This window comes from Lagopus leucura, unplaced genomic scaffold (genome assembly GCF_019238085.1).
Source record: "Lagopus leucura isolate 7727_CA_CO unplaced genomic scaffold, USGS_WTPT01 Super-Scaffold_100159, whole genome shotgun sequence".
Taxonomy (NCBI): Eukaryota; Metazoa; Chordata; class Aves; order Galliformes; family Phasianidae; genus Lagopus; species Lagopus leucura.
In genome coordinates, this window is record NW_024962335.1 from 22196876 (window position 1) to 22316616 (window position 119741).

Below are 119741 nucleotides of genomic sequence, written 5' to 3' on the forward strand. Positions count from 1 at the left end.
TTTCACTGCAAAAAAACAAACTATATTACTGTGTTAGTACTATTAAATATTTGTTTCAGCAAAATTTATCAGATTTCCCTGAAGATTTTTTTTACATAGATTAGAGACAAGTTAAATCCACGTATCAGGAGACACTACCTTTCATTGCTCCTTACCACAGCTGCAGTATCCCTGGCCTCCTCCAGCCCATCCTCCAGCTCACTCAGGGATTCCAAATCAAGATCTTTCTCCTTTTCCTTCTCCATCAACTCCTTTGCCCTCTTCCGTCTATTCTTACTGCTTCCATAGACACCAATATCAGTGCGAGGGCTCAGAACCTGTAACCAAAAGAACTTACACTGTTATTCCCAAGAATTGGAGGTTTAATCTGTTTCTTAAAAAAGCAACAGTTGAGGTTGTTTATACATGAAACAAGACTAGCCAAACACAGACTTGTCTTTTTTGTTCTTTTCACTTGAGTTCAGCTGAAACTTATTGTTTTCTATTATCAAATGAAATTTGATAATTTATTCTGCCTTCCAATACTGCAGAAGAGCATCAAGATCCACTTCTGAAGTCTGACACTGTACTCCTGTTGCTTACCTGTAACAGACTGTAGCTCGAGTTCTTCTTCAGGAAGGTCCTTCCCGTGCGCTCTCTCCAAGCCCGCGCAGCAGCTACCTGTGACTCCAGTTGTGGCAAGGCATCAAGGCGCACTGGTATCGGGCGGCCTCTGGCAGACAAGTTCTCCAGTTGCTCCAAGTAGGCATAGTTGTTCCCATTCTGGGGTAAAAGAAAATTCCCTGAGTCAAAGATTGCACCATTGTGTCAGTGGCCAGTTTGATTTCAAGCCATATACCACTCTAGTCAGTGACAAAAACAGGAACGGAATGGAAAGGACAGCAGGGTTGCCATCCCACTGCTACTTTTAAAACTCTCTCTCATACAGTTTCTACTTCAACACCTATTCTGATGTGGACAACTGGCTTAGGGAGTAAGACGCTTCATTTCAAGCTGGCAGTCTTAAATCCTACCTGCTCACTAGCAAGCTACATATCTGAGAGTTCTACAAGGGCTGATGCAAAGTCAAATGAGATCTCACTTCATTTCTCAATAAATACTTGATACAAGAAAAGCAGCTGCAGTCCAGAGATTAATACTGTGAATATCACAGAGACTGCATCAATTTCAGTCCATGTTATCTGAATAGGGCAATAGAAAAGGGGGGCTCTACTGAACTAATAACTAACTTCAACCCATTTCAGACAAAAGCATTATAGCTATCAGTGCCATTACATCTGAGACAAAAAAAAATAAATAAATATTCAACACATAGTGGGGAGAAAAAACCAAAACATTCCTATAACCAACTCTAAAAGTAAAGACCTTTGAGGAGAATATTCTCCACTGCGGCAAGTATTGCCAGTGATAGTACATAGAACAGTAATAATAAATACAGCCCTCTAGAGTTACATTTCTATCATAACAAAATTGACAGTTTTTACATCTCCTATGAAATGGGCAAGAGGAAGGGAAAAATGGAATAGTGAATGGAGAAACAGTTACACAAAAAGAACAAAAGGAATTCAAGCACATAATCTATGACTACTACACTGAACAACTACAGTAAGGATTCCCTTTGGGTGATATCTGTGGGTAGAGGGGCTAGGAATAAAGAGTATGTCTAAACAAAAGGATGCAAACAGAAGGGTCCAATTCTTGCTGTAACCTCTACCTGAATGGCCTCCACTTTGGCTGTCCAGTCTCTAGCCCGCTGCAGGGCTTCTTTCAGTGCCAGCACATTGGGCAGGTAAGCAGGGATGTTCTTTGCTTCATTCACAATGCCCTCCAGGGCCATCATGCTTTGGCGTGGCCTAGAGTAAAAAACAAACAAACAAAAAAAATTATTTCCAGCCTTCTCTCAAAATGCCAGCCATCTAAAGCCACAAATTTGACAGGCAAATTCGGGACTTCATCACTATGTGTAGCAGCCTAGAATATATCATGGCTCTATTCTTGGAGTGTGCTACTGGATACCAAGTAACAGCAAAGGTCAGAAAGCTGAACTTGATTGTCTGAAGTCCATCAAAAGGCCACAGCATCAGAAATCCTTAAAATTGAGGAAGTTGTTGTGTACCATACTGAGCATTTTTTTGTTTGCTTGCTTAGGCGCAGACAAGTAAATAGCAAAGGCAGCAACAATAGTCACACCTTCCAGCCACTGTACAATACAAAAGGGAATCAGCCCTTCCGTAACTCATCAATAACCTCAAACCCAACTCTTGGGCAATGACAGAAGTAGACTACATCTTCAAAGCCACCACTCTTCACAACTCACTAACAAAGGCTGAGAATCCCGTAAGAGTGTGACCTGTAAGAACAGTTTACAGAGGAACACTCACCTGGCCTGCAGGCAGACCTTGGCTTTCTCTTCCCACCTCTCCGAAACTGTGAGCAACTCCTGAAGTTCAGCCATGGCTTTCTCTACAGCATGATGTGGTGCCAAGCCCACACCTGAGTCGATCAGCTTCTTCATCACATCTAGGGTGACCCTCTGGGGATCCAAGAGAGTGGACCTCACCTCATCCAGCCACCGTGCCTGCTGCAGTTCCTGCTTCAGCCTTGGCAGTTCAGGAAGTTCTACATAAAGGCCAGAGCCCATGTCTATCAACTCTTGCAGCTTGGACGAGTCTGGGACCTCATCCATCATAGCTTCTTGAGCACGCTCGTGAAATTCCTCCACATCATCAAGTAGATTCTGGAGTAACATACAGTAAAAAGCATTCAGAAAAAATGACCACAGAATCAAAATAAAGTTGGCTGTAGGATCAGTCAGATATGAGTTTGTATGTGATCATCACATCGTTGGTCAAAGTTTCTACACACAGTGTCAACTGTTCTATCAGAAGCCAATGAGTCTCACATAGGGACTACTTCATTCATTATACATATTAGTTATAACAAAATCTGCAACTGAAGTAACATAGCTGCAACCATCTAGAGATCCCTACAAAACAAGATATTATCGACTGCCCAGATAATGCTTATTTGAAAACAGTGGGCTGAGGAGGGACTTCTGCAAAGATGTCATCCTTTTAATCAGTTGTTGGAGGCACTCACTAATGCTGATAATACGTAACAGAACACAATATGCTAAGGGAATAAAAACAAACCAGAGTTATAGGAGCATTAAAAGAACAATAGTCAAGTTTGCAATTATTTAAAGCATGCTCACCACTGAAGCATGACAGAGTTTTAACTTAAAAAGTAAAGATACGAAAAGGCAAACACCCTCCAATGAAAGGAGAATTCCACAGCAATGTAACCACATTTCTGTACTTGTCCATATTTCCATGTTTTGGAACAGCAGTGAAAAAAAATCAAAGATCAGACAGGAAAATATCTCCATGGGAGATTTATTCAAGGACATTCAACCTGTATACTTGATTGATTCACTCCTGAATCTCTTAAAAAAAGATCAGAATCAGATGCTACTGATGGCAAGTCAGTGCCACAATAAGAAACAAAACATTTCCTACACCTATGCTTACTGCCCTTCTTGTCTGATGTTGCTTTTCATGCCCACGTAGAAACCAAAGACATTTACAAAAAAAAAAACAAATCAACCAACCATGATCCACATTACAGGGTTTTTCATATAGGAAACAGATGCTGAATGCTTCATAGCAACAACAATAAATTATTACAGTCTAGTAATTACCAAGCCTTTTGTGTTAGAAAATACTCATCATCCAATCTAATTCATTATGATGGATAATTGCAGTCAAAAACCACGCTCAAAGTTAGTGAGTACATAGGTTTAAGTGATCATTATCTGACTTCATTCAAGAACTACGACTATGATTTTTAACCAGCATGACTATGAGATTTATCAATTTTACTAGTTAGAAACTGCTGAAGCCTCAGGAACTTACACATGCACACAGAGTACTTCAACACAATTAGTTTTCTAAGGCTATTTAAAAACAGAAAACAAAGACACCACCCCAGCTGGGAGAAAATATTTTGATAAAATATAAATCAGAACTGTTAAGAGTTTATTATATGAACAAAAAGTCGTAAGCCACCCAGAAAATAGATGCCACAGAAGAAAACTGCTGTATAATAAGCAATCAGAAAACTGGCAAAGAACCTAGAAGATGTCTTCAGCTCTGTCATCTACGGACCATGCCTTAATTTGAAGCAGGTTTTAAATACATTAGAATCAAATGCACTAGAATCAATGAACTCTTAACAGTCTCACAGGTCCATTAATATATGATGATAAAATTTCATGAGGCAGAAAATACTTAGTAAATATTTGGAAATATCTTCCTATCATATACTTTCCACTCAATTAACTGCTGGGAAACATGTTAAAGAACATCTTAGAAGGATAAAGATTAGAGTCAGCAGGCCTGGATAATCTGTATCCTGCGGTCCTATAGTTTACTGAAGATACTTGTTTTCAACAACAACGTGCCAATATCAAATAGATGGGAAGAAAGCCCAATATTAAATCCCTCTACTATATGTTTGCTTATAGAATTAGCTGCACACATGGTGACATTTAGAACTTTAGGACCTCAATTTAGCAGTACACAACATTCTTCTTAAAACTGTATCAACGGAAAACACAAGTTAATAAATGGTTGACATACATCAAGAACTATTTCTCAAGATGAAAAAAAAATATTTACCAAGGATTCCTAAAGTGTTTTCCTGGAGATTGGTTAGCAGGCCAAACAGTATTTAACATTTCATCAGAGATACAGAAACAAATCAAGTTTACTGCTGAAAACTCCTGCTGTAATACAAACTGCCACAGTGATAAATGATAATCGCAGCCAGGAGAATCAGTATGATCTGGATCACTTATTAGTCTAGATTCACTCAAAGACAGGTGCAAAGAAATGTATGAAGGACAAGTACAGGCCATGCATACAGATTAAGGAGACTGAAACCTGGAAAGCAAAGGCTGAAAAAGATTTACAGATTCAAGTGCAAAATTGCCAGTGTACTACTGCCTCCCTGCTCTCCTAAAGGAGCACAGCAATACAGCCTTCTGAAGTTCCTGCAAAAACATATGAAGGGTAGGATTTAACAGGAAATGTCATTGCTATAGATAGCTTTAATGATGCTGGAAGAAAAGCAACTGGTTCACTGAGATAAAATTGGGCTGCTTGGTCAGTGACAGACGGAAGCGATCTTTTCTCTTAGTTTAACCATGAAACCAGTACATCTGACTGCATCCATCGTAACAAGCATCTTGAAAAGTGTATGTATGTTCACATAAAACACTTTGGTTCCATAGCCTAAAAGCTGTCATGTGCCACGTGAAGGCCACACAAGACCAGCAGTATTCTTCCAAAATGGGAACGAAGGCCAGATGGCATAGGTTTGAGTCATTCACAGGGCATTAGACATCCATGCTTAGGCAACAACATTGAGCCCTACATATTAAGCTGTTATGACTACATGAGCATACTATTGTAGTACAAACACCATCTTTGCCCACTTAGGTGCTTTAAGCAGGAAAATGAGAAGAAATTACACGTTATCATTAATTCTATCGTGGATAAATAGCATCATGTAATCAGCAAAACTTCAATCACAATAGTAAGATTACTTGAAGTAGGAAGACACTGAGCTAAATGAATCCAGAGTATTTTCCTTCTTGAGGCCACAAATATCACCGTGAAGCAGTTATCTGCTTTACAGTAAAAGTCCTGTACATCAGGCAAACTAAAAAACCTAACAAAAAAACAAATAAAAAGCAACCAAAACACACACAAAATAAACAAAACATGAAAATCAAAACTAACAGACAAAAAAAAAGTCCAGAAAAAAAGCACAATGCTTACAGTATATCCAAGGATATATAGACATAAAGATACACAGATGTAAACCTACCTTTACTTGTCGGGCCTGGCTGATAACACAGGGCAAGCTAAATAACTGATGTACAAATGCTTTCAGCTCCTCCATAGTCAGCTTGGTCCGTGTCCTTCCACTATCTTGGCTCTGTCTGCTGTATGAATGAACACAAGAAAACATTATATGAAAGACACAATGACACCTGGGTTTACTCCCAGTAACAGATACATATCAAAATCACTCAAGAACCCCAAGAAAAAAGGCCAATCAAAACAAAACAAAACATCTCTGTAAGAATTTAAACCCTTGAAAACTAGATTTAATGTAAAACTCTCAGCTATAAAGAGAATTTACTCTACTCTTCGACTTCCTAATTGGGTTTTTTGCTCCAACTAAAACAAAAGCACGAAGAGGTCAGGGTTTTTTGTGTTGCTTCTTTTTTCCAGGAGAAATGCTTGATTCTTCAGAAACTCAAGATTATTTTAGGTAAAATATTGGCCACAGCTCCTTATCATGACCAGGGCAAGCAAGGATGACAGAATTCCAGTTGTTCCTCACATAAGCAAATGGATTGGGTGCAAAACAGTAGAGGTTGAAACAGGTAAAGAAAAGAAACTACTGAACAAACTACACAAAGCTACAAACTACACACAGTTTCAAGTGCTCAAATACAAAGTCAAACAAGTTGCCTTAGATGTGACTGAAAAGAAAAGGAAATAAAAGGTGAAATTCTTTCAAAACTTACTAAGGCTGATCAGATACAGGTACAGGGAGAAAGACAAGTTTCTGAAAACAGAAACAAAAAACAAGACTGCTCTGAAGCGCAAGATCTACAAGATGTTCCATATACTGGAAGACACATCCAAAGCAGAAACTGTTTTTCTAAGAGTCTACTATACTACATATAGTAAAAATCATAAACCAAAGCAGCTCGCTATTCAAACATAGAAGCCTCTTCCAAAAATATTGAAACTGAAGAAGTCTCTACAGACTTGGTATTTGAAATAAGCATCTTCAGAATTCAAGTCCTCAGCACTGCTAATAAGGAATGTATGTACCTACAAGGATACTATTTCAAACCGTGGTAACCAATCTGTGGGAACCAAGAACTGCTTTGGGAAGTGAAGGGTATGGAGTTAAACATCATCAGTGGCACTGATGCCACAGCTTCTGGGGGAACCTCTGTCATTAATTCACATTTTGATCAAGAGACAGAGTAACACTGACAACAATATGGAGGAAACCACATGGGCCAAAACATTTAAAGGAAAAAAGGTAACACTGACTCTCTGTCTTTAAGTTGATACGGGGAACCCATTGCTAAGGAACTGATTTAAGCAGTGGACCTCCCTTTCTGGTCAACTTGACAGATGGGACTGTTCACAAGAGCCATGTGAAGATCTTTACTTGCTCAAGCAGTTAATGGCCATGACAGGCACTGGCAAAAGGTCTTCAATATACAACAGTAACATGCTGTGAAAATAAATCTTGTTTGCTAGAGTCGCCTCTCTTGCAGGCAGAGAACCACTGAAACTTGCAGAAGAAAAGGACTGGTACTGCATACGACACATCCTTCCATTAAGTACCACTAGAAGCAAGTGTTACAAGCCCACTGAATGCAGGAAAAGTTAAGTGGCTCTACACTAATGCAATATTTGGTATAATAATCACTGCAGGCACAGCAGTCTCATGAGCAGGACAGATTTTAAACACTGAAGAGCTGTTCCCTGCTAATCAATATACATTTTATCACATTAAATAAGTAGTAAATTTAATCTTTCATTCTGCGGACTTAAAAAGAAAATGTAGATGAGTCATCAAATATAATTACACTGTGTAAAAGTCACAGAGAAAAAAAAGAATACTGCAGACTTTGATTTACTGTAACAGACAGTGAGAAGGAATGGTAGCTGCACTTGGACCCACCTCCTAAGCACTCCAACCCTAGTGCAGCCATACATTGCCAAAGCACTATGTGTCACACAAGCATTCACATATCCCTGCCTATAAAAACCCACAACTTTCAGCATTAATAAGGGGGAGAGAAAATGCGGATATATTGAAGCCAAGTCCATTGTTCTGTGCCATCTGACTACACATAAAACCAAAAAGAAGTGCAACATCATTAGCTATGTTTGGATCACAACTTTATTGGCGCTTTATTCTCTGCCAAGTTGTTCTGTTTCAGCACTCATTTTTAATGCATTTCTAACCTTATCCTTAGTGTAAATGTGATCCCTCTCATTGTATTAAATACGAATACAAGTGCTAAAGAACTAGCTGGAGGCGATTTCTGATTTAAATTTCCTAGTGTTGTTTAAGGAGGATTTAAAATCATCCGAAAAATTCTCAAACCTCTATTTTATATCATGTTATGGTTTAGCATACAACAGTAGTCTTAGACTACACAAGTTTCTTTCTTTGCCCCATGGGATTTGATTAATTTCTAGTTCAGATACATCGTTGAAAGTTGCCAGTTCCCTCTATTCTACTTCTTGAGAAAACCCTGGAAACTCTAATTAACTTAAGGCATGTCTGTTGAGAAGTGTAATTGGATCTATGATACAACATTTCATCATCATGGCTTGCATTTGAACCCTCCATTATGTCCTGTGTAGGAAAGCAGGGTATTACAACTAGCTAAGAATTTACTTTGCACCCCATTCCTTAAAGAAGCCTTAAGCTTAACACCAAAAACTGTATATGCAACAAGGAAAATGCTGAGGTAGTGACAGCAAAACATTCCAGAAGGGTCATAAGCAAGGCAGGCAATACAAAGACCTAAGGGAGCCAGAAGATATAAAGAGAAGGCACTACTGTTCAGCCAGACATCACTGCCTGCAACTAGGGAATCAGTTTTTGCTCTCTGCACTGCTTTGCTCCTCAGGATCCCATCCTCCTAGTCATTGCTGGCAAGACATTTCCTCTTCATCTTCCAGTAATTCCACCAGCATACCAACGCATTCTGCAATTCACTTGTAAGCAGCTAGCAAAAATCAAACATTTTTGAGAAATGCTGTACCAGAAGGTATAACTAAGCTTGCCTCACCAATCATAATTGCCATTTCCTAGTTTCCTTACACTCAGCTTTGCAGTACAACGTTTTAACAATTTTCTTTCCTAAAGCAGTTTTATCAACTCATTTTTTATTTAAGCTATACACTTAGCCATGCTGACTAAAATATAAACATTCATGTCAAAAACTTACTTCCACTGCATTTTTTCTTCCAGCTGTCTTTTCCTACAACTCTCTCATACATTTAAACAAATGCCTGATCAGAGATCAAACAATTTTTCCAAAGGATTTCACATTTCAGTACGTAAGTCAGCTCAAAACAGTATATTTAATGCATTTCAAGTTTGCTTTTTGGATCTTTGTTATAAGTGTATGTCTCCCCAGTCTCTCAATGAGTCACAGCACTAAAGGCAAACACTAGAGGTAATTAGACAGTGAGAGCTCAGTTTTCTTACATTTCCAGGTCCAACCAAGTAACAAAACAGATAGATAAAAACTGTATTAAAAAAAAAAATAAAAAAAATCAGTCTTACCTATGTTTTTGCTTTTTACTCAGAAGCAGCTGTGCTACTGAAGCACAGGTCTCTGCTTCTTTCACAGCATCTCTAAGCTTACGGAAGAGATCATTTTCCGGGTATTTCCTGTCTTCAGCATCTTCCAACATCACTCTCAACTCAATTACATCTGTAGTAACAGCATACAGTTTGAATGTAGAAACAAAAGACATTTTAGACTGCTTCCCAACCCTTACATCAAGGTTCCAACAGGCTAGTTCAATTTCAAACACTAAAAGATGAGTTTCTCATTTCTTTTTTCACTAAACAACACAGCATTTTCTCTCATTAAATCAGAAAAAGAGTAAGTAGGATGCCTTTCAACTCCTGCAACAAAGAACGGAAGTCTAACCTTTTTTGTGGTTGAGGTTAGCAGACAGAGCTTCTGTAACTCTACTGACCCAAGTGTCATAAGACTGTGCTCTAACTTTCACTCCATAGAGCAAAGAAGGAAGGTCTTCCAGTGGATACCGATACCTGGAGATATGAAAGCAAAATAAAGCAAGAGTATTAATGCTTGCACAATACCTAGGATATTGCTTACTGTCAAGTTTTCTCAGCTAAAATAAGGTCAGGACAGAATACGTATAATATCCTCTGCCTTGAACTCAAGAATCAAACAAAGAGGATAAAAGCACTCCTTAAATAAAGGAAGAGAAAAGAGTGGCCAAATGTCATATCTGGCAATCAATCTCCAACACAGCACTGATCTGGAAAGGGAAAAAAACCAACTGCTGGCATACCTTAAACACTTGTTCTGCATGGGGCACGGACATAAATCAGATGGGTGGTATAGGCAGACCAAGCGCTCGGGATTACAGGAACACGTAAGAGCTGACAAGAAGCACGTCGTTCTGCAAGCTGTGCACTGACGTTCATCATCTGGAACCAATTCAAACACCTCTTCTTCAGACATCAACACTCCCTTAAAAAAAATTAGACACCTGTTAGAAACACTAGCACAGACAAAGCAGAGGAAATGGGGAAAGGGAGCAAAATTTCTTTTGCAGGTAAAGCAATAGAGTTGCCTTTCATTACTTACCATCTGTACAACAGTTTCCCTTAAACGTGTTTCTTCTTCTATCATCAGAGTCATCTCTTTGCAGACCATGGCAGCCAGTCCAACATCCAAGCACTCTGGATCTGCAGCCATCTTGAAGATCAGTTCTTCATGGGAGAAAACACAATGACGCCCAAGCCTTCGGTAGTGACTCACACACTGACGGCCAATCGGAAGCTACAAAAATCAACGCCATTCATCATTCTGGGACAAAACATTTTCTCACCACCCACTTTCCTTCACAAAATCTGGGGAAAGACAGACTGAAAACCAGAAAAATATATTATGGGAAAAAGGTGAAACGCACTGCCGTCTAGAAATAACTATGCCGGGACTGAAGTTAACCAAAGCTAGCATCAATCGTTTTGTGTCTTTTAAAGCACAAAAAGAAAGTATTACTAGATAAATTTGCTGTGCAATTCTGGGTTACATTTTGCATAGTGTCAGAAGAGGAGTTTTCCTAGACACACAGACTATATCATGAGCATAGAAGAAAAGAAATCTGACAATTCCACAAACAATTTATCTGATAAATGAATAAATGTCTTAACTTCTAGAATTTATATTTCAACGTATCAAAGCAGAAGTTGGATACAGATAAACTACAGATGAGATCCCATCTTTCATCTGTAAACTCTGAATAGTGATGAGGCACTTTTATCAACTTACTGAGGAATCCATATAAGTTATGTTCTGGTGTGTCATGGCTATTAGAATATGGATTAACACAATTAAAAGATGCAATGAGCTGACACACAAGGAGAACAAAAGAGTTATATGCCTACCTCCAAGATGCAAATGACAACAGCTATTCAAAACAGTATAATAATCTATATGAAATCCAGGAAGATGCATTAGAGAAAAACTAGCTGAAGTACTACAAGATCAATATTTGAAAAGGAAGACCACATGAAAAAGTTTCATTTTGAAGCTGTTTAAAACAGTTTGAACATCAAAATCATTTTCTGCTATGAAAATTAACAACAGTCTCACAGTTATTCCAGGAACTATAAGCATAAAACACACTGTGCAGCATAAAAGACTACTCTTCAGATAAGAAATGATTAACAGTCTCCTTGCAAAGGACAACTAGTAGAGACACAAAAAAACATATACAGAAGAGCAGACCCAGTCAGCAGTGCAGAAGTTCACAGCTTCAGCAAAGTTGTATCCCTGGTTAAATCCAGAGTGATAGGCACGAGGAAAGGTCACGACAAACTCGCCAGCACACTGGTTGGTTCTGTACACCTAATATAAGTGAAGAAAAAAAGGGGAGAAAAAAAAAGCACTAAAAAACTTGCAAGAGAGGTTAGAACATATTGAACATCATTTGCATTACCTGTAGAACACAACAGAGTCAATGTAGCTAAGTGGTAAAGTTTGATTCTGTCTTCTTAAAATGAATCCTCAGTTTATAGTGTCAATCAAAAAAAAAAAAAAAAAAGTAAAAGCTAGATATCTAATCCAGCAGCTTAAAATTCTCCTCATGAATTCCAAAAAAGGATTATTAACTATCACTATTTAATCCACCGCATCACAACCTGCAAAGGCTTCTAGAAACAGTTTATGATTTGCTTTGCCAGAGTATTTGTCAGAAAAGCAATTTATCCTAACACAAAAAGCAAGTCAAAGTGACTGCTGCTTAAAGGTCTGCTGTCAGTAAGGCTAGGTCAAAGCAGTTTGTAAAACTGAAATTTCTATAAAACAGTGTTTGACTGTCAAAAGATATTAAAACTAATTCACAGACAAATACAGTAGAAGGGTTTTTTCCATTAAAATGAACTGTAACACAATGTACATTTATTCTGTAAGATATTTTAAGTAAGAAGCCTGACACATCCTCTTCTGATGTGAGATAATTGGATTTCATGGTGAGGCTCGAAAAGGATTCAAAAAATAGACTTCAGTGCCACCTCATAACTAATGAACTGGAGATGTAGGTGGCCACCACAAAAGTTCTTCAGAGTTACATCAAACTACTGTTAACACAAGTCTGGCACAAAATGAAACTGAGTGGATAAAACGCCCATGTACTACTCACTGGTACACCATGTTCCATCAGCACGTTGGGGTTCATGATAGTGACCAACTGATGCAGGAGATCAGGCTGGGATTCAAATAGCTCAGGAGCCAACTCCTTCATCACATCTTCCAGTTGCTCGGCTGCGTGAGAGGGCACACCATACCACGTTTTTGGCTCTCCCCTACCAAAAAAATACCACAGAAAAACAGATGCATTACTTAAAGGAAACAAACGATGGCACCCAACTGCAAAGTACGTGAACAGTGATGTTAAAAGAGTAAGCCAAATATTTTTTCTGTGAAGACACAAAAAACACCTTTAATAGAAATACACTGTGGTACTTGTCCACTCTCTCAATCGACCTTGGAGAAATCTTATGTCTGAAACTAAAGGTATATTATACCACATAAGCAGATATGTCCTTCTAATACACATAACCAGTTACTGAAAACCAGTAGTTCACTAGATTCTGAAGACAGAAGATACCTAATCACATGAATTATTTAAGAATGGGGGAAAAACATGACAAACAGAACCAGTAACAGAGAACAACTTGAGAATGTATTATTCTAGACCTTCCAGTCCTGTCTCAACAAAAGGGAGCTGTAATGATCTAGAATCTATAGTTCATAGGTTTGTATTATGTTTTTATTTTAATTTTTTAAGTACAACTAGTAGTCTGTTAAAATATCTGAATCAATTTACATATCACTTATGTAGCAGTAGTACAATAGGTAACAATATTAATTACCCCAACACCAAACATCCCAGAAGTTTAGATAAGGAAAAATGCAGTTTTCTATGATTCCTGCAGGCTTTAGTGACACCTGCTGGTAAGACAGAACTAGCAAGTCTCAGGAAATAATGCTGTTTCTGGCTGAGCTGCTGGAATTCAAAAGCTGACAAGACTTTCACACACCGACCCAGTCAATAGAATGCTGAGGACCATAAGAGAACTCAAAACAAATGAAATACTCCCTCGCAGCCTGTGGACCAGATCTATTAGCAAACAGTTCTTCAGAAATGCGCACTCATAATCCAAAGGCTATCAAACTCATCCTTAGCAGACAGCTAACTTCCTATTCTGAAGGAGTGCTTCCCACTGTCTCCTCTCATGAAGACTGACTGCAGGGCAAGGAATTAATCTGTCATGATTCTTCTCAAATAAAAAACAAACACCAGAACACTATAAGAAATGTTCTGGAAGTCAGAATTACTTTCAAATTTCTGTTCTCTGAAGTAGGGATACTTTGTGTGTGCATAACTCTGCTCATGAACTTTCAGTTTTGATGCCTGCATAAGCCACTAGACAGCAGCCTTCATTTCCAGCAGGGGATTACCAACTTTAGAACACAAAGCACATTCCACACCAATGAACTGTAATTCAATTTAAAACAAAAGAAGTTGTTAGAAAGGATGTGAGCCTCTAAAAAATTATTTTACAGTGGTACTAGATTGCTTGCAACACAAGAATATTCAATCAGTTAATGAAAAATACCAACACCACTAAAGCAGTATTTGTGTTCTCTTTCAATCAAGTTCAGCTAAGAATATGGGCTACTTATCACATACAGCTTTTTGGTTAAAAGTCATCAGCATGAATAGATACTTTCAAATAAAATTACAAATTTACTAACAGTAAAGAAAGCAGTATAACACAGATGTGCAAAGGAGAGTCCATACCAATGCAGGTAGTTGATGGAATAGCTCCAGTGGTCTTCGATATGCCAGCAAAATGAGGAGAAGCACATCCCCACATACAGCCAAGGTACCTTCATGCCAGAGATATCTGCATTAATGTGAGCAAGGACTGACTGTTCTAGAATTGGCATGTTATTTAAATTCCAACCAGAAAGTGCATAATCCTGAAAAAAAAAAAAAAAAAAAAAAGAAAAAAAGAAAAAAAGAAAAAGGAGAGAATTCTGAGCAAATCAGAAGACCATAAGGACACCATCTCTAGACAACGAAAACACTAAGAGATCAACTTATCCATTCCTGTTGCAGATGATGCACAGTATTCCGCAACAGTGAAGCACGTAAAGAAGGAGATTTAAACTCTTTAGCCAGCATTTAATACAACTAACATTTAAGGCCAATCCTAGTATTTCAACATATTCTTTGGCTCAGTGCTGACAGACTTTGATTCCATCCTATGCCTAACTTTCATGCTTTTCTGACTGTAAAGAAAAACAGTACCAGTAACATTAGCAAACAAAGACAGAACTCTTCCCTAAAACTGGATACAATGACTGCAAACATCAAAAGCTGAAATAATAATGAGATTCTTGTGAGAAATTTGTTTTACTGCACTATAGCTTAACTTGATCTCTATAAATTATTTTAGAAATCCCTCAACAGAATAAACTTCTACATTTACTTCACAGAAATCAGCACCACCAGTTAAGAAATTCATCCTTTCCTTCAAAACGCACCCAGTTTGTGTAAAAGAAAAAAGATAAATTCAGATTGCCTCTACTTTGTTTCCTCTGCACTGACATAAAGACAACAGAGAGAGATGATGACCAGGCTAGAAAGTTATTGTGGCTGGTTGTTTGTTTTAAATTACTACTTTTATACAAAGAGATCAACAAGCAGTTCTCACTCAGCGAGTAGACAGCCAATCTCTGCACCACCAAGACAAAAAGTACAAGTAAGAAGGTGCAGACATGGATTGAATAGTGAGCAAAATAACATTTTTCAGAGATTGGTACAAACCAGTTTGAGCCTGCATAACCATGAAATCACATCTTACTCTCCCCTTTAATCTGAATTTAAACAAATAAGCAGACAAGAAATGGATATTCTACAATACGGTCTGAGGGAAAATAAGCAACACACTCACCAGACATTCTTTATTTAATTTCCTGTAACTGATGCTGTACCAAAGCTTTTTCACTCTTACAGTATGCACAGTCAGAGGGACAAGCTAAATCTGATTAGTCTGTTTTATCTATTACAAATCTCCTAAGGAGGTATGTATTATGTTTCACTAGTTAACTCCTCAAAACAAGAAAGGAAAATCTTATCAGATGTTTCCTCATATTTGGGTATACTGTAACAATTTGCATATCTTTGCCTATTTAGTGATACAAAACAGGTGTAACTTCGATCATTACAAACAGCTTAGCTATCAGAAACAAAGATCTGCAAAAAGAACATACACTATCAGATTAATGCACTGCTCAAGAAGAATGCTCAGTGTGAGTCTTAGTATCTTCATAAAAAAAAAAAATTCACAACGATCTCAGACTTAAATTCTTACTGTGAAATCTCATGGAGAGCAAAGAACAGGGTCAGCTTGCACATTCTATTACTTACTTCCTCCTCCGGCATCAGCTTTCGTCTGCCATCTTTCACTGGAAAGCCACTTCCAAAGTCCTTGGATGATATATCAGCTCCATATTCTACAATGACATCTTCTTCTATGCTGCTCACCAATCTCCAGAATTCTTTCTCTACCAGCTCAGTGGGAACCATCTGAAAGCAAGACGTTGTTAGGGTTTGCGCAGATTAGATCCATCCTGAAAACTATCATTCAGGATATATACTGTTAGTAATCCCTGGGGTATCCTCAAATTCCAATTCAAATTCCCTCACTCCATCTCTTCACTGTCGCACAGTTTGGTTTGTTTTCCTTAGTAGCGGCTGCAGCATAATAGAAATAAAATGCCACACCATGAAAGATGGAATGAAGGAAAAAAAAAAAAGGGATTTTCAGGAGTACAGCTTAGGAATATTCTTGAAAGCTAGAAAGGGAGTACAGCAGAAGCCAAGCAGCAAAAAGAATGAAGAACACGAATATTCCAAACTATTTCAGAGAATAATAACCAAAATCTGAAAAACAGAAAGGAAATTAAGATAAATGTGTTCAAGATTGTAGTCTGCATATATTTCGTATTTTTTACATGCATTTAGTTAAAGTCTGTTTATAAAATAAGCTTTATTTCTTGCTTTGATCTGTCCCCTAAGGTCATGAAATGAAGCAGAGATCTCAAAAGCTGGAAGTTTTGAGAAGACTGTCCACAAATTACTCAAAAACCGTGAGAGAAGAAGCTTGTCATTTCATGCAGTCTATAGGACAGTGGAATCACAAAAGTGTGCCAACAGAGACACATCAGTTTTAAAAATGCTGCTGAGATGCAGGGGGAAAAAAATTATCAGATAGACTTCATCTACTGATACATCTGCACGAAAAGAATCTAATAGGGAAGAAAATAATGGTATGTCCACTGAACAATCAAGACAAAAGCCACAGAAAGGACAGTGGAAAGATCCCACTGCCTCAGAAGAACAATTCTAGATTTGGTTCAAATAATCAAAAAGGGAAAAAACTGAAATGGAGTACAGCCTTTACAAACAATAAAGTTGTCTATTGATCAGTGGAAAAACATTAAATGAAGTTGAAGCAAGACCAGATGCCAGGAAGTTATATCATTAGTTCACATGTTTGGAGTTTATTGTGCCTCTTCACAGAAAGCTAAGATGCCTCAGCAGAAGTCCAGGATCAGCTGAAACCTCTTTTCCCCCTACAAAGAATGACAACGAAAGTTGAACTCACATGGACTGGCATGTTGAAATAATCAGACTTGAAGTTATCAGCCATTTCACCAAAGCTCTGGAGAGTATATTCCCTGACAGCCTGTTCAAATCCAAAGGCCTCACGGGGTTTGTTGCATTCCTAAAAGACAGAACATAAAAACATTGTTCCCTACAGCAGATTATGACACAGTCATACTTCTGTTAAAATTAAAAAAGAGGAAAGAAAACAAAACAGTTGACCATCTGAGTCCTTAACAAACACAATAAGCTATCAGTTTTGAGTGCTTTTCTCAGCTGAGGAAGTCTTACCATAATGGAAATAGAACCGAATTAATTGTATCAAAGTTAATCTAAGCAAACCCCAATACTGCACACTTCTGCTTCCTGTACGAACTAAGTTTTACCATCTATTCCTGTCAGCAGCAGAGCGAGACAAAGAAAATCTTAGCCTTAAAGGCATTTTTTTAAACACGCTGGATTCAAATACCTGCAGAATAGATGCACAGAAACAAATCCTGTTAATGTTTCAGTCCTATCAACAAAATATATCAAATGATTTAGCACAAGCACACAGGAGGAAAGAGGAAAGGAAATTAAAACAATGCAGCACTTATACCAAAGTAGCTGACTAATACAGCCCCTCTGACAAAACCTTCAAGTCTTCTATTGTTCTACCTATAATCAACCTAAAAATCCAAGAAGACCAGCTCACACTCCTGCTGCTGTCCCCACTCATTTCTACATCTTTTTCAGTTCCTGCTGACAAAGGGGCTGACACAATTTTGAACATCTACAAGATGTATTTGATCACAAACTTGCCACCAAACTTAACAGTCAGCTGTTTAGTATCACAATGAAAATGGTCCGAAGAGGAGTGCGAGAGATCAGCCATTCCTTTCTAGAGAAACTATCCTTAGACTATTACCAACATTTATCAAAGCTGCTCTTAAATGCAGCTGGCAAGAGAAGATTTATACACTGTTAAGACAATGCTGACCTCAATGCAAATAAAGAGTCCTTATCCTGTCCCTCTGTTTTGCTTCTGTTTTGGCACTCTGGTGTTAACATTACATCAACCAATAGCGCACAGTTAGTTTCTGAGGTAAAAACTGAGACAACAAGTACTACTAATCATTTCAAACATCTCTATGAGGTACAAATATATATATATATACACACTTACGCTCTTTTCTTTCCCCCCTCTCTCTTACTTCCCATGCATTCATGGTGTAACGTAATGGAAAGTGCAACAAGGACAGAAGAGCAACAAGATCTCAGGCCACAGCAATGAGGATCCAATCAGACACAACAACAACGGGCACAGAAATAAGGGAAAGAAGCTGCTTACCTTCAGAAGACCTGTAAGGTCCTCAGGTAGGCAGAGATCTCTAGAGAGATACCATCACCTCCACTACCAACCCTTAAATGAGGTCTGGGAAGGGATGCATCCTGGCTCCACTATTCCAGTCACTCAGGTGCACTGCATGCACCTGAGCTCCCCTGGGATGGCCCTGCCCTCCCACCAGGTGTTCAATCACTGGTTCAAGCCACGACTTTGCATTTTCACTATACAAGGTATTTTTTCAAATACTTTCTGTATCACAAACTAGCAACAATTGACTTGGCCCTCTAACTTCGCCATTTTTTTTTCCCAGTATGTGATTTTCCCTTTGGAACAATGCATTTTTGTTCCTATTACAAGTAGTACTACTATGAAGCAAAGTTAAGACACCTTAGTAACAGTACAATTACTACTGAAATTTTTTGTCATTCTGTACATTCTTAAATCATGCACAACAGACACAGTTATTTGCTATATTCTCTACATTACCTCCATGTCAGATTGCTCTACTTTGCTAATGCTCCCTTATTATTCTCTATTAAGAGAAGGTTTAACAAGAAGCTTCATCTATTACATGAGCAACAGCCCAAAGGATAAGTCAGTCACCCTTGCCTGTAACTAGAAATTTCCACCTGGCAACAGCATTAACCTGTGTTCATCAAACAACTTAATCTTTCTTAAGGAACATTTAGAGAGCAAAGAGCCACATCATTATGTGGCTGCACAACTATTCACACTGTTATAAAGAAAACAGCAGAAACCCACAGCTGGAAAGGGCATGGAGGATGCTGGGGGGGGAAATAGAAGCATGCATGTATGTTACTGCTCCTCCCTGGAAAAAAAAAAGTCTAAAAAGCTTCTTTTTTTAAAGAGTTAAAGCCAGTTACAAAGTTACAGATTTAGAAATGGCAAGCTTTTTCAATATGAATTCTATATCTACAAACTTCCTGAACTTGCAAATTTTTGAGACAAATATCAAGCCAGTCAAATTATGCCTTCTACCTTCATGCTGTTGATCAGTTATCTCTTTGAATACAGTCACTCGTATTTCTCAAGCAATTAAATTCAAACTGGCCTCCATTTCTAAGTCTTTCCAGTTCCTTTCTTAGACTAAAACAAAACTAACAGTTACTCCTCAAATTAGTTCTTTCACCACCTGCAAAAAGCTATTCTGAACAATGTCATGATGGCTTCTCAATAAAGAGAGCTCCCCGTTGTGCCCACATTACATGGTTCAATTACTTTCTTGGTTAGAAAGTGTTTCATCATTATGTTTAAACATCTACTGCCACCTTAATTCTCACCTAATTTCCTGTTACCCACTCATCAGACCGAGTTTCAACTCCAGTTAAAGGCCATATAAAGGCCTGAGCTTTAACTTTTACATAGCTATGTCTCAAAGGTTATGCCCAAGCTCCAGGAGAAATATTTCTCTTACAGCTCATCAGCTGGCAACGCTTGGAGATTCACAGCCCATATCTTGACCAAAATCCCAAACAAAACTACATCTCCTATTCAGATGGAACAGCAACAAGAGCTGAACTGCAACTCTTCTGCTCTTTTCTGGAGCACAACTAGAAATACAAAAATTGAGTATTTCCTCAACTGTACCTCTGCAACACACTTTGGACACCTCCAATCACCTTTAGGTACATCAGGTAAAGGAGGAATCAAGCAGAAAGTGTGGTAGCTGTCATCACATCCATCACAGAGCAGCAGTTTGTCTTCATTATTTCCTCTGCCACAGAATAAGCAAACATACAAATCAACCTGTGGAGAAAAAAAACCCATACATTGTTATAAGCAGTAACAAGTTTCCTCATCCAGAACCTGCCTTCCTTTAAATAACAAAGAAAGGATGTAATCCTAAAACTCAATGTAAACATGAATGCAACCTCCTCTGCTTGTTGAGAAGCAATGCTAACAATCAATTGTGCTTCAGTTGGGATAGAGGAAGCAACTGGAAATTACTGCTGGAAACAACTATTCCTTTCAGTTGGGTAATAATTATCCAGGTAACTCAACGGAGCATCTCATTTATGTTATTCCAAGGCAATAGAGCAGAATAAAGCTTTTTGGATTTCATGTGCTCAAAACAACTCAAAGTCTTTACAGGTCGTACACAACTGAAGAATATCTTCAAGAAATGTTTCAGAAACATACGTGTTATCACTTGCAACAGTACAGTGATTATGCTTATAGTGGACAAGAAAGAATAACAAAAAAGATCCAAGACTGCATATTTCAATCAAATTCCAAGCAGAAGAGGAGGAAAGTATACATAAAGGTACCAAATCCTTATTCATATTCTCCAAAATAAAGGACAGAAATACCAGATGCTAGAAGAAAATTAAACCCAGCACAACCACAGAAAAAAAATTGCAGAGGTCTATGATCACCTCTCAACAATAACACAGACTGGGAAATGTGTCTCTTAGACATCATCAGGTTTCAAATTTTGTTTGCTACTGAATCTTGTGCTGTCCAAAGGACTTTTAATATAAACATTTGAAACAGCACCAAAGATCTGTAACATAATCAAATGTAATCTAAATGAAACTTATTTTATCATAACTAAAAAAAAAGTCTTCTGTGTAACACATGTTCTAAATTCTGCCACTGCTACCTTCAGTCATCGAGCAACTTGGGTTGTGCATATTTCCCTCACAGAGCTAAAAGCCCACCAGAAATGGTGGGTTCGATTTGGAGTTTTCTTTGTTTAGGTGGGGTTTTTATTGTTAGATTGTCACCAAAAAAAAAAAAAAACAACAAAAAACAAACAACCCACATTCACACAGTGAGCTTAAATACTTGAAATAAACCCCATCTTAGTTTTGTCAGCCTAGTTAGCCTACGCAACTTCCTAAATATGCAACAGTACACTTCTCAAGGGAAAGACTGCTCAGTAACTATCTCAAGAAGCAATGTTTTTAAATGTTGTAGTTCTATTAGGAAACCCAGTTATTTCTTTTTAAGACAAAAAGTGAAAACACACAACAGATATGGCAGATCTAAAACTAGTTACCAAACTAGTTACTTTGGTTGCAAGTATATGTAAGGGAGAAAGGCTGCTTCAGAAAACATCTTCAGGCTCTTTCGAAAACTAAAAAGCATTAAAATGGCAGTTACAATACAAGGCTATTCTATGATATTCACTAGTTAGCTACTGCTCATAATACTTTTTTTTCTCCATATGAATATATGTTTGTTTTCTTTTTTGTCAGCCCAAGAGATGACGATTTGTTAAATAGAAAGACTACACCACAAAAACTACTCACAAAATGTAGACCTGTGATTACACCATAACCACAAACAAGCCTCCTCCCCACATAATTAAAACACAGTAGAACCACAATGATTGGTATCTGGGGGGAGGTGATTAAAAGTTATGCATTATTTCACAGCACCTCTCAAAAAAAAAAAAAAAGCATAAATGAATCAAGAAAAATTATAAACAATACTGCAGCAAAGTATTCTTCAGTTAGAAGTTACATAAGGCTAACATACATACAGACTTACTGGCTTACGTACAGAAACAGACTGGACAATATATTTTTTAATGAAAACATCCTTAAACAAAATGGTGATGATACTCAAACAGCCAAGGAATACTGTATACTTGGCAGTAACACAAAAAGAAATTCAAGTTACAGATTCAAACTTAGCTACAACATCACAGTGATACGCTTTGATTGTTTAAATTGTCCAACTTCTCCATCTTCTTTCTCCAGTACGCATTTTCATGTAATTACTGGAGATTTTTGGTTGCCTTGACCTTCCGTGGTTTAATTTAAAATTAATTTTTCTGTGTGTTCTCAGACTAACATAAAACAAACAGCTGAATTTATAGGTAGGAGCCTACTACTTGAAACATTAGCCATACATCTTCTCTCACTGTTGTATACACAGGCTAAATTATGACACTGCAAAAGTGAAAAGCTGTTGCTTTTTCACAGCCTGTGACAGTGACGGTCAAACATCAGAACACTAAACAATTCACTTCTCCCCATAGAGTTGCTCCTCATTGCCTTTTGCATGGACTTACACGGCCCCAGGTGAACATCATGAGGTTCAACAAATCCAACCGCAAGGTCTGCAGCTGGGTCATGGCAGCCCCCACTATCACTAAAAGCTGGGGGGGTGTAAGGATGGAGCACAGCCCTGTGAAAAAGAACCTGCAGGTACTGATGGATAGCAAACTGGGCATGAAACAGTTGTGTGCCCTCACAGCCCAGGAGGCCAACTGTATCCTGAGCTGCATGAAAAGAAACGTGGCCAGCAGGTGAGGGAGGTGACCTTGCCCCTCTATTCTGCAGTGGTGAGACCTCACCTGGAGTACTGCATCCAGGTGTGGAGTTGTCAGTACAGGAGATGTGGACCTGTTGGAGTGCATACAGAGGAAGGCCAGAAAAATTATCCCACAGGTGGAACGCCTCACCTACAAGGACAGACTGAGAGCTGGGTCTGTTTGGCCTGGAGAAGAGAAGGCTCTGGGGAGTAGCTTTTCAGTATCTAAAGGGGGACTGTAAGTAAGAAGGGGGCAAACTTTTCAGCAGGATCTGTGGTGACAGAACAAGGGAAATCAGTTTCAAACTAAAAGAGGGAAGTTTAGCTTGAATACAAGGAAGAGTATTTTCAAAATATAGGTGGTGAGACACTGGCACATGTTGTCCAGAAATGTGGTAGGTGTTCTGTTCCTAGAGACACTTAAGGTCAGGCTGGATGGGGCTTTCAGCAACCTGATCTACCTGCAGATGGTCCAGTTCATTGAGTGGGGCAGGACCAGATGACCTTTAAGGGTTCCTTCCAACTCAATTTCATGATACAATGACTAGTTTAAACTCAGAACAGCAAGGATGAAGATGAAAGCTGATATTGCTATAATCAAAAAGCTGAAGTACTGGAGCATCTCATATATATTTAAAGGAAGAGATGTAGCACTATTGCTCCACAAAGAGGAGCTCAAATGGAAAGCAAGCTATGGAAGACATGCAAGAAGTACATGGCAAAGCAAGTCTTTAAACCTATAATCATCAAGTACCTTTACACTGTAATACTCTTCCTGCCTGAATTAAAAGCTATACAATATTTCATAAAACACTGTTCACTCTTCTTTGTTTTGGGAAAAAAAAAACCACCTTAGTAAATCAATGAATTTCTTATCAGAAACCATAGCAAGATAATCACACTTACAAAGTTGACAGAAAGAGTTCCTTTGCGCTGCCTCATCTGCATTCCAAATGCTTCTGATCTGTTTCCTTTGCGTCTTCGTGTCACTTCATCTTTAAGGAAAATAAAGTGTTATTAATAACACACAAAGATAGATGCAACTTGCAAAAACAAGAGGTCCAGTTTAGTAACATGTTTTTAATATCTGAAAGTACATGGCCACCCAGCAAAAAGTAAAATGCCTTGCTGTACCCAATCATTCTAAAATAAACAGGAATTAGGAAAACGTATTTTATATATCCCCACAGGTCATCCCAATTCAATTGCCTCAAAGAACAGAGAGAATTAGCTTACTCAGCTAGTAGGATTAGCTTCAGAACTGTAAAAAAAAAAAAAAAAAAAAAAGTCCTGTTTTTCCTTCTAGCCACAGTTCAGGCAACAGCTGCATAACCGTTATGGTTACAATACAGTACATAAAAAGTTGCAACTATGCCAAGTTACATGAAGCACCCTGAAAATCTCTCATGAATTAAAACCTAAAATATTTACTCTCTATTTAAAGTTACAACACCTTACCTTCTTTTTTAATGTTGCCTCTAGAGTCATGCAAAAAGATTTAATAGCCTTGTTACTTTACAAAGCAATGAGCCCGAGATTTAATTACCCTCTTTATCCTTTGCTCCCAGTGACAGACCCATCATCTTGGGTCCAGCTCCAAAGATCTGCAGCTTCTTTAGTTCAGTATTTCTACTCATTTCTCCTGCCTCCACCTAAGAATAAAAAGAAGGCGAGATCAGCACAAACTAACAATACTTCTGCTCCAACTCTCAACATCATTTGCATTTCACTTTCCCATAATACCCAACATCAGCTCATGAAAAGAAAGGAAACAGGTGGGAAAAGACATGATTCTCATTTCCTAGAGCCAACAATCAAAAGCAAATGGAATGAAAGACAAATAAGTACTTAGTAACACAGACTAACTACAGCAAGTCACCTCTACAGCAAAACCTAGCATTAACATTTAGGATAACAAAACAATAAGAATGTCACAGTAGTATTTTCCTCTATCCTGATAGCATGAGGTGCTTGGAAGTTAACACACACACTTTCTTCAGTAGACACATAAATTGACACTAATGAATTTGAAACTATTTCCCAGATTTATTTATGATGACGTTATGAGTGTAACTCTGAGATTACAGCTACTCTTTGTGCCCCTGCAACCTCAAAAATCACAGAACAGAAGACCCATTCAATTAGGTGACATCTCCAGAGCTCTGCAGTGTTCAGCTGTTTGCCAAAGCATTTTATTTCAGTATTCTTCCCATTTCCCATTACTGACCTATCTCATTTCCCCACATTGTAGCTGCTAACCTAACAGCAAAAAGAACTTCCATGTTTGGTTTTTCAGAGCTTCAATGCAACCATCTTTTGGATTTTACATTGCCTCCTTACTGAAAACACTTTCTAACACTGGTATACTAAGGCACTGTACTCTCACCATTCAGACTTCCTCCTGAAACTCACTGAATTCAGTTCAGATCTCAGCAAGTACATCAATTTAGAAGGCAGCTAGCTAATTCTGAACTGGTTTCCTTTACATAATTACTGAGGATATTTCACCTGTTATCCGCAGAATTACACCCTGATAAATAAGGTATGATTCCTTCCAAAACACCACAAAAAAAAAACTTTTCCTAAAAAGTGTTTAAAAATAGGATATTCAAAAGCACTTTTAACAAAGTTAAAAGCTGATTACTTCCATTTATTCAGCTTAAATCAGTTGGTTTTCTTCTTGCCAGAAGAACACTCCAAAAGACCTAATCTCCTAGTTATTACTGCTCATGAATTTCTCAGTGATATTTAGTGTCTCTGCTCTCACTGAGTTGTGTACAGGATGCTAACCTGCATCTTTGCAAAGTTACTCACGTTGATACTTTAATTTCTGATATTTATGAATTCTATGATGTTACTATTTTCAGTTTAGACACGTTACTGATTGTTTAAGTTCAGTCTGAAATTACATCCCAACTGGTGATTTTTTTCCCCCTAAACTCTTCACTTCTTGGCTAACAAGCCACAGAGGATCACCATCACATTTTCACCGAACAGGAAAGCTCACAACCTGCAGACCTTGGAGTCATTCCATTTCCATCTGAAACTCATTAAAAGTTTTTCCATTTTCACAACTAACAGAAGTTGACAGAATCAACTCACATTACGTTTCCACTGGGCAATTTTCCATTACCTGAGTAACATTTATTAATGATCTTCACAATTTCCCTCCTGCTATTGTGATCTAAAACAATTTTCTCAGTAATACTTGGAAAAATAGTTTGACTATCATATTTACTGAATTAAATGACAAACATGCAACAACCCCTCTTTGATTTTACAGCTTTGTTTAAAAGCGCATTCCCTAAATATGTTTTCATAACTCCACTGCTCAGATTTATTTGGATTCAACTAAAGCAAAATGGATGTAATGTATTCACACTCAGGCGAAACAACAACAAAGCAGGTTGAAAGAGAAATGTATTAAAAAAAATCAGCTTTCTGTATAAAGCTCACAAATACTGCAAGGCTGTCTGATAACTTAAGTTGTGAAAGAAAATCATTCAGAAGCCTCAGTTGGATTCTCTGGGGTATGGTCCAAAACAGCACATAAACACCCAACTCAAAAACTGTGAAAGCATCCCATTTTTTCCACAGCTAATAGCACAAGACTCCACATTCTTAGTTTTGTTTTGTTGCTTACATAACAAAAAAAGCAAAACCAAACTTGATTATACTGAAATTCTATTCTTCTTCCTAAAGATTTAGGGAGATCTTTGTTTTTTTTACCTTCTCAACAGAAAGTACAACTCAAAGGCTTTCCTTTTGCAAGGGAAAATCATTTATAAGAAACTCACATTCCTGGAGGCACTTGGGGCCAGGCTGGATGGGGCCTTGGGCAGCTGAGCTGTTGGGTGACAGCCCTGCCCATGGCAGGGGGTTGGAACTGGATGGGCTTTAAGGTCCTTCCCAGCTTAAGCCAGTCTACGATTCTATGATACGATGAGAGTGGTTACAATCAAGAGTTCAAGGATTTGTGTGCAGTGGGCACATCAGCATCCCCCAGAGTTCTATCATTTCACAGAATTACTGCCTTTCTTTTCTTTTCCAAATTAAAAAATGGAATTTTATTTTCTTAATTGCTATTGTAAAACCATCCACGTTTGTAGCAGCATACTGAAAGCAGACATTACCCATGATCCTTTTCACTTTTTTAGAAACTTATCTAGACGTTAATATGCTTTTTATTTAACCAAATTGATCTCCTTTGAAAAGACAGCACTTCCTTATAGTTTTCTTCCAGCACCGTGCTACTTTATGAGAAACTGTTAGGATGTAACCTCATTAGATAAATTCCCTTGTCAGTTAAAATACATCCTAAAAGATCATTTGCAAAGACATTCCTTTTTTTCCTAACGAAGAATTTAACCCGACTTTAAAGATTATCTCTTTTTGTAACCTAAATTCATTCCATTTCTCTTTTTGTTATTGTTGCCCACAAGTACTTCAGTTACCCTCCTCCATTCTCTCTATTTCAGAGTTTTCTTTGTAAGAAAGGAATAGAAAATTAATCTTTTTTTTAAGGAGAATATCTCATAACCAAACTATTCTGTCTCTTGGAAAAAAAAAGTCCTTATTTCACAAAGGACAATTCTCATTCCCTATTTTCCTTCGCTTATTTTGTAACTTTAAAAATTAAAACATTCGCTTTTCTAAAATGTCAGCTTCTTCTGAGGATCTGGGTTTACTTCAGTAATCTCCAGTTACCACCTTCACCATTTCTTACGTATCTCCCATTCTCAGGTGCAGAAATAAGATGCGAATCATTTTGGAAAATGCATTTAACTCTGGAAAAAAATCTCCTGAGATGCAGTGTTCAGTGTAATTAGCTATGTTCACTAACCAGGCATTGGGCAACTCAGCAAACAACACAATCACTGAGATACAGCAGCTAGAGCAGAATGACATTTATTTAGCAGGTTGGGTTGTTTTTGTTTGTTTGTTTTTACATTATTTGCCTATTACCTGTGTTCTAAGGAAGACGTAATTTTCTGGTACAATTCCAGATGTGTACTTCAAACAATAAGCAGAGTCATGTCTATAATAACAAGGTACTGAAATCTGGGACAATTTTTCAGCATTCTCCAGATCTTTTACTTCTGCAGTTTGGGGATCCTGAGGACAAATCCCTATTTCTAAACACAAATCCCTATTTCTAAACACAGTTACAGACTAATACATAGCTTCCAACACAGCCTAGAAATACTTCTCTGGCTATGTGAGTAGGCTGAGTTCTTCCTTTATTGAAGTTCAGCTATTTTAATAACTAAATTGCTTAAAAGATAATGTGAGTATAGGTCTTCTAGAAAGTATGTAAATACATATGCATTAACTTTTTGCAGATCATTCACATGAAATCACCTCTCTCGTTTTGAAAATGCAGCATCTTTAGATGAAATTAAGCAGCTATGCTGTGTCAGAAGTACCACACAGTGACTCTTCCAATGAGAAGAGTTACTCTAAACAAAGAAGTGTCGGAAAAAAATCTTATGGATCTTAATTAGACAGTGACACTTCTACACCATGAAGGAGGAAAGCGGTCACACTGGCACTGACTCTCAATATTGGTTCCAAGCAGAAATCCACACAATGAATAACTGCTGCAGGAACTGCAGAATTTCTCAAGTTGGTTTTTTTTTTTGGATACCTCACTAACAACAGAATTGGAAAGCCAGGGACTGCTTATGTGACTGATGCATTGCTATGTGGCTGCAATAAATAATGCCAAGTCAGCTTCTGTTAGTAAAGAGAACAGATCAAAAGGGACAATTTAGTCTGAATCAGTCATGACATCAGAGGCAAAGAGGAGATTAAGTGTCCTTTATAAACTCAGTCAACAAGCAAAATGTATTGAAAAAAAACAACAGAATTTTAACCACACTTTGCTTCACAGTGTTTAAAAGCAAATACAGAATGACATGAAGCAATAAGAATTTGTTCTAAAGGTAAATCCACCTTTCACTTACGCTCTATCAAACGGTCAGCAGGGAGCCACTAGAGCTGAACCATTTAGCTTTCACTAAATATAGTGAACACATAGTTTTCAATTATGTTCTCTACCAAAGTACACAGGCTAAGTGTAAAAAACAAAAAGCAGCTTTTAGAAGTTTTTAAACAGCACATGTGCCACAAGTGAAGTCTCAGAGAGACATCTTCCTCCACATTTTATGCAAGTAAAGATTTATTTTTTGTGGTGCTTTTGAGCAGGCTTCCACAACCAAAGACTGTTGCACTCCCAGTATTGCTTTGCTGGTACAAGCAATAAGGGTTCCCTGCAATAACCAAGAAATAGGGGTACCTGGGACTTGACACGTCTGGTTCTCTTCAGCACGACATTCATTCTTGAACCTTGCTTTGGTGAAGTCTGGGCATCTGAGCTGAGGTCCTCGGCCTCCACTTTTTCCTTAAGGTCCAAGTTAGGCTTCTGGATGCCCTAGAACATCAAAGCACAGAACACCGAGTTGACTGGTCAGGTAGTGCTGATCATTCTACAGCCTGTAAACCACTCTCTTTACTGAGAAATAAGCCAGTGACTGAAGTCACACAGCACTGTTACATATGCAATTTGGACGAGGGGTTGATTAATCCAGGCACCCTGGGTGTGGGAGTTGTTTAGCCTTACTTAAAGGGAACCTACAAGAAAGATAAGCAGATTTTATCAGGCAATTTAGTGAGAAGACAAGGGATAACGGTTTCAAAATAAGAAAAAAAGGCTAGATTTAAATTAAATATAAGGAAGAATTTCTTTGCAACAAGGGTGGTGAAGTCTTAGAACAGGCTGCCTTGAGAAGCTGTGGGTGCCCCATTTCTGGAAGCACTGGATGGAGCTTCAGGCAACCTGATCAAGTGGAAGGTGTCCTTGTCTCATGGTGTTTTCCTTAATAGGGCTGGTCTTGGTCTTATAAAGAAATTGCTGAGAAAAAATTACGACACAAGGTCACATTACAGCTTCTGCTACTATCCTGTCAAATACTGACAGTACTGTAAGTATTAGGGTGGGTATACATTTCTCTACATAGCTGCAACCTCTAAAAGCACAGAACCTAAGTTCTACTTTTGCATGCAGCAACGAGCAGCCACGTGCAGTTTGGACCCCATCCTCATATCCTGAAAGAGAAACGTCTCACCATTAGGCTGACCCCAGATTGGAAAAGCTCATAGGGGTATAAGATCCGTTCATAATGAGACTTCAGTAATGATCCTGTGCCTTTTCCTGGCAGGTAGCCAAGCCGACTTGCCACTTTAGACCATTTCTTCTCTTTAGTGACTACCTCAAAACCTCCTTTGCCAGCAACAATCTGAAACACACACACAAAAAAAGTTAAGGGCTTTGAACTGCTCTTACCACCCCACATAAATCATAAATCAACTACAGCAATCAAATGCTAAAAGGTTCTACTAAAGAATGGCAGAAAACTGAGTTTGCTTTTTGTTTCCTGAAGGACTAGTACCATAATTAAACAATTAACCTCCCTAATTATTATATTTATTATTACAACTTCCCTAGTAAACACAGTCTGCATACTGTTCTAGACAGGAGGAACTCAACAGTTAAGATTTCTGACAAGCTGGAAAGAATACAAACCCACCATCAGAGCAAACGGAAAAGTTAACTCTCACCAGACTCACACACTGATGCAAAACACAAGTCTGGCAGTGTTGGACTTCAGAGTTACAAAAACTCTCAGAAAACCCCAAACAGCAGAGAGACTACTGTACAAAGAGAGGAAACTGAATTAACCTTCCATTTAACTTATTCACTTTTTACACCTGAAGTCAATTGTTTTGAATCTAGCAGTTTACATACAGAACCGTCACTGTTACATGCAAGAAAACAGAAAGAAAAATGACTACTTGCTTGATCTGAAACACTGGCCACATTTCCACTGCCTCCACTCCCTTCATATGGTTTCACCAAGCAGTTTAAAACCCAAATGGATTGTAATTTAATTCACATTATTATATTACTAATACCATTTCCACTACAGCATGGTTTTGCATTTCATGTCTTTACATACGATCAAATTTCATGTTTAACATTTCATAGACAGTTGAAAACCTCAAAGCAAAAAAAGAACAGTTACTGGAGCGAAACCTACGATTTATTTCTCAGGCTGCAGTAAGCTCAAATGTCTAACTGTGACAGTGACAAATACATTACTTAATTCTGTTTCTTTTCATTATTAGAGAGAGTTGCACTCATAATACGATACTCTTGATCATTACTTTTCTCATACTTACAGCAAAGATAAAATCAGTTTCAACAAAGCTATTCCTAAACTTCAACTTATTTTTTACATGCCCAGGAAGATGTGATTGCTGAAGTTATCTTTATATGAACTGCGGCCAGAGAAGTGAATAAGTTAACAAAATCAGCCTACATCTCCCTATCTGGAACATACTAAAACACTCTAGCTCATAACAGTGACCCAGACATTTCCAGAACCAGTATGATGGTTTTGTGTAGCCCAGCAAAGCACAGTACACATAAAAATAAACATTGGAAGACACGTGTTTTGAAGACATGTGTTTGCATGCTAGCAGCAACTTCAGACAGTTGAAAGAACTATGACTTCTGAGTAATTTCATCTTTAAGAGAAGGTAAGTAAAAATGTTAAGATTTAAGAGAAAGAAATCTTGATATGGGAGTGGAAACAAACGCTTGAACACAGAAATGTTAGTACTACCATATCTCAATTTGTCACCTTGCCAAACAAATCTACCTATTTATATTAATAGCCTTTCTTTAGCAGACAAGTTTATAACTATGTACATTTTGCCAGTGGCAAACCCCAGAAGTTTTTATTTGCATGAAAATATGAAAAAACAACGCATCAGAGATGACTACAGCAACATAAAATTTTAGCTAGCCCTAAGCACAGCCTGTACTGGAAACAGATTAAAATAATTATTCCAGAAGTTGACAATATAAAGTCCCAAAGATGCATGTTTACGTCACATGGAAAATCTGTGCCGGGAGACAGAAGGGAGCAATTACTGCAATTTATTACAGAATTGCTAGGTGAGGAGCTGAAATGCTCGCTTCTCAGGGAACATCTCAACTCCTACAGCTCTGCCATACATAAAAGAGGACAACTTGAATTCAAACAGCTAACATCAGGATGTTCAAGCAACTCAGGTGTGCTGGATATGACTCAACTAAAGCCAGCTGAAGTAACTGTGACAGACACATCTAACGCAACCTTGCAATTTGTAAGGTTTTTTTCCACTCTAATTTTTTCCCCATTTTCATTTCATCTCCATATTTATGAGACCGATGCTGTAAAACAAGCCCTCCATGTTGCTTGGCTTCTCAGGCTCAAATGAAAAATGAAGTCTCTGCCTGACCAAGCACTGCCATACTTGCTTACTCACCTTGCTCAGACCATAGAGATCCAGTATTTTTCTCTCCACCACAGGAATTTTTAAATTGGATCCCTGAAGTTCCCAAAATTTTGCTAACTGGTCCAAGAAGTCCAGCTTCACTCTTGTCATTGCCTGCAATCAATAAGAGAAGACGAATGCATACATCCCCAAAAAATTACGACAATACTTTTCAGACCTGACAAAAAAACATGACAAGCTTTCTACTGTTTATATTTTCAAAGCACAACTCAGCATGTAAAATAAAAGATTAAAAAAAAAAAAAAGGAATATTTAGTAAAAAGACAGATGTTTATAAACATAAAATTGTACATGCTTTTGTTCTCCATATTTGAAATCCCATAAGCCAAAACTTTTACCTAAAAATTTCACATTTTCAGACTAAAATGTTCACTTAAAGTCAGAATTCCAAGGAGGAGAAACACAAGAGCAATTAATAAAAACTGTGGGAGGAAACAGGAGGGTTATAAACAGCTTTTCTATATGCCTTAACCATACAAAACCAGCTCTTCCCTTGAGTATTTTTGGAGCACTCAAATCACTTTCCATAAGGGGACCCATTTATAAGTCAAACAACGTATGACATTTTGGTATAGGAACAGTGCAAGACTTTGAGAAATGCTGTAGGGAAAAGGAAAAGCCAGGACAGAATATTACTCACAGTGTTTTCAAGAAACCTCCCCGACATTTTTGAAACAAAATTAGCCAACCATAGCTAGTCTTATAAAATACAAAGCAACTTCATTTTAATGCTTAAGAGGCATTACTGCGATAGCTAGCTATAAGGTAACCAGAGGCTCCAGAACAGCAGTAAATATTTTAAGAAAAATAAATAAATCATGGCCTGCAGAGCTCTGAAGGCCAGACACTGGCTGCTCTTACTATGCAACATGGCATTTGGCATTCATTTTAGACATTTCCAGTTGAACGTGAAAGATTCTTGTGGTTATCTGGGGTAATAAAATAAAACCAGACTTTTCTCAAAGCCACTGAGAGTTATTTTCTATGGAGTCTGCCACTGCCAAGTATAAACACCGATGCGGTCTACAGGTTTCTGAAGTCTCCCCACACAGAAACCTGACAAGATGTAAATTTCAAGTAAGGAGAACTACAGCTTTCAGTGTAAACACAAAACTGTATCAACAGTGGAAAGGCTCACCTCCAGTTCATTCAGGCGCTGAATTCGTGGAGTGAAACGAAAACTTTGTACTTCACAGGCAAACGGAGGCTGCCAATCCTAAGGAGAGACAGAAAGACATTTCAGTGTTTCAAGAAACTTCACTGAAAAACACACAAAAGGTTTTAGCAACTTGCTCGTTCAAGCTCCCCCTACTAAATGAGTTTCAGCAGGATCGGTAATATTTTCCAGTTTTATGCTATTATCATGCTTCTAAAATGTTCTTACAACATTTCAGTCAGATGAAAGAAGCCTTCACAAAGTCAGAAATAAACCAGAAAATAAGGCTTGGTGCATTTCAGTATGCCCCATCTCTTACTGGGCTCTCACTTGAGAGAGAGATCGTGCCGCTTGCTGGCATTTATTCAAAGACGGAAAGTTCTGTATTTCCTGCACATTGCAAAACTGTCACTATCAACAGTGATAAACACCAAATAACATACAATATTACGCATGTAGCTTGTCCCTGTTTGCCTACATTCATATTTCAATAAAGATAACAACAGCAGTCAGGAGTCCAACACTTCAACAGAAATGCAGTCCCAAATAATGACTTTCTGAGCAGTCTGTACTTGGTTCAATCACACAGATCCAACCACACATGCCTCCCAGATCCACCTCCTCTCTCTAAACCATATTATGACATCAAAACAAGTACAGATCAGTTTTTTAGAACCTCTTAAGAAATCTTAAAATTGCAGTAGGTAGTCTGCCAGGCAGTAAATACAACAGAGTAAGGACGCAACATTACAGATGGACAAAAAAAAGCAACACATTTGTTGTATAAATGGCTGCAGCATCTGAAGGCCTGAAGCACAACTGTAAAATATTTACAGATTCTAATAATGGAAAAGGATTGCGAATCAGCAAGGTTAGCACCAGGTGTCTCATTTAGTCCTTTCTTGCAGATCGAAAACCAACCTGAGGCACACATCTGGCAAGGCCTTGCAACACCAATGGCCAAACAATCACAGAGAAACACTGCAGCCTTCAGTGGCTAGGAAAGTTCTAGGTGCTCTCAATGAATCAGATCTGGATCGGTTTCTTGCAATCTCTCCCCCAATCTAAGCCATCCTACTCATTTTAGAAAGGGCAGCCTCATGGAGGTCAAGATTTCACCATGACCAGCTAAATAATAAACCAGCTGAAAAGATTCCAGCAACCCTGCGAGTCAGGAAAGGAAGGATCAGTGAATCTAATTGTCAGTCGCCATATCCAGGCTACTCTTAGCTCCTTGTTTTCATGTTCTTTTTCTCTCTCTTTTGCTATTTTTCAGTCTCCTATTTTATAGGCTTGTTCATACTTAATTACCAAGGAGGCTCTGAGCTGCTACACTGCTTGATGTTCTTGTCTGAATGGTCACAGAGCAAGGCATCATAAAACACCTGGTGCCTGGTGCAGAAAGGGGTGTTCAGCTCCGACCTTCTAACCTGCTAACACAAACACTTAACTCCTGCGCACAACCGGACTGGCCATGCTTCCACCAACAGTCTGAAGGCTGTTTACAAACAATGGCCCCTTTACAAGGCATGTCCTTCCTCCTCCCCCTCCTTACAATGCAAATGCCTACTTTCAGCTACAACGCATTGCAGCTCGTTGGTTATTACACCAAGAGGAGCGTCAAGCTCGGGCCCTGACCGTGCCTACAGGCTTCTCACCCGCTCCAAAACCACTTCTAAGCTCAAGGACCGCCTCGCAGGGTCTCTGCGTCATTAGCATAGCCTGAGGAAGGGGGACAAACGGAACCCCAGCAACCGGGGCACGGGAAGTGAACAGTCCCAGGGGGGTCCCAACCGCAGCGAGTACCGCAAACTCGGCCGGAAACACTCGAGGAGAGAAGGAAGGGGCTCCCGACCCCCGGGGGCCGCCCAGGGACAGAGCCCTTCAGCTCCAACCACCCGCCGCGCCCCAGAGCCGCCGGCTTCCCCGGGCGCCGGCTGCGGCCGCATCCCGCCCTGCCCCCGCGCCAGGCGGGCGGTACCTTGGGGGGCCGGATCTTGCAGATGCCGGTTTTCTCGGCCAAGCCGCGGATGCGGCCGATGAAACCGAGCGGGTCGCTGAACTCCTCCCAGCTGGGCTCAAATACGGGGCACTCGGGCGGGGGCACGAACTCGGCCGCGTAGCGCGACCCGCCGCCCCCCGCCATGGCCGAAGGGGGGAAGGCGCTGCCAACAGCGGGGCGCGGGAGGGGGGCGGGGAGCGCACCGAGGCACGGGCACAGAGGGGCGGCCCTCAGGGGCGGCCGGTGGGGCAGGGCAGGCGGCCGAGGCGCATCCTCAGGCGGCCGGAGCAAGGCAGAGGCAGGGCCGGGCAGGGCAGGGCAGGCCGGGGCGGGGCAGGGGGGGCGGCGCGGCCTGCTGGCACGCGGGGCGGCTCCTGCCGGGTGTCGTCGCCCCGTCCCCCGGGGCTACCTCCCCCCGCGCCGAGCCCCTCTGGCTCGCGTTCCAGCTCGTCCGGAAGTTACGCGGTCTCTTTCAGCCCTCCCCCGGAAGCGGGAGCAGTTGTTGTCTTCCGACCCGAAAAATAGTCCCTCCGCCGCACTAGTCTCCTGGCGGCCACCAGCACTGTGGGAACGGTCACCTGCCGTCCCCGCCCGCTCGCGGGGACGCTGCTCCGGAGGAACTAAGAAGGAAAGCGCTCGGCCCGACGCTTCTAGAGAAATCGTGCGACGCGGCGCCGGGGGCGGCCGGGGGAGGGGAACTGGGGTCGAGGGGGGAAGGGGCCCGCCTCCCCTTCCGGCGCGGAGGAATGTGCGACGATACTGAGACCATTCACTTCCGGTGCTGAAGGGCCGTTTCGCCCATTGTCTGAGCCGGACGTCAGGAGGAAGGCTGGGAGCCCCGCCCCCTTGCAGGCCTGGCCCCATGCGGCCGTTGGGCCCTCTGGGGTGGGGGGAGGGGCGGACCACTTCCCTTCAGGTAGCGTCGTGCTATGCTCAGTTTGGGACCCGTGTGTTAGTTTTTGTCCATAGCCATTACAACATGCTCTTTTTTAGGTTTATTCTTTTTTTTTTTTTTTTTTTTCCTGTTTATTCTCGTTGTTTAACACTCAGTCACCGTACCATTTCAGCCCCAGAGAAAGTAATTTCCTCCTACTCCCTCCAGGCTCACCGTGCCTGCGTCAGACAAATGAACGCGCTTCCATTAGCATTTCCCTGCTAGATTGAGGAGGCGGTGCTCCCATTTTACAGACAGGAAAGAAATGGCTTGGAAGCAAACGGTCAATTTTGACAAAATTTATAAGAACAAACCGATCTTGTGAAACATCAGATGAGCCTGCCAGTGGATATTGTGCTGTGGCAATGTTTCACTACGTTTCTGCAGGGGGCTCTGGACATGGGTGACACATATTTTTATGACTTAAGAGCATGTGGAGTGCAGATGTTTGCCCACCAGCCACTAGAAATTGTGTTTCTGCATAACACTGGCATATTTTTTTTTTTCATAGTGTCTCTCTGAAGAGCAGTAGCAGGTTATTTTTGTATGGAGACTGTTCCCAACAACTGAATCGCCAACATACTCCCATTTCCAAGATAAGCAGTGACTCAGCCAGGAATACTGTGTGGAAAAAAAAACCTGCATGCTAAAAAGCTCCTAATCTGTATCAAAGTTTCATTGTAGGAACAGCCCATTGTTTTCCTTCCAGGCTGTTCAAAGTTCATTTCTGTGTTTTGGTGAGAGGATTTCAGCAGATACTGATAGGAAGAGTCCGGGAAGATTTGGGAAAAGTTTGTTTTTTATATCTTCATTTGTGATCTGGAAGAAGAGATAGAGTCCACTCCCCACAACTTTGCTAATGATATAAAGCTGAGAGAGGAGTGGCTGACAAAGCAGAATGCTTCAACAAGACCTGGACAGGCCGGAAAGTTGGGTATAGAGGAACCTGATGAGGTTCTACAAGTGCAGATGAAGAGTCTTGCACCTGGGGAGTTAATAACTGCATGCACCAGTACAGGTTAGGGGCTGAGCTCCTGACAGAGAAGCTCTGTGGAGGAGGACCTGGGTGTTCTGGTGGACAATGGGTTGACCATGAAGCAGCAGTGTACCCTTGTGGCCCACAAGGCCAGTGGAATCAAGGGATGCATTAAAAAGGGCATGGCCATCAGGTCGAGGGAGGTGATCCTCCCTTCTACTCTGCCCTGGTGGGGTCACATCTGAAGTATTGTGTTCAATTCTGGGCTCCCCAGTCTAAAAAAGATATGGAACATCTAGCAAGAGTCCCAAAGAGGGACACAGATTATGAGTGGTCTGGTATATCCCTTGTACAAGGAAAGGCTGAGAGACGTGGGAGTCTCCAGCCTGGAGAAAACTGAGAGATTATCTCATCACTGTTTATAAAAATATCTGAAGTGTGGGAATCAAATGGATGGAGCCAAACTCTTTTCAGTGGTGTGCAGCAACAGAACAAGGTGCACAAGCTGGAACACAGGAAGTGCCAAAATAATGCAAGGAAGAATTTCTTTTCTGCAAGAGTGACAGAGCACTGGAACAGGCTGCTCAGAGAGGTTCTGGAGTCTCCTACTCTGGAGCTATTCAAGACCCATCTGGATGCATTCCTGTAGGGAACTTCCCTGTATGAGAGGAGACTTACACCTCTCATACAGAGTGTTCAACTGCTTTACATGAGGTGGGGAGCACAGCCTGTGCTAGCCTTCCTTCAGAGAATTATCCACTGCCATCTTGCTGTCTTCTGAGTTTATGAAGAACTTCGTAGCTTTGGAAGTTAGTCTAGGTTTATTTTCTAGCACATGTGGTACCTATATTAGGAAGTGCTGCATTGCATCAACGATAAGAAGTGCTGCTGGGTATGGGAAGATACATGGGGGAAGGCAGAGGATGAAAAGCACCTAGATGATGCAAAATTGTACATTTGAATACTCAGGTGTTACTTGAAACAGTGAATCTTGTGACTGATTCCTGACTCCTGTGTGTCATTCTGTTTACTATTTCCATAGGAGAACAGCATGCTTTTGCCACTAGTGTTCATGAAGTAAGTTCTGGCAGCAGGCTGTCGTTGTTTCACCGGAACCCAAACCACAGCGCCCCAAACAAACAACTCAACTGGAGCTGCGCGCTCCACCCACCCCTGCAGGCCCCACCGCTCGCCGCGCATGCGCAGTGCTCCATTCCAAGACTACAACTCCCAGAGGCGCCAGCGCGGGACGCGTGCTGTCCGTGTCGCGAGTGCCGATTGGTAGAGAAGGCCCGATGCGCGTGGAAGGCTGCTCGTGATTGGCAGAGGCGGCGGGCGGCGGGTCTGTCCGCTGTTTGAGTGTGGGAGGGTAACAAGCGGCGGTCTCCATGAGCGCTACGGGAGGCTCGGTGGGACGCTCCGCGCGCTCCAGAAGGTAATGTGGGAGCTGTTGTTTCTGCAAGCGTGTTGTTAAACGTGGGAAAGTTCCTACAGGAAGTATATTTTTGCTAATGATTATTAGTGTGCTAGAGCGGCGGGAATTAATGACTTTGATTCGTATGAAGTTTTCGTGGATGTTGTGCATCTGAGTTCTGACCTAAGCAGCCCTGCAGGTCCCTGTGTCACCTGTGAGCAGAGCTCTGGCTCTGGTTTGGGCTTCTGCAGTGAGTTCTTACTAAGGTGAATAGATCTCTTCTAAAAAGATCTTAACTTTAATTCTGCTACAGATCACGTTATTAAAGAGTATTTGTCAGCTCAATGTAAGTAACTCTTACCAAGGATTGAGTGGTGTGTGCAGCTCTATGTATGCAAACGTGATACTTGTTGCAGCAGTTGAATGTCTGAATGCAGTAAATGCTGCTTAAAGCTAAATATGTGATTACACGTATGTATCCTTGATTAAATTTATGTAATAAATTTAAGAAATCATAGCTTTCCATTTCATTGTCAAGGGTGGACAAACTATGGGTATTACTCACAGTTAACACCAGAAAAAAAAACCCCATGTGGACTCCTCATCCTACATCCAAAGTTAGGATGGCTTGGGCATCAACTAACCTGAAATTGTCATCTTTACTGAAAAGTCAATGAAATCAAAAATGCTTCAGATAGTGTTTTTCTCTCCATATACCAGATAGAGACTATGAAAGGTTGTCTGTTTATCTTGTAGTGGTTGCTACCTGTAATTGCAAAACAAAAGACTTTGTTCTCCTTGATCTCTCCTCCTTTACTTACCACCTTCTCTTTCTTTTAAATTCACCTAAATGAGCCACAAGACTTCCCTTCCTTGACAATTTGTCCTTCTCCCTTTTCCATAAGCTTCCTCCATCTCCTGTGCCCGAAGTCTGCCCACTGTTCTTTAATAAATGATGCTTTTGGTTCTCTTAAGTACTGGTTTTTTTTTTTTCTGATGATTCTTGGAGTGCAGGCAAGCTAACATGTTTAAATTTTAGTAAGTTAAAAGCAAAAATCTCCTATTTTGCTTAAAAAATGAATTGTAGTCTGAAGTTTGCATGCTATTAGAAAAGGTATGGTTACTGTTGAGCACCTGGAGAAAGGACCCAGTGAGCCCTGGGAGCACAGGTGGAGGCAATTCACCTGTGTGACCAGAAGGGGTGGAGCCTGGCTGCGCCTCTCCTAGACCTCATTTAACAGCTGACTGTTACTGAGGAAGGATCTCTGATTAGAGTTCCTTCCCTTGTGGAGTTTTCCTTGTGAGCCTAGATCTTTGGAGACGAGCACGTTTTCCTTTATAACACCATTCCATTCACACTAGTCCTTTTGCTACTGCACTCCTGTATTGCCCTTCCACTGCATTGACCTTTCTGATTGTAACAGAAAATATTTATGCCTAGGCTGGCAACCCCCCACAGCTCATCCAGGTACTCTAGTTCTCAGCCTCAGAGTCAGGGGGACTCTACTCCTCTCCCTTCAATCAATGAACGCCTGGCCTTCCTCCGCCCTTCCCGGGAGCTGCTGGAATACTACCGCAAGAAGATTGCTGACTTTGATGAAGAGCATGAGGATTTGGTAAAAAGGCTGGAGAGATACAAAGAAACATACGATGAGCAGGTTAGGAGAAGAGCTTTATTTGATTAAAAAAAATAAATAAATCAGAAACTTGAAAATCTTTTCATCTGAGGAGAAGGGGCTTCCTCTTCTCTCATTCCTATTAAGGCATCTGTCTGTCGTTTTGTTTAACCCTCTGGGAATAGAATGGTCACTTCTGAGGGGACTATGGTGCCTCCCCAAGTACTGGTGATGTCTGAAATGGCCTGAAAGCCCTCAGACATCCCAACTAATTTAATATATAGGAAAAGAGAGGATGGGTTCTAAAATAGTGCCATCTGTCCAATGGGAATAGTCTTCTGAAGGGATTGCTAGTTTTCTGCTCTAGGCAGAAAATCATTAATGAAACTTTGTAACTGAACACTTTTTTCACTACTAAGTTATATAAAGCTTTTAATGCTTATCCTTCTGTAACTTCTTTAAAAGAAGTTTATTACACAGTCTTTGCTAAGATTTTTGCTAAGTTTTTCTGCTCATTGGTGCAAAAATGCAACCACTGGAAATGGGAGACCCTAACATAAGCCTTTTCACTGGCGTTGTAAGCTCCCTATTGAAACCTACTTACTAATTTCTCAGTACTACCTTCATCTGGTCAATTGTTGTAAGAGGAAAACACAATTCACTCAAACTGACAGTTTAACACACCACTTACAGACACAGGGTCTGGCCTATGTGGTGTGTTGTTTCTAATGTTGCCCAGTGCTCACTGAAAGTACCTCATTCTCTTAACCTAGCACAAACTGCAATGGGAAGTACGTCAGCGAGAAGAGGAGATTGCGGAGTTGCAAAAGGCTTTGAGTGACATGCAAATCTACCTGTTCCAGGAGAGGGAACATGTGCTCCGTCTTTACTCTGAGAACGACCGACTGAAAATCAGGTGCTATCTGGATATTGGGCTGGGGCACTGGCAGTAGAAACTGCAAGGATCCCATGAATCCTTCTAGTTCTCATCCAGATCTGGAGTATTCAGAGAAGCAGCAAAGCGACACTTCCCACAGTGGGAGTTTTCTGTTAAAGCTTTAAGAATTGAAGTAAAAAAAGAAAAAAAAAAAAAAAAAAAAAATCTGTGTTGGTATGCTTTGGCATCTCTTTGGAGCATGACAGAAATCTGACACAATCCTCAATCTAGTTTACTTTAAGAAAAAAAAAATGGGTAATACAATCCACTGAAGTATCTGCAAGGTTTTTATATACAGTTCATAACTGTAGAATGCAAATTCTTTACTACCATGAGTTATCAGGCTTGTATTTGAAAAGAAGAGCGCTCCTCAGTGCTGACAGAATTGGTGTTTTTTTTATTGTGCAACATCAGAGGTGTCTCAGGGAGCTTGTTAAAGTATTCTCAAGAACTTGACAGTTTGGAAATCTTGGAGATTTTGATGAGTAAGGTGGAAATATAGCGTGTCACAATGTATTGATCCATTTCTTTACATTGCAGGGAATTGGAGGATAGGAAAAAAATTCAACATCTCCTGGCTTTAGTGGGAACAGACGTAGGAGAAGTTACATATTTTCACAAGGAGCCACCACATAAGGCAAGTTCAATTTTTCTGTGGAGCTATTTTGCATTGTTACAAGAAGATGTGTACCTCAAAGGCTGACCACAGACCAAATCTATCCCCCGAGTCAAAAGATGCTAAATAAGCCCAAAAGAGGGAGGAATTTGTAGCTCTATAGCAGCATCAGGCTTTAGTATAGCTACTGACGGATAAGTAGGAACAAACACACCGGAGCTAGGTCCTGTTAGCATTCAGCCCCTTCTACCTTCAAATTATACCTCAAGATTAACCCCCTAAATGTCAGCTAGGAGTCTGAATCCATCTGGCAAGTGGTTATTGAGAAGCTGGAGAGAAGAGCACAAAGGCAGAAGGAAGTACAGAAAGTCAGTACATGTGATGCTCCAAGATATTTGATCTTCAGAACAGCACAGGTAGCATTTGGGACCTCCATGAAGGGTGCAGAAGTGTTAAGGTTGCTCTTGTGGTTTCCTGGGCAGGGGATTACGGAAGAACCTCCCTCTCTAGGCAATGTTGTATTGCATGTTACAGAAATAATGTCAAACTAATTATGTGGCAATGCATATGAAAAGCAGCGTAGCGGAACATACTTGCACTTTCTTGCCATACATGGCATGATTCAGATATACAGAGGATGATGGAATGTTAGGATTTCTCTTTGGGTAAGGTGAGGGGAATAAGGCTGGATCCCTGCATTCTTTGTGATTGCTCTGCATTGTTAAAGCAGTGGAAAAATCTTGCAGTGGCTTTAAAATTCCAAAATATGGATATCTCTAAAATTAGGCCTATTATATACATAGGTTGCTCTGAAAGTAATGCCTCCTATTTATTTCCATGGAAACTACAGCAGGTACAAAGAGTACAATAACACTCTTTGATGGAGCAGATTCTCAGCTACAAAACACTATTTTCAGCACAGTCACCACCGTTAGCTTTGCATTTTTACCAGTGATGAACAAAAGCCTGCATGTTGAACTTGGAAAAATCTGCACCAGTGAAGGTGACCCACTGTTTCACAGCTGCTACGACAGCATTGTTGCTAGGAAGGTGTTGCCCACACAGTCCATCCTTCATCTGCCTGAGAGATAAAAGTCAGAAGGTGCCATATTCCAACTATACAGTTGGTGCAGCAGGACAGTCCAGCCAAGATTGGCCATGTGATTCATGATCTTCAAACTGGTTTGGGGCCTGGCATTATTGTGTTTTAAGAGAAAGATTGTCTTCTCTGGCCTGACTCTGGAATTTCAAGCCTTCAACTTAGTGTTGTCTTGTAGGCATCAGAGTTGATGATTAAGGAAAGCCAGAAAGATCATCCTGTCCCAAAAGACACTGCAATCACTTTACCTGTTGAACTTTTTCTTTGATGGGGAATTCATGTTGCCGCTCTATGGATTGTCATTTTGACTCTAGCTCATAGTGGTGACTGTATGTCTTGTCACCAATAATGATGTCTTGTCACCTTCAGCCTCATTGGTTCAATAGGTCCAGACAAACTTGTGTGTCATGTTCTGTCTGTTCCCATGTGAGCATTCATGGGACCCTCCTGGCACAAACTTAGTGATTTTTCTGATCTTGCCAGCATCATCTCCAGTGCTTTGAAGCCAATATTCAGTTCCAACACAGTTATCTGGTTATCCAGTTAGCGTGGATGAGCTGATTGAAACACTTCATTCCATGGTGTGACAGCCACATGTAGCTGTCTGGAACATGACTTGTCTTTCATGGTGCTGTCACCAGTATTGTAACACCACCTACTGCCTCATTATGCTCACATCGACTGTTTGATCTCCCTTAACATTCAACAGACACTGATGAATGTCACCGTGTGCCATTTTCTCCACGTGGAGAAATTGAGTGACACACCTTTGCTTCACACGTACTTCTGTGTCAGACACCATTTTGCCAGGCTGTCCCTCTACTTCCATCTGTACAGCAACAAAATGTAACAGAATGTTGGGGGAAGGTTCAACCTCGACTGCCGCATTGCCAACATCTGCTTCTGATGTTGTGAACCAGCATATTAAAATAGAGGGCATTACTGTGGGAGCAGCCCTCATAATATCTGTGTTGAGGTAAACACTGGGGTTATAACCTGTCCCCTTTTGCCCTCCTATTTTTAAGTGGCCTTCTGTTCAACAGATGGTTTGCATTAATAGCTGTATGGGCTTTTATCCCAGGCTTGTTTAATAGCTTGAGTGAATGTGCTGATAAACGATTCTTCGTGTTTCTTTGGGCTGCTAAGAGGAGTATGAGCAAAGAAAATAACATAATTGTCATTATCACCTTCTTTATTCTCGTCTGCCTCCAAAATGTTCTTTTTCCTTCTGAAGATGCTGATTTTCATCCTAGTGAGCCAGCAAAAGCAGGATTACTTTCCAGTTGATTTGGAAAAAATAGAGGCTGAAATGGCAAAATTCTGCTGTTACAAAGGCAACTTCTTTTTACCACAGGCATTACACTTGTGAATGTCTTCCTTTTCTTGTGGTAGAGGTGAGGTATTGCTGTTGTCTTAGATATCTCAGTTCTCTCTTTAAGATTTATTCTTAGTCATGGCAAGTCAAGATGTTGAGCTATCTAATCTTGTTTCTATAGGTCACTGTTCTACAAAGGCCAGCTAGCTCCAGAGACTCACATGAAGGAAATGACAATTCTAGAACAGGTACCGTACCAAGATGACCTAACAGCAGCTCAGCAATTGATACTTGTTTCTCTGTGGTTTGTCCAATGTACAGAAATAATGACTTACTGTGAATACTTTGTTGTGCTTACATTAAATTTCCTAAATGTATCCATATGTGCATCCTTATGCATATTCTACTCTAAGCTTCACTTCAGAATCCTTTAAGATAAACTGAGCTGGCTCTCATGCTCATGATCTGGTCAGCTAAGGAAGAAGCTGGTATGACTGTGGAATGTCTGTTCAGGAACTGTGCAGGTAGCGACTGAGTAGCCCCCCATGTCCATTCCATGATGTGGTGCTCTGCTTGTACTTAATGTAGGTGGTAGTTTGGATCTGTGTCTACTTGCAGATTTTTCTATTTGGAAAGGACTGCCATTTTCAGATTGACTGAAATGAGCTAACAAGCTCAAAACTTGTTCAAGATTTGACAAACGTGCAGCTGTTTTTTATGCTTATTCATCATTTATTTAAGAGAATATGTTTGCTTTCTGTATATGTCAAGAAAATCAGTATGTTGCCTAAATATTTAAGTTTAATAGTATGGGGCAAAGAAATACAATCACTACAAGCTCTGGAATGGTTTTCTATCCAGTTATCTCTCCTGTAAGTCCTTAAAACTGTAGCAGTTGCATGCTTTTTCCTGTTCTTGGAAGCCATCTAGCACATACAGTATCTTGTGTTTGGAAAGGTGCTGCAGGTACGTTGGAGACAACTTTTCTACTTCTTGATTTCTGCAAACAGGCACCAAGAGGAGCACTTCAAAACAAGCAGGAAAAGGAGACATACATGAAAGTCCGGAGAGATATCAGAGGGACAACCAAACACTTCTACTTCAGGTAAAACTATTTGCTAAGTGAAGGACTTATTTTCTGCCTATTCAGGAAATTGATGGATAAATATGCTGTCTGCCTACATAAGATATACGTGCACCAATTTTATTAGTGCCTTCTTCTTACTACTGATTCCCCCTTTCTATCAGTTTGCCTGTTCCTTTGGGATGAATAGCTTAGATTTAAGAACTTGGGTCTGACTCTGGCACCTTTACATAAGCAGATGTTCCAGTAGAGCCTACTTGTATGTAGTGCCTTTAAATACAGAATTTGTAATCAAAGTTTTTTTTCAAATAGTACGTAAAATTTTTTTCAATTACTTGTTCCAGTTTGTCTCCCTGACCACGTGCACTATTTGCATCTCTATTCTTCACTCATTTTGTTTACATTTAATATTTCATTGAGCGACTTCTTTTTTTTCAAGATGTGTAGACTGGTTGCCTTTCTAGAATTTGGGTTAATGATTACCATTTCATTGGAAGCTGATAGCGTAGAGGCAGAAGTCTGTTTACATATTCCAAAGGATTTGTCACATCCTGTGTGCAGTTTAAATCTTTCTGGTGTCTTTTATCTATTGCTGCTGTGTATCATTTCCCCGTCTTGCTTATTTGTATGATTTTTTTTCTTAAAATGTTTTAGTTATTCAAAATAGCTAGCATTAAAACAAAAACTAAAAATGAAAAATTAAAACTCTAAAGGTTATTATCAGGTAGAGTCTCTGATTTGAATTCTGGAATTTTAAAGACACTTGCAAAGTCAGGAGCTCCACCTGTTGTGAAATCTTCCTCAGTAATATCTTTGCCTGCCTATTTAGGTGGAGGCCCTGCAAGCTCAGATAGAAGAACAGACACGATTATCTAAGGAACAGCTTCAGGCATTACTAGAGGACAGGCGGATTCACATGGAAGAAGCCCAGGTCCAGCATCAGAGAGACCAGGAGAAGATTAAAACTTTAACAGATAAGTGAGTGTGAGAGAATGGCTATGATGTAATATAGTCATGAGATGAGAAGAGAGGAAACAACAAAACTGTGTTGGCTTTCAATATGTTGCTTGCTGAAGCAAGCAGAAAAGCACTTTGTGCAGCTATTGGCCTTGGCAGTATGTGGAAGTAGATGGAGTAGTCAACATACCAGAAAAACTGTTTTGTATAGTATATCTTTCATGAGATGAGAAGAGCTAAGTATGCTGGGGAAAATGCTTGTATTTTTGTTGTCTGCTTTCTTCTGACTTGCAACGAAGACTGGGGCAATTAGGGTACGAACTAGGCAGGAAATGAACTAAATCCTCGTGGATCTCTTTTTATAGACTCAACAAAACTCAAAATCTCTTGTATGAGAGTACTCGTGACTTTCTGCAGCTGAAGTCTGATGTTCGAGACAGTGAGAAAGCGTGGATGGTAGAGAAGGAAAATCTGTTGAGGAGGATTGACAAAGACTCAGATCAGCTTATCAGCAGGGAGGCAGGAGAGAAGAAGCAGAGAGATACCAAGAAGGTGCTTCAAGCAGATCGTGAAGCTGGGAAGCCCCACAGTAGAGAAGTAAAGGTAATTGTATTTTTTTGCCCAGGGAGGCTCTCCAGCAGTCTTTCCAAAATTGCAAGACTGGTTCTTGCCAAGTTAGGCAGTAAGTAGTTGTTTCAAAGCTCTACTGGCTTGCTCTAAGTTGCATTGTTGTTGACACTAATGTGTTTAAAAATACTGAATCTGGAGTACTGCATCCAGTTTTGGGCTCCCCAGTACAAAAAAGACAAGGATCTCTTGGAAAGGGTCCAGCGGAGGGCCACAAAGATGGTAAAGGGCCTGGAGCATCTCTCCTATGAAGAAAGGCTGAGTGAACTGGGTCTGTTCAGCCTTGAGAAAAGGAAACTGAGAGGGGACCTGATCCAGGTCTATAAATATCTAAGGTGTGGGGGGAAGAATGGCGAGGCCGGACTTTCAGTGGTGAGTGGAGACAGAAGTGAACAGAGTGTTGTCAGAAGTGAGTAGTCCTTTCAATTGGTGTACCTTAGCTCTTTTATAGTAGTCTGGATTTTCCTTCCCCTTCTAATACACTTCCAGTGCACAGTTGAGAGATCTGTAGGCAAAGTGGGCAAAGAGGCAGTAAGAATGTAGAAAATAGACAGACAGTAAGGAATTGTTTTCATCTATGCTGAATGCAGATTCTTCTGAAATGCAGTACTGAGCAAGTAGCTGTGAAAAGGAGAGCTGCAGACTATGATAGAATATTATGTTTAAGGGAAAGAGGAGAGAGTTCTTTGAGCTGTCGTGCAAAACTGATAACCTCATTAAAAGGTGTTGGTAATGGAAGTGGCATTATAATACTGTGGAAGGAGTCCTAACCTTGTTACTTCCATAGCTTTGCTTTCAGTTATTTGCCTGTCAGTCTATCTACATGTAGCACTTGTTTTTCTAGAGCAGGAGAAACATTGTGAGCGCTGGCTTTGGAGTTGTTTCTGTTCCTTCTGTGTCTTAGACGCTGCAAGAAGAACTAACGCAGGAGCAGCGGCTGTCAAACATGTACAGAGAACAGTGTATCACCCTGGAAAGTGAGCTGGCTAGGATTTGTGAAGAGAGAGATGTTGGCAGAGAACTCTTTAAGGTAATTAGTCTGTAGCCATCGACTAGCAGCGCGATGATCTTACCGTCTCTGTTGTGTTACTCCATCAAGTTTTCATCTCGATAGGAACGCTCAGAAAAGATGGGGAAGCGTTTGAAGCTGGTGACTCAGCGATACGAGGCCTTGGAAAGACGTCGTAATATGGAAGTGGAAGGCTTTAAGAATGACATTAAACAGCTCCGGCAGAAACTGAAAGATGTAGAGAAGCAGCTTTTCAAGGTAATAGCTCATTGCTAATTGCTATGGGCTTAACCAATCAAGGTGTAGCCTCAGTATTTGAATTAAGATTTCCCTAGAGTTAAAATAAATGTATTTTCTAAATGGTTGTTCAAATATTAATATTTGATAAAGCTTGTCCTGTTCTGTATATTATTAAGCAAAAAAGATTTGTCATCATTAATCAGTTGAGCATCAAGTTTGTCCAGGAACAGTCCTGTTCATGCATTAGCTATGAAGGTTCTCATAGAATCATTGAATGGCTTGGGTTGAAAAGGACCACAACGATCACCTATTTTCAACCCCCTGCTATGTGCAGGGTCACCAACCACCAGACCAGGCTGCCCAGAGCCACATCCAGCCTGGCCTTGAATGCCTCCAGGGATGGGGCATCCACAGCCTCCTCGGGCAACCTTCCAGTGTGTCACCACCCTCTGTGTGAAAAACTGCCTCCTAATATCTAACGTAAACCTCTTCTGTGTCAGTTTAAATCTCCCCTTGTCCTATCACTATCCACCCTCATAAACTGTCATTCCCCCTCCTATTTAAACATTCCCTTCAAGCACTGGAAGGCCATAATGAAGTCTCCCCGGAGCCTTCTCTTCTCCTTCCACAATCTTGTAATGCCTTATTATGCCTTATTACACCTTTGGCTCATTCAGTGGACTCAAAATTGGAAGGCAGTAAAGTGGACTGATGCAAAAGAATGTTCTGCAAAGAATATGCTGTTTTGTTGTGGTTTTTTTTTTCTGGATGCAGTAGGGTTTGGTTTTGTTCCAAATAGAATATTGATGGAATATTGATGTAAGTATTGTGAATATTGTTTATTTTGTAAATATATCATTTGCAGCAGAAGCAATGACTGGAAGTTGAGGTTGTGTAACTTGGAAATAAGATGAGATGCATTTTCTAGATGTGCAGACGAACATCTGTACAGCTTAGAAAGGAAGCCACAGACTTGATGTTGTCTGGAGTTTGAGTTATGATATCTAAGATATGATTCAGAGAATTGAGGCTTGGACTTTTTTTTTTTTAACTGTGGGTTTACTTTTTTTCTTTTTAAGAGCTAAACTTCCCACATATGTGCATGTGGGAGACAGGAATTGCCTATGATATCTTTACTACAGACCTGTGTATTTTGTTACTGTGGGTATGCTTAGTTGTGTTCATAATCTCTTCACACTTCCAACCACAAGAGGGCAGCGGAATAAAATACTTGTTAGAAATCTTCCCTGATCTTTAAATCCTTCTTATCACTTGAGGTCAAAGTGGCTATAGATGACTGAATGACCTAACCTGTGTATTAAAATCTTTGACAAAGAACTACGTGGTGGCAATGAGACACCCTAAAATGTCAAGAGGAAAGAGGGCTTTACGATCAGTTTTCAAGTCTGTGCTGTTGCGATGTTGAATGTGACTGGGCTGGCATGCTATTCAGTTCCAGGGTGACAGGAAATGTCAACCCTTTCTAGTTTGCCGTCAGGAACTACGATAATCCAACAGCCTCAGTTCAGCTCAATATCAGCTATATGCCTTGACCTGAGCTTAGGAGTTGTTCTTGAGCTGCCCTTGAGTTGTATGCAGTTCAGAAGGCAGCAAGCTGGCCACAGCAGTTAGATCATTTCTAGTTCTAATAGCAGAAGGTGACAAAATGTCTTCATAAGAGGGGAAAAACACACTGCTGTATAAACATCAATAAGTAAATGTTTTAACTCTCCTCATTTTATTCTCTAAATAATGCAGGCAGTAAAAAGTAACCCAACGAGTTACAGTAAACTTGATAATATTCTGTTGAGATTTCTTCCTTACCAGTACTGTAGCATCCTAATGAATGAAAGGCTTTGCTACTTTGGCTCTGAAATAACTTTCTGTTGGTGACATGCATTAGCCTACTGACATTAGCTGAAGAGCATCTTCTTTGCTAGCAACAAAAGGTCTCCTTTGGAATGATCTTTCTCATATACTCATAGTATACTTTCAATTGTACTCTGTGCAATTAATTTGTTTTTCTTTTCTTCTTAGGTGACTCTGAATATTGGACCAGACCAGGATCTTGCAATTCTACATGAGGTTCGTCAAGGAAACAGACTAACTCGTAAAATTCAAGAAGAATTAAAATACTTAAAAGCAAAAATCTATGGCTTAGAGAATGAACTGCGAGTCTGCTGAAACTGAGGTTTTAGTTGGCATCAAAGTTTTTGGAATGGGACATTGCCTGTTTACTGGCATCCAGTAATAGAAGGCTTGAAGAAATCTGCAGTTAGGAACATCATAACATCCATCAGTGATATACAAGCCATTCCTAACATGCCAAACTAGATTGCTGTGTCTGTTGATAGGCACCTGATGAGTCTGCTATAGAAAGTATCAGAAGACTGATACATCAGGAACATTCTTATGCCTTTTATTACTTTCATATTTGTGGTGTAGGGAGTGGTGTATACTGATCTTAAACTTCATTTGGAGCATTTCAGAAAGCAGGAATAAATTAATGGCCATTAAAAGATCTAGTTCAAGATCTGAATTGCTTGGCTCACCTTTTCCTATGTGAGAAAGAGCTTTTAAAGTGTGTTCAGTGATGACTGTTTTAGTACCTAGGCAATTCAGGATGTAACTGGAAATTTTCTTTGAAAAAGACCTTGCACAGATCTTTTGTACTAATTTTGTATTAAGATGTATTATATCCAACTCTGCTTTTTACAATACGACTACTTTTAAATAGCTTCCCTTTGATTATTTCTAACCCAGCTGGGACAAACCTGACTGATTTTAATATGGCGAAAAAAGATAACATTTTATGGCACTTATCTGCAAGAATGAGCAATGTCTACTCTTGTTTTGAATAGCTGGGGGAAGTGAGATACCACACTATCAAGAATCATCTTCCCATCTCCTTTTTTTCTAGCCTCTTGACTCCTGCAGGAAGCTCATTTAGAAAAAAAAACAGGGCACATACTATCTTCCTTAGTCACTATTATCGGCCTCTGTAGCTTTAAACTATACTATGGTTATGTACCAAGTCACGATCACTTTTCACTCATGATGGTTTTGTTTCACAGTTGTAACTGAAATTGGGGTTGAAGAGCAGCTGCCTAGTTGCTACGTGATGTATATAGCTATATAATGATTATCTCCATAGCAGGCATAAGGTTATTGCAGTTGTAGAAAACAGATGAAATAATGAGGGATGCTACAGTGGGCTTCAGCCCAGTTTCTAATCACAAGGTATTTGTGCTTTCACTGCAGTGTCAGCAAATCTTGTCCACCTGGTAGACTGAGAGTATGCCTGTGCTAGAAAAGCAATTTCAGGGCTTAAGTTTCCTACTGTACCTTTTTCTACCTTAAATATGGCAGAAGCAGCGTATCATCTTTCTAAAGAATACACCTGAAGCATACCAGCTGTTTCTTATTTTAAAAAGTACTCCATGTGATAGCCCACAGCTTCTTTTGGATGTGGTAGTGGCAATGGAGATCCCCATTCAGTATTTGGGAGAGGTAGATACACAACAGAAGTTCTTGTGCTGTCAAAATTTGAAGAAATAGATACATTTTTTTAATACAGTACCAGCTAAAACAATACACTGGGGAAATTGCTTTGAAAAGTCAAGGCCTGCTTCAGTTTTGTACCCTGTCTTGGAAATTTTGCTGTCCCTTATGGTCCTACACTGTGGCTTTCATTGGGCACATGTATTCTTGAAGTCATATTCAGTCATATTGAAATCAGACAGACTTCACTGTGGGTAGATGTGTATCTGGGTGCTTAGCCACTACTAAAATAGGCTCTTTTAAAGTGTATTATCACTGACTAGTTTAGCTAAAAAATGGTGATCCTGTTCAGAAACTGATTCGTGGACAGCTTAGATGCCAATGCCATGTGGATAGCTGGGGGAAGTTAATAAACTTATGCTGTCCATAATTTAGTCTCATCCCTTAGCTGCTGAATACTATCTCAGATAAGTCTAGCTAATTAAAGGAAGCTTGTATGGGAGATAATATTCTACCAGTCTGAAAACAGAATACTGTATATTATATATATATATATATATATGTATATATTTTAAAGGTCCTGAAAGGCAACTTCTGAAAAAATGCTATATAATAAAGTATTAGCCACTTAGCAAGATCCATCTGCTTAAATTCAATTGACAGGAAGCCAGCAAAAAAGCCTCTTGAACCAGTATAGAGAAGTTTTCTGCTTCTTTTCAGCTTTTCCAAACTATAAGTTGCTGATTAAGTTAAATTTTCCTCACTTGAAAGCCATGCAGTGTATCTGGATAAAGACTGTAGGCTCGAATGTTCACATTTTTAGCATTAGGAAGAAGTATTGGGGAAAGAAGGATGTAAATGTTTAAGTTCCTGTCTTCCTTACTAATATTTCTTATTACTTGAAAGACTGAACAGAATAAACTGGCAACATTCGTAATATTTGCTGGTGCTTCTGGATCAATGTACATCTTGGACTTTATTCTTTGTCATTAGGTTATGAACCTTTCCTATTTGAGTTGGGTAGGGGAAGAAATTACAATAGTGCTGACCTGTGAGTTTGTTTTATTTGTAGGTTGAATGTTTGTCCAAGGGCAGGAAGTGCAGAGTATTGCATGTGCTTTTTCTGTGTGACATCATGTGATTATGTGAAATGTTGCTTTCATGTTGCCAAAACAAATGGGGACCTTCAGGCCAACAACTGCTTTAAAAAGTCAAGTACTTTCTACCACCTGCAACTGCCTTTTAAGACGTTTTTGGCATTTCCCAGAGGTTTCCTGAAAAAGGTTCTGAGCCCTGGGTTAGTCCATTTTCCATCATTTGCTCCAAAGGTGAGCTTTTTGGCCAGTTGATGTGAATGTGTGATCTGTATCATTTCAATACAACTAAGTGCCGTGTTATGTAGGTGCAAACAATTTGTAACCTACCTCTCAAGTGGCTGACTCTTGGAATATGGAGACAGTCCAAGGATTAAGGATTGGAACTGGACAAACAAGCTTATTGGGGACTGGGGTGCAAAAGTGTTGCACACAGGGGAAATGTGAGCGGAAGGTGAAAACAAGTTGTGTAGCATTACTTAGGAGTGCGTGTGTTTTAGAAAGGGTGTTGGGCAAGGCACAGAACTAAAGATGATTTAGCAGAGATGAGAAGGTTGTGTAAGAGCTCATACTGTATTTCATTAGGGCTGATTAATATACATGTACAGTGATGAAAAACTACCAGAGGCCTCTTTATCTTAGCAGAGAGGCTGAGCAAGAACAAGTAGCTTGACCCTGGAGATTCAATGTAAAAAAGAAAAAAGAGCACATTTGATCAGAAAGATGGTTCTTTTTCTTTCATTATGACAAACTACTTCTGGAGATAATGAATTCTCTGTCTCTGAAACAAAACACAACAAAAAAAAGATTGTGCCTCTGGAAAAGATGACTTGTTTTAATAAGTTACCAGGCTTGACGTGTTGGACCGTAATGAAATATAATGATGTGAAATAACAGGAAATGATTTAATGGTCCCTTATGCCTTTAGAGATAGGATTATTATTTTTTTTTTTGTGTGGGCAATATTAGTAGGGGTTTTTTCAGCACTTGTTCTACTGCTTTTATTATAGGAAAGTATACTGTGTCAGCTTGCCCTACACAGCAAGGTTACAAAAGGAGGAGAAAAGAACAACCCATGTAACCTCACGTTTTTCCTATACCATAATTTGAGTGTAATTAATCATTGCTTTTAGAATGGACCTAAATAATAAGAATATATGCTCACATGCAACTTAAGTTGCTTGCATTTGTGTTCAAAGACACGTTTTGTCAGTATGGGTGGACTCAGAAGGGCTGATAACAGCAGGACTAGGGGAAATGGTTTTAAGTTGAAGGAGGGAAGATTTAGGTTGGATGTTAGGGGGAAGTTCTTTACTAGGAGAGTGGTTAGGCCCTGGAACGGGCTGCCCAGGGAGGTTGTGGATGCCCCGTCCTTGGACGTGTTTAAGGCCAGGTTGGACGGGGTCCTGGGCAACCTGATCTGAATGTGTATGTTTGGTGGCCCTGCTAGGCAGGGGGGTTGGAACTACATGATCCTTGGGGTCCCTTCCAACCCGGGTGATTCTGTGATTCTGTGTGTGTGTGTGACTCTCTGGGCACCTAATCTGGAATTGTAATGCCTCTGTACATAGGCCAGGAAGTATTTCTTTGGTAAATGAGACACTTGTTTTTGAGACTAGCTGGGAGCAACATCCAGTGCATTTTGTTAGATCAGTTCTATCATGAACTGATGAAAACTATGTTGGTCAGACTTTTCATTACAGCTCACAAATACATCTAGTTTTGCGACACTGGAACATATTCATGCCTGCTTAGTCAAAATCTGACTAAAGATGTCACTTCTGTACCCATTCAAAGCAGCATAACAGCTCATTTGCATATAAGGGACATTTTAAGATTTTTCTTTTTACTGTTTTTTGGTAACGCTTTGCTTTCATATTCCGAGGTTGTAATAAATGCTCACTTTGCTCCCTTAAAAAGCTGTTCTTACACTTGCAAGTCTAGCTGTAGAAGCACACTGCTAGCATGTGTACCAAAACACACTCAGATGCTTTGTAGAAGGGACGAGAGCTGAAAGTGCAGCAACTCCTGATGGCTGCATTCATAGGCCTTAATGTAAGGAACAAAAACTTTCAATCTTTAGGTAGCATCAATTCTTTAGGGTTTTTTTTTTTTTTTTTTTTGAGACATGCCATAGGTGTAACTGGAATTTAACCTACTGGGGGGAAATGCTTCTGGCATGAGAATAGTGGGGATGGAGTTCTGATGCTGGCCATGTGGTACCAAATTAACTATTTGCAGAAAGGATGTCTCTGAGCAGGAGTTAGTGTGGCTGTGCTTCAAGTAAGCTCCAAACGCAGCTTTATTAATGAGGCCCTCAGAAGGGCTGAGCATTCACTTAGGCTAAATTGCATGTTTTATGAATTACGATGCTGTTGGATCGTGGACAAATTACACATGTGTAAATAGGGATTACCTGCTTTGATTCAGAAAACCCACAGAGGCTTTCTATGTACCAGCCAGTTTCAATGTCAAAGCAAGGAAATCTTAACTGCTCCGTTAGGAAGGGCTTAATTGCTGAAATGGGTTCAATTTGAATAAAAAGCTCTGGATTTACCCTGGTGAAGCACATCCAGGATGTGCTGAATTCTCCTATATTGATTCAGGGATCAAATTGACTCTCTTTCAGTGTAAACATTTATCTCAGCAATGAGTCACTCCCAGACTGCTCAGTAAAACACTCTTTCCCTTTAGCGCTAGCTTGGCTGGGGAAAGGTCTGATCAGCATCGTCCCAGGGGAAGATGTTTGGCTTTATGCTCAGTGGTGTCCATAATAAAATGACTGTGGCGTATCTTCAGAGCTCCTCTGAAACATAAGGGTGATGAGCAAGATCACTTAAATTATAAAGCAAGTCCTCGTACTTTTAAGAAAGGAAAGGAGAAAGGTCAGGAAAAATTATAGTCAGATTTGAAGAGAGGTGGATGTCCAAAATGACCATAGACTTAGATGTGTCTCTCATTATGATAAATCCTAAAAAGTCTTTTGAAAGATCTCACCTTGGACTAGGTAATTTTTTTTTCTTTTTTCTGAAAGTGCAAACGTGCTGTGAATATTGAGAGAGTTCTGAGGCTCAGAAGGCAGTTGAGGCCCATTCCTAGGGCAGGATGGATATCAAGGATATGTTCCTCGAGGCACTGGGCTGCATGCAAGGTCACACCAAAATGTGTCCTCTTCGCAGCTGAGGAGGAAGGCCGGGGTCATTTCTATGCCATTTTGTCTGCACAACTAGGATTTGAGATGTATTAAAAGTTACGCTGTGAAAAGACAGAAGCATGGGTGAGGTTTCCTACCCAGACAGCAGAGCTGCAGGAAGACAGTGGTGTGACTGCTACTGCTGTCAGTCACACCTGGGCTGTCACTGCAGGTCAAAAAGGTGCTTTTGCCAAGAGTTTAACTGAGGAACCAGTGGATTCTGCTGCTGTGCTGCAAAGCATCAGTGTGGATTTTACCAGCATAGCCTATCAGCAACACGTTTATAGAGTCCAGTACCAAAAAGCCAAGAGGGGAAATAATGGGCAACAGCATCTTCAGAACTGCCTTTTCTGCTAGAAGCACTTCAGCCATTTCAGGTACAAATGTTGAGATGAAGTCAGGAATTGTGCTTGAGAGCGTGGCTGTGGGCAGCAGGGAGGCCCTGCAGTTACCAGGGCTGGTGATGGTAAAGGATGCTTGGGTGTACTGGGTGCGGGGCTGGTAATTGGTGTTAACATGAAAGTTACATGGGAAGAAAAAAGGAAAGGAGCAAGAGGCAGATAATTGAACCTTTGGGGAGATTGCAGAGAAAGGATGTTGGCACAGAGCTAAAAGTAACTTACAGAACAGAGAAACAGTTGTTAGATAACCAAAGGCACAAGTGTAATAGAACAAGGGAGGGATGCGCAGCCGGAGAGGAACAGGAGATGCATGTCCTTAAGTGTTGTATTACTGTGGGGAAACACAGCCAAAATGGACAATAAACAAAACCCCAAGCAAAGCACAAAATACCTTGTTGATAGAACTAGTGGATGCTCACTGAGAATGCCCAGCGTGAAGAGGGTGCTCTGGGTAGGCAGTCCCTTTGTTAGTGTAGAGTTTCCTTTCCATTTCCCTCCATACAACCAGAGAATTGCATGCTTATTTATTTTAATATGCAAACAAGTTCCAACAGTGCAGTTGTTGGACAGGAGAAGTGTCCCTCTCTAGTTTCTGTAGTCTTGCTTCAAGCCATGTCCCAGTGGCCAGGCAGTGCCTGGTTTCACCTGCCCTGTCTGGGGATGGACAGATAGAGAATAAGTTTCCTTTTTCTGAGCACAGAATTGTTTGAGTTGGAAGGCCATCTGGTCCAACCTCCCTGCAGTGAACAGGGACACCCACAGGTAGATCAGGTTGCTCAGAGCCCCGTCCAGCCTGATCTTGGGTGTCACCAGAGATGGGGCATCCACCACTTCTCTGGGCAGCCTGTTCCAGTGCCTCACTACCCAGACTGTAAAAAGCTTCTTCCTTACATCCAATCTAAATCTTCCCTCTTTCAGTTTGAAATCATTTCCTCTCGTCCAGTCACAATAGACACTGCTAAAAAGTCAGTCCCTTCTTTCTTACAGCCCCCCTTTTAGGTACTTTCAGGTACTTGGAGCCTTCTCCATGCTGAACAAACCCAGCTCTCATCCTGTCCTCATGGGAGAGGTGTTCCACTTCTGGGATCATTTTTGCGGCCCTCCTCTGGATGCGCTCCAACAGGTCCCTGTCTGTCCCGTACCGAGGAGTCCACATCTAGATGCAGTGCTCCAGCGCTGTCTCAGCAGCGCAGAGCGAAGAGGCAGGTTAGCACCTCCCAGAGATGTCAGCTATCATCCCCCAGCTCCGTGCCGGAGGGTACCGACCCTCCCGGGCGGAGGGGGCGACCTGAGGCCGGGCCGCGCTGCGGCGCCGCGGGGAGGAGGCAGGTGCGGGGAGAGGCGGCAGAGCCCGCCCGGGAGCTGCCCCCGCGGGGCCGCGGCGCCGCCCCGCACCTGGGCCCGCCCCGCGGAGGGGGGCCGAGCCCAGCCGGTGCTGTGCGGAGCGGCCCGGCGGCGGGAGCATGGCCCGGGGCGGAGGGGGCCCGGCGCCCTGAGCGGCGCCATGCGGGGCCGGCTGCTGGCGCGCCTGCGGCGGCGGCGGCTCTTACGGCTGCTGCTGGCCCTGGGCGCGCTGGCGCTCGGGCTCTGGGCCGCCTACCTGGAGCTGCTGGCGGCGGCGGGACCCGGCGGCGGAGCCGGCCCTGTGCGCAGTAAGTATCGCCCGTCCCGTTCTGTGCCTCGTCTCTCTGCCCGGTGCCGGGGCCGGAGCTGAGGTTTGTGTCGCGAGAGAGGGGCCAGTGTCGGGATTTCGCCTTCTTGCCGTCGGCTCTGTTCGGAGGGCTGTGACGACGCGGGACCCGGCCGGGTTTGCGGAGTCCGATGAGCGGGCTCGAAGCCGGCGCTTTGAGTATCGCCTTAACGGGACGGCGGCGGTATGTCCGTACGTACAGGAGGAGGCAACGCGCGCCCGGGAGATGCGCGCTGCTGGCCTGGTAACGGTGTGCTTGGTGCGAACTTGGAGGAGAACAGCAGGGAGGAGATTGGGTGCGGGCAGATTCCTTTTTTTTCTTTCTTTTTTTCCTTTTCCCTTGGAGTCAGCAACCAGGTTATCAGCTGTAGCTGTGCAGGGTGCTCCAGGGGTATCTGCTCCCACAAAGCCCCTACAGGACCAGACCATCAGCTGGTCCATTTGTTCTCTGTTATCTGTGATCTTAAGGTTAAAACCGTGCTTTTATTCCAGCCGATGGGTCTGATATATCTGTGATGCTGTTTTTATGCATGGTGAAGTTAGTTGGGATGGGGAAGATGAGCCTGTGCCAAGTGGCATCGTCTACGCAATGTAGCCAAGATCCAGGTTGGACATTAGGAAAGAGTCCTTCTTCAAAAGAGTGGTGCTGCTGTGGCACAGGCTGCCCAGGGAGGTGGTGGGATCATCATCCCTGGAGGTGTTCAGTGACTGTGTGGATGTGGCACTGAGGGACGTGGGCAGTGGGCACGGTGGGGTGGGTCTATGGTTGAACCTGATGATCTTTGAGATCTTTTCCAATGTTATTCTATGGTTCTATGATTCCTGCTGCATACTAGCCTGCCAACACACTCCAAAACACTAAACTTGAAGAGGGCTCCTGTGGTGCAGCAAGGGAGAGAGCGAGGTGATAAGGGGAAAGGGCTGGGTGTGTGCAGGCACACAGTGAAGGTGCTTGTACTGGTAGCAATGCAAAGGGAGAGGGAGTAAGAGAAAGGGCTGGGACAGAGGTGAGAATAGCAGGAATGCAAGCAAGGAAGCGCTGTTATGCTCTGGGTTCTTCCCCTCTGCCTTTAGGCAGGAACTACTCTTACATCTTAGAAAATTCATCCTGTTTCAAGACTGAAACTGGAAACAGTGACACAACTGTGGTCCCTACCAACTAAAACAGAAGATGAGGAAAACAACTGTATTATATTCAAGTTTAATAAAAAGTTGCATTCTCTCCCAACCCACCATGGTTGCTGGTGCCACAAGGAGGGAAGGGTGCAGCCTCATCAGGATCCCTGCCGCACCAGAGTGCTGGGTATTGAGGTTGCATTCCCTGGCCTCCTGGGGAGCATCTCGGAAGCTGCCAGCAGAGTGGGGTTGATCCATGACCTTCCCCACCCTTCTTCTCACCCTGTACCTCCAGAAGCCTGCTTTGTTTGAAAAGAAATCTGGAGCTGGAATGAAAAACAACTGGTATTTGTTTTCTTCTGCTTGTTAGAACAAAATAGTGTTTTCTTCTCTTGGGACTGGGTTGGCTGTGTTTGTGACCCTGTGTGGTGGCTCTTTCCAGAGGTCCTGGAGAGCTGGCAGAGGAGGGGGTGATTCTCAGAGCAATTAATGCTTTTTTTTCCTTCATGCGTCCCAGGTGGGAGCCCTCTGTAAGTCACAGCTGGGAACCAACCAAGAGCTGCCATCTCTAATGACCTGATGCAACAGCCTCCCTAGTTATTGCTGATAACAGCCTTTGTATTTTTACTCAATAATTTTTCTAGGTAAAAGGCTATAAGGCTCCTTCCTTGAAGCAGAAAGCTGTAGATTTGTTCCAAGATCTGTAGATCATGGAAGGGAGCTAGGGGAGATCTGTTTTTGTCTATGTCTGTAATTGATCTTCATGCCCCCAGAAAAGCGTTGTAGAACTGCCTATGAAGGAATGGGTATGTGTGTGCAGAGAGGTCCTTGGGCATGGCTGTTCTCCCCAACTTCATGCTGCTCTCCCTCAAGAGGTCAGTGTGGAGTGGGAGAAGTAAATCTGCAATGGCTGCAGACAGTGGAGTTAAATGGTGCTTCAGAGCTGTGACCTTGACTCTCCTCCTTTTTTGTATGTGGAACTCTGCTATGCAACGAGTTAAGCATATTAATCATGGAATCAAAGAATCAAATCACTAAGGTTGGAAAAGACCACTAAGATCACTTAGTCCAACCCCAACTCATCCCCACCATGCCCATTAACCATGTCCCTCAGTGCCACATCCAACATGGTTCTTGAATACCTCCAGGAACAGTGACTCAACCATCTCCCTGGGCAGCCTATGCCCAATACAGCACCACTCCTGAAAGGAAATGTTTCCTAACATCCAACCTGAACATCCCCTGGCACAATTTGAGGCCATTACCTCTTGCCCTGTTGCTGTTCAGGAGAAGAGGCTGACCCCAACTCACCACAAGCTCCTTTTCAGGTCATTGGAGAGAGCAATAAGGTCTCCCCTGAGCCTCCTCTTCTCCAGACTGAATAATCCCAGCTCCTTCTGCTGCTGCCCGTAAGACATATGCTCCAGATCCATCACAGCTTCATTGCCCTTCTTTGGACACATTCCAGGGCCTGAGTGTCTTTCTTGTAATGAAGGACCTAAAACTGAACACAGCACTCAAGGTATGGCCTCTCTAGTGGCCAGTACAGAGGAAAATAAATAACACTGGCTGGGAGAGCATAAAGGACCTCAGAGAATCTACTGTAATAATTGGTACTTAGTGGTCATGGTCATTGCATCACTGTGCAGGGAGAATCTCTGGCTGTGGGATTCCTGGGGACAGATGGGAAGGACTGGGTGAACATGTGGGCCCTCAGGAATGGCACCTTCCTCTGAAGGTAATACTGAAATGAGCAGCCAGTCTGGTTAAAAAGAAAGTAATACCTTCAAGTGTGGCTGCATCAAGATATCCCTAAATATGAGAATATGGAGGAAAGCTTTACAGGCAGGGCTGTTGTCTCCTGGGCAGGAGAGTGCTCCTGTTGTTACTGGGAGGCGTGCTTGTTTCTTTTATTTTTCTTTCTTTTTTTTTTTGTTAATTGAGCATATTTGGCTGTCCTGCTGCTCAGTAGGTATTTATAGGAATCTTAAATAAACATGTTTTCAGCTGAGGGAGGAAAACCAAGCACGCTGATGCGAGCAGAAGATGGGGCACAACTCTCTTCCCATTGGATGTGGCTTCTTGTCATCTGACACAAGTTGTAGCAGGCAGGACGCTGCCTCCCTGCCAAGGAACCTGGGCACTGGCAGCTTGCGCTGGCTGCCTTGCGGCAGGCTCTGAGCAGAAGTGCTTTTCCCATCTCTGCTGGTTGCCACACAGCAAGCTTCGCCCCACCAGTGAGTGCTGAAGGCAAGGATCTTCTTTTTAGAATCACAGAATCATTAGGGATAGAAAGGACCCTTAAAGGTCATCTGGTCCAACTCTCCTGCTATGAACACAGCTCGATCAGGTTGCTCAGAGCCCCTCCATCCTGGCTTTGAATTCCCCATAGACATGGCATCCACCAAGGACTGGATGAGTGAGTGAAGAGTAGGGAAGGGAGGAAGCAACAGTGAAGCACAGAGCAGCGGGGCTGGAGTCCGAGACCTGTGTTCTGCAGTGCTGTTGGCTTGGCAGCACAGTCAGGACAGTGAGCGAGGGCAGGGAGAGGTCTTCCTGAGAGAAAACCATGCTCAGTGTGGATAAGTGAATCCCTCTGTGCAGAATCCCTCTTTGCTTTAAAACTTTGTATCAACATCATAAAAGTGAATCAGTGAACAAGCTTAAAGACAAGGTCAGTCCCAGCTGTTGCTCTGCTGTCTTGTTTTTGCTTCTGTGAAGGCTGTGCTGTTTTGTGAGGCCATAAGTCACTTGCACTGATTTCCTGTATCGCAGGTGAGTGATGCTGAGCCAGGTTAGAGCAGGGTGTGCAGGATTAGATGAAATTGCTGGGAGGTGCTGCTTGTAGAAGTAAGAGAGTAAGGGGCCCTGCTTTAACCTGCTCCTCCTGGCTGCTCCAACCCACCCCTGCTCCTCCGTATTTCTGCGTTGTGTGTAAGCAATGCTGGGACTACATTGTCTTCCCATTTGGGTTTGTGACAGTCTCATTTCTTGGGTCCTGGGCTGTTGCTCTAATTCAGCAGCATGCAGTTCCAGTGTCTGAAGCAGGAAATAGGAGGGACTCAGGAGAATCAAGGGAGATGTGCTTGTAAATTCACATATGACAAAACTTCCCATCCCCAGTATGTGTGCCTTTAATGTTTCCACCCCTAGAAAATTGGCTCCAGGTTATTACAGAGCAGCGTGAACTGCATAAAACCTATCCTGAGTCCTGGCAGGTACATGTCTGTGTGCTAGGAGGCAGCTGTGAAATACTGAAGTTGCTCAATGTAATTCATCCACTTCTATAACCTCATTGCACCTATGCATAAGGCTGTGCATGCTCAGATGTTCAGCTTTGTTCACGTGCACACTGTCTGGCTTTTGAAATTGCTCACACTCACACTTACTTGCCCGTGCATGCTCAGTATCACTCTTTTGCATAGCTAATTGCACCGAAGGCTGCTGAGTGCCCACAATGAGAGGTTCAAGCATGTGGTGCTCCACGGGTGGCCAAACCTTTACTGTTTCCCTTTAGTGGGAAAGTCAAGCTAGATACCTGCTCCTATGTTCTGTGCTGGTGAGACCTCACTGGAGTACTGCATCCAGATGTGGAGTCCTCAGTAAAGGAGAGATGTGGGTCTATTGGAGCACATCCAGAAGAGGGCCACAAAAATGATCCAAGGGATGGAGCACCACCCTTACCGAGACAGGCTGAGGGCTGGGGCCGTTCGTCTGGCACCTCTGAAGACAGAAACGAGACACTGGTTAGCAGTGACCTGTGCCAACACCGTTTCTCGAGGCACACCATGATTTGGGAGAAGGCAAGCACTGTGGGCAGGATGGGTTTTTGACTTGGAGGCAATCGATTCCTTCCCATGCACATACAGCAAGCAGCTTGTGAATCTGGCTTTTTCCACTTCTTGACGCGAAGTCAGGTCGGGATCTGACTTGTATGTAACCTCTTTCTGGAGCGGCGCCCAACGCCTGGCTCCCTGCATGCTGCATGAGAGCTGTGAGTGTTTGCTCTCTTGGAACCTGGCCCACCATCTGCAAGCGATTTGGGGACTTTCTGGGGCCAGGCAAAGACTGTATTATTATTAGAAAGAACCTCTTGCACCACCCCTCTGACTACATACGTTACCTGTGACAGGTTTGTGTAAAGGTGTGCCAGCACAATGCGTACTCTCACACCACACCTTCCTGTCCTGTTGAATCAGGCTGCGAGGATTACTCATATACTGGGGAGCTGTGCCTTCCTCTGTGCCTGCTCCACAGTGCGCTTGGCAGAGGAACGCTATTGTCTTCTGGAGGTGCATCTCTGCGGATGGCTGGCATTGAGCTGTCAGCACAAAGGCTTTGTCTTGTGCCTCTCACCTGCAGGTTCAGGCAGATGTGGAGGCAGAGTGGCACCGGGAGAGGTGATATCTTTCATCTCCTGGTATGGAATTACCATTGTCTGCAATGCTGTGAAAAGCAGGATGTCTTCCTGTATGCTCTACTGTAGGTCATGGCAATAGGAATTGTGGGATGATAGACTTTTTCTCCTGTGTTTAGAGTGATTGCCTTAAGAATAGATGGAATTTGTGTACTTGATGTTTTGATGTTTCCCTGTTCTGTTTTTTCTTGCTGTGCACTGATATTCCTTTTTTCAGACACTTCCCAATGTAACAGCTTTTTTTTTTTTTCCCTAAGCCTGCAGTAGTAGTTGAGAAGGGCTTTCCAGAAAAGGAAATAAGCTATTATATTTAATGTGGTGGGAGATCTAAGAAAGACACACATAATGCCTTGGGTGGGAACAGGTGTGAACTTGGTCCTTAGATACTTCTACTTTTTATGATCTGAGACATTTGTAGTCTGCGTGTTTAATCAGCCAAGCCAAAATACACCTCCAGCTTTGGGTCTTTGCAGTCTGAGCTCATCTCTTGTTCAGTCTTCCAAACTCATTTCTGAATGATTTCTGGAAGCTTAAAAGAAGAAGGGGGGAAAAAAAAAAAAACAAACACCAAAAAACCCCCAACAACCCAATGCATAGCATCCAAAGCAGAAGAATAAAAGAAACCAGGTCTACCTCTACTGACTTTGGCCAGGTTTTGACCAGAGCTCTTCTGCATCTCTACCCAAGAAACTCCCCCATGCCATTTTAGCACAAGGCTTTGGTATTTCTGGGCTGGGGAGAGCCCTCTGCACTTGGAAGTGTTTAAGGTTATGTAGGGGAACATTGCTGTCAATCAGCCCTCTCCAAAGACATCACAGGGATTCATGTTGGCATGAGAAATTATTTATATTAGCCACAGTGAGCAACCAGATTCAGTTAGTTGCTGAGGTGTGGATCACTTCAGATGATACAAAGATTGCCAGGTGAACCTGTGAGTCTCCCTGAAGCATCAGTGCTACTCTCATAAGTTCACTAATTCTGGTTTTATTTCCTCAGACTTGGTTATTTTGGTGTGATATGACTGTCCCATTTGAGACATTTATTTTGAAGAAAAAGGACTGGATGTGGCTTCTTCTCCTTTCTTTTTAGAATCTGGAGAAGCTGTCATCCATTACTCTATATTGTACATTTATAATGGCAAAAATATTACATCTTGTGCTATTCTTGCTTCTCTGTGTCACTGTTTTCCATAGCAGATGCGAATTGTGTCCCAGACCTTTGCATCATACATGGGTTGGTTTTGTGCTGCCTGGTTTCCATCTCATCTACAAGTCCCCAGTGACCTTGATTTCAGACAGACTAAATATTCCTGGGTTTTGTTTCCAATCGAGCAAAATATGAGCAGTTGACAGCCAGCACGACTCAGTAATGTAAAAACACTAAATACAGACCAGAGGCTTAACTACAAGGTTTTCCGTAACAGGCATCTTGTGTATTTTTAACTTTCTTTTCCACTGGCCCACTGGATTGTAGGTATCAGGAATTAGAAGGTTTCGATGGAAGGCTGTTTTTCACTGGAATTTTGTAAATTCATGCATGTTGAACAGCAGTTCCTTGTCAGGTACTGTTACATCTCTTTTACCAGTAAAAAACTCTTGATCTGTATCATCTCCTGTTAGGCTGCAGAGTTGCCTGGTAAAGCTCTCTTGATGGGAGAATAATCTACATCCACAGTATGTGTATTTTTTCCTGCCATTTTAAATAAATATGCTTCTGCCTTGCTTCAAGGGGCCACTTATTTCCATGTCATTAGTGTGGGCTGTTTGACTTGGCCCGTGTACGTGGTGCTGGCAGCTCCGGCAGCTTCCTCAGCGCTGCTGTTTGTTTGAACCTAGTTAAGCTGTCTCCAGCCCTTCTCGTAAATGCTTCACTTCCTAAATTAGTTTTATTTACATTATTTAATGTTGCTATCTGTAAAATTGTGGTAGTCATGTCTGGTTGCTATTAACCCCATCTAGGCCATAGAACAAAACTTACTGAGGGCTGAGAATATCCTGCCCAGACTGCCATGTACTAATAGGCTCCCTGACCTGCTGCAGCAACTCACTGCCAGCATCAGTGCTAGCTGCTGCAGCCTGTGGTTTGCTGTGAGCAGGCCAGCTGAGAGGTTTTAATTTGTTTTCAGTCAAGACAGACCATCGTATAATGTGCTGCTGTATCTCTGTTTCCTGTGTTAGCAAGTGCCTGCAATCACTGTATCTCCCTTAGGCTTTCAGTCAGTCTGCAGAGTGGGTTTGTACTGCAACAGCAACCAGTGTGTTGACTGTGGATTGCAGAATTAGTGTTTATTCTCAAAATACTGAGTATTATTCATTTAGCTTTCGTTTAGTTTTTTAGTTGAAAGTCCAGCCCTGTGTCTATAGGATGTTTTAGCTCAGCAGGCCTGATTGGAGCCAGGAGTTGGACTCAGTGACCCTTATATTCTAGGGATATTCTATGAATAGGACACTATTTCAAGCATTTATAATTTTTCCTCTCAATTTTTATTTTTTTTCTTTTTACCATGTAGGTTATTTAGATTCTCTTGCTTCAGCCTGGCAGATTGGACTTTTACAGAGCCTTGGGTGATGCCTCTCTAGGATTGTCCCCCTACAGTAAATATCCCTATGGATTTGAGTTCATCCAGGTCCTAGGAAAGAGCTAGGCCAAACACAAAAGGCAAAACAAGAGAAAGGGCCAAACACAGCCCTAATGGCAGCTTGTGGTAAGAGGTTTTGCCCTGTTCACCTGTTTTCCAGGTGCTCTGCAAGCACCTCAAGCATCAGAAATTCTTTGATATTGGCCACGATTCTCCTTTCCCTTCACAAACAAAATTCTCTTTATAAAGGTGTTTAATTTTTCATGGCCTACACAAGCACATGGGCTGGGGAAATTTGCTCTGTTGCCTCTTTCTGTGCTGCCATGGCTCCTTGTCTGTTGACTCTCAGGGCAGTTCTCGGTCCTGCTCTTTCACATCCACTTCCTTGGGGAAGGAAAAGCTTTTTCAGTGTACAAGGTGAAGGACATCTGCATTGCTCTGTACTAAGCTATGCTGGGAACTTTTTTATCCTCTGATAGACATATTCTATTTCTGTCTCTGTTGTTTTGGTCTCCTGCCTCTTCAGGGAATGAGCTGTGCTTTGTGACACCAGGGTTTGACAAGCTGTAACCTTGGTAGTGGGTGTTCTCTTCCCCATGCAGTTAATAGCTGCAGCCCTTCATGTGTGTTTACTTGTCTGTCAGTCACCTGCTGCAATGGTGGAGCTGTGGCGGCCATCACTCAACCTGAATTTCGTATAGTTTTGCTGCTCATGGCTTTCCAAATATGTTTCTCTGTAGCTGGCATGATGCTGCTCACCTGTGCTGCTGTTCACTTCCTTTTTTGTGTAGCTCTGTTTTAATTAGGTATCACGCATAGAGACGCTGAGGAGGGGAAAGAAATGTTTCAGTGTCTTGCAGCTCTTGCAAAAGTAGAGGAAGAAAGAAATCTGAAAGATGAGTAAAGCAGGAAAGAAGCAGCAGTGTTTGGGAATGTAGGCCAAGGGAATTATTTGAGAAAGAGAAAGCCAGAAATGGAGCATGGTGAGGTGAGTGTTGAAGCAGAGTGGTCAGAAAATGCTGGTGGCCACCCAAAAGCAGTGGGTGACAAAGAGCTGAAGTCTGAATTAGAAGTAAATGCTTTAGATTTCAGTGGAGCAGAGGCTGGGACCGGTGGTGTTGGGTGCAGAGATCAAAGGGAGAGGAGATGAAGGAAGAGGTTGGAGGGTACAGGGTAAACTGCTGACTCTGAGTTTTAAAAAGGAAAACGCAGGAGTGATAATTACAGAAGCTGCTAGCAACTGGTTGTAAGCAACTCTACCTAGGTGGCTAAGAGCATGCTTGCTGTCACAGGGGTTTTTGATGCCTTGAAAATTGGTACCATGGTGGCTTTTTACTGCAGTAGTGCCTGCCAAGACATCTGGTTTCCCTGTACCTAGCGTGGTGCTCTGTGCTGCACTGCTCTGCATCACTTGCAGCGCGTGGTTACCTGCTTCATCCTCACAAATGCTCATAACTCTGTAAATATGTGTAACACATGGGATCCTGTCATGGTCTTGGGATTTTTAGCCCTCCGGGCAGCAGACAAGCTCCAGCAACAGGTCTCTGGGGAGCTGTGACGTGGCCTTGCTCCGTCCCCCACCCACCATGGGTTTATATTTAGCTGGAAGCATGCGGGCCATTTGAAGACAGAATCTCCAGCCCTCACCTCAGTGCTGCCCAGCTTTCCGCAGCTCTCCAGCTGCCTGGGTGGAGAGCTGGAGGCTAAAATTAGCAGGGAGCTTTGCTCTTGCCAAATGCCGCGTCTGACCCAGCCAGGCCTGGCAAGGGGGAGATGAGTGCAGCCCTGAATCGCTCCACACAGAGCGGCAGGCCTGCTGCTGGCCTGCTGCCACATCTGGTGCCTCAGGGTGCCACTGAGGGGGGGGGAGGGCTGGAGCGGCTGGGAGGAAATCCTTATTCCCAGAGCTCTGCTTCCTTCTCTGCCTCTCTTTGAATATGTAAACAGGCTGGGAGGCCAGCTTCTGCTCCTGGATAACTCTCTGCTCGGGGAGAGGTTTTCTGGGCAGATGTGGGGTTTGGCTGCTGTCATAAAACTATTTCAGTGCTCCCACCCTGCCAGAACAAGCTGCTGAGGAATTTGCTGCCCTCAGTAGCGCCCACCGTAAATGAGCACTTGTCTTTTTATGGCTGAGAGGGGTGTGGTGTGGTGGTTACAGATCCAGTTTGGGGGAATGGGGTGCTGCTGACTAGCTGAAGCTCCAGGACAAGGCCCTTCAGTGGCCTGTACCCCTGTGATACTAATGACAACAGTTACTTAGCCTTTTGAAACACTTGATCTCTGTGAAGAGAGAGCATTAATTGGGCTCCCACTGACTCCAGTTCAAGGGGAAAGCACATTCACGGGATCACAGAATCAATAAAATTGGAAGACCGCTGAGACCATCTAGTCCAACCATCAATCCATCGCCACCATACCACTAAGTCACATCACCCAGTGTGACATCTGCCCTTTTCTTGAAAACCTCCAGGGATGGTGACTCCACCTGGGCAGCCTGTTCCACTGCTTCACTACTCTTTCTGAGAAGAAATTTTTCCTAATATCCAGCTCGAACCACCCCTGGAACAACTTAAAGCCATTACCTCTCATCCTACCACTGTTACTTGGGAGAAGAGGCCAATCCACACCTTGCTACAATCTCCATTCAGATATTGTAATGACTACATTGTTTCATACTGACCACTATGCTGGACCCAGCCAGACCTGCTGGTATCCTGCTGGCGTGGATGCCTCAGGCATACCTCACTTCAAAGGTTCTCACCTTTGACATTTCCCGTTCATTGCCCTTGCTTGAATTGCACAGCCCTGGAGCAAGAAATGGGTGGAAAGATGCAGCGGAGATGGGAACTTGATCCCTAAGCGCATAGTGGAGCAAGGTGAACATCCCAGTCAGCCAAAATAAAACCCAAAATAAATGTAATCGAGGTTTGTATTGAGATTTTTTTTTTTTTTCCCAGCAACGTGTTGGGTGCCAGGATGCAAGTGCTTGAAGTAGACTCATGCTGGACATGTGGGGTCTGATTGACATGCCCTGTGAAAGTCCTGTCTGCAAGGAGCTCTGTTTCCAGAGCACCTCAATGGCAGGCAGGCACTGCTCATGGAGAAAGTTAGGCCAATGGCAGAAAGAAATAAAAATCTATGATGCCATGTTCATAGTCTGTCTGGTGATGTTTCTGTTGAAAGGCAAATGAAATTCTCCTTTTACCCCTTTTCCTACAAACAACAGAGAAATGAGCAGATGGAATGGCTGCACCTCATGTGTCAACCAGCCAATGTGCCAACTGGCCTCTCCAGTTGTGTCTGGAGATTTTACAGTGGGTGTGCCAGCCGTCTGCTAGGTCTGTGCTGCATTGGTTGCAGGGAAGGGAAGAGCCCTGGAGGCTGGAGGGATGTGGTGCTGGCACTGTCCATCTGTGCACCTGCATCAGGTCTAGGTGCTTGCCTCCTGTGACCACCATGGTATGTGTCTCATTTCAGCAAAGCAAGGGAAGCAAAACTGTCCTGTGGGTCCCTGGCTTCCCTTTTTTCCTGCCAAAGGTGGAATGAGGAGTCCATGAAGGCCACTGAGGTATTTTTAGCATGGGTAAGAAAGGTGAAACATATGGGCTGAGGCAGCTGCAAAATGAATTGCACACTCTGTCAAGTCCAGCTCAGGTGGATGTTTTTGCTGGTAAGGATTTGCCCCAAACCCAACAGAGTGAAGTATTACTTAGAGACTTAGCTTGGAGGATGAGGGAAAAGGAGGCTCCATCTTCTCCTTCTCACACCAATTTGGCAAATGCTCTGGTACAGGACTGCTTTCCCATTTTCACACCTTTCTGCTCTTGCTCTTGCAGGCAGTGTGTGTAGTGGTGGTTTTGTCCTGGATTGCACAGGTTTGTGCTGTGAGTGCATTTGTACAGTGGGAGGTGCATAGGCTACAATTCTCCTTTCATACTTCTTGGATTTTATTTGCTGTGTTTGTTATGGGTGCTTGGGACTTGTCAGCTTCCTGTAAGGCCAAAGTAAAAATGCTTTGCTTTGCATTCCTCTGTAATTTTTGTTCTTTTAAATACATGTGTTAGTACTGTCTAGATCTGTAGCTTTGTAAAGAAATGTCTGTAACTACACTCTGCAGATGTGCACACTCAGATTCTAAAGGCATCTCCATGTGCTTCTCTTGTTTGCTGAGCACACCTAATCAAGCCCTGTTCGCTCTGGGCTAAGAAGTAGAACTTCCTGGCAGAAGAACTGCAGCCCCTGTACTTCACTTGTCCTCTTCTCTTTGGCCCAGAAATTGAATGCCAGACAGTTGGGTTAGAGCTAGGATAATTTTACATGCATTTGGTTGACCCAGGGTGGCCTGCATGGATGAACCCCTGGTTGCAACTCTTCCCTCTTGAGCTTGAGGTGGCCATGGTGCAATGGGTAGGTGAGGTGAGTTGGGGGTTCTAGCAGCCCAGTAGTGTGCTACTAAACTACCCTTAAGCTTCCTGCAGTACTTCATGCATTGCTTTGTAGGCCAGAGGCAAGTCTTCCACGCTAGCTTTTCTGTGTGTCTGTTCTGCATAATGTATTCATCTGCTGCAGTGGTTTCGTTTGTATAGAGCCAAGGTGTGAGGCTATTAATTTACACTCTACTCTGATGTTTTTACACCAGGGTTGACATTAAAGTTCATCTTAAGATTTATAAGATCACAGATGTTGATGCTTTGTTAAAACTGAATGATGCAGGCTGTGTTCTGCCCCTGGAGGCAATGAGATGAGCAAGTGATTCCAGTCACTGTCAATGAGCTTTCCCTCTGGTGTTGGTCCCTTGTCAGCACTGGGTTTCTCTTGATTTCCCTGTCACCCAGAGATCCTCTCTGTGTAGGACATGTATGCATCAAAAGCACCAGAATTAAGAGACTTCAGTGAGTAATATTTCTCTGATAGGTGCTGCTGTCTTCCTGCCCAGACAAAGTTGGCAGTGCCCAGGTAACCCCAGCATACAGCAATACTTGCAACATGGGATTGCTGCTATACACTGCCTCACCTCCTACCATCCCCATCTGCATGGGTATGGATGCACACTTGCAAGCCATGCACTGCTCTGCTTCACCCTGCCACATGTCTCTCCTCTGGCCAAGGGGCTCCACGTATCCCTTCCATCCACAGCTGCATGCTCCCCTGTGCTCTCAGGGTGTGCAGATGTACCCCCATATGCTCACTTTCTGCATGAATACCCATCTACCTCAGCATGCACATGCCTGCAAGTTGCTGACCTCACCTAGTACTGCTCTTGCAGTGTTCCCCTTCATGCTTGCATGACCTTGAAAGCCTTTCTCTCTGCTGCCAAGCTCCCCCCTGCATAACATGCTCTGTGTTACATTCTTTTTCCCCTTCTTGCCTTCTTAGGGGTTCGGAGCAGTGGTTGTGAAGGCGGTAGTTCAGATCTCACATAAATAAGACATGCTGTGGCCACGGCTCTTACAATTTTCCTTTCTAGGGTTGCAACTATGTTTCCATTTCAAGTTCTGAGCCCATCCCATGCCAACTGCTCACTGGGTTGGTCCATACAGCACAGCAGAGAATGTCAGCATCCTCAGCATTGCACTGCCTCTATACCCTGATCCTGAGCAGCCATCTTTACTTTTCACACCTGCCTGCCTCCTCCTCTGCACAGGCCATCCTCTTGTCCTTCCCTTCCTCGCTGTGCGCAACATATCCTGATGACGTAGCTGCGCACATGCCTGTTTCAGTTGCAATGAGCTCCTGGGCTGGAGCAGCAGAGCTGCAAGAGGTAGCATCTTTCTCCCAGAGGAGAGCATAGTGGGACGCAGACAACATCATACAGAGCCACTGCCAATTTCTGTGTGCCTCCCGCACTCTGTGCAGCTTGTACAGCTTTCACTCAGCTTTTCTTCATCTGGGCTGGTGGCAGTTCTTGCTTTTCCCATCTCAGGGCTTTCTGCACTGAACTATCATCCCAGCTCCTGATAAGAAAGCAGCTGAGCCTGTAACGTGTACACCTCTTCAGACTTAGGACTGTAGCCCGAGATACATGTATATTTAGAGATTGTAGTTTATCAGGAAGTGTACCCGTATTCGCTTCAGCATCCTGTTCCTCAGTTGCTTAACAAAGGCTTTCTTAATCTCCCTTTGCTTAATCAGAATTATAAGATCTTCCCATTCCTCTCCTTGGGTGTTTCTGTAGTTTTCCAGTGCTGGCAGGTACACAAGTACCTGAAGGTGCTGGGCACCTTCCTAAAGGAAACACAAAGAAGCCATTATGCAGAGTTCTTAAGCTTAAGGGTTGTCACTTGTAGGTGAAAAAAATATGTATTTTAACAAGTCTAAAATTCTGAGAAACATTCTTGAACTTTGAGAATCTTGTTTGTGTTCCTACAGCCAAGGTAACAAGCGTCATTACTAGCTGTCAGTCACTTCTTAGTGCTTAACAGGGCAGGGCAGCATGCAAACTGCCTGTAGGGATCCGAAGATTTCAGCCTTGTAGCACATTCTCGTATTTTTCTGTAAAAACATCATAACTGGATTGTGTCTGTCTATCTCACTGCTACACACAAGAGGGCCAGGTTAGCCATCTGAGGGAAGAGGGTCTCCTTGAAAGCCCGCATGCTCCATAATGTTTGCCAGATTTCCTGTCCTGGCACAGCCCTTTAGTGCCACTCTCAATAGCTCTCCATCAGGAAGGCTTTGACTAAAGGGTATGTACGGGGAACTGGTGTCAATCATTGTGTGTTGCCTCTGCTCACTGGGAAAGGCTGCTCTGGTTTCCAATAGTGGGTGCTGCAGGGCAAGTTTCTGCTGTGTCCCAGCTCCGGCACATGAATCTACTCTGCCTCACCCTGAGAAATTTAGCTTAAGAATCCAGGATAAAAAGAAGCAAGGATGCTCATTAATCAAATACATAATGTCAGGCCCGCCCTGCCACTCAATGTGGCATCCCAGACAGGAGTCAGATGAAGCTGATAGGTTATGGCCAAGGGAACCGATAATTAAGTGGGTGATGCTGGCTAAGCACAGGTGGCCATGAGATGTGGAGGTGGGAAAACCCAGACAGGTGCAGGATGAGGGGCTGCTGTGTCTCTGGAGAGCTGCCTAGGTCTCCTAATGACCCATAAGTGTGAGAAAATAATGGCCCCTGTTTTTACAAGACTACTGTCACCTGCTTTTATCCAGTCCCTAATTCAATTCTGCCATTGTTCCCACCCAACGCATCCTGGATGGAGCTGGCTTCCAGGCCAGCTCAACAGGAGCAGAGCTACTCCTGTCAAAAATAGCAAAAGTGGACAATACTGCAATGTAGGATGCCTCCTTTTGGCCGTACACAAATAATAGCTTTCAACGGCCTACTCATTCCACTCAGCAGGTGTTGAGTCTATCAGGTGGTCTGGACTGCTTTGTTTTGGAATCAGCCATGCAGCCATATACCTGGCCTGAGCAAATCATTTCCTGAGCCAGAATGCTGCTGGTCAAAGGTCTGCAGGGTCTCAGCAACAATCCAAAGCACTTTGCCTGGGAAACAACCAGTAAGGAACTGGTAGTCAAGAAAAACTTGGTACAGCCTAAATTGATTAGTGCTAAAACAGCAGAAAGTGTGATTATATCTGGATGAAGAACCAGCAAAAATGATATATGTGCATTTCCAGGCACCTGTGTATATCCTTCTGCAAAACAGCATAAGCCAAATAGTTTTCTCCTGGGGAATGGTAGCAAAAATCCTGTTGAGCTCAATTGGATCAAGACGTAACTTGATGTGGCTGATTCTTCCATGCCTTGTGTGAAGGGGAAGGGGCTGTTAAAGCAAAGTGGAGCCCTTTCCTTCCTTCAGCATACACTTGGCTGCTGCTAGCATATTCCAAGAAAGCAGCTATAGTAATGTGTACATGATGCAGGAGTATTTCAGTGCTGAATTTGTATTCAGGTGCTTTTCTGATGGTGTTGGAGTTTCATGATGTGGGTAGAAAAAGACACAAGTGATACAGATCTCAAACAAGTGAAATTGCTGGCAGTTAGTGGGGAAGGCACTGAGGAGAAGGCTGCTATGTTTGAACAGTGTCATAGAATCATAGAAATCATAGAATAGCTTGGGTTGGAAGGGACCTCAAGGATCATCACGTTCCAACCCTCCTGCCGCAGGAAGAGTAGCCAACCACTAGATCAAGCATCAGATCAGATTGCCCAGGGCCTCATCTAACCTGGCCTTAAACACCTGGCCTTATCCACAGCCTCTCTGGCCAACCTGATCCAGCACATCACCACTTTCTCAGCAAAAAACTTCCCCTTGACATCTATTCTAAATCTTCCCTCCTTTAGTTTAAAACCATTCCCCTTTGTCATATCACTATCTACCCTCATAGAAAGTTGATTTCCCTCATGTTTATAAACTCTCTTTAAATACTGGAAGGCTGCAATGAGGTTTCTCCCCCAGCCCATCTCCTTCAGCCTGTCTTCATGTGAGAGGTGCTTCAGCCCTTTGATCGTAACTGTGGCCCTCCTTTGGGCTCTCTCAAAAGCTCCACATCTTTCATGTGTTGGAGGCCCCGGACTTGCCTCCTGGAAGGACTGTGTTCCCTTGCAAAAGGGAAGCCTGTGTTGAATGGCATACACCCAGAGCATACACTAGAATTAGGTATACAGATAAGTATCCAAGAAAGCAATCACAGAAGCAGTCAGGCTTAGTAAGTAATGGAAGAGACTAGGACAGGGGCAGCTGGATTTGGATTGTCAGAGACAGCAGGTCAACTCCATCCCCGAGGTGGATGAACTAATCCCTGGCACCCTTTTGTGATGGGAAGCTGATGAGGGAACTGTCTGCAAGAATGTTTGTACAAGTGTATTTCCTATACGAGTGGCCAAATGTCATTGGTTGCTTCCAAGAACCTCATGTCATTTCCAAACGTTTAGCAGGCTCTTACCTCAGCCAGACACAAGGACATGGCAGCAGCTGAACAGCCCACACTGTTGTTAAGCCGGGCTAAAAAGTCATGATTTCCCCTGAGTTGATACCGGCTGCAGACATGGCTCTTGGCATTAGACAAGTCAGTCTCGTCCCTAAGCTTTCATTCAGGAAGGGAGTGTAAGATACTGTGCTAGGGTTCTGGCTGCAGCAAACTCCCTGCTTGGCCTGGTTGAACCTGCTGCACTTTGGGCACCTGGGTTTGAAATCATAGAATCATAGAGTGGCTTAGATCAGAAGGGACCTTAAAGGTCACCTAGTTCCAACGCCCCTGCCATGAGCAGGGTTGCCCACTGCTAGATGATCAGGCTGTCCAGGAAAGCCAGGCCCCAGCACTTGTATTTTGACCAGAGCTGCTCCCACAGTCGCTTGCTGCTCAGTCCCCATAGGAGCACTGAGAAGATCTAAATATTACAAGGCCTAAAATCTGCTCTCAAAACTCAGGGGAATTGCTACGGATTGACCATGGCATTTCTGAGGTTACAATCAGGCTGTGAGGCACTAATTAAACTCAGACCAAAGTTGTCTGAGGAGGCAGTGGTAACAGTAGACAGCATTTTCTTGGATTTGAAAAATATGAGAAAATATCTCAAAAATTGTTTTGTAGGGGGAACAAAGGAGCAGATGAGTGACCCCAGAATTGTTCGCTATACTGCATGGTAAAAATTGGCTGAGCAACAAAGCTGCCTGCCTCATTTGCTGCAGCTGGTGGAAGCATCAGTCGGTGAGGGCCCAGGGCTGGATCTAAGCCCACTGAAGCCAGCTAAAGGGCTCCCATTGAGCTGAAGTCAACATGAGCCAGAGCAGATTTGTTTGATGAATGAGAGAGAGCTGGGAAAGGAGCAGCTGAGCCAAACACAACTCCATGGGGTGTAGTGCACCTAGCTCAGTGTGCCTCAGCATGTAGAGCATCGTGAAGTCTGAGAAGGTCCAGAGGGCAGGAACGATAAAGGTGGTTGAGTCAGAAAAGGTTTACATGTGACAGGAGAATATAAGGTTTTAAAGTTCTTTCTGCAATGAGAAGAGTGAAAGCTGGTCCTACAGCAGAATTCAAAGTGGCTTCAAAAGTGAAATCAGTCTCTTGGTTTCCTTCTGCTCCTTAGCATAAGGGCGTTGCTCCCTTAAATTAAAAAACATTATGTATAAAATAACACCTATCATGTATGTGCAGGATAATTTCAGTATTGTTAATTGAGTGCTGCAGGATCCTATGATGCAAATGGCGTGGATGGATTTTTTTTTAAGGGTTGGATAATTTTATGACTAATAATAACACTTGCAATTACACATGGTAAGAGAAGTTTAATCTGAATTTGTGCTGCAGGGCATAAGCTGACTGTTTGCATAGGTCATGTGGATGTTTTTTTTTTCTCTTCCGTAAAGTAATACAGCTAAAGGTACTTTTGAAGGTTGTTTTCCTTCTGCCTTTTAAACATTAGATGTTGGCCACCAGTCAAAGTGAGATTATCTGATGGGATGAACCAGCGGGCTGATCTGATCTGCTAATTACTAAATTCCTATGCAGGGCTTTTATTTCATGCACAGGGAGGTACTGTGCACACACTGCGCCTTTTCAGACAGGAGTTTTTGTAACACAGAGTTAAAGAACTAGCTCTGGTCTCTAATTGAAACCAGCAAAGTTCAGTAAGTTTGGAGCACATCTGCGTGCTGAGTAGCCCTAGGCGGGCCTCTGTGGTTTTTCTTCTATGCACAGTAACTGTAGTTCTGGCAGAAGCTCTTTGAGTTGAGTGAAGAAATGGCAATAAATAACCTAACGTATTTATTTCACTTTCTGTGTGTGTTCGTGGAACTTCCAGGAGCAGATCAAACTCTCCTCAAATGTATTTGATGTTGTTTAGCAACAGTTCATTACATGGGCATTGTTTTTTTTTCCCTTCTGGTTTGGTTAAGGCTAGCCCTTTGATGATCCAGCCCCGTTGCCAGTTCTCATAAGAAGTGAATTAAAAATTGGCCCTCTCTGACTAAACAAAAGCATAGGTTGAAAATATGTTGGGTTTTTTCTTCTAGGGTGGTTCAATCGCCCAGAAAACTGGGAATAAGCTACTCTAATTGCTGGGAAGATGAGTGGTAAAGAGAATCTTTTTAACGTAACTCTCTGTGGCAATTTGGTTTTGCTCTGTTCCTTCTGTCCTATAGATGCACAATGCCATACAAATTGTAGGCAGCTGTATACATAAATACACAGCTAGGCAGCTTTGACCATTGGGCAAGACCCCTGTTGGTTTTTTTTCAAGTAGCGAGGCTTTTTCTTTCACTTTGCAATTTGCAGCCCTATCTGTTAAAATCTTCCTTTTGATCTAAAAATTAGAGCAAGCAACTAAAAGACAAAAAATATGCTACACTGAGGTGCTGTCTCCTATTGCCTCTTCAACTATAATTGTGTTTTGTTTTCTTATGGGATCTGATTAAAGCCTGTACCTCCCGTTGCTGAGCAAATGTGCTCTGCTGCAGCTCCTCTCTTGCTTACAGTGTTGAAGCTGTCAGGGTTTCAACAGGAATATAATCTTCAGTCTCAGGTTCACAAATACTGGCGCCTCTCCACGTCCTGCTTCCACCACCACCACCTGTTGAGTGAAGTGCTACTCCTTGTCAGACCAGAAAGGGAAAAGGACTTTGCTGTATCCAGCGTGACCCTATACTGGAAGGACGTTAATGTTAAAAGTTTTCCCTTGCCCTTGTAGCAGGACAGTGTCCATCACACCCAACCCTGGCCATGGCTCTGTGATTCTGCAGAAGGGTTTCACCAGTGCTTTTCTCCACCTGAGGTGCTGGCAGAAAACAAGGGCAGCCGAGGGGAGCAGCATCTTGGCTCACTCGCCATGCTGCTCAGATGGCAGCCTGGCCTGCAGTGGGTCCCATGGCTCAACATGGCAGTGCTGGCCCAGGCAGACGCTTGCTCACTGCCTTGGTGGCAGGAGGATCACTTACCACCAGAGAAGAAGAGATGAAAGGAAACGGGGGTACAAGCTATCTTTTATTAATGCTATCGGGTTGCATATCTTTCCAGCATTGTAAGACTGGGACAGGGCTCGAGGCAATTGATGAAAGAGAAGACAGAGCCCTTGGGGAAACATGAGAGGACTAGGAGGAGGAGTCCCAGGGGTATCACTGGGAGCATTTGAATGCTACCTCAAAACTATCAGAGGCTGGAAGTAGCTAACAGTGCAAGGAAAGGGAGAAGAAATCAGATGAAAAGCTTGGGGAGGCCAACTGAGAAGGGGCAGGAGAAGATAGATAGTCAACTTGTTATTACAGAGCTGGTAGAATAAAAGCACATTTTCCTTCTGTAATCTCTTTCCTAATATTCACTAATTCACTAATAATCTTAGGACAATGTTTTGCCCATATGCTTTTCCTGTCATTTGAGGTGTTGCTGGATGAAAGCTTATTTCTACAGAGTCGCTACTGCACTGCTAACATAAGCAGACTCCATTGTTATGAAGAAGACATGCAAGAGTTTCTAGGTTTAGGTATGGGACTCAAATTTAGAAGCATCCTAAACATTTCTAAAAAGTTCAGCGGAAAATGATGCATGCTCTATGTGTTTATTGTAACTGTTCTTTAACAGTCTGTAACAGGGAGAAAGTTACTGGTTAAACTCTTTCTTTCACATGAGATGGCCCAAGATAGATAGTTCAAGAAGGGTCTCTTACAGCAGCTGAGTGCTTTGGCAAACAGATTTTTCCAAGGATCTGGGGCATGCTGCGTGTCTCATCTGGTTTTGTGTCATGTTTTTGATCATATGTGAAGACACGTAAGAATGTTACTCTAACATTTCCCAATTATGCAAAGCTATAAGCATTTGAAGTCAAATCCAGTGAGGCTTACTTTGCCAGCTTCAGAGATTCAGAGACTCCTAGATGATAAATGTGTTTTTTTTTGTGTTTTTGTTTTGTTTTGTTTTGTTTTAATTTCTAATGAGGATCAGAGTGCCCAGAGCCTGTGCTCAAACCCTGAGAGTCGGCCTCCTCATCCTTTCCTTTTATGGTGATAATAGAAAGTTAGATGATCAAGTCCTTCACTACTCCCAGGAAGCAAACTTTCACGTTATTCTCATCATCAAATGGTGACTGAAAAAAAGTGAAGGAGAGCTTGCTGGCATCCAGGAGGTGCCCAAATTTCACCAATTGGCCACATTCATGGACTAATACATTTCTCATGGCAGTGGGGCAATAAAGGTTTGTGCTCCTTCTGCATTTACATTCCAGTGTTTATCCCAATGCTTCATTTGGTGATGCTGTTAGAATGACTGAATTTTCAAAAGCCCAGATAGCTGTTTTTCAGGTGGGGTGAACTCCCAGTTTTTTTTCAGTGATGAGATGTCAAATCGGTGCTGAACTGTTTATAACTGCATTTTTAATACTCAGCACGGCAAAAAAAACACATGATAAAATTCAGTCAGCTAGTCCAAATCCTTACAAACAGTTAAAAATCAAGTAGTGTGAGTGTCATTCATGCTGTCAGCTAAAAGAGCAAATGCTTAAGAGTAACTTGTTGGGCCCTTCTGAATTTGTGCCAACTCCAATTCCTGCAATAAGCCAGATCTCCCTCCTGGCTTAACTGTTGCTAAGATCCAGGGCAGCAATGACGAAATGAACCTGACAGGAGTGAGCAATTTTATTTTAGTTTGCCAGTGTATGTGCTAGCGTATTGCATCACCACAGGGAGGTTTTGGATGGGTGGATGGGTGGATGGATAAGCGCCCAGACAATAGGCTGCTTAGAATCTAATTGCATCATTTTGGCATCGATCGTCCAAGCAGAACAGTGTGTCTAACAGTAGCAGTTGTGTGTATTACAAAATATAATAGACAAAGCCTTAATATCCTGTAGCAAACAGGATTTACATTCTGCTCCCAAGTTTTCCAAATCCTATGAAATGCTGATGTGGTAACCTCAGTGTTATTCTGTGGTTGCTTTACTTAAATGAAAAATCAGTATCTCATGAATACAGTGATAAACACAAGCAATAAACTTAGCTTACAAGACCTTTCATTATTTGTATCATTTGATCTATTCTCTTTTGTCCCTCTATTCTCATTTTTCAGTATCACAAAGCCTCTCCATCACAGATTTGAAACTTGCAACGGATGGGTGGATTTCCCATGGGGAGGTGGAGAATCTGAGAGCACAGAAAGGCAGAGGAAGGTTCACAAAGATCTTGGAAACTCTAAAGTAGTTAATTGTATTGCCATTTTAGGACAGGCTTTAAAAAAAGCACATGCACGGCTTGGCTCAAATCCCAGCAGTTTCCATTGGGACTTCTACTTTAAAGGTATTTACAGACAGAATTTTCAAAAGCATTTAAGTTGTAAACTTTTGGAGTTCGGATTTATCAATGTATTGAGATGACTAGCTGGTTTAAAATTGCTTTTTGCAACTTTGAACAGGTGCTTTTTGCCTCACGTGGTGAACAGGTCAGAGTTAAGAGCAAGATCACAGCCTTAAATTTCTGAAGAGCAGACTGCCATGAGCAGGGAGCTGCCGCAGAGATTCACATGGGAGATAGTCCTGTGGAGCAGGGGATCCAGGAGAACTGCTTGGTTGTTCATGGATCACCTCCTGCAAGCTGAAGGAACATGCAGGAAGTCAAGCAATGGTGGTAGAAGGCCTGCTTGAGTGGACAAGATGCTTCTGAATAAGCTCAAACATAAAAAGAAAGCATACAGGAGGTGACAGCAGGATTGGGTCAGCTAGGAAGAAATCTAGAGATACAGTCTCAGTGTGTAGAGATGGATCTGGAAAAGCCAAAACGCATCTGGAGGAGATGTGAAGGGCAACAAGAAGGACTTGTACAGGCATATCAACAGCAAAAGGTAGATAGGGGAAAATGTGAGTCAGGTAAAACTGGCCATGAGGAATGTCATTCCCCTCAGTCCAGAGGAAAAATTAAAAACAAAGAAGATGCACACTTGGTGGAAGAGGGTCAGGTTGAGAAACACTTAAATGGACTGGACAGATACAAGTCCCTGGAACCTGATGAGCTGTACCTATGAGAACTGTCAAAACTGGCCTATGCCACTGCAAGGCCAATCTAGATCACTAAAAGATTGCTGCAGCTGACGGAGGTTCATGAGGACAGACATAAGAACACAAATGTGAAGTGGTACAAAACACAGCTGGGAATCAGTCACTGGCATACACTAGGACAGTGGGGCAAATACTATTTAATGTCTCCGTTAGTTATAGTATAGTTAGTTATTAGGATAATAAGACAAAGCACACTCTCAGCAAATTTTGAGACGGTGTAAAACTAGAAGAAGGGGTTGATAGACCAGATGCTTATGCTGCCAAATAAAGGGACCTAAGCAAAGCTCTGGAGAAATGAACTCAGAAGAACCTCATCAAGTTCAACAAAGGGACGTGCTAATAATTCCTTCCTCTCTGAGAAGAATAACTTCATGCCCCAGTACAGGCTGGGGCCATCCAGCTGGAAAGCAGCTTTGCAGGAAAGGACTGTGGGGTCCTGGCGGATGCCAAGTTGAATGTGAATCACAGATGTGCCCCTGTAGCAAAGATCTACCTAATAGAAGAAGGTAAGGAATGAGGAGACACTCTTCTTACCAGCATCTAGGTGAAGGAAAAGAGGCGATGGATACAAACCAAAAAGGAGAAATTCTGTTTAAACAGTGTAAAAAAAGTTTTCTTCTAAGGGTGGTCAGGCGCTGGAGCAGGTTGCTCAAAGTTTTGGGGTCTCTGTGATTGAAGTTACTCAAAACCTGACTGGACATGATCCTTAGCAACCCATTCTGTTGACCCTGCTCTGGGCAGAGTATTGGTCTAGATGTCTTCCAGATGAGCCTCCCACCCTCAGAAATTCTGTATTCTTGTAGTAGTATGCAGAAAAAGTGGATCTAAAGAATAATCAGGAGTGGACTGCCCTGGGACAATGGAAAGTCAAAGGCACACACAGTCATCATCAGCATCCCTGGAGACAGCACTAGGAACTTTTCCCATAAAACAGTAGATAGCATATAAATCATACTGGTTTCAAGGTAGATGAGGTCTGCTGCTCTTCCAGCAAAGCACAACCCAGAGCTTTGTGAGTTAGTGTGGTCAGAGGCACAAAGGACAAATGATTAATGACCAGTCCTTTTGCTAAGTGCAGTAAAGAGGCCAGCTGCTTTCACTCATCTTCGGTTTTGGCAGAACACATTAGAAATGGGGATTTTGATATATGCAGTTAAGTTGTATAAGGTGGTACACTCATACCATCCTGGAACGGAATCAGCCAGAGTCAGTGAAGCTCAGTAGGAATCACACCAAGAGCCTGTGGAAAAGGTCAGTAAAGCTTAATGAAGAGACTGAGAACAGAGTTCGGATTAAACTCAGGTCAGGATGTAAATAACCAACGTCAGACCATATTTTCATTGGATATTCATTCTGGAACTAATGCAGGAATTATTGGGTGTATTTCCTGCACTACGTTGCATAAGAGACAGAATGGACAGTTATTGCAGCTTCATTTGTCCTTAGGTTCATGAGGCACTTGCTGAACTAGTGCTGAACAGTAGGAAGTCCTCTTCCTTGCCCTATGGAAATTTCCAGCGCATTTGAAAGAAAGCAGTAATTTTGCACTCAGTCCTTGCAAGCCACCTTAAGCAGTTGGCAGGGCAGTTTTATTACTCTGGTAGAAGCCATAGCCTGGTTAAACATTCCACTGAAATAGGATAGCTCTGTAACGCGGGCAGCCCGCTCTGAGATACCTAACCCAGCCATCCCCTCTGGGTATCAGAACAGCCCTGGAAGCCCTCAAGAGTGCCTGGGGTGCCTTGTGGGGAGCAGGCCCCCCAGTAGCGTTTGGCTGGGCCCCTGCAGCCTATGCTTTGCAAACTTCAGCCTGGTCTCAGTCTTTGCATGTCTACGGGTTTGTTCTCTCTGGGGCATGGAGCAGCCTCCCAGTCCCACTTTCCTTGTGGTTTTTGTGAAGTGTGTGGCACAGGCTGGTTTGACACGAGGAGCAGGACAAGACATGGGATTTAGTATAGGAAGAGAAGGAGTGGTATTTCAGAGGCTCTTTTTCAGATTTCTCGTGTTGCTGTGTAGGAGCTCTTTCAAGAGACTGTACGCAACTGTGATTCCTCCCCATAGCAACCCCTGTTGTGTAAATAAAGCTATGGAGAAATAAGTGTCTGTGCCCTCAGGGAGGGCTAGCAGTGTGCTTTCTGCACAAGAGGTATACAGGATTCACCATAACACATCAAATCATTATTCCATCTTGCATGTTTGGCTGCCCTTGGCTAGCAGTTGGTATTTGGTGATTCAGAGGAAAGAGGACAGTGTTACTGATGGCTCTTCTGCTACATAGGGGTGGTAGTGGTGGGTTCAGGGGCATAGAAGCAACAAATTCTTCACAAACAGAGATGGAGCCTGGCACTTAAGGCCAAATGAAGCTTTGGAATTGGATTCAGTGTTGTCAGCATTGATGAGAAATTTCAGACATTCCTGACAACTGTCCTGAAATTCCACTTTCTTTTTTACTGCTGTTTTAATCAACACTTGATCATATGTAAATCTAAACCAGGAGCTGGGGTTTTGAGGTTTGGGTCAGAATCAAGGACGTAAGCTTGCCCACAGGGATTGTATCCAAGTTCCAGAGATTTTTGGAGTAGTTCTAGAGCTTCATCTAAAACCTGTTAACAGAAGAACTTCAGCTCACTCAAAATTCAAGCACCAAATAGTCTCTAATCAAGTGTACCTAGAAGTCAATACCAAAACTTACATCAACCTCTGCTCTATCAGTTTCTCTTTATTTAGATGACTTGTTTCCTGTTAATATGAGAATGAAATTAGGCATTATTGCAGAAAATAAGTCTTGCTCTATGCTGTTTCCTAATCTTCTAACTGTATTCTTGCTTTTTCTGTAGAATGGTTCCCATTTTGCCTGATGGGATGCTTCGTATTCTGCTTATGTTTCAGCACTGGAAGCTGACTCTCCTGCTGTGGGTGGCTGTATTTTTGAGGCCTGGTAGCCCAGTCTCAGTGCTGTCATAGCAGGCTTTTCCAAACGGTCTCGTGAGAAATGTTTTGTCCTCCGTGTTGGCTGTGTTCCTGGGTCCCCTTATTGTTACAGGCTCTTCCCACTCCCACATGCTAGAGGTATGGTTCTCTCCCTTTCGTCCACATGAAATGGTGTCTAGTTTGAATATATGGTCCTATTTCTCTGAGTTTGATGTTCATCAGTATGCCTGCTTTTGTTTCCTACTTAGCATAGCTGCCCCATAAATGTTGTATTGTCCCAAACTTGTCTCACACTGAGAGGTCCCTCTGTCATCAGAGCTTTGTTTGGTGCTAGGGCAGGCTGTCCCACACAGAGCACTGGGAAGACCAGTCATTCAGATACCCTCAATGGTGTAGGCAAATAAAAGTAAGCAAATTATTATTTAAGAATTTCTGGAATGGCCTTCAGGAAGGCCACTTTAACTCACTTCCTTGTCCTAAGGTCACATCAGCCCTACCTGCAACATTCCTGGTGGATGTTTGTCCGGCTTGTTCCTTATCTTTAGTCCTCTTTTCCTTTACTCTCATCCCCTGCCTTAGAGGTGACTGCCTCCAGTCGCTTCTAAATTAGGTTGTGTAGAGCAATAGTTCTGTAGCAGCACCCACAGAGATCACAGAAGTAACACAACTTGAGTGGAATTGAGTAACTGTCTTCAAAGTGAATCAGGAAGAAAATGGCTACAGCAATTTTGAGCAAAATGACAAATATAAACAGTAACAGAGAAATAAATAGGTATATAATTTCATGGAAGTAGTGCACAACATTTTCTACAGCATGAAGTTTCACAGATCTTGACTGGAAATCAAACTGCACATGGATATTTTGGGAATGCTGCATCTACATGGAAGCAACAATCTGTTGAGTCACTAGGAAAGTCCTCAGCCAGGATAGAAAAAGTCATGGGTTAGCTACATACTCTAAAAAAATTAAGGTTGACTTAAAGGATTCCTGCACAGTTGACATCCAGTTTTGCATTCTAGGCAGGTTCTCTATAAAAAAAAACCTTGGAAAGCCTTTTGAGAGATCTTAATGCGCTGTTGTGTTTGGATCAGCTGGGAAAAATGTATTTAAAGCTTTCTGAAAGCTGTAGGAATTACTTTGTTGAACTTTCCTGGGCACAGCCATGTTGTGAAAAGAAAAACAGATGGCAAAAATGGCTAAGTGTAGACTTGCCATTTTCTTTATTTTTGCAGGTACCTCCCCGTGCTCAGGGGAGGGAAACCTCATACATACATTGCTTCTTCTTCAGTGCATTTATTCAGACACTTGGAATATCAAAATACCAAATCCATTGATGGCTGAAAGCGCTCAGAAATGTGCTTCTTTTTGCAAGAAGTCCTTACTGCTGCAAATGACAGTGCTGCACTAAAAGTAGGCAGAAAGCCTCCCAGTTCTGTCTCCGGGTGCCATGAATATGATTTGCCTCATTGAGTTGGTAATGTATATGGAGGCAAACGCTAGCTTTAATTAACTTGCTACAACAGTAGAACCAGACTTTGTTGCCTCTTGTGTCTCTAGTCTTTATGGGCATGGCTTCACCAGAGCCTGCAGATGAAGGGGAGAGTGCCAGGATTTGCACTTGCACTAATTGTAACCAGGTGGAACATCTGCTTTTCATGCCAGTCCCCCTGAGGGCCAGAGAGGGATTTTTTAAGTTATTGTTTTTGTAAAAGAAGGCAGACTGTGTGCAGAGCTGCAGAGTGTGAGTCAGCAGTTGAGGATGTGGTCACTGGGAGCAAGTTGGTAGAAACCCATGTAGATGTTCCAGGATTAAAGGTATTCTTGTTTCAAAATGGAGTCCGCATAGCATAAAATTAGTTTGATCTTAAAAACAGGAATAAGGATAAAGCCTTAGACTTATAAGAAAATGCCTAAATTTATGCCCTTCTGTGAACCTTCTCGTTTTCACTAGCACTGCCAACTACTGTTGCTCAAGCTAAGCAAACATGTTGATCTCCACCAGTAACCAGTTCTGAAGCAAATCCTACATTTTAAAAACAATGCCCGGCAAAAGCTCTTCTCAGGAAGTACAATGCTGTGATGTGAATTACTCAAATACCCTTAATCTCCGTATGCCTGGGAGCCGCTCTTTTTAACACAGGCTGGGCTACTTTGAGAAATCAGTTGCGGTACATGAACAATATAAAAAGTGAAAGTCTGTTGACTTTTGACGGCACTATCTGACAAGGAGGTCAATACAAAGTCAGCCTGTGCAGCAGGCGTCTGGGTGCAGCAGGACAGCTGCCACGCGCCTGGAGCTTGCCAGCAGTTTATGATTTTAACTGCGCCGCTATCATGGGCATAATGTTGATAACAAATTTTTATTATCTGGAAGTCTCTACATGTGTTTTATGTGGTTAAGATGACCCGTAGATTAATGCCACAAAGTAGCAGAATAGAAAGGACTTCACCCCTTTGCTGTAGAGATTAGCAGTGGCAGAAACAGCCTATTGTACTGTTTGTATTGTGTATTGTTCCTAACATGAGCAGTAGATGCTGTTCTTCTCAGGCCTTATGCAGATGTATTTCACCTCCTTTCCCTGAAGTTCCAAGTAGCCTCAATCTCTCTCCCCAGATCTAATCCTTCATGACTGCTTAGTGCAATTTTGTAGAGGCAGAAGAAAGGAAGGTGAGAGAGATTCATTGCCTGATCAGAGAGGTGAAGATGGGCAGGAGGGGAGTCCTTCCATTGCTCAGTGCTTCTGCTGGCTGTGTCACCCTGGCTCAGGGATTACAGCTGTGCAGACAAAGCTGTGCCTCCGCAGCCAGGCTCCTCATCTGTCTACTGGCTGTGGCTGCCCTGTGGACTGGAAGGAGCTGGTTCCTGACCCTCCTCTGCCTTCAGCATGGCAGTGAGAGAAGCAATGGTCAGAGTCAGTTCATTCTCACATACGCTAGAGTCATGGAATCACAGAATGCCCCAAGTTGGAAGGGACTCATAAACATCACTGAGTCCAGCTCCTAGCTCCACACAGGATCACCCAAAAATCAGAGGAGCTGCAGCCGCCATCAGGCCTCCCCTCAGCTCCTCTGCTCTGCGCTGAGCGAACCCAGGGCCCTCAGCCACCCCTTGCACTCCTTGCCCTCCAGACCCAGCTGCTGCTGATCAGTTCCTTCCTTACTGTAGGAAATACTCTTCCTATACCTAAAGGGCAACAGCAGCAACCTGGCAGGTGAGGCTGGAGGTGAGGCTGCACAAGTGCCCTGAGTGATTACAACTGCTCATTTCTGCTTTTGTTCCTGTGGGCAGCACTCTGCCCTTTCCTCAGTCAGCCTTTCTGTACTTACTGTTCTGCATCGTCTTGCCAGAAGACGCACGGACAGTAAAACCAGGCACCTCCACAGAGCAGTGACGAACAAAGGAGTAATTCCTGTCTGCAAAAGCTGTCTCTAACTTGTGATTTATACCTGAAATAAGTCAGTGATTGTATTTGCAGAATGCTGTGCTAACCAGAAATGGGAAGGTTTGCCCAGCTCCCTCTGTAACAACTGGTTTCATAACTTCTTGAACCATTTAACTCCAGGAGTGCTGTTCTGATCATGATCTGAGGGCAAGGAGTTAACTGCCTATGTCTTAGGCTGTCTTAAATAAGTAACCAGAAAGAATCTCTCCTTTTGGCTCTACATTTGAGTGATAGTTTTTCTTTTAGTAGTTTCTCTGACCTGATCTTCACTTACCCCTGTGGCCAAAAGCCATTGGTAGTGGGGTTTTTTTTATTGTTTTTTATTTTTTTTTAACTTCATCCTTGCTCAACATCTCTGTTTTTAGGAAGTCATTTTGCACCTCATCTTTATGCTTTGTATCCTTGGTGCTGTGGTATGCACACATGTGTGCAGTAGGCCAGGAGGCTGATGCTGCTTCCCTGGAGCGTGACACAGTATTGCCTTGGCCAGGTGCATGGCCCCACTGCATGTACCCTGGCATCCTGCAGCTGAGTGAAAGCACTCACAGTGTGCTGCATTTGTGAGTGTGCAGTAAACTGAATGAGAGTAGCTGGGGCAAGAGGTAGAGGTGATGTTTATGTTCAGGGCAGGAGGCTTGGGGTATATGCATGTGAGAGACTGCAAATAGCTCTGAGTTATTTTCTGTGTTCATAGAATGGCTTAGATTGGAAGGAACTTTAAAGTCCATCCACTTCCAACCTCCTGCCATGGACAGGGCTGCCACCCAGCAGCTCATGCTGCCTAGGGCCCTATCCAACCTGGCCCCGAATGCTTCCAGAGATGGGGCACCGACAGCTTCTCTGGGCAGCCTATGCCAGGGCCTTACCACCCTTTGAGTAAAGAATTTCCTCATAACATCTGATCTAAATTTCCTCTCTTTCAGTTTAAAATCATTTCCCCTTGTCCTGTCACTATGTACTGTGTTTTCTAGGCACCTCATGGTATTTGCAAGTACTGAATATTGCTCCCACCTGTTTTTTCATCCAGAAATGACACTGGGAAAGACCTCTAATAGTTATATACCTTGAAATGAGAGCTAGTGGGAAAAATCCAGCCAGGGGGAGAAGGGAGAAATATGTTCAAACAAGAGAGGGTTAAAACCTCATGCTATGCTGGGAGTTCACTGAACAGTGAGAGTAATGAAGAACAAAACCTGCCTCATACCTGCCAGTTCCTTCTTTCCCTGTCTCTACAGCGGCAGAGGAGGAAGATGATCTTGGAGCAGAAGGAAAGTGCTTCTAAGCAAACCAGCCCATATACATGCTGCTTCCTGAGGCTGCCAAGTGAAATCACTTAGCCAGGCTACAGTAAGGCATGATTGCATCTGGACATTAACAGCATTTGCAGCAGTTTAAGCATTAGTAACAACAGTAGAGTGATCAAATCTTATCCTTTAGAGGGAAAGCTGATCACCGGAGAGGGTCAGGGACTTCCCTCTTGCACGGCTTTCAGATACAATCAAGGAATGATTGAAACAGCAGGCATTTCTATAAGAAGAGGGGTGGCCAGCAGGGACAGGGAGGTGACTGTCCCCCTCTACTCTGCTCTTGTGAGGCCCCATTTGGAACTGCATCCAAGTGTGGAGCCCCCAGTACAAGAAAGACAGGGAGCTGTTGGAGAGGGTCCAGAGGAGAGCCACAAAGATGATCAGCGGGCTGGAGCATCTCCCCTATGAAGACAGGCTGAGGGAGCTGGGCTCGTTCAGCCTGGAGAAAAGAAGGCTGCAGGGTGACCTCATTGCAGCCTTTCAGTACCTAAAAGGGTCCTACAAACAGGAGGGGAATCAACTCTTTACAAGGGTAGATAACAGCAGGACAAGGGGAAATGGTTTTAAGTTGAGGGAGGGAAGATTTAGGTTGGATGTCAGGAGGAAGTTCTTTACAGAGAGAGTGGTGAGGTGCTGGAACAGGCCGCCCAGAGAGGTTATGGATGCCCCATCCCTGGAGGTGTTCAAGGCCAGGTTGGATGGGGCCCTGGGCAGCCTGGTCTAGCATTAAATGTGGAGGTTGGCTCTGCATGTGGCAGGGAGGTTGGAGATTCATGATGGTTCTGCACTGAATGGGTCTGAGGGTATGGTTGCAGCTGGATAGATCTAATCTCTGAACAGAGCAGCCCTGGCCATGCTCCTGCCCAAGGCTGGTAGCTCCCAGGGTGCTTTGGTATATTATTTCTGGCTTTGACTTTCTGCTTTTTTAAATTTTTGGTTGTTCTCCTTTTTTGAGACAGGCTCCAAGTGCATTGTTCTAGCAGAGTCATTGCTGTTGGGTGATATCTCCCCACCACCCTTTACAATTCCTGCAGATTCCTTGCTGACTTTTTGCCTAGGCACAGGAAAAGGCACAGCTGAGAAGAGGCCCTTGGGACCCAACCCAGAGCAAGAAACACCTTCACCTTATTTTCTCTTATTACATCTCTGCTATGCCGTAACTTCTGACCATAGCAGGCTGCTAGCATCTTCCTGCAGCATTACAGCAAATTAACTGCTCTGGCTTTGCATTACTCCTTAGCCAAGGTCTTATATGTTGTATGATGACCACTGGCAGGGTTATGAGCAGTAACTTCTTCTTGGGAACGAAAATTTCAGTGGGAGACTGGGTTGCCAGTAGCGAGCTTGCCTGGCCTGGCAGAAAGTCATGTGCCCACTTTTCCAATGGTGTGATCTCTTGGTGAACCACTGCCCTGTGTCCTTTGTGGCTGTGAGGGTGTTTAAGCCAGGAAGGGGCAGCAGGTGGTAGGGGTCCAGCCGCCTCTTCTGGCAAGCTGAATCAGAGTGACAGAGTTGCTCTTCTGGGAGGCTTGTGGTGTGAAATAATAGCTTTGGAAAACAACAGCGTGTTTCAGGAAGTGATGGGAGCTAAGGAGCTAAATGCCCAGAACAGAGAAAAGCAGGATCTGGCTGGTGCATCTGTCTGGAAGACTAACCACTGCTGAGCCTGGCCCAACCTCTTCAGCTATCTACCTGCTTCAGGAAAAGCTCTTCCTAAGCTTGTGATTCTTGCATTGACATTTTTTTTTTTTGCCTTTTCCCATCCTACCCAGAACCGATTCTGTAGAGGTTCTGGAGCTAAACCATCAAAGCTAATAGTCCTGGCATTCCCTCCTGTTAATACCTGAGTGTTTCGCTGAGGTAAAATCCTGACTATTGCTTTCTTCCAGACATAGAATCATAGAAGCGTTTGAGTCAGTCATGGCCTTAAAGGCCATCCGGTCCAACCCGCTGCAGTGAACAGGGACACCCACAGGTAGATCAGGTTGCTCAGAGCCCCGTCCAGCCTGACCTTGGGTGTCTCCAGGGACGGGGCATCCACCACCTCTCTGGGCAACCTGCTCCAGTGCCTCATTACTCTTATCATAAAAAACTTTTCCCATACACCCAATCTAATTTTTCTCTTTTAGTTTATTGTTGACTTTAAACAGCCATCAAGAAGGTGCTCCAACAGGTGGGCTTCAGTGCAGTGTTCATGAAGGGCTCAAGGATGGGCTGAACCTGTCACAGACCACATAGACCATCCTTCTCTGCTGCTCCCAAGACAGAGCAGTGGATGTAGCCACTCTGCTGTAGAACGCTCTGCTTTCTGGCTCTCAGGAGGATACTTGCAAGGCAATGTCTTGAACCTTGTGCTGGGGAGAAGGCTATCTCAGTGCCATCAAGCAGCAGTTATCATCAGCAGGTCTTCTGGCTGAAGGATACTGAAGGGAGTTCAATTTCTTTTCCTGACTTCTGTAGCTCCCTCACTCCTCCTAGCAAGGAAAGCCAGGTTCTTTTCCAAGGATGTCTCATGGCAATCCCCAGGGAAAAGATGATCTTTCAAAGAACTGCAGCACTACAAACTTTCTCTAAAGAGGGTGTTCATCTTATTATTTTCTGAAATTCATTTCATACCTTATTGGTAAATTAGTCTGACCAAGTACAAATTACTCAGCAAGGAAATCGCTACCTCCAGACTAATTTCTAGCTGTTTTACTCTTCCCTGTTTGGCTGATACAAGTGTTAGGTAAATTTGTACAATTCCAAATTTCCTCCCTCTCTTCTCTTTTCCAAGGGTCAGAGAAATGTCAGCTGTTGGCACTTGTATCCAGCCAGGTTCTGTGCTTGATCCGAGGTGGGCTCCATGCCAGTCATGCACAGGAGCTTGAGCACAGACAAGGCCAGGAGCAAACTGCCGTGGACCAGCCCAAAAGTCAGGCTGTGTTGGCCAGTGTCCTCCTTCCAGCAAGCTCTCTCCCCTGAAAAAAAGTGTGCTTCTCTCTCCCAGTAGAAATGAACCTTCAAAGCAGTGAGCACTGAATTTCATGCCAACTGCAAAGACTGTTCCAGCCCTGTTGCAAGTGGACCTTATATTCAGCTGCAGGACATTGAGAAACAGTGGTTTCTGCCTCATCACTCTGAGTGAGGTGGAAGCTCTCACATGTTATTTTTTGAGGAGGCACAGAAAATTCTTCCTCTTTCCCATGACAGTCAATCTCTGAAGTATGAGATTTGTTTAGCTGCATCAATCAGTAGATTACTCACCCAGAATGTCTGACTGAAAAAACTTATGCAGAAGATCAAAAACCCATAACTTCAGATCAGAATCCGGTGATGGTAAGACCTAGATCAGACATTTGTGGCTGAACAGCATCTAACAGGATCTGAATCAAAACCACACACCTAAGTCAGTACTTGTGTTGAGAGAGCAGGATGCCCAAGTTATTTCCAGGCCTTACCTCTACAGTTACATCTCTGACAGCTTACTTTCACATTTCCCACAGTCTCTGCACTTGCTTTTCAGTAATTGTTCCATTTTTTTCCCCACATAATAGAGGCAGGACCAATACCCTTGCTTTCTAATTGCCTCAGACAGACACAGATCTGGGGGCAGAACACAGATTTGGGAGCAAGTTGCAAGGATTTTATTTGTAGATTCAGTAGCAGGCCAGGAGCTTAGCATAGCTGGAGACAAAATCTGTCAAAGGGTTATTTGTGACTTCCAGGTCCTGAAATTGTTTTGGGTTTGCCTTGGTCTCAACAGAGTTGATCTCAACCATGTCACTTATAAATGCCTCCTCCAAAGCAAACCGATGGGGCATGCTACTGAAGCCACAACACACCTCCCATGCTGGCTGGGTGGGCACAGTGAAGATGGGTTTGCCAAAGCTGAAACTGCAGAGGTTCCTCAGCAGTGGGACATGCTGCTCCTTCAGACCACATCCCTTCTACTACTGTTGCAGGAGCAGCACAGAGGACACAGATCTTTCATCTCAGTACTCAGACTTGCTACTTCACCTGATACCAGAACCAGATCCTGTCTCAAGTTGATTGTGCAGAGGGCATGTCAAATACAGCTGATCTGAACCTGGAAGCTGGCTTCACTTAAACAAGGGCATTCTAAACTGCATCACTGCTAGTGCTTTATGCATTGCAGTCAAATGTCCCATCAGGTGTGGTCTTAGCAGTCATTTGGTATTGCACTCAGGAAAAGATTAAAAGCTTTTATTGTACAAATAGCTGCATAATCAGAGTAATATTCTTTTGATGATTAAACTAATTAGGAATCTGTTTATCATCATATGCTATTTTCTTTGGGGTTGCTGGTTTAAAAAATTGGTCTTTTGTTTGACTAATGGGATTATCTGAAGGATCTACAAAGAAGTTCTCAGTTCTATGATGATTAATGAAATCTCTGAAATGCGTTTTAGAACAATGACAAATCCTTAGTGTAACAAATCAGTGAGGAAAGAGCCATGGAGTAAGTAAGGGCAATATCTCTTTTTCTCCTTGTGTCAGTCTACCAACTCCAACTCACATAAACAACTCCTGGTCTCTGCTGGACTGTTCCAGAGTGTTGGAGGTCTCTCAGACCTGTAAGGGACAAGTTTATTCTGGTAAATGCTGCAGCTTGTTTTTTTAGCCTGTACTCTGACATCTCTTTCTGTTTCCTCTGTGTGCAGGGTATGAAAGCTGGAGGGAACTGGCTAAGGTTCTGGCAGACCCAAATGTCCCAGCTGGGGACCTAAGCCTCCCGTTTTACTATTCCCAGAAGATGGGACATCAGGTGAGAACACTTTGAATAACTTCTAAATATTTGTGAGGCCAAATTTTCCTTTTGGATGTCGGTACCAACAGGCAGTTCTCCCTTTGTGCAGAAAAGAGCACATGCCACAGAGCAAAATCTGAGCTGACTCACAGCAGTGCTAGCATACAATAACTCCACTGTAGTCAGTTGAGTTATTTTAGATGTACTCAGTTGTAGCGTTGGTGTGAAGAAGGCTGATTATGTGGCACAGGAAGCACTGAATGAGATGGAAGCAGAAATGAAAGGTCATAAGAGGTTGTAGTGCCTCCGGTGAAGTACAGCTTGTTCCTATTGCCTGAAGGAAGTGCTGGAATAACTGTTGCTTGTACCTTTTGAAACAAGAACGGGCAACAACATTCAAGGGATAATGATCTAAGTTTTAGCTCTGTGCTAGCAGCCATTATAAAGTGCTGGTATCCCTTCCCCTCAATGGCTCACTATGGAAATCTGCTGTCAAGAAAACCAAGGAGCATTTCCAACCCCACTGTGCTTCCAATGGCCAACATCCCTTTTGAAGAAGTTATGGGAAGTTGCTCTTTTTGTCACATGTTCTTGCAACAAGACCTGAACCTTCTTGTGAAAGTGTTAATGCCTGGCTATTTATCAAGTCACTTTGATTTTCTTCTACTTGTATTTCAGAACCAAGAGCATCAAAGAAGTGGGAGGAATAAATTGAATTACACAGCTGTGAACAACCCTGTCCCATGGATGCCAGAGGTTGGTGCCTTTCTCTAACATTCTGCATGAGGAAACCATAGGTTTCCTTTGAGATTGGAAGGGAATAAGAAGGGACCCTTTGCCTGGAAATGCGTTTGTTTCATTTGCTATCATCCCCTCCTGGTTTAATGACACTTACAGACCCAAGTAATCATCCAGAAAGACAGGAGTGTCCAGATTCCTGATAATCTGGCATCTTCCCCGGCCACAGAGGCACCATGCACCTTCCATAATTCCCTGAGAGCGGGCAGCTTGCTGTCCTGGAAAGGTGAGGTTTATTCAGGGCCAAGTATTCAGCAAGTAAATACTTGACTGTGGCACGCAGTGGTGTCATGCTATGCTCATGTTCTGGCATTTGCTTGTTACCCAATCCCTGCACATTGTACATAGAGATCTCTCCACTTCACTGAAACTCCTGATGAATGGAGACCTTCTCCGGTGACCCTTGAAGGCTGGGGCAAACATTCTCTTTGTTTTCTTCATGCCTCATTTGTTCTTTCCTCCCCTGTCCCCTTATCTCATAATTCCTCTTCAGATAAGGGAGAAATGCAGCCTACTGATAATCAGAGGGACACTAGCCAGGGGGTATTTGGTGATTGGACTGGCACCAATTAGAAGGGGCTGACTCCCAGATGAGTGATGGCATGTTAAGTCTCATCAGGAGCAAAGCTGCTGCTGTGCACAGGGTGGATGCAGTGAATTTGCTGCTTCTTCCCCATCCTGTGGCATTCCCACAGTTTCTTGGAGGCTTTGTCTGTTGTCTTTGTTTCCCACCCCTCAGTGATTTTTCAGGAGTGTGTTACAGAATCAGTGTGCATCAGTAAGATTCAGGGATGACCTTCTGGAAAAGAGCTGTGAGGAGAAGACCTACGTGTCCTGGTGGACAACAGATTGACTATGAGTTAACTGTGTGCCTTTGCAGTTCTGCTGCAAGAAGGCCTTTGAGTCCCAGGATGTAAAGGCAGGGGAGTGGGTTTGGTTGGCCCTGCCACACTCCCATCCTGGATTCACTGATGCCATCTGCATGAAATGGAGAGCAACCTGCAGGCACAGCTCTGTGTGGAGATGCCTGTTGCCTGTGTAATCACCAGCTGAAATTTCTCCTGGCCTGGGGATTAGGTTTTCCTGTAATTTTGCCCGAATTAATTACCTGAGGTCTATGATCCCATTGTGTCCTCCTGGCAGCATCTCTAAGCACTTAATTGAAGCCTGATTCCTAAGGTGAGAGCAGGTGGTTCGCCTCCCTGAGGTCACGGAGCTGGGCTTCGTTTGAACAGAGGTATATTCCTGACGAACGTGAATAATTAACAGGTGTGCAGGGTGTGCTGCAGCCAGCATGGCCAAACAATGGGTCTCAATTTTCCTCTTTCAGTATCAGGAGATGAAATAGATGGTTTGAGTCTTCAGCTTTGGATACTGTAGTGGGAAAATGAACAATGTGGGAAATCTCTAAAACTGTTATATTCACATGCAGGGGAAAGCAGAATTCAAGAGATCTCTTGAATTCAAGAGTCTCTTGCTGACTCATCTCGAGGGACCCCAACTGATGCCAGTGCATCAGAGCTTGCAGCAAGTCCAGCTGCTGGCTGCTGAATGTCCCCTGCCCACACTGGCCCAGGCAAGATGAGGCATTGCAGCAGCTCTGTGGTGACAGATGAGGCTTATGAACTCAGCTCTGGGAGTTTCAGTCTGCAGCACAATGTTGCCTTTCTTCCCTGGCTCAGACTCGCCCTCTGTGCCACATCTATTCTCCCTGGTGCTGCACATTCCCAGAATTGCACACCTCTGTTATGCCAGGGCTGACCAAGCTTAAATTAGGAAAGACCTCTCTTCTCCGTCCTGCTCCAGTGCAGCTGGTTGTGTTCTGCTGCTGCTTCTCCCTTCTTCCCTGGGGCTCCTGGCTGCAGAGGTATTGCTTGGTATGGGCTGGGCAGTCTTGACAAGATGGGGTTTGGGCTAGGAAGAAAGATCATAGTATCATAGAACCGTACAGTCAGAATTGTTTGAGTTAGAAGGGACCCTTAAAGGTGATCTAGTCCAACTGCCCTGCAATGAACAGGGACATCTGCAGCTAGATCTGTGCATGTTTTCTGAGGAAAGGCTGGTAATCCAAACTTCCTACTAGAAGAAATTGGAAATACCAGTGTCTCTTAATACAACCCCGTGACTCTAAACTGCTGTTCATTCAGCAGTAGGGCTCAGCAGCAGGCCCAGCAGCCCAGCATCACAAAGCTGCTGTGTCAGTCCCAGCTCTCATAGCCCCGCACTTAGTATACTTCAGCTGTCCCTTCCCTTCTGCAATAGCGTTTGCTGTGTGACCACACTGCTGTGCTCAGAGGACATCAGCTCTTAGGGACGTGCCCATGATGCACACACGCTGTGATGATGGTGCCCTCAGTGCACAACATGTGGCTCATGTGGATCACAAGAACTCACAAGCTGAGTTCTTGAAGTGCCACTGTGTCATTGGGAAGGAGATGATCACCTGGGAGGTGGGGCTGGGAAGGAGGAACCCAAGGGTCAGAAAGCGCCTCTGTGGTGGTGTTACATAGCACAGACCACATCATACCAGCTCCTGTTTATGGCCTAGATTCTTGGCTTCTATTCCTGGTTCTGGCCAAGTCAATCTATCCAAAATATCCAAAGCAGATGTTCTTAAAGGGAGAAGGAAAACTTAAGTTGTTACTTATTAGGTCCTAGCTTTTCAGACCTCTTGAAAACCAGGGCCAGATAGTTTCCAAGCTGGGAAGACAAATTTACAAAGTCCATCAATGTTTCTCAGAAGCTCTGTGTGTGAATTGTGAATGATGGTGCCATTTATTGCTGCAATCTGGAACAAAAGCCCTAGGCAGATTATTTTCTGCATGTTCCAGAGGAAACCCAAATAGCAAGCAGAAGAATTTCTCAGCTGCTTCAATGGACAGCCATGAGTTGAGCTGGAGGGACAGAGGTGATAGGGTTTCAAAACAGCTGCTGCTCCAATGACTCTTGGAGGCCTAAAATTAAAGCCTAGCTCAGTTTTCACTCCCAGAGCTGCTTTGGGCAGCCAGCACATATCTGTCAATAACCTTCTTCTTTTTCCCCCTTCAGAGGAAGCAGAAAGTAAAGTAGGCTGCTGTAGCAAAGGAGAAAATCTATTGCCTTAAAAAAGACTCTGAAGCTACGTGCAAGAAATGCTTGTTATTTGCCAGTTAATTATTTCTGATTGCTGTGAGCACAGGAAAGCAAAGTGATCATGTTAGCTCCTGCCAGAAACTTCTCTCTGGTGGCTTTGTAAAGACTTTGGAAGTTGGGGGTGCTGTCATAGAAGTCTGAATGCCCGTCTCCAACTGTTGACAGAGCACTGAGCTCAGTAATGGCTGCCTTCATTTTAAGTAAGTTGCCCTCTGCCTAATGCTGCCAGAACTCTGCAGTAAAGCACTGGTCCAGTTTTCCTCTGCAAACAACACATCTGGCCACTCTTTAGGGAGTTCCCTAATACAGATCTGCTTTGGTGTTTGAGTTGCCCCCTGCCAAAGGCAACTTGGCTCTCTTGCAGTTCTGAGCATTGAAAGCACCTCCTGGGGTCTGCCTTTGCCAGGAAGGAGTGCAGCTACAGCCTGCCCACAGTGTGGGAGTGTTGTGCCACATGTGATAGAGATCTGAGGCTGCTATCTGAAGTATACACATGGTTTTCTCAGATGGAAAACAGCGTCACTTCTGAACAGCAAGGGACAGACTGCCAGAAGACTTGGTTCCTAACTAGCTGTCAGCACGGCTTTTTCACCTCAGTTCATGTTCCACAAGAAAAGTTATTGCCTTTGTTTGATTTGGCTGAGAAAACAGTGTAAGACCCTTGGATGTGAACTGGGTGCATGGGACTGCCCAGCCGTAAGGTTCCAACTCAGTGTTTGTCACACGTGCAGTCATTGATTTATGTTGTAGCTCCCTGCAGAGCCCCAGGTTTCTCTTGGCTGCAGCCATTGCCCTGGGCCCTCTGTAATTCTTCCTGGGGAATTGCATCTGCTTTGTCTCTGCTTTGCTTTTGCCCGATGGGCAGAGTCTGGGCTGAGGGATATCAGCAGAGGGGGAGAGACGATAATGAGGAACCGTGGGGACATTCAGACATCAGGCAAGCCTTGGCAGTTTGAGGGAGAGTGGGCTGACAAGAGACCACTCGAGAACTGCAGTAGTTGTGAATTTGTTTTGCCTGGCAGGCAGAGATGATTGTCACGTGCATGACTAAAGCCCACAGCTCACAAGGAGCATTACTACATAAGCTGGTGCTGGGCCAAGTCCATTCCACGTCCTTCCTTCAAGCCCTGATTTATGACAAAACAAAACCCCAACTTGCTATCTTGGGAGAAATAACTCCATGAAATGGTTTTTCTGCCAGAAGTGCTCAGGGTGGATAGGCCCGGCTCCGCCACGCTGTTTCAGCCTGGCTCAAGGCTTCCCCGGCCAAAACTAGGAGTTTGCTGCCATCTGTAGACATGTGGGTGCAGCTGAGGCATTTCCAGCCTCTGCTCATCCAACCTCAGCTGGGCTCCATAGCTCCTTATATAGGCAAGACAGCTATAGAAAACCTCCCCAGTCCCAAAGCAACCTATTTCTTTCTTCAGTGTTTCCCCATCTAAGGTTGCCTGTACAGTATCCAGTTTATTTTTTCTCTGCTTTTGGATGCCAACTCTGCAAGGAAAACTTCACCATCCGACAGCAGTGTTGCATGCAGAGAGCTTGGGCTGTCTGGGAGGCAGCCAACTCTTCCTTTCTGGATGGTTATTACAAAAGAAAGTCTGTTCCTCGAGGAGCAGGCCTTTCCTCACCATCTTCCCTGAGCCCCACCTCGCAGGCAGGGTTTGAGGAAATCTGTCATCTCCACTCCTTAGGGTGTCCCCTCTTCCATGGGTCAGGAAAATAGCCCTGAAATGAAAAATACCTTTTTGGAGAGGGTCCTACCCTTGCAGTTTCACTGTTAGCTGGTGCCACACCACAGCATGCCCCAGGACTCATAGTACCAGTCTCTGATTTAACACCTTTGTGACAGAGCAAAATGACTGACTCCTAACCATTTAGCTGAGCTCTCCTGAGCATTATCACAGCTCCCTGGTGCTGTTCAGATGACACCTGGCCCAGTCTCAATGCTCAGCTGGTTAGACGTCACTGCTGCAACAGCATCTTCCTTCTCTCTCACAAGCTCTCCGGTGCTGGGGGCCGTGGCTGAGGCTGGAATACAGGGAAGAACATGGGAAGGGCACAGCAATTCATGGTCCCTCTCTTCTGCCCTCCAGTTCCAGGGCCAGGCCAACCTGCATGTGTTTGAGGACTGGTGTGGCAGCTCCACTGATCAGCTCAGAAGAAACCTCCACTTTCCCCTCTACCCCCACGTGAGTAAGACCCCAGCAGTGTCTGTCCCACAGTTCCTGTCTTTGCTCCCTTGGCATCCTGTCTCCACCCCTTTCCACCACCTCCTCTTTCTTCCCACTCCTGAGAGATCAGGAAGCTTTCACAAAAGTTCAATGAACCTCTGGGAGGAAGCTCATTTTGCCCTTGCTGGCCTGCCAGAGCTTGGGCATAGCATGAAGGAGCTCTGTGCTTTCCCTCCAAGTGCCCACCAAATGTCACATCCCATTCCCACCATCTCCAACATCCCCCTTGCAGCCCTTCCTTCTGAGCAGCCCTTGCTCAGTTCCTCTCACAGCTCTCCTGCTCTTTCCCATTGCTTCCATCACACGCCATGCCATGTCCTCACAAAACAAATGTCATACTTCCCTCTGTCCACCCATTGCAAGATTTTTGCAAACTGCTCCTCCTCTCTTGTTCCTATCCATCTAATTATTTTTTTTTTTTTATCATCTTCCACTTCAGACAAGAACAGTGCTGAAGAAACTGGCCGTATCCCCGAAATGGACCAACTACGGTCTCCGGATATTTGGCTACCTGCATCCTTTCACTGATGGTGAGGGTTCATGGGCTCTGGGGCTGCTCACATCCTTCTTAGTCCTAGTGCACAGCCCCTCACGTAGGCAGTCCAGCTGGCTGTGTCCTTGGCATGGATAAAGCACATCTGCCTCTGTTGTAGGGTAGAAAGAAAAAACACAGAAGAAAACAGTTGGAAGTGCTGGTTAAAAAACAATGCTGTCATGGATGCATTGCCCCATGATGTGCATGTGGGTATGAGCAACCGCCCCCCCCTTGCACAGCTAGGACTGTACATAACATTGTTAGTGTTCCTGCTGCTCCTTAGGTTCATGAATGCTGTCTGACACCAGCTGACATCTGCATCACTCAGCTACGTGCTTCTGCCCAGAGCAGCCCACTAACATGCACCCATCCCTGGCCCTCAGCTGCCATCTCTGTGACCCTGACTGGAACAGCCAGACTCAAAAACCTCTGTCTCCCATCATGGCTCCATCTGCATATTCCTTCTCACACGAAATGTTTATTCTGAGAGCAAAAGCCAGGGAGACATGACACAGACTTCTTAGCTTTCCAGATTAGGTGTCAGGTGAAGTCAGTGTAGGATGAATAGGGAACCAGCTGTAAGTGACGTTTTGTTTTCAATCACTGCAGAGTTTGAGAATTCAGGGAGGCTGAAAGGGGCATGGTTATTATCCAAAGGATTAATCTGGTATCGCCAGCTAAGAAGGCAAAGACAGCATTTTAGAGAAGCAGACTCCATTCTGTGCATAAGTCCTCACCCCAGAACCCTACTTACTGCTGCCATCTCTTGACAGGAGAGTTTCAGTTTGCCATTGCTGCAGATGACAATGCTGAGTTCTGGTTGAGTTCAGATGAAAAGACCTCTGGTCTCCAGCTGCTGGCCAGTGTGGGCAAGGTACAGTGCATTCTGCATGGCTTCTTCCATAAAAGCTGGGATGTTTATGTGGGGATGGATACCCTCCTGTCTTCCATGCTTCTCTGGCCTAGCCAAGTTTCTTTTGCCTCTCAACTACAGGCACCACCACCACAGATGCCAGACAAGTATGACACAACATATCTTAAGCCAGATACATATCAGCACTGCAGCTGGCAGCCCCAGTTTCATGGTTAAGGAATTTGAATCTGTCCAGAGGCTGTCACACCAGGATGAGCAGCTCAAATTTCTTTCTTCATTGCTCCAGCACAGTAACCAGGAAAACATTTCATCTTAACTGCAGCATCTTCTGTCTCTTCTCAGACAGGGAAGGAGTGGACAGCACCGGGGGAGTTTGGAAAATTTTGGAGCCAGCAGTCAAAGGTGGTGAGGTGAGTGAGCAGAGTCTCTCACTTCCAGCCACTTCTGTGCATGGTCAGGAAGTGACAGGAAAATGAAATAAAACTTGTTCTGAAGAATTTAACAGTATAGAGATAGAAACTACTATGGGGTCTGCTAAAGCTCAAGTGACACTTCTGCATCTGTGCCAGTTGCTTTACAGGCTTGCAGCAGAAATGCAGTGCTGATTTTTTCTTCCCTGGAGGACAGTCATCAGCAAATCCAGACTCCTCTTTATGAGCTGTACTCCGAACTTCCTGCCTTGGAACTGCCCAGGTTTCCCAGAGGCCAAAACCTGGCAGACAGGGCTGAAAGGGATTTGTTCAGAATTATCTGAGAAGGGTCTGAAGTGCTTCAGACGCACCAGGGAAGCCACCTATCTAGCTGCCAGCATCTGAGTTTTCTTGGCAATCCCAGTCCTGCTCACCCTGAGAATTAGGTTCTTTCGTGGATGTAGGTGTTCTCCACTCACTGTCTGCTGGCAAGCTAAGAAGAAATATTCCTTAATGCCATTGGTGACAGACATGTTGTTTTTCACAGGTTGTCAGCCTCAGGCAGGTACTACTTTGAGGTGCTGCACAAGCAGGATGACAAAGGGACAGACCATGTGGAAGTAGCAGTGAGTCTATGCCAATGGCCATGTTGTACGCTCTATGCAAATGGATATGTTATGTACAATATATGTGGTTCTTGAATCTTGGGAATTAAGTTTATAATTATTTCCCTCCCTTCCCAGGCCCCCTATCCTCTTTGTATGAGGTGAACATACCAAATCCCTTCCAGAGTCCTACCTACTTCTATGTGGGACAACCCTAGCTATGTTAGGACCATTCTGCTTGGGACAGTTCTGCTTTCTGGTCTTTGTTGCTTCTCTTTATCCTTTCCTGCTTTGAGCGAATCCAGGGGAATTTCAGGTTATTCCCAGTCTTTTGCTGCTAGGTAAATTGTTGTAGTAGGGAGAAGAAGAAAGCTGTGGGCCCATCTAGTGAAAGAACGCCACCTTGTATCTGTTCCTTTTGTGCAGGTTTTCAGGTTAAATGCTTAACAACATGCACTTAATGCATTTCTCTGTTCCAGTGGAAACTGAATGACCCAGATGCCAAGTTCAAAGTCATTGACTCCCAATACCTCTCCCTTTTTGCTAGTAAGTATATTCACAACAAGTTTTCTTGAGCACCTCCCCATTCTTCCAAAACTTATCATCAGTGTTTTGCTCTGAATCACAGTCTATGCAGGCAAATAGTTTGTGTACAGATCATTACAAGAAAGAAATGCAGACAGGTCAGGAGAGAGACCTCTGAACAAGTGTGTGTGACTCATTATTAAATACAGGAGAACTGGAATTAGGATTAGATGATAGAGAAATGATAAGGAAGAGAGTCTGTAAAAGTGAGGGAAACTGATATGCAAGAGTATCATGGGATGAAAGTTGCTTGTGCAGAAAGCTATGGAAGAATGTAGGAGCCCAAAACGTGGGAACCATGAGGATGTGCTGGCCACTGGAGCATCTCCAGCAGATTTCTCTCAGGATGCTGGACACAGTTGAACACATCTAGAGGTATCAGGCATAGCTGCTTTCTTCAGTGCTTCCTTTAAGTCTTTTCAGGTTGCTTCCAGGCTGCAGCTAACATGTCAGCCCAGTCCTCCTGTTTTGCAAACCCTTTTCAGCATATCACGTGGTGCCTTTATCAGTTAAGGAGCTCCTTTGCTTATCTACCTTTGTCAGTATCACTTTCCACTGCCAGCATTCCCCCTTTCTGTACTTATTGCTGGTAGCTTCCAATATGTCTGGTATTTTTTCTGTGCTAACGCTTTTGCCTATGGAAGACTCCATGATGTAATCTAGACATCTGTTTATGGTGTTTTGGATTACAACCTGCTGTTGCATTTTCTGAAACTTGCCATTTGGCCAGGACAAGGTATTCAGTCAGATCTTTCTTTCTCCTTCTGTTTTTTTCTGTTTATTGCTTGCCTGTAGAAGGAATGCTTTGCAGCTCAGAAGATCCCTTCATGGCTGGCGCAGCGCTGCACTCTCCCATACAGTGTTCCTTCTTCCACCTCAGCGTTGTGGCTGTATCATATATTATCCCATTCTTCTGAGGTTTCCATGTTGTTCAGTACCCAAAAGTTGCTAACAGCAACCCCAGTGCCCTTGGCAGCATGCTATTTATTATTTATTTATGATATTTATTTATTACATTTGCAGATATTAACTCAGTTCTGCTCACTTCAGAGCCAGATCCATGGAGACATGAAATCTGGCAGCAGCACTCAGGAAAAGGCATAACCAATACTTAATCCTGTGTTTGTGCTTCCCATTGCTCCTGGCTTACCATGGGTTTTCATTACCTTGCTGGAGCACCAACCTCCTAGGGCATTGAAAACCTCACCCCAGGGTCTCACTCATTTTCCAGCACAGGAGAAGCTTCCATTTCTCAGCTTTCTCCTCCTGTTCAACATTTTCTGTCTACGTATAAAAGAAATTTAATGCTGATAATTCAAATGTGACCAGTAATTTCTGCCAGGCTGAGGTGTCTGCAGCACAGCACTGCCAGCATGTCCTCTCACAAGGTAATTTCCAGCCATCACTCATCACTGTGTTTGTTTGGTTTCGCTGATAGCTGTGTTCAGTATCTCCAGCTTTCCTGGTCAGAGCCTTTCTTTCCCTCAAGCACTGTTGAAGCTCCTGATGAGTACCATGTAGGCATTACAATTGTGCAATACCATTTGGAAGGGCTGATGCTGGGGAAAATTGCTGCCTGGGACAAGGGATGAATGAGCTCTTCCTCCCCCTTCTGTTCTCTCTTTGGTTTCTAGATGAGACACTGTTAAAGATGGATGAGGTTGGGCACATCCCGCAGACTCTGGCTAGCCACAAGAGCCGGGCTGCTGATGACACGGGAGGCAAGGCACACCCTGCTGACATGTTGAAGCCTGACCCCCGGGACACTCTTTACAAAGGTAAGACTTGCAAGGGAGTTGAGAAGGCAGCTGCAGCCTGTCTCAGCACATGCAGGCAAACAGCTGAGCAAAATTGTCCTCCTACGCCATGGTTATCAAAGGCCACCCTCCTTATTTCACAGGGGAGCAGGGAGCAGCGTGCAGCATCTGTCGCTGTAGGGTACGAGACAAAACACAGAGTAAACCCATCTCTTCTTTCTTGGAGTCGAATTTATGCGGTGTCTCCAGGCATATTTTAGTGCAAGTGCTGTAGAACAAGATGAATACATGAACTTTAAAAGATGTTTCACTTTATGTATCAGAAATAGTGTAGTCAGCAGGATCACCACTCTGTACTTGCATTGGTGAAGCCTTATTTCAAGGCTTCGGTTCGGTTTTGGGTCTTTCACTGTAAGAAGAATCGGAGGCCATGGAGCACATCCAGAGAAGGGCAACAGGTCTGTGAGGGGTCTGGAGCACGGGTCTTATGGTGATTGAGGGAACCAGCATTGCTCAGGCTGGAGAAGAGGAGTCTCAGAGGAAACCTTATCACTCTCTACAGCTACCTGAAAAGAGGTTATGGTGAGGTGGGTTTCGGCCTCTTCTCTCAAGTTACAGTGATAGGACTAGAGGGGATGGTCTTAAGGTGCCCCAGGGGAGGTTCAGATTGGATATTAGAAAAAAAAATATTCTCTGAAAGAGTGGTGATGCCTTGTAACAGGCTGCCCAGGAAGGTGGTGGAGTCACCATCCCTGGGGGTGTTCAAAAATCGTGTGGATGTGACGCTGAGAGATATGGATATCAAGCATAGTGGTGATGGATTGGGGTTGGACTAGATGGTCTTAGTGGTCTTTTTCCAACCTTAATGATTCTATGATTCTATCTGATAACCTCTCATATAGTTAAGTACAAGCTGGGCACTGAAATAGCTAGGTTGGTGCATCAATTGCAGTAGGGTTTCTCCAGCAATGCTTGCCTACATTTTTTCTTCTCAGTGCCTCTGCTCAGCAAGTCACGCCTGCGCCGAGCCCTGCCAGACTGTCCATACAAGCCTAGCTACCTGGTGAATGGGTTCCCTCTGCAGCGCTACCAGGGCCTCCAGTTTGTAAGTTTTATTCCTTGAGTCAGCACTTACCCAGGGTTAAGGAGGAAGGAGGGAGACCTGATTATTCATGGGCCTCCGTGGGTACCTCCTGTATGAAGATCCTGGGCAGATGTGACCACTTGTTCTTCAGGTCTTCAGCATCCCAATACATGGCAGAGGTTAACAGCAAGAGAAGGGAGATAAGTGCTACACACTGCTTGCTGGTCTCGCTGGCAGACAAGTGTGTGAGTCTTACAAAGCCCCTCAGACCTCAAGCAAAAGCTCTGAGCTTGCCTTCACATGGAGACTTGTCATGGCTGAGGATTTCATTCCCTGGGGAGGTGTAGAGTGCATGGACCAAGGCCCAGAAGAGTTTTCAAACTGGCCTTGAGGTAGGACCCACATTTGTGAACATGCAGCATAGCAAAGTTCACTCATTTTCGTAGCAGAGGAGACTGGCTGAGGCCTGGCAGAGCCAGTGGGACTGGGAGCATATCACCAGTCTGCTTTGCTATCCCTTGGTGCCAGTTCAAGCCTACACTTCCCATGGGACTTGCACCCTGGGTGACCATGGCTTCCTCAGCCTTGCCTGGGGCGGACCTCACACACTTTCTGGGCTCCCGTGTTCTCCTCCACTTCCTCAGTTGGACTATCCCATCTAGTTCTTGCTTTGTTACAGGATTTCAACACATAGTTGCAGAGATGGACCAGCAGATGCCCATCACTCTTCCTTTTGTTTTTCATTTCCATAGTCTCTACTCACAGTCTGCTACTGGGTGCCTTTGAGAGGCATATAGTGAGCAGTGCTTGTTCCTTCCCCAAAAGGCAGCTCACCTTGCAATCGGGTCTGGGTCACCTTATGAATGATATCTGGCATTGATGGGGGCTTTTCCTTTATTTTTCTTCCCTTCTTCCCAGATTCATTTATCCTTCGTTTACCCCAATGATTACAGCCGTCTGAGCCATATGGAGAAAGAAAACAAATGCTTCTATCAGGAAAACCCGTATTACTTGGAAAGGTAGGATGCTGCAAGTGGACGTTTATTAGCAGCGAGAATGGGAGGAGACAGTTTTAAGGCTGGAATTAGAGTGGAATTTCATATTCATTTAGTTGGGACTCTCTTTATTTAAAGGTCCCTTAAGTCCTGTAAAACATTAAAGCATTTATAGTTTCTTTCAATAGCCAGTGCTTCCTTTAAGTGAAATTGTGCTTAGGTCTCAAAGAAAAACCGCTGCTACTTTTCTTGCTCTATTAACCAGGAAGCTGGGTCAGAGTATATTTGTTCCAGTACATCAGGGAATGTATTTGCCAGCAAACTTTCCATGCCAGCATCTGGAGCCTCCTAATGGCTGTCACAGTGGAAGCCAAGCCTTACTCACAACCAGACATCTCGGGGGGAGGGATGAAAACATGCAGCTCACTTTTACTGGAGTCCTGCTCCAGTGATGGCCCTTCAAGAAAACCACCATGTGCATGCTCCCTGCTTCACAGGGAAACAAGCATCTTGTGTGAGGATTCTGTTCATTTCAGGAGGACTTGTTTGCAGGATAAGGAGGGTTGCTTTTCCTGTGAGATAGCTGATGGTGGCCTCCTTGTGCTCATCTTCCTATTTGAGGGCTGGAAAGACAGATTGTATTGTAGGTTTGGGAGAGATCTACTGGGCCTGGGGCCCATTGTGAAGGATGGAGAAGGTGGCTATTGTGGGCTGGCACATGCACCTCAAGTTTTTTTGCTTGACAAATAGTTTGTATTGTAACAGCATTTGGGAAGGGGGAGTTTATTCTGCTTGTCATCAAGCACACATGGAAGGAAATGATGCAACAAGGGAAATCCCTCCCAAAAGCTTGAAGCACAAGCATACAATGGGCTGACATAACACACAAACCACAGTGGCGGTATGGGAGAAAAGAGAGGGAGATCGCTGCAGTTACTTGTCTGAGCCACTTCAGTAGCACAGTGACTTCAGTTTGTAAGTGCACACTGTGTACACTGGATCTGAGCTTTAAGGAGAAGAGAAGGTAAAGGAGCATTTCAGTGTCCTTATGTTGGAATTTCCTCCTGTGCACATGGCGCAGCACTCAAGAAAATGTCTGAGAAACTGGAATGATAACCCAGGAAAGCTGATGTTTTTGACAGTAAGATCTTGATTGCCCCAATATCTGAAAGTGATGATGGTAGCTTATAACTTGCTATGAAAGGAGGTATAATCAAAGTAATTGACCATCTCCTCTGTAGCAATGGCTAGAATTTAGTTGAAGAGGGCAAAATAACTTTGATCAAGCTGATGTCCTTCCTTCTGCAGATTTGGGTTCTCCAAGTACATAAAAATGGACCGGACAGAGAAGAGCCTGGACTCTGATGACAAGACTGAGCAACCAGGTAGGACCCCCTAATATCAGAGCTTGGAGGAGCCTTTTATCCTCCTGTTGACTTTCCATGGCAAGGAAGTCACAGCCCTTCCCTGCCGGAGTGCCACAACTGGAAGAAAGTATTTCCTGCCACATTCACTTTTCTTAAGGGCAGTCTGGGAGGCCAAGCAATGCACTCTAGGAGATGGATGCCAGAGATGTAACTGTGATTATTCCTGCAGGCTTTCAGGAGGGGAACCTGGATGACCTGCAGTATGGAGAGCAGGATGTGGAGAGCACTGTCTCCCCTGCGCACTCCAACATGCGGCAGGCAGAACCAGCAAGTGCTGCTCCTGGCACAGTGATGGGCAGCGATCGTGTCTATGAGGACTATTCCCTCCGGGAGCATCGGCGGCTCCTCTCTGTTGGTGACACAGGGGAGGTGACACAAAGGAGACGGACAAAAAAGTCTGGTGTCAAAACAGCCCTTCTGGCCCCTGCCAACCAAAGCCTCAGTCGAGCTGGCCCAGAGAGAAACCTGGTGACAAAGAGACCTCACTTAAAAGCTGGAGTCAAAGACAACTCCAGAAGCCCTCCGCAGCATGCCAGGGCCGCCCAGGGCAGAGCACCTGCCAAAAAGGAGAACCCTCCTTCTAGGAGCAGGTCTCAAAGGGAGCAGCCTCTCAGCAGCCCCAGGGACTCAGGGGTCAGGATTTCCGAAGGTCTGAGACCTCGAGGAGACCTCAGCATCATGGAGGATAGCCTGCAGCCAGCAGGCACTAAGCAAGCTAGGAAAGCTGGCCCAGCATCCAGCAAAGCCAGCAGGCACCTTGTGGATACTGCTGGCCCCAGCAAGGACCCGCCACGGCTGGAGCAGTGGCTGAACCAAGTGGAGGCCTACGTGGCTGAGCAGAAGAGGGCCACTGGTGGGGATGCGGGCAAGGGAGAGACAGAGGTGGCATCTCTTGCAAAGGGCAAGTCTAGGCCTGAGAAGGTGGCAGCAGAAGAGGAAGAAGAAGAGGTGGATGGGGAGCCAGAGGAGGAGGATGAAGAGGGTTTTGATTATGTACCAGTGTTTGACCAGCTGGTGAACTGGGAGCAGACTTTCAGTGCAAGCAACCTGGATTTCCATGTGCTGCGCACTGACTGGATTGATCTGAAGTGCAACACATCAGGAAACCTGCTGCTGAAAGAGAGGGAAGCCCTGGAAGTCACACGTGTCTTCCTCAAGAAGCTCAACCAAAGGATTAAAGGGTAAGGCAAAGTGTGAAAAACTGGAGCTTGTGTACGTATTGTTTGCAACTAGAATCAATCAAAGGATAAACTAGATGTGGGAGATAAAACTTCAGACAAGGATTCTATGTAAAAACCAGAAGATCTCTCTGAGCTGAGAAATGGGAATGTTGGGTACTAGATCATGTCCAGGTCTGACTATCACCCTCCAACAGCCAGTGGTTGTAAATGTGAGAGACTGGAGGTTTCAGTCCAGCTGGCATCACTGGTGCATGGCTGTTTTCCTCCTTGCACTGTGTACGCACTGAGAGCATGTAGAAGCATTTTGTCAGCTGTAGATTAAGGTACCTCAGTGATACAAATTAGGACTGGAGCTCCTCATGCTTGTGGTTTAATGCCTATTACCTCTCAATTTGTGAACCCGGTACCATTTAGGACATAGGATCAGAAGGGACTTGTCAGAAATTGTGAATCAGCACACTGACTTCACAAACAACCAAGTACCCTAACCTTTATCTGAACATATGCATTTCCACTGTAGAACTAAACATCTTTGATTACCTTTCTGGCAAATGAACGAAAAAACCTCCTAAGAGCTTCTATTAGTCTCCAGCTTTCCTCAACCTTTTTGATGAATTGGCCTATATTTCCGTGATTTTTCTGTATGTTCTTTTCCACACTGGTTTCAGTTTTGGTTAATTCTCCTGAACAGTATTCTGAGTAATACATAGAATGGTGTTATTTACTTCTCAACTCCCAGAAATAGCTCTCATGCTACATCTTTAGATTGTGTTTGTTTTTTCTTGGGGTCACATCAGTCACAGTCACAGTGTAACTGATCAGTACGCTCATGGTTTTCTCAGCACTTTTAACTGATGAGCATCCATTTCATATTACATGACAGGACATCACCTTGCATTTCATCCCATTATGGCCATTCTGGACCTACAGCTCATCCCAGTCTTTTCTGTATGATCGCTCAGTCTTACTCCTTGTTATCGTCTGATAAGCTGTCATCAGCCACCTTCACCAACCCAACCATTCTTCCCGTGCCAAGATCTCTGACAGAGGTGTTGAGTACACTCGCTATTACCAGCCCCACAGTCATTCAGACACATTTGTTGTTTTCAGTGTCACCTTTATTTCATTCCCCTTGCCAACTATTTTCTCTTGGCTGGGATCCCAGATCTAATCCCACGTGCTTACGGATTTAGGAAACAGGTGCTAAATCATCCCGTGGGGGAAAGCTGGGGACAAAAAGAGTTGTGCTAGCCCAGGAGGAAACAGCCGGCAGAGCAAAATGAGCCAAGTAGGGTGAAGGTGGGAGAGTGGGCCATGTACAGGGGACATACCCATCCTGGCTGAATCTCCTGCAGGCGGTTCCAGCTGCAGCGTATCGTGAATGTGGAGAAACGCCAGGACCGCATGCGAGGGAGCCGCTACCTGCTGGAGCTGGAGCTGCTGGAGCAGGGAGAGCGTCTCGTCCGCTTCTCCGAGTACATCTTTGCTCGTGGCTGGCAGGGTGTGGGTGGCGATGAGCAAGAGGAGAGGAACATGAGGAACCTGGCTTGGGGTCGCCGGCGTCACCTGATGGCTGTGGCAAAAGAGCCAGAGCTGTGCTGGCCCCAGGGCTTTTCCTGGAACCACCGTGCTGTGGTTCACTTTGTGGTGCCAGGTAAGGAGATCCTGGGACTTGAAGTAACAGCATGGCTGGTTCTTCCTTCAGGGGCAGAGTTGTTAGGGTCACTTCTGATTTCTTTTGTCTCCTAGCTAATTCTCCTCACAAATACGATAGGGCCCAAGCCTCCCATGGCTTGTAAGCCCAGAGAAAAACACCGACACATTTTGGGAAAGAACCCACACCCATTTCTGGGCCCTTCGGTCCAAGTTTTCAGCCTGGACCTATTTGTGCATCCCTTCAGTGTTGGTAGGGTTTGAGAGGAGGCAAGAAGCCTTGCTTGCTGAAAGCCATGCCATCTTTGAAATCAGTTTTCCTTTGTTTCTCTCCCTCTTGCAATACATCCAGTGAAAAACCAGGCACGGTGGGTGCTGCAGTTCATCTCTGACATGGAAGAGCTGTTCCGAGTCACTAAGGATCCCTACTTCAATGTCATCATCACAGACTACAGCAGCGATGACATGAACATAGAGACTGCTCTGAAAAGGTCTAGCTTGCGCAGGTGAGAGTGCTGTCTGGTCACAAAATACACAAAAAAGTGTATTCCTGTAAATGCACTAGATCTACAAATCTTTTTGCATTGATCTCCCTCAGCTTCTGGCAGCTAGAAACCCAACGATGATATTCATCTACACTTTGTGTGTTTATGTGCACATTTTGCTGTTATAATTTCATGTATGTGTGCTGCATAGAATATTGTTATAAAACTGTAAGGCAATACCTATCACAGTCATCTATTCAGATGCATGTCTTTTCTCTCGGCTTTCTTCAAGTTTTCAAGGGAGGACAGAAAGCAAGTGTCAAAGTGATGGGGGACGGGTTAAGCCAGAGAAGACAAGAAAGCTGTGAGAAATGAGTGTGGAGTCCTCTGGGGACTTCTCTTGCTGCAACAGCTGTCTGGCGTATTGTATTCTGACCTCAAACAGCCTTGGTTGGTCCTTTCCAGTGCTAGAGGTTCCAAAAATAGAGCTGGCAGGACTTCTGCTATGAACTATCCTTGTTGCATATGTGGCAGGACCATCAGGACACACTGGCACAGAGGTAGTGCTGAGCTCGCATGCTCACACAATGGCTTTTTTCCTCTGCTCAGGGGGCAAGAGGTGGCTCCTCAACACGGTACCCATGGTGTATCACTGCTAGCAGTGTTTTCTGTCTCATCGACATGCATATGCCAAACTTCTCATTCTTGTTTGGCCCACAGCTATCGGTACTTGAAGCTGATGGGGAATTTTGAGCGTTCTGCTGGCCTGCAGGCAGGAATAGACCTCGTGACGGTAAGCCTGGGGGATGTGGGGTGGATAGGAGGATGTCTGGTGTATGTCCAGCACTGCTTTTTGCCTGTCATATTGGACATGCTGGCTTTTAAGAAAGGAAATAGCCCAACAGAACAGATAAAATGTAGATGTGTTTCTTGTCCCTCTGGAGTAAGGATCTTGTCCCTTTCTCCAAGGAGACCAGTCCCTGTGATCCATGCCATTCTTGCCCTACTTACTTGAACTATGAGACAGGAAGGAAATCAGGAGTAGCAGCTTTATGAAGTTGGCTCATTCAGATTGCAGTCATAACATATCTACCATTGAAAAAGCAGCCGATGGCAGTTTCGCCATTCACTAAGACTTCAGTTTCCAGTCTAGCAATGTATGGCTCTTTAATTCACTCCCATCTCTCTGTCATCCTGTCCTTCAAGAAAGACTTACTTAAAGTCACCCTATTTTTTTCCCAACTGGTGTGGTCGGCTCCAGGATCCACACAGCATAATTTTCCTTTGCGACCTCCACATCCACTTCCCAGCTGGAATCATTGACTCAATCCGGAAGCACTGCGTGGAAGGCAAGATGGCCTTTGCTCCCATGGTCATGAGGCTGCACTGCGGCATGTCCCCACAGTCACCTGATGGTAAGAGGGAGTGGAGCTTCTTGGGCTCAGACCTCGGGGAATGGAGAAAGAAGGAACATGTCTGCAGCCCCTGGATTTGCTGCTCAATTGCTGTCAAGGTCTGGTGCTTCATGTACTGCCAGTGCCAACAGGTGGGAGAGCACTAGGCATAGAACTGTGGTAGGTAGTTGGCATTTGAGATCAAAGAGAATATGATTTCTTCTGGTCACTGCTTTGAACTCCCAGTAGATCTGACTGTCTAAGGAATCCCGCCTTTTAGTCATTCCTATCCATCTCTCTCTTTTTTTAGAGGGCACTGTCTGGCCTCTTGAGTATGGCTGCTAGCCCAGCAGTGAGAGGAGGCAATTCAAGTCAGGGGGAGAAAAGTGACAGAGAGCATAGGATTTCTGTTAGACAAAGGTGGTCATCCTGAGGCACCACAGAAGCAAATTACCATTGAGTAGATATTTTTTCATCCTGGCACAGGGACAATCACCTGAACCTGAGAAGGCCCACTTACATTAAGTATCATGCTGCCAGACAGGAGATGTGAGAGGCTTTGCTAGGACAACCCAAGCTGCCTGTAAGCCTTTCTGACTTCCTGAAGCTTTAAAATAGTTGGTTCTGCCTTGGTGATTTGGGTCTCTGGTATCAACACTGTCTCAGTACTGACATGCTTGTGCCTCTTTTGTGCTGTCCTCAGGCTACTGGGAGGTGAATGGGTTTGGTCTCCTTGGCATATACAAGTCTGATCTGGACAAGATCGGAGGGATGAATACAAAAGAGTTTCGGGACCGCTGGGGAGGAGAAGACTGGGAACTTCTGGACAGGTGAGTATTCACTGTCATCATTCACGTGCTTAGAAAGGAGACCCATTAGGTCCTGAAGGAACAGTGACTGGAAAGCATGGATCTAAGGAAATGAAGGTGGTGAAGACCACCATAAGCTTGGTTAGTGAGAGAGAGACTTTGGGGATGTCCAGAGCTCAAGACTACTACATGCGTGTATCCAAAATATACCACTACAGCCACTGATAAAGGAAAAGAGGAAGTGTTTCTGATGTTTTCCAGCCACGCTGTCGGTTAGCCATGGACAAATGGCTGATAAAGTACTGATGATCCTGGAGACTTCATCTTCTTGAATCAGTGGATGGTGATTCAGTTATAGTCCCCCAAACTTTCCATACAACATACAGCAGTCACTCAAAATAGCACTTGCCAGAGAGACATTTCAGGATCATGAGCTTGGGTTACAGTTTCTGAGAAGTATATGATGCCCTGCTGTACAAATTCTAGTTTTCTGTGTTTGCAGGCCCTTCTGTGTTTTGGGCCCTTTCTTTTCAGTCAGATCACTGAGGAAAAGACTAGCATCCTGCATAATCCCATCTTGCCAGCTGTCACATGCAGCATGCCTGTACCTGTTCCCAACAAATCTGCTTTCAAGGGCCTATGAACACTCAGCAAAGTGTCATCAGATGCCTACTTACGGATAGGAGATACCCTGAGCTGTTTTGGACTCTTGAGCTGGGTTGTGATCTGTTGACAATAGGGCTGCTTAAAACAGATCCCCCACAAGCTCCCTGGTATTGCTGCCATCAAGATTTTCCTCAATTTACCCTTCTCCTTTCTGCTAGGATCTTACAGGCCGGGCTGGAAGTGGAACGTCTGTCCCTGAGAAACTTTTTTCACTGGTTTCATTCAAAGCGGGGAATGTGGAACCGGCGCCAGCTGAAAACATTGTAGCCTTCAACTCCAGAGATGCTCGGCAGCACCATCCACCATCTTGCCTTGATGTGCACTTTATCAAGGCACACAGCCAAGAGCATAAACTCTGCCTCCACTGGGACAGAAGAAGGAAGTGTCGGGCTAGAAGAGTGGGAGCTTCTCTTGTGAATCATTGCATCCAGCATGGGATCCGTGTCCTTTTGGGAAGTTATATGTGCGAGCTGTCACACAGTGAAGGATTTGTATTTCCTGCCATGCAGTCTGGTGGATGGTACAGTGGGGAGAGGTGCCATATTTCCTGTTGAGTCTTGTGTGGTGCATATCAAACAAAAATCCCAGCTAAGCCCAGAATGTTTTACAGGAATGCACCTTCTCTGTCAATACTTGAAGAAAAAGAGGAAAAACAAAAACAAAAACCTCTCCTTCCCTCCCAACCCCTTCCCCATCTCTCTGGTGTCAATGCTTTCGGACAGGGGACCAAAATATTTTCTCTGAACTGTGTTGTGTCCGTATGCCCGTGTGCTGACCGCAGAACATTCTGGATGAGGAGGTGCTGATAAGCACTTCACCTTGCTGATGCTTAGGTGTTTCTGTGTGCTTTGCACTTCAGTCGTTATGAAAAAACATGCTCAGTGAATGTGGATGAAGTCTGAAGTGCACTTCCCAAATGAGAGCCACATTTGCCTGCAGTGGAGCAAGGTGACAGGGGGTGATGTTTCAGCTCTACCTGAATTATTGATTCACTGCCTGAGGATAGTGGAGGGGTTATACAGAGACACTTGGAGGGCATCTCAGGAGGAATTTTGCAGCCTTATCTGACAGACATACATGTTTGTCCTAAAAATATCAGGGAAACCCTCACAGGGAAGAAGTGGCAATATTTTATTAGTTGATATATTGAGATTTTGTCAGAAAAAGAGGAGACAGATTTTTCTGCTCTCTAAATCCTGTACATTTATGCAGTATCTAAAGGTTAATTTAATAAATTAAGACTTAACAGTTAGGTCCTGTTATAGTTCGACTTTCACGTAAAGAGCAGACTTGTTTGTGTTGTCTGAGGAACTGGCACAACTGTTGGTGCTTCACTTTTGGAGCAGCCCTGGGAGCCCAGTATGGAGAAGATGGCTTCTCCATACTTGGCATTTGCATTGGTTGTAAGGATCAGTGAGGGCAGAAGAGGTCCAGGTGAATAAAACGATGGTCAGACCCACGCCTGCACTGATGAGAAAGCTGTGGGAAGAGCTTGTGTCCACAGCCAGCCTCATGTCAGAGCAAATTCTCAGCCCCTGAAATTACCGTAAATTCAAGGTAAGATTTTTACCTCTAAAACCATTTTACAGGACTGCACTCTACACTGGAGCTTCAGGGTCCCCATACAAAGCTGAAAAGGCTGCTGCTGGTCTCATGCTTCTGTAGGGAGTGTGACACTGAATGCTCCTCACGACTCTCAGCAATGAAGGGAGTTGTTGAGTAGTGAGCAATGGAGGTGTGCAGCACACAAGCAGTGTCTGAAGTGGTACTAGAGCTGCTTGCTTTTAGGCTGATGGAACAGATGCTAATTCAGAATAGATATTTGTTATTAGTTCCATGGTGCTTCACAAGCCCATCAGGCTCCACTGTTGTGGTAGAAAACGGAACATGTGAGTTCTGGCACACAAAATAAATCTTGTCAAATCATCTGGCTGCCTCAGTCTGGGTTTTGTCCCTGATGAAGTTAGCTGTATTTAAGGAAGTTTCAATGTGCAGTGTGCAGTTATGGTGAGAAGTATGTGAGAGTGCTATGCCCATCGCTCCATGCAGCCTTTGCTTGAATGCAGTTACTGAATAGCTAAGAAGAGACAGCTTTCAGCCTTCTGCCCAAGCTAGAGCAGTCTTTTTAATGAGGGAAAGTACTTTTCCCATGTAGACAATAAGAATAAAAAGCAGAGAATGGCATTATGGCCACTTTGCTGAGGGAGAGCTGGCAATCTTTTGGTGATCCTAATATCAGACAGAGGGAAGATGGGTGATTTCTCCTCTGTGATTTCACATCTGGCTTAGGTGTAATCTGTAGTACCTAAAGGCAACAGCTTGTGTTCTTCTGTAGACAGTGGTGAGAATGATGTGCATCCAGGATGTAATCCACTGTCCTTGGCTTCTGTGATAGGAGTAACTCCTCTTCTTCACCAGAGATGATAACCATCAGAGACTGGAGTAGAAAGTAGGGTACAATCCTGGCTCCAGCACTGCTGGCAGGTTTTGAAGATTTTGTACCCGTGCTTTAGCTGGCTGGGTGACTGCTCCTTCTGTCACACCTTTAGCCCAGAGCTGCCTACCTCATGGGAACTCCTTAGTGTGCATGTAAGGAACTACTGTTGCTCAATCCAATTTCCTAAAGGCCAGTGTCCCCACTGTAAAAGTTGCCATCACAACTGTTCTTCTGTTCTTAGCACAATGAGGACTCTGAGCTGGTGTTTAAGCATTGTGGTGGTAAACATGATTAACACTAATTGGCACTAGTTGGCAGCCTTTGTGGAGGAGCTTGGAGAGAGCTCATGGGGACAGAGGCTATTGTGTAGTCCACAAGCTCAGCGACTGCTGTTGGTTGTCTGAAGAAGATGGGCTGTGTGCTTGCTGGCTTGATAGCTAGCAAGAAATCTTGTGGGAGCAGAGCCAGGTTTCACCCTTAGGCTGTTGCCCCTCTTCTGAAACAACCCAGAGCTCTTCTCCCTCAAATGGAGGTATGACAAGCAACAGGAGTAGGTGGTCCCACAGCCATACTGTGAGAGGACATGGCCATCCAGGGCAGTGGCCAAGCCACCACAATGCCCAGCTAACTATCCCCAGGTAGCCCACCAGTGTCACATACCGCAGCACAGAGGGCTCGTCCCGACCATCAGTATATTCCAAAGCACAAGACCAGGGAACCTGGTGTCACCAGGGCAGGGAAGCTGACTCCTGATTCTCATTTCTGTCACAGAGGAGTTTTAAGAAGTTTTGCCTGAGTATGTGGTGAGTTTTGCCTCACATTCCTGGCTTTCATGTACATCCTGGCCATGTCCTATCCCTGAGGCAGAAGGGAATGAGTTGCTTGTCATTTCCTGTGTATCAACCACATGGGCTCCGGTGGGTCCTTGGCTGGGGATGGAAGGAAAACCATGGGCCACTGTGCAGAACAGAGCTTCCCTGCAGCAGGATGCGGCCAGGCTGGGGGCCCTGATCCCCCATATGCAGGCTGCACTGCCGGGTGCTGGCTCCATCAGCAGGACTTGTTCATTGCCAGTGAACTGTGGGCCTGGGGGGTTGTTTTATAGCTCAGCAAAGTGAACAGTGAGGGGCCAGCTTTTATTCTGAGAAATGCCTTGTGTGAAAACAATAACATGACTTGTTTTGTCATCATTTTTAATATTTGCCTGGAATGAACTTCTCACTGCCTATGACTGTCTGAAGTTGTTTCATTTTTTTATGTACCAATGCTTTGTGTTATAAATCTGGATTGTACCTTTGACTTATCTGCCTTAAAGTGGGTCTGTGCCTTCTAGACAACCTCTCGGCCACCTCTCTGTATGATCTGGGGGATATACTGGTTCTCCCACACATTTTATAAATATATGGTCTTCCTACAAGTGCTTTACTATGTCTCCGTGTTACTTGCATCACCACACAGCAGGGATTAGATACCCAATGTTGCTCCCTGCTCTCATGTAGCTGAGCATGTAGGCAGTACTGCAAAGCCAGGTCCCTCTGCCCAACAAGCAGGCAGGAGACTTGCCAGGGGCAAGGGCTGGCAACGAAACAGACTTTCATCCATTTTACCAAGACTTATCTTGTGGAACAGAGCAGAAATGCTGGATAAATACATGTTCCAGAAAAGCAAAACGTATGCGAACCATTAGGTCATGGCATGTACCAGTGACTGAGCACATGGTGAAGGGGCATAGCGAGCCCTGGGAGCACAGGTGGAAACAATTCACCCGTGTGACCAGAAGGAGTGGAACCAATCGCCATCCCCCCTAACTTCATTTAAGGGCAGCTGGCACAAGAGAAGGGCATCTCCTTGGTGATTGCTTTTCTGGAGTCTTTGGGTGAGCCCTCTTTATTGGAAAGGGGAAATTCCTTCTTTATTACTAGATTGTGACCTCCATCTTTTGTGGGTGATGCTAAACAGGATTAAAGCAGCTATATTTACTACTGCCTTTCTCTATACTGGAATACTGCAAAGCAGTAATGCAGAAAGCTGTCTGTCTTGCAAAGGGGCAATTCTTGCAGAAGGCTGTAGCTGAGGGCTTAGACCTGAGTTGGTTCTTTAACACTGGGAATTCTTTCATGGCAACTGCTTACCTCTGTTAGGACTTAGCCCCTCTTTTCCTCAATGACATTGTAATTAAGGTCTGGTAATGAATTTCCTCTTGTAGCTTCTTTCCCAGCCAAACCTTTATTTTTGTTACGTTCACTCATCAATACTCCTTGCTTTGCCTCCATGAAGCAGTGAGTCGCAGGATTTGAGGTTGTAAAATTTTTTTACCTTTGTGTAAACCCAGCCGGCCAGTAGTGGCCACAAGCCCTTGGCCCTTAGATAGTTTTCTAGTAGCTGAAACCAGTTTTGCTGCCTCTTCCTGAAGGAGAGCAGGGTAACAGAGGTTTCTCGAGAATGTTCACCTCCATTTGCTGTTGCTGTTAACAGAGACTGAGGACTGAGATAGGCAACAAGCTCGCTATCACTCTAGATCTGTCATCATTGCATGTTTGGCACTGGTGAGGCTGCACCTTCAGTATTGTGTTCAGTTCTGGGCCTTTTGCTGCCAGAAGGACATTAATGCCTTGGTGCGTGCTTGCAGAAGGGCAATGAGGCTGTGAGGGGTCTGGAGCAGAGGTCTTATGGTGACTGACTGAGGGAACTGGGATTGATGGCTCCAGAGGAGGTTCAGGAGTGACCTTGTAATTCTACAGCTACCCTACAGGAGGTTGTGGTGAGGTGGATTTCAGCTGCCTCCCCCAAGTAACAGTGATAGGATGAGGGGGAATGGCCACAAGTTGCCCCAGATTGTTTCGAGTTGGTTATTAAGGGATGTTGTGATGCAGTGGAACAGGCTGCCCAGGGAGGTGGTGGAGTCACTGTCCCTGGATGTGTTTAAGAAATGTTTGGATGTGGCTCTGGAGGATGTGGTTAATGGACATCTTGGTGTTGGGTCTGTGGTTGGGGACTTGAAGATCTTAGTGCTCTTTTCCAACCTTTATGGTTCTATGATCTCTACGACAAAGTGGAAGAAGAGTGCCTTACCTGATACACAAAACAAATCCAAACTCTACTGAACCTTGCATTAGAATTTAAATTGGCATTCCACTCTATATTTTCTCTGCAACTGTCTTTCAGCTGCAAAAAGAGCCACTGTGACTGGCAGATACAACCTG

At 43.7% G+C, this 119741-nt stretch overlaps 3 protein-coding genes across 3 annotated transcripts in view; 2 read left to right on the forward strand and 1 right to left on the reverse strand.

The window, feature by feature from the left end:
- Positions 1-35390, reverse strand: part of KDM5A (lysine demethylase 5A) — a 50047-nt gene extending 14657 nt beyond the window's left edge. Inside the window, exons 1-22 of the mRNA XM_042889618.1 lie at positions 35220-35390; positions 33221-33298; positions 32053-32175; positions 29805-29975; positions 28976-29110; positions 24224-24329; positions 23584-23672; positions 20002-20160; positions 17068-17187; positions 15828-15986; positions 14193-14374; positions 12528-12690; positions 11615-11734; positions 10469-10663; positions 10170-10351; positions 9779-9903; positions 9406-9556; positions 5893-6010; positions 2382-2737; positions 1715-1853; positions 583-762; positions 156-317 (exon numbers count right to left, since the gene is read on the reverse strand). Coding sequence (XP_042745552.1) covers positions 156-317; positions 583-762; positions 1715-1853; positions 2382-2737; positions 5893-6010; positions 9406-9556; positions 9779-9903; positions 10170-10351; positions 10469-10663; positions 11615-11734; positions 12528-12690; positions 14193-14374; positions 15828-15986; positions 17068-17187; positions 20002-20160; positions 23584-23672; positions 24224-24329; positions 28976-29110; positions 29805-29975; positions 32053-32175; positions 33221-33298; positions 35220-35384 — 3378 coding nt within the window. The 5' untranslated portion in view covers positions 35385-35390. The remainder of the gene's footprint in view (positions 1-155; positions 318-582; positions 763-1714; positions 1854-2381; positions 2738-5892; positions 6011-9405; positions 9557-9778; positions 9904-10169; positions 10352-10468; positions 10664-11614; positions 11735-12527; positions 12691-14192; positions 14375-15827; positions 15987-17067; positions 17188-20001; positions 20161-23583; positions 23673-24223; positions 24330-28975; positions 29111-29804; positions 29976-32052; positions 32176-33220; positions 33299-35219) is intronic.
- A 3091-nt stretch (positions 35391-38481) lies between these two features.
- On the forward strand, positions 38482-52502 carry CCDC77 (coiled-coil domain containing 77). Its single transcript, XM_042890292.1, has 11 exons — positions 38482-38585; positions 40006-40222; positions 40954-41096; positions 41658-41754; positions 44329-44395; positions 45158-45252; positions 46061-46209; positions 46554-46791; positions 47720-47845; positions 47930-48082; positions 50102-52502. The coding sequence occupies exons 1-11, from the start codon at positions 38539-38541 to the stop codon at positions 50246-50248; spliced, it is 1479 nt and encodes a 492-aa protein (XP_042746226.1). The 5' UTR covers positions 38482-38538; the 3' UTR covers positions 50249-52502.
- A 5255-nt stretch (positions 52503-57757) lies between these two features.
- Positions 57758-117955, forward strand: B4GALNT3 (beta-1,4-N-acetyl-galactosaminyltransferase 3). The gene is made up of 20 exons (XM_042889969.1): positions 57758-57905; positions 93392-93495; positions 94156-94233; positions 99504-99599; positions 100081-100171; positions 100950-101050; positions 101393-101460; positions 102008-102086; positions 102545-102611; positions 104285-104428; positions 105403-105512; positions 106410-106510; positions 107795-107871; positions 108083-109094; positions 110450-110748; positions 111100-111253; positions 111953-112025; positions 112494-112647; positions 113330-113456; positions 114260-117955. Exons 1-20 carry the CDS (start codon positions 57758-57760, stop codon positions 114366-114368), a joined length of 3192 nt encoding a protein of 1063 aa, XP_042745903.1. The 3' UTR covers positions 114369-117955.
- The last annotated feature ends 1786 nt before the right edge of the window (positions 117956-119741 follow it).

What these genes read in the sequence shown, in the direction of transcription:
- CCDC77 (XM_042890292.1), top strand. Translation starts at nt 38,539, where the DNA reads ATGAGCGCTACGGGAGGCTCGGTGGGACGCTCCGCGCGCTCCAGAAG. An exon ending in ACCAAACACTTCTACTTCAG is followed by an intron (nt 45,253 to 46,060) that starts GTAAAACTATTT and finishes CTGCCTATTTAG; the next exon opens with GTGGAGGCCCTGCAAGCTCA. An exon ending in TTGGCAGAGAACTCTTTAAG is followed by an intron (nt 47,846 to 47,929) that starts GTAATTAGTCTG and finishes TCATCTCGATAG; the next exon opens with GAACGCTCAGAAAAGATGGG.
- B4GALNT3 (XM_042889969.1), top strand. Translation starts at nt 57,758, where the DNA reads ATGCGGGGCCGGCTGCTGGCGCGCCTGCGGCGGCGGCGGCTCTTACGG. An exon ending in ACTTTCCCCTCTACCCCCAC is followed by an intron (nt 99,600 to 100,080) that starts GTGAGTAAGACC and finishes CTTCCACTTCAG; the next exon opens with ACAAGAACAGTGCTGAAGAA. An exon ending in GGTTCACTTTGTGGTGCCAG is followed by an intron (nt 110,749 to 111,099) that starts GTAAGGAGATCC and finishes CAATACATCCAG; the next exon opens with TGAAAAACCAGGCACGGTGG.